The 129,361-nt window shown below is 42.4% G+C and overlaps 1 long non-coding RNA gene across 1 annotated transcript; it reads left to right on the top strand.

The window, feature by feature from the left end:
* Positions 1-24,222: 24,222 nt before the first annotated feature.
* On the top strand, positions 24,223-62,652 carry LOC135196859 (uncharacterized). Its single transcript, XR_010310496.1, has 3 exons — positions 24,223-24,343; positions 44,184-44,369; positions 62,158-62,652. It is a non-coding gene; the product is annotated as an uncharacterized LOC135196859 (long non-coding RNA).
* Positions 62,653-129,361: the final 66,709 nt, after the last annotated feature.

The raw sequence follows: 129,361 nt of genomic DNA, 5'->3' as shown, positions 1-129,361 counted from the left end.
AAGTGATAATTTTGTCCCTTGAAATGGTGGATATGGTGAAGCATTGTTTTCATGCATTAATTAAAATGAAAACTGATATTGTATTAGTTTTTCTCGTGCATGTGATCTTAGTATCCAGCTTGATTTAATAACTCTAAAGAGAAGCTACAGAGTTATTATCAGGATAACAGTTGGCTATTTGGAATTTTTCACAATGGGTTTTTTTTAAGTTATGGTTAATGGTCATAAGTATTTTTGTATATCACTAACAAGGCAATATAGCTACAGATGGTTTTAAGGAGTTAAATAGGCAGTAGAGAGAAAGGCTAAAAAGAAAAATAGAGAAAAGAATTTTAAGGCATTTCTGTGGAAATGAGGCTTATGATACCAAAGTTAGAGTGATCTGACAGAATAGGTTGAATAAATGTTCAATTTTGGAACTCACTGCATTTGAAAGATTTTGTTGATCATATTGAAGAAATCTTGAGCAGCCTTTAGGAAGAACAAACATTGTATTTGAATGCATCAGTTCTGCACAGAATAGTCAGTTTTTTTAACCCCTAAGTGATGGGCTGAATATATATTAAGCACACTCCCAGACCAGGCAAACTTAAGGATGGCCACTTTAAGAAAAAAACATATCAATGGAAGAGGAAGATATGCAAATGCATATGGTGTAAGAAATAAAATTCGAAACATTTTCTGTACAGTCCCACAGGAAGTTTAAAGTGACTATTTATGTACATACACTGTTCCCACGTATTTGTGGGGATGGGTACCAGACCCCCTCCCAGAAATAGTTGAAACCCTATAAAAATGCTTCAAACTGCCTGTTTTGTTAGTTAAGACTTAAGAAAAACACACAAAGTGTATATACCTGGTTTTTTTAATAGTTTTATCACTTAAAATGATGAAATTAAAAAAAAAACAGGATTAGTAGATATTTCTCATAAAAATACAGCTAATAGGCGAATTCCCCGCGATTATTGGCGCGTTGACTGTACAACCCTATGCTGCACCTCTTTTACAAGACACTCGCAAAAATATGCTATTGTTCCGACACGGCATACAAACCTTCGGTCTTTTACAATAGGAAGATACTAGCGCAGCTGGATAGGTCGTAAGCTTTCGAACAAGGGGTTCGGTAGTTAACTGCTTGTCCGACGGCGCGCGCTGAGCCGCGACTGGGAGGTAAACAAATCACTTTTGCTTTCGGCCTCACGGTGGATGGACGTGTGTGGTTCGCTCTCTGCCCGCTGCTCGTCGTTTGCTTTCGTTCTAGTTTGTTTGTAATTGTGTAGAAACGCATGAAAGAGCTTGTAAGTACAGTTATTCTCTCCTTCATATTAATTACGCTGCAATCAATCAATTATAATGGAATCTCCCCGCCTCGCTACCCCAAGGAGACTTTGCCCGGGTACCGAAGGGCGAAATGTGGGATATTCAGGTCTTTCCCAGAGATTGACCCTCATGTGTTGTGTGCTCGGTGCCGGGGGCGCGAATGCACCCGCCGAGCCCTGTGAGTTTTGTATGGTCTGGTCGGAGGCGCAGTGGACATTGTATGAGGGCAGGAAGAAGCGAAGGCCTGCAAAGGAGTCGTCGGAAAGCTCTCCCGCGACTCCTTTTGGTTACGGACACTTCGTCTTCTTTCCTGCCGCCGCTCAACTTCCACGTCTCGCGCCTTCCCCTTCGGGGGGGGTATCTAGGTCCTTCTCCTCTCACCATGTGTCGATGTGTGGAGTAGGGCGCTAGGTACCAGCCGACGTAGAGTTGTACTCTGGGTCCTCTATCCGCTCGTCTTCGCCAGCGAGCGGGTAGGGGATCCTTCTAACCACCCGACTTTTGCCTCCTCACGGTTGCCGGTTGCCGTGAAGGAATGACCTCGGCAGGTGTGGGCGGTCGTTGGGACTGCAGGGCGTGCCGAGTGTCCAGGGGCTGCTCTATCATCTCGCTGGCTCCGTGCGGTTACGCACGCTACGTAACACCACCACCACGACCCTGACAACACCTGGCTACGCGTCACCTCCTCACCTGGTGTACACCCAGCACGCGGTCTCTGTAACACCAACAACATCGGTGCAGGGGCCAGTCGCCGTAACTCGGGGGAGTGTGATGCCGCCACCTGGGTTTGCCGTGCTGCCGCGTCCGGACTTCGTATGCCCGAAGAGCTCGCCCCTGGACCTCCCACCGGTGCCGATGACGTCTGTGCCGGTGACCCGACCAGCTGTACCTGCCGTACCTGCCCTGACCACCGCTGCTGTTCCTGTTCCTGATCCTGCCGTGTCTGCTGCCGTTCCTGTGATGCCCGCACCTGCTGATGTTGTTCCCGTTCCTGGCGCCGCTGCTCCCGATGCTGGTCTGGTCGGACAGGTACGTCCGGGCCCTGTTGCTTCGGCAACAGCAGCCCCGGCTCCGTCCTGGATGACAGACCTGACGTCGGTCCTGAGGAGGTTGGCGAAGAAGAAGAGGAGGAGGAAGGTGTCGTCGTCGTCTTCATCGTCTTCTTCGTCGTCGTCGTCTGCCGCCTCTTCCCCTTCTTCTTCTAAGGCTCCCCCGCCTAAGAAGAAGAAGGTCGCCTCCCCCCCCCCTAAGAAGTCTTCTTCGGGAGCTTCTAAGGGCCCGTCTCGCTCTGGTGAGACGGGGGGTTCTTCCGCTGGTCGCCCCCCCCCCCCACCTGCTCCTTCGGGATGCAGGACCGTCCTCTTCTCCCGCAAGGAAGAAGAGGGCTACGGGGACCAGATTGTGCGGCTAACACCGCACTTCCTCACCTGCTGTCAGTGGTCGGCCACAGCAGCAGGATCCGTCTCGGCCTCTTCGTTTCGCAGAGGTACCGAGTGTACGGTCGCCTACCAGCGACCGTGCAGCCAGGAAACCAGACCCCTGAGTCCGCTCAGCGTCAGGTTCACGGCACGGAGCGGAAGACTGGTGATAGCCGCCGCTCACGGCGACTCTCACCAGACCAGCTCTCGCTCTCGCGGCAGCAGCTGGCTACCCGGGCGGAAGTGACGGTCCATGACCGGTCCCACGGGCTAGAGGCTGGGAAGAGGTCCCCCCCGTTCGCCGGTACCAGCCACTCTGGTACCAGCGAACTGACACCGTGAGGACACGCACCGGTCTCACCGTTACAGTGGACGCTCGCCGGTCGCCTGACCGTCGCTCTCACAGAGAGCGATGGGGTACGGCGACCAGCACCAGCTCCTCTGACACACGAGACCGGGGCCGCTGTTCTCCGGTTCGTCCCAGCCGTTTCTCCACAGCGAGACGGCTCGACTAGGTCTGCAGCTCGATCGTCACCGCGTGTTGACGATCGCTGTCAGTCCCTCCAAGCCCGCTGGTTCTGCCCAGCGAGCAGGAGAGAGCGTCAGTCTGCTCTCTCCCCATACCTTCAACCTCCTCGTCTACACCGGAGGGGCGAGGTATTGAGGAGTGATCGTGGAGGGGTGCGCCCTTCAGGATCCCCTCCACGTCGGCGTACGTACCAGGCTCGGTTCTCGGGAACTTCAGCCAGTCTACGCAGGTGTTGGAGGAGACCCGAGAGGGGGGCTGTCGCTGCTCCTCTCCTGAGGGAGGAGGGTCTAGGGAGGTGCTCCTGTTTTGAGGGGACTGGACGGGTCCGACTCCACAGGATGCCATCACTCCCGAGATCCAGATAACTTTGCCGAGGTTATTGCGCTGATTCGTCAGCACAACGACCTCTAAGGGGGAATGACGAATCGCCGCTCCCGACCATCCGAGCCCACGTCCCGGCTCGAGTCGTTCTGGGGCCCGAAGAGGGAACCCAGACCGACGGTGGGTTTGCCCGCGGTCAGAGCTGGCTGACTCTGTGCTGGACCAAGTTGAATCGCTCCTCTGGACAGACGGTTCGCTGAAGTCCGGCAGGTCTAGCAGCTACTTCCACCCTCCTCTGCTACGACAGCGGCGGTTTTACGTGCCATCTGAGGATCCAATGCCCGCCCACAAAACAGTAAACCCGGAGTTAGCGAGGCTTTACTCCGGGTTGGTGTGTCCTCTGCAACAGCTCCTGTCCGAGAACCTGTGGTTCTCGGCAGCAAGAGGCACTAGGCCTGGAATCTACCGCCATGGCAGCTTTCCAGGCCGTCTCCCTGGCTAGATCTGTGGTCCCTCAGTTTCTAAGGTCGCAGCCAGCTCCGGGGGTATTTCTCCCAAAGAGGACTCGGCCTTCAAGGAGAAATTTTGCCAGTCTGGGGGGAAGAGCCATCTCCTTCCTTGCCCACCCCCAGACGGTAAACCTGTGTGGGGCCAACCTGGTTCTCCGACGAAGGGACGCTGTCCTTACTCGGGTTTCCAGGGCGGCCGGGCGTTGAAGCGGCATTGGGACTTTCGAAACGGACCTCTACGGAGTTCCACGTCTCTTTCTTCCCAGGAGAGATGGTGGGACGCTGCGGTGGACAGACGCGAAACCTGATGACAGTGACCGTCGGTTCACCAGGCAGTCTCGAAGGCTTCTGGGCCAGCCTCGGACTGCGGCCAAGTCCTAAGAGCTCGGCTAGCGCTTCCTCGGCTGCTAAGACGGTTGCTGCGTTCGAAGCCCCGAGGAATGAGTCTGTCTTCTTCGCCTTCTTTGGCAAGGGGGGCCGTAACCAGGCCCTCCTCCCCAGCCCTCCTCATCCGTGGAGGCTCTGGGAAGAAGTCGAAGAAAAGGGGGGAAACGCTAGGGACGCGTTCCCCCTCACCTGCTGCCGGAAGTGGGGGGGTGGGTGCCTGGCCATCCATTGGGCAACTTGCAGCGCTACGGCGCCGAGACCTGGATAGATGTCCTTCGGAGGGATATCTATTACCCTTCGAATCTCGGCCACACCCCTCACCTCCAAACCCGGTCCAAACAGCATCGTACGTCCCCGGGTCACCCGAAGGACGTAGCACTCAGAAGGAGATCAAGACCATGCTGAGCAAGAGAGGCTGTAGAGATCGTTACGGATCAGTCCACCGGGCTTTTACATCGACTCTTCCTGGTGGAAAAGTCTACGGGAGGCCTGGCGCCCGGTGTAAGATCCTCTCTCCCCTGAAACCGGTTTGTTCGCCGGACCCGGTTCACGATGGAGACTTTGGCACGCTCATGTGGACTCCATCAGGGAGAACGATTTCATGCTTTTTCAGTGGACTTGAAGGATGCGTATTTCCAAATACCCATTCATCAGTTCCCTCCAGAAAGTACCCTCCGCTTCATCTCGACGGGACGGTGTACCAGTTCAGGGCACTGTGCTTCGGTCTCTCAAACCGCCCCACCTAAGGTGTTCACGCGAGTGTTCACTCTGGTTGTCTGCTTGGGCCCCATTCGCAACGGGATACGTCTGATGAGGTATCTCGACGATTGTTAGTCCTGGCGCCCCAGCTCGCGCGCTCGCTACAGGACAGGATCGGCTGCTCGAGGTTCTGTCCCGCGATCTGGGGATCGTTGTGAACTTCGAGAAGTCCGATCTCGAGCCCAAGCAGAGGATGAAGTACCTGGGTATGCTGATCGACACGGTAGCAGGGCGGGTCTTCCCCCGCGGACTCTCGCGGATCAGCAGATTCAGGGAGGCAGCCAACCAGTTCCTGTCTCGGCAGGAACAGGTAGCTCAGCGATGCAAGTCGTGATCGGACACCTGTCCGTCACTCGAGAAGTTAGTCCCTCACGGGCGTCTTCACCTGCGGTCTCTTCAGTGGAGACTAAAGGAGAGTTGGTCACAGGCGACGATCCCCCAAGCTTTCCAGTGTCACTGACACAGGAGGTGAGGCAGGACCTAGCCTGGTGGCTCGACGACAGGAACCTCTTAAGAGGAGTGCCTCTGCGCACTCCCCCCCCCCCCCCTCCCCCCCCGGACATGCAGCTGTTCTCAGACGCATCGACCGAGGGATGGGGCGCACACCTGGAGGAGTTGCTGACTTCAGGAGTGTGGGACGAGAACGACAAGCACCTTCACATCATGTACTGGAACTCAAGGCAGCGTTCCTCGCTCTCCAGGAGTTTCAGACCGCTTGATGGGACACTCAGTGGTGTTGATGTCGACGAACACCACGGTGGTGGCTTACGTCAACAACAGGGGGGCCTAGGTGTCCCTCCCGTTGTACCAGTTTGACACGGCAGGTGCACGAGTGGGCTCAGGCACACTCAATAGAGCTGTCGGCACGCTACATTCCAGGGAAGAGGAATGTAGTAGCAGACACGCTCAGCCGTCGGGATCAGGTGATAGGGACCGAATGGTCTCTACACCAGGACGTGCGGAAAGGCTCTTCGACCTGTGGGGGCGACCAGTCGTGGATCTTGTTCGCCACCCGGCACACAGGAAGCTCCAGGTGTTCTTCTCGGCCGTGCCGGACCCATGGGCAGCTGCAGAGGACGCTCTTCAACATCCGTGGCACAACCTCTTCGCCTATGCCTTTCCCCCGTTCAGCCTGATTCGCAAGGTGATCAGTCGAGCGCTGGTCACCCCGAATCTCAGGATGATCCTGGTGGCTCCCAAATGGCCACAGGCCATTGGTATCCGGACCTGCTGGCTCTTCTCGCGGAGAAACGAGAGAGATTCCCCCTTGGCACAACCTTCTCGCCCAGCCACACGTCGAGCGGTACCACCGAGCAGTCCAGTCCCTACGTCTTCACGGCTGGCTGTTATCCACCATCTCTTCGCGAACGAGAGGCTTTTCTCGTAGCGCAGCAACAGAGATGGCTGAAACGTCCGTCAGTCCTCTGCAGCTGTGTACCAGGGGAAGTGGGCCGTCTTCTGTGGTTGGTGTCGTAGACGGGGTCTATCTCCTCTCAGAGCCACTCTTCAGCAGGTAGCGGATTTCCTCGTTTTTCTTCAGCCGAGAGAAGCTCCTTTCAGTCCCCACAGTGAAAGGATACAGAGCCGCCTTGGCGCTCGTCCTGAAACTGAGGGGGTTGGACATCTCGAACTCGTTCGAGATCTCCTTGCTGATGAGGAGCTTCGAGAGGTCTTGCCCACCCAGGGAACTCAGGCCCCCATGCGTGGGACGTGACTCTCGTCCTTAGAGTCTGACTCGAACACCGTTCGAGCCACTCCGAGAGTCGTCAGACAGGGATCTGACCCTCAAGACCCTCTTCTTGCTGGCCCTGGCATCGGCGAAGAGAGTAGGGAACTTCATGGTCTTTCCTATGATGTACGACACTCCAGGGGATGGGGATCCGTGACGCTCGATTTCGTCCCGAACTTCGTGCGAAGACTCAGAAACCGTCAGTCCCTGATGACAGGTTCGAGTCATTCACGATTCCCTCCCTATTGGACTTCACCGATAATGATGCGGATGAGATGCTGCTTTGTCCTGTGGGCGCTACGGCGCTATCTGAAGAGAACTCGTCACCTCAGGCCTGAGTGTCGACGCCTCTTCGTTACACCGGGGTCACCAAGAAAGAAGTATCCAAGAACACTCTTTCATTCTGGCTGCGTGAGGTCATCAGGAGGGCGTATGAGGCTGATGGTAGTGACGACATCCGTACGTCCCGTCGAGAGCTCACGAAGTCAGAAGTATTGGCCCCTGCGTTGGCGTTTCGCAAGAACTTCTCCGTGGCGCAGGTCCTGAAGGCAGGGGTCTGGTCTAACCAGACTACCTTTACGTCCTTCTACCTTCGGGATATTGCCCACAGGTCCTTGGATACCTTTTCCTTGGGACCCGTGGTGGCTGCTCAACAAGTGTGTAGCTAACCCAGACCCTCGCAGGCTGAACAGCATCGAGTCCTGGTGTGACTGTGTGGATGGATGTGTGTGAGTGAGTGACTGGCTGGCTCTCTCTTCCCATCTTTTCCTTCCCCTCTACCTGTGGGCAGAGGGCCATGGTCGTCACAAATACGCTGGATGAGGACGAGATGCAGGTGAGCTATATGACAGAGCCCCATCCTATCCCTTTCACTAGGGATAGGAGCAGAATATCCACCACTTCCTTCTGCAAGGGGGGGAAGTGGATGCCTACAAGAGTCAAACCCATGACTTTATATTTTGCTCCTGTACAGGAACAAGTTTCTTGCATTGCTGGTACTAGAGATGCATGCCCCTCTCTTAGTACTCGGTCCAGAGGTCTGACCATTGATCCTGCGGTGCACACCCCGATCAATCGGACAGAGGCTTGGATCCCTCCCTCGCTCTTACGACCAGGGAGGCTTCCAAGGTAGGGCGAACACCAGTCTGTTCACAAAAGACTCAGATTCCACCCACCAAGAAGTGAGTCTTCCTATTGTAAAAGGACCGAAGGTTTGTATGCCGTGTCGGAACAAATGACAATTTGTCCAAAATTGCATTTTTCCTAACTATACAAACCTGAGGTCCTTTTACACATAGCCCCACCTCATGCCCACCTCACTCTGCAGTTTTTGCTTGGGCCAAAGCAAAAGTGATTGTTTACCTCCCAGTCGCGCCCAACGCGCGCGCCTGTCGGACAAGCAGTTAACTACCGAACCCCTTGTTCGAAGCTTACGACCTATCCAGCTGCCGCTAGTATCTTCCTATTGTAAAAGGACCTCAGGTTTGTATAGTTAGGAAAAATGCAATTGGACAAATTGTCATATTTCACAATGTTATAAATATGTTTTATAATCTTTCTATTATTTTATAAAGTCATAATTATAGCTCACAATCAGAAATAATTCTGAGTATATTTATTGGAAAATATTTACGAGATTTGTCGAGATGGGGAAAATCAGATAAACTTTTTGTGAGGTAGTACGTTTTTTTCTAATATTTCGTTGCACTTTTCTTTGCAAAATTACAATTATATAGCTGACATACTGTCATAAAAGATAAGAACTAAAAGCAACAGTAATCCCTGGGTATACTATTTAAGAGCAGATAAATAAAAATACATCAGGGGATAGAGAGGGGGCAACACATTTAACCATCAAGGTCTCAAAACAACACTGATCCCCTCTTTCCAGTGCTGAGCTACTGCTGTTACCGTAAGTCATTTATGGACCACTGAAAGGAATTAAAATCTTTCCTGCTAGTCATCCAAATCGTATGGTACGTACTAGTAATATTACTACTACTCATAATGAGTTAGCCCGTCCATCACTCAAAGCCTGTTAGATCATATGAGCATGCCCATCCATTAAGGGTTAATAGTGTTAAAGACTTCTTGCGTTCTGCATTTGCTAAATAGAACAATTCGTTCCTGCTGCTCATTGAGTAAACATTGGGCGGGTAGCTCTTGTGTAGTAATAGAATTTCATTGGTTGGTTTGCTGGCTTTTGGTGAAGTACTCCTGTTTCGTTTTTATAGCACCAATCCTTTAACTTACCAAGTTGTGTCTAACTGTGTCAGACTCTAGTGCTCATAGTATTAGGTATTGCAGCAAAGGTTGCATGACGAGGTTGACATCAGCAGAGGACAAACTTGTTCTTCCCTAGGAGGATGGATACATGGAGACCACACAAAGGCCCCTAATGTGTACTGGAAGTGAAGCAAGAATCGGAGGGAGTGGGCTGGGCTCATTGAACCCTGCTATCCACACAAAACATGAATGGCACCCCTTTGTTTTTAACAGGGATTGGTCTCCATGTCCCGTTGTTTTGTATACTATTCTGTTACCAGCGTGTTTTTGGGTTTTGGGAACTTAGGTTGGCAGTAATCAGTAAATGAGCTAGGCACTGAAAGGAAAAAAATAGTGCTTTGATTAATTTTATAATATCATAAACATCTGAATATTGTTTGTCAACAGACAAGCTGAGTTGAGTGTCACTGACTCCCAAAGCTATTTGCAAATTGTTATTAAAGACTATGTTTTAGGAATATAACATTTACCTTATTTCTCTCTTTCCTTTAAACAATCTAAGAAAACAGTAGAGGCAGTCCCCAGTTATTGGCTGACTCGGTTAATGGCAATCTGGTGCTATGGCACTTGTCTTGCCCATAAAAATGGCAATTTATGGTGCCATAACTCTCCTAGTTTCTGGTTATCAGCGCCATAAGGTGCCAATACAGGCAGTCCCCGGGTTACGACGGCTTCGGCTTACGATGTTCGGAGGTTAAGGTGCTTTTCAATTATGTTCATCAGAAGTTATTTCCAGGGTTACGACGCCTACAATGCTCATGTGGCAGATGAAATATGACACCAAAAATGCAAAATAATCAGTATTTGAAGATTTTTTTGACGAAAAAATGCAATAAAGAATGCAGTTGTTCCGACACGGCATCAAACCTTCGGTCCTTTTACAATAGGAAGATACTAGCGGCAGCTGGAGTAGGTCGTAAGCTTTCGAACAAGGGGTTCGGTAGTTAACTGCTTGTCCGACAGGCGCGCGCAGCGCGACTGGGAGGTAAACAAACCACTTTTTGCTTTCGGCCTCACGGTGGATGGACGTGTGGTGTTCGCTCTCTGCCCGCTGCTCGTCGTTTGCTTTCTAGTTTGTTTGTAATTGTGTATGAAAGAGCTTGTAAGTACAGTTATTCTCTCCTTCATATTAATTACGCTGCAATCAATCAATTATAATGGAATCTCCCCGCCTCGCTACCCCAAGGAGACTTTGCCCGGGTACCGAAGGGCGAAAATGTGGGATATTTCAGGTCTCCCAGAGATTGACCCTCATGTGTTGTGTGCTCGGTGCCGGGGGCGCGAATGCACCCGGGCCGAGCCCGGCCCTGTGATGTTTGTATGGACTGGTCGGAGGCGCGTGGACATTGTATGAGGGGCAGGAAGAAGCGAAGGCCTGCAAAGGAGTCGTCGTAAAGCTCTCCCGCGACTCCTTTGGTTACGGACACTTCGTCTTCTTTCCTGCCGCCCGCTCAACTTCCACGTCTCGCGCCTTCCCCTTCGGGGGGGGTATCTAGGTCCTTCTCCTCTCCCGATGTGTCGAGTGTGGAGGAGGGCGCTAGGTACCCCGACGTAGAGTTGTACTCTGGGTCCTCTATCCGCTCGTCTTCGCGCGAGCGGGTAGGGGATCCTTCTAACCACCCGACTTTTGCCTCCTCAGGTGCGGTTGCCGTGAAGGATGACCTCGGACAGGTGTGGGCGTCGTTGGGACTGCAGGGCGTGCCGAGTGTCCAGGGGCTGCTCTATCATCTCGCTGGCTCCGTGGCGGTTACGCACGCTACGGTAACAACCACCACCACGACCCTGACAACACCTGGCTACGCGTCACCTCCTCACCTGGTGTACACCCAGCACGCGGTCTCTGTAACACCAACAACATCGGTGCAGGGGCCAGTCGCCGTAACTCGGGGGAGTGTGATGCCGCCACCTGGGTTTGCCGTGCTGCCGCGTCCGGACTTCGTATGCCCGAAGAAAGCTCACCCCTGGACCTCCCACCGGTACGATGACGTCTGTGCCGGTGACCCGACCAGTCTGTACCTGCCGTACCTGCCCTGACCACCGCTGCTGTTCCTGTTCCTGATCCTGCGTGTCTGCTGCCGTTCCTGTGATGCCCGCACCCTGCTGATGTTGTTCCCGTCCCGTCGCCGCTGCTCCCGATGCTGGTCTGGTCGGACAGGTACGTCCGTGCCCTGTTGCTTCGGCAACAGCAGCCCCGGCTCCGTCCTGGATGACAGACCTGACGTCGGTCCTGAGGAGTTGCGAAGAAGAAGAAGAAGAGGAGGAAGGTGTCGTCGTCGTCTTCATCGTCTTCTTCGTCGTCGTCGTCTGCCGCCTCTTCCCCTTCTTCTTCTAAGGCTCCCCCGCCTAAGAAGAAGAAGGTCGCCTCCCCCCCCCCTAAGAAGTCTTCTTCGGGAGCTTCTAAGGGGTACCCGTCTCGCTCTGGTGAGACGGGGGGTTCTTCCGCTGGTCGCCCTGCTCCTTCGGGAGCAGGACCCGTCTCTTCTCCCGCAAGGAAGAAGACTACGGGGACCAGAGGGGTGCCGGCTAACACCGGCACTTCCTCACCTGCTGTCAGTGTTTCGGCCACAGCGCAGGATCCGTCTCCGGCCTCTCGTTTCGCGAGAGGTACCGAGTGTACGGTCGCCTACCAGCGACCGTGCAGCCAGGAACCAGACCCCTGAGTCCGCTCAGCGTCAGGTTCACGGCACGGAGCGGAAGACTGGTGATAGCCGCTCACGCGACTCTCACCAGACCATCCCGCTCTCCGCAGACTTGCTCACGCCTCACCGCGGCGAGCAGCTGGCTACCCGGGACGGACGTGACGGTCCATGACCGGCCGGCCACGGGCTGAGGCTGGGAAAGATGTCCCCCACCCCCCTTCGCCGGTACCGTTAGCCACGGTCTGGTACCAGCGAACTGACGCAGCCGTGAGGACACGCACCGGTCCTCACCGTGACAGTGGAGCTCGCCGGTCGCCTGACCGTCGCTCTCACAAGAGAGCGATCGGGTACGGCGACCAGCACCAGCTCCTCTGACACACAGACCAGGGGCCGCTGTTCTCGGTCCCAGCCGTTCTCCACAGCGAGACGGCTCGACTAGGTCTGCAGCTCGATCGCCACCGCGGGTTGACGATCGCCTGCAGTCCTCCAAGCCCGCTGGTTCTGCCAGCGAGCGAGGAGAGAGCGTCAGGTCTGCCTCTCCCATACCTTCAACCTCCTCGGGCTACACCGGGAGGGGCGAGGTATTGAGGAGTGATCGTGAGGGGTGCGCCCTTCAGGATCCCGCCACGTCGGCGTACGTACCAGGCTCGGTTCTCGGACCAGCCAGGTCTTACGCGCAGGTGGTTGGAGGAGACCGAGAGGGGGCTGTCGCTGCTCCTCTCCTTGAGGGAGGAGGGTCTCGGGAGATGCTCCTGTTTGAGGGACTGGACGGTCCGACTCCACAGGATGCAATCACTCCCGAGATCCAGAGGAACTTTGCCGAGGTTATTGCGCTGATTCGTCAGCACAACGACCTCGGGGAAGGATCGCCGCTCCCACCCCCATCCGAGCCCACGTCCCGGCTCGAGTCGTTCTGGGGCCCGAAGAGGGAACCCAGACCGACGGTGGGTTTGCCGCGGTCAGAGCTGGCTGACTCGGTGCTGGACCAAGTTGAATCGCTTGTCTCTGGACAGGACGGTTCGCTGAAGTCTGGCAGGTCTAAGCACGCTACTTCCACCTCCTCTGCTACGACAGCGGGGCGGTTTTTTACGTGCCATCTGAGGATCCAATGCCGCCCAACAAACAGGTAAAAAACCGAGTTAGCGAGGCTGACTCCGGGTGTGTCCTCTGCAACAGCTCCTGTCCGAGAACCTGTGGTTCTTCCGCAGCAAGAGGGCACTAGGCCTGGAATCTACCGCCATGGCAGCTTTCCAGGCCGTCTCCTGGCTAGATCTGTGGTCCCTCACAGTTTCTAAGGTCGCAGCCAGCTCCGGGGGTATTTCTCCCGAAGAGGACTCTGGCCTTCAGGAGAATTTGCCAGTCCTGGGGGAAGAGGCCATCTCCTTCCTTGCCCACCCACAGACGGTAAACCTGTGGGCCAACCTGGTTCTCCGACGAAGGGTACGCTGTCCTTACTCGGGTTTCCAGGGCGGCCGGGCGTGAAGCGGCATTGGGACTTCGAACGGACCTCTACGGAGTTCCACGTCTCTCTTCCCAGGAGAGATGGTGGACGCTGCGGTGGACAGACGGCGCACTGATGACAGTGACCGTCTGGTTCACAGGCAGTCTCGAAGGCTTCTGGGCAGCCTCGGACTGCGGCCAAGTCTAAGAGTTCTCGGCTAGCGCTTCCTCGGCTGCTAAGACGGTTGCTGCGTCGAAGCCCCGAGGAATGACTCTGTCTTCTTCGACTTCTGGCAAGGGGGGCCGTAACCAGCCTCCTCCCAGCCCTCCTCATCCCGTGTAGGAGGCTCTGGGAAGAAGTCGAAGAAGGGGGGAAAACAGCTAGGACGGCGTTCCCCCTCTCACCTGCTGCCGGAAGTGGGGGGGTGCCTGGCCAGCCATTGGGCAACTTGGAGCGCTACGGCGCCGAGACCTGGGATTGTAGATGTCCTTCGGGAGGGATATCTATTACCCTTCGAATCTCGGCCACCCCTCACCTCCACCCGGTCCAACAGCAGTCATACGTCCCCGGGGTCACCGAAGGACGTAGCACTCAGACAGGAGATCAAGACCATGCTGGCAAGAGAGCTGTAGAGATCGTTACGGATCAGTCACCGGGCTTTTACAGTCGACTCTTCCTGGTGGAAAAGTCTACGGGAGGCTGGCGCCCTGGTGATAGATCTCTCTCCCCTGAACCGGTTTGTTCGCCAGAACCCGGTTCACGATGGAGACGGCACGCTCAGTGCTGGACTCCATCAGGGAGAACGATTTCATGCTTTCAGTGGACTTGAAGGATGCGTATTTCCAAATACCCATTCATCAGTCCTCCAGAAAAGTACCTCCGCTTCATCCTCGACTGGGACGGTGTACCAGTTCAGGGCACTGTGCTTCGGTCTCTCAACCGCCCCACAGGTGTTCACGACGCGAGTGTTCACTCTGGTGTCTGCTTGGGCCCATTCGCACGGGATACGTCTGATGAGGTATCTCGACGATTGGTTAGTCCTGGCGAGCTCCCGCTCGCAGTTGCTACAGGCACAGGGATCGGCTGCTCGAGTTCTGTCGCGATCTGGGGATCGTTGTGAACTTCGAGAAGTCCGATCTCGGAGCCCAAGCAGAGGATGAAGTTACACTGGGTTATTGACGGAATACGTACACGGTAGCCAGGGCGGGTCTTCCCTGCGACCCTCGAGGCGGATCAGCAGATTCAGGGAGGCAGCCAAAAAAAAAAAAAAAAACCAGTTTTCCTGTCTCGGCAGAAACAGGTAGCTCAGCGATGGCAAGTCGTGATCGGGGTGGACACCTGTCGTCATTTGGGGGGGGGTCGAGAAGTTAGTCCCTCACGGGCGTCTTACACCTGCGGTCTCTTCAGTGGAGACTAAAGGAGAGTTGGTCACAGGCGACGGATCCCCCAAGCTTTCCAGTGTCACTGACACAGGAGGTGAGGCAGGACCTAGCCTGGTGGCTCGACGACAGGAACCTCTTAAGAGGAGTGCCTCTGCGCACTCCCCCCCCGGACATCCCCCGACATGCGCTGTTCTCAGACGCATCGACCGAGGGATGGGGCGCACACCTGGAGGAGTTGCTGACTTCAGGAGTGTGGGACGAGAACGACAAGCACCTTCACATCAATGTCTGGAACTCAAGGCAGCGTTCCTCGCTCTCCAAGAGTTTTCAGGACCGCTTGATGGGGACACTCAGTGGTGTTGATGTGCGACAACACCACGGTGGTGGCTTACGTCAACAAACAGGGGGGCCTAGTGTCCCTCCCGTTGTACCAGTTGACACGGCAGGTGCACGAGTGGGCTCAGGCACACTCAATAGAGCTGTCGGCACGCTACATTCCAGGGAAGAGGAATGTAGTAGCAGACACGCTCAGCCGTCGGGATCAGGTGATAGGGACCGAATGGTCTCTACACCAGGACGTGGCGGAAAGGCTCTTCGACCTGTGGGGCGACCAGGTCCCGTGGATCTGTTCGCCACCCGCGGCACAACAGGAAGCTCCAGGTGTTCTTCTCGGGCCGTGCCGGACCCCATGGGCAGCTGCAGAGGACGCTCTTCAACATCCGCCGTGGACAACCTCTTCGCCTATGCCTTTCCCCCGTTCAGCCTGATTCGCAAGTGATCAGTCGAGCGCTGGTCACGCCCAATCTCAGGATGATCCTGGTGGCTCCCAAATGGCCACAGGCCATTTGGTATCCGGACCTGCTGGCTCTTCTCGCAGGAGAACCGAGAGAGATTCCCCCTTGGCACAACCTTCTCGCCCAGCCACACGTCGAGCGGTACCACCGAGCAGTCCAGTCCTACGTCTTCACGGCTGGCTGTTATCCACCCATCTCTTGCGAACGAGAGGCTTTTCTCGTAGCGCAGCAACAGAGCTGGCTGGAAACGTCCGTCAGTCCTCTGCAGCTGTGTACCAGGGGAAGTGGGCCGTCTTCTGTGGTTGGTGTCGTAGACGGGGTCTATCTCCTCTCAGAGCACTCTTCAGCAGGTAGCGGATTTCCTCGTTTTTCTTCGCCGAGAGAAGCTCCTTTCAGTCCCCACAGTGAAAGGATACAGAGCCGCCTGGCGCTCGTCCTGAAACTGAGGGGGGTTGGACATCTCGAACTCGTTCGAGATCTCCTTGCTGATGAGGAGCTTCGAGAGGTCTTGCCCACCCAGGGAACTCAGGCCCCCTGCGTGGGACTTGACTCTCGTCCTTAGGAGTCTGACTCGAACACCGTTCGAGCCACTCCGAGAGTTCGTCAGACAGGGATCTGACCCTCAAGACCCTCTTCTTGCTGGCCCTGGCATCGGCGAAGAGAGTAGGGGAACTTCATGGTCTTTCCTATGATGTACGACACTCCAGGGGATGGGGATCCGTGACGCTCGATTTCGTCCCGAACTTCGTTGCGAAGACTCAGAAAACCGTCAGTCCCTGATGACAGGTTCGAGTCATTCACGATTCCCTCCCTATTGGACTTCACCGATAATGATGCGGATGAGATGCTGCTTTGTCCTGTGAGGGCGCTACGGCGGCTATCTGAAGAGAACTCGTCACTCAGGCCATGAGTGTCGACGCCTCTTCGTTAGCACCGGGGTCACCAAGAAAGAAGTATCCAGAACACTCTTTCATTCTGGCTGCGTGAGGTCATCAGGAGGGCGTATGAGGCTGATGGTAGTGACGACATCCGTACGTCCCGTCCGAGAGCTCACGAAGTCAGAAGTATTGGCCCCTCGTTGGCGTTTCGCAGAAACTTCTCCGTGGCGCAGGTCCTGAAGGCAGGGTCTGGTCTAACCAGACTACCTTTACGTCCTTCTACCTTCGGGATATTGCCCACAGTCCTTGGATACCTTTTCCTTGGGACCCGTGGTGGCTGCTCAACAAGTTGTGTAGCTAACCCAGACCCTCGCAGGCTGAACAGCATCGAGTCCTGGTGTGACTGTGGATGGATGTGTGAGTGAGTGAGTGACTGGCTCTCTCTTCCCACATCTTTCCTTCCCCTCTACCTGTGGGCAGAGGGCCATGGTCGTCACTACGCTGGATGAGGACGAGATGCAGGTGAGCTATATGACAGAGCCCCATCCTATCCCTTTCACTAGGGATAGGAGCAGAATATCCACCACTTCCTTCTGCAAGGGGGGGAAGTGGATGCCTACAAGAGTCAAACCCATGACTTTATATTTGCTCCTGTACAGGAACAAGTTCTTGCATTGCTGGTACTAAGAGATGCGCATGCCCCTCTCTTAGTATCTCGGTCCAGAGGTCTGACCATTGATCCTGCGGTGCACACACCCGATCAATCGGACAGAGGCTTGGATCCCTCCCTCGCTCTTACGACCAGGAGGCTTGGTTCCAGGTAGGGCGAACACCAGTCTGTTCACAAAAGACTCAGATTCCACCCACCAAGAAGTGAGTCTTCCTATTGTAAAAGGAACCGAAGGTTTGTATGCCGTGTCGGAACAAATGACAATTTGTCCAAAATTGCATTTTTCCTAACTATACAAACCTGAGGTCCTTTTACACATAGCCAACCTCATGCCACCACCCCTCACTCTGCAGTTTTTTGCTTGGGCCAAAGCAAAAGTGATTTGTTTGACCTCCCAGTCGCGCGCGCGCCGCCTGTCGGACAGCAGTTAACTACCGAAACCCCTTGTTCGAAAGCTTATTACGACCTATCCAGCTGCCGCTAGTATCTTCCTATTGTAAAAGGACCTCAGTTTGGTTTGTATAGTTAGGAAAAATGCAATTTTGGACAAATTGTCATTTTACATAGTTTTTATGCACCCAAAGCATTAAAAGTAAGGTCTTAGGATTTTTTATGATGTTCCAGCTTACAACGATTTTTGGGTTACAAAGCGTCTCAAGAACGGAACCCCTGTCGTAACCCGGGGACTGCCTGCAATAGAGTTATGGCGCCATAAATCACCAAGTTTCTGTTAATGCGGTTTTTCGCTTGTCATCACCAGTGCCAAGAACAAAACCTGCTGATGACCAGGGTCTGCGTGTAGTAGTGTACATAATAGTAAGTGCTCAATGAGTCGGTCCATTATGATATACTGATTGAAGCTTCAATAGATTCAGCTAGGTGTTTAGTAACTTATTAGTGAAAATACTTTTTATTCATTGCATTTATTTAAAGATTATTTTGAAATTTGGAAATAGAATTTATTAATGGCGATGGAGTGACCTAATTGAGGATTGAATAATGTAAGCATATTGCATATAATGTATTGCACTCCAGCATGAGCGTTGTCATCCTGCTGCTGAGCCATGCAACATGAACTGTTTTATAAGCATTAATCAACAAGCGCCAGGTAGTTTGCAACCCGAGTGCCCAGTGGCGCCGCCTCCTCCTCCGTAGCTCCCGCTGTTTCAGCCAAAGTGGACCCTATTCAGCTGAAACTAGACAACATTTGTCCTTACTTACTAATGCTTCCTCGATGCCTCAAGCGCCCGCATATCTCAGGCGCCAGTAGTAGCTGGGATCACTTCAAGCATCCTTAAATGTGGAGCTTCTTTAGGCACCTGTCGTAGCTCCGACTCCCCAAGCTCCTCTTGGTTGTACAACAACTCAAGTTCTTGAGGATCTTTCGCCAATTTCATTGGAAGAGGTAGTGGATCAGGTGCCTCTTTGTGTACGTCGCCTTAATGAAGTTCCTGTTGGCTTCTTATCCGACCTTCTTTTTGTCTACAACTCCCTCATCCGCCAATGTCAATATTAGTGATGGATATGCCTTCGTCTGCTTCCTCCAACATACTGAAGATGTTGCTGTTTTCTTTGGCAAAGAAAGCATTTAGGACATACATACTATAAGCATGGCTAGCAAAAGAGAGAGATCAAGGCAGGACCTCGCTTAGCTTTCCTCCTTCTAGGATTTCAAGATGAAGGTATCTCTTCGTATGCCCACTAAAGAGACCCCTTCCTTGGGAATATGTGCCTCTTCCCAAGGAGACTTCTTGGGTTAATAGATTCAGTCAAGTGCTCTGCTCTCTCGTCGGCCAAGATTTTGTTTTCGGCCTCGGAATTTGCGCATCTACTCAAGAAACATGTTCGAGAGTTATGAACTTTCTTGATTGGGCAGTGGGGTGCTTTGATTAGGAGTTTTATCTTGTATTGACAGGGGAATCACAGATGGGCTCCCATGAACTAGCTTCCCATTATACACTAGGCGCTCTATATTCTCTGCTGGATAAAAGACACTTTTGTTCCTACACGATATGCAAACTCTCGGTCCTTTACGTTAGGAATCACCTTTAGCGTAGGCTGGAATACAGCCTTTAAATTCTTGAACAAGGTGGTGGTTAGGCAGTAACTCCCATCTGGTAGGCAGGCCTGCCCGGATGTAAACACACTACATTGCTGTCGGGTGTCTTCCAATGAAGACACATGTTTGTGACTAGCCATTACTCATGATTTTCCCGATGGGATCTTTCTTTTATAACTTTGAACTTGAATGAATATTGTGTATATATATCTATATATATATATACTATATATATATATATATATATATATATATATATATATATATATATATATATATATATTATTATATTATTATATTATATATATATATACACACACATATATATAGATAGGCAGTCCCGTTATCGGAGGGGGTTTCCGTTCCCTGGGGTGTGCCAATAGGCGAAAACCACCATAAACCAAAACTCATGCAGTTTATGGCACCGATAACCTGTTATCGGCACCATAAGCACACTTATGACACCTCTGTTAGGTATTGTATGACGCTGATAGCCGGGGACTGCCTGCAGTTGTGTTTAATGTTAATAATTAGTTGACTTTATAATTAATATACAAACTCCACTTTTTGTGTTAGCCTTGCTAACCACCTTTCTACTTGGCATTAAAGGTCAGCAGCAAGGGTGTGCATACACTTATTACATATTTTTGCCCTGCAATGTCAGGGCGAGACAGTGTATTCATTTTGAAATTTACTCTAACACTGGAAATTACCAAGGGTAACTTCAGAGGTTTGTCCTTTGTTTTTTTCCAATATTTCCTCTTCTCGTTCGTTCTTTTGCTAGCTTATTGGACGAAGAGAGGGGGGGTGTGTGGTTTTGGGTTTTGGGAGTTTGATGGATCTCTCATTTCTGAGGGCGGTGCCCTTTTATGCAAGAGGAGTATCCTTATTTTTTTTTAATCATAGTTTTCTTTCTTTTACAAGCTAACAGTGATAGTTAATTACAGCAGTAGATGGTTGGATATTTCTTGTGTTGCTATCCTAACCTCGGAATTGTATCTGTAACTCATAGCATTCTATAGTATTGGTCCTCCAGTGTGTGTGTGTACTGTTCACCTGCTGAAAATCATATTAGTACAGTGTTCTGCCTGTATTTGCGGGGGATAGGTACCAGTCCCCCCCACGAATAGCTAGAACCTGCGGGTAGTTGAAACCCCTATTAAAATGCTTAAAACTATCTTTTTTGTTGGGTAAAACTCAAGAAAAACCCACTAAAAATCTTTATACCTGGTTATTTAATAGTTTTATCACAAAAAGTGCATTTTATGATGAAATTAATAACAACAAAAAAACCAGGAATTTGTGGATATTTCTCATAGAAAAATACTGCGGATAGGCGAATTTTCTGCAAATAATGAGGGTGTATGTTCCCAAGAGAAATCTGCAAAATGAGGGGCTCACTGTAATTTTCCTTTGTTATCCTGGAGTTTCATCACTGGACAATGCTTTCGTGACTGCCCTGTGATTATTAACTCTACTTCTGCTGGTAAATGTGCCTCATCCTGTAGAAGAAGCCTTGCAGAAATGGAGAAGTAGTCGAGGAGGAAGAGAGCTCATCAAGTGTCGTCATCTTCTTCATATTATTTTTTCAACTTCCTCCCCTTCGACTTCTAAGGCTCCCTGCTAAAGTAGGAGAAGGTAGTCCCCCCTCCCCACAAGAAATCTCATCAAGGGACTTCTAAGGTGTCTGCCTCCTCAAACTGAGAAGGCAGTTGGGTCTTCCATTTGCTTACCTGTTCCCAAACAGTCACGCTGTCCACAAAGTCAAACTTCTGTTCACACTTCTGCTGCTAGTCCTAGAGGTTCTGCCCCTAAGACTAGTTCCATGTCAGGCACTCGTTCGCGAGATTCCCCGAGTGCATGTGAATCTATGGATTCGCGTGCATCTAGAGTCGATGATGCTGAGTCCACTCACCGTCTTGTTTCAGGGACTGAGTGGAAGAAAGGAGAGTGTCTCAGGTGACATAAACCTTGCCGGTGATCACTCTTGCGGTGAGACCAGTTGGGGGTCCCCCATTCAGCCCTCTTGAGAGGTTTCAGCCTTGACAAGGACTGCAACGCATCAAAGGACAGTACCGCCCCTTGCCAGTGAGGTGCTCAACTCCACCCAGACCACGGTCATGTTCATGTGACCGACCGGTCTCGGTGGCTGCAAACATTTCTCCTATCTTGTGAGAGTTTCATAAACCTCCTTGTAAGGCGTTTCTGCAGGGCGAGAATGCTCTCCTAGACTTGCGCCGTGGCCATCGCATCTCACTTCTCCTGCTAGTTCTGCTAGCAAGGCGAGCGAGAGCATCCAATTTTCCTCACTTATGCCCTCTACTTCCTATAGCTACACTGGGAGGGGTGAGGTGAATAGGAGGGATCCTGCAGAGTGCTCTCCACAGGATTAGCGTCAGGGGACTACTTTCCTGTAAGGATCTTAGGTCCCAACAGTTATGGGAAGTGTGTGGGTACTGAGTACCTGGAGTACCCACCAATGGTTGTTTTTAATGGATGGGTAATGGTTTTACATGTTGTGTAGGTATCAAGTAATCTGTTGATTTTCTTGCATGGCACCCAGGGCAAGGGCATTGCTGTGTCCTTTATGCTTTAGCAACCATTGGAGTACTCCTTGGCAGCAAAGCACCCACTAGAGTAGAGGCGACCCTCAGTTTTATTGCTGCACTACTACAAGTTGAAGATGAGCACCAACCAGAGGCAGTACTCTCTTGTTGTAGCTCTCTCAACAGGTAAGGTTACAGCAAGCGTTTGAACAATGATGGTGAATTTACTGTCAAATTCGTCTCCTTAATGAGTTTGTGTCTATGGATCCCACCTCCTGTCAATGTAACTTGCTACGTTACCTATATAAATATGACATTTCTCTTATTATGAAATTAGGTTTTATATAGTACTTACCAAATATTTACATGACCAGATCCACCCACCTCCCCCCTCTCTCATGGACTTATAGCATGAATGAATTGTTCTATTAAGCGTGTTGTACCTTTCTACCCCACAAATGTGGGCGGGGTTAATTACCTACACCAGTACATTGAGCGCTAAGATTTAAATCTCAAGCTGCTGTAGAAAAAGAGGAACTAATAGCAATGTAATTAGTACTTGGTAGGTATATATAAAACCTAATTTATTATAAAAGTCATATTTTTAAATATACTGAACTGGTTGAGGACTTAGCTTATTAGTAATTTGTGTGAGAGGGTCCAATTGAAAGTTTTTAGGGTACATTTGAAAAATTCATACTAATAATGTTGACCTAACCAAGATGAAGCCCTTAGGGGAAGGGGAAAAAAAAGATTTCCATTACTAGCTGAGCTGTTTGCTTTTGAAAAAAGTGGAAAACAGTTGTTCATATACTATTCAGATCATAAAGTGTAAAATTGTAATTTTAATAAGAATCCTGAAGAAAAATTGAAGAGTCTGAAAGAATAGAATGGATGTCCTATATGCTGTTGATCTAGACAAGAAAATCTGGATTGATAAACGATGTTCAAGGTGCAATGAGTGCGATTTCAGTTAATTGTGAACTAGAGATGTTAAGGATAAAAAAAAAAGTTAAATCAGCAGAATAGTAGTGCAAGGAGAAAAGGTTGTATTTACAAAGGATGGTATTGCATTTGTTACTGGTCAAATGACTTGTCTTATTGGAGATTTTTACATGTAAGCAAAATCAAGACTAGTCATTTATATATTGATATTATGTACGTACTTGATATGTCAAAACTAGACTGAAAACTATTCATGAGAATGTTAATGAGGAATTCATAAATGTACAATTCCCTAAAAAACATAAAACTAATATGATCCATAATCTGAAAGCTTGCTTGTGCCTTCATAATGAAGTATTCATGAATGATGTACATGCATTGAAAAACAAAAATATATTGATTGATGATGTTTACTCCTTGAATGATATCTGAATTTAATCTTGCTAGTGTTTTATGTATTTAGCCCGGTAAATACTATGATATACTGCAGATGGGTTTGAAAGTAATCGTTTAATAAAAATTCTGATAATGATTTTGAGAGAAAGGCACTGAAATACTGATTATGAAACTGCCCACTGAGGAAGATTCTGAAATTAATAATTAGCATGTTAGATATACTTTTTCTAATGTTAGAATAGGCAATGATGGTCATATTACTTTGCCCCAGTGTAGAATCAGAGGGTTGTCTTGCTTATTGGTTGAAACTTTATCTTATCGTAAGCAAATTTAGCATCCAATCTTAAGAAATTGCATAAATTTCTAGATAAAAATGAGTGGTTAAATGTTTATTAAAGAACAACTAGCTGTAGCTTTACTGAAAAAAATCCCAAATTGGTCAATAAAAAGCATCCAATCGTCTATTCTAATCAGATTATATATTAAAGAGCTACAAAATTGCTTTATGTATTATGTTATCGTCAAATAAATAATAAAGCACTGGAAGTTTTTATTTTTCATTTTCTCCAAGCTATGTTGCTTGTGCATTACTATATGTGACAGCTGGAGCTACAGGATGTTTACCTGATTTGTATCAAAGTTGTATAGTTTTCTGGACTGTGAACTTTGGTTTTTGGATATTCATTTTAGAATTCTTGATTCTGCGGTCAGTCAGTGCAGCCCTGCAGAAGGCCTGGCTGGATCAATGGTTTGAAACAGTGTAGGTAAATCTTTAAATTAAGAAATTCAGCAACATAGGACATTGTTTTTGTTTATTCCTTTAAGACTTAACGTCATGATGATAGGAAGAACTTCAGAAAATATTGAAGTTGTTGTTGGAAAGTTGTAGATACCATGATGATATAATAATGCTAAACATTATATGGTCATAATAAAGAGAGGACAATTATATATAGGGGATATGAAAGTAAAATTGCAAAAAAAAAAAAAATTACTCAGTATAACAGTCATGCTTTACAAAAAAGATTAAATGCACTGTAAATATCAAAAAGTAGTCAATGAAATACTAAGTGTGTGTGGTAAGCCTAGGCCTGGGGCCAGGCAGTGAATTGAACAGTTTTAACAGTACTGAAACCATGCTGACCACATACCTCTGTCATATCCCATGCACTTTTACGTTGTACAGTAACTGGTATGTATATACATATCTTCTCTATCTTCTCTCATTCATTACAGTGTCATCTTTCAATGCCATGGAGGGCAAGCAGTATCATCAGGAAATGCCAAGGACAACTACTTTCACTCAGTTACCTGGAACATTTAGAAGCAGAATGAGTAAGCTGTCACATATTCCATATACTATTAACACTGTACTTTGCTGTTCTCAGTAACTATTATAAAAGATATAACATTACGTGCTAGTTGTCCTTTTTTTTCATACAAATGGTTAAGCACAAGGTATTGGTTTATTTATTACTTCGTAAACAACTACCATTCCCTGTAGGGAGATACGCTGTCAGTAACATCTACCTTTTAGCCTTTTACTATTCCTCTACATATTCCTAATTCCTTTTCTTTTATCTTTTTGTCTAACTTCTCAACTACATCACTAATTAGTGTAAATGGGGCATTTCTCCCCAGTTCCACCTTCAAATCCTTGTACTTCATCTCCTTTATCTTCTGGATCCCTTTCCATCTTTTCACTGTCTTTTGAGTGTTGGTGGCTATAAGTGCCCCGGTACTTGCTTGACAGGCTAAATTTCTTAAATCGTAATAAATCCTGAAACAAAAATGAATCATTTCCAAAAGAAGTAATTATGCAATTATATTTAAGAGCTTAATTACCATTATGTTAACTTCACTTTCAACAACAGAGGTCAGTAAATACATGTTACAGTTGTCTCATCATAAGGGTTTTGTATATTAACTTATGTAATAACTAGCTTCAGCATTTTTAGAATATAGTTATGTGTTGGGCTGTATGTTTCTTCAAATCATTTAAATTTTCAGCGTTTGTCAATTTACTCATCTTCCTCAGCCTGCCCCCAACACATTTTTTATTCATCATTATTCAGAAGTTGAAACCTGTTCATATGGAACAAGCCCACAAGGATCATTGACTTGAAATTCATGTCTCCAAAGAATATGGTGTTCATTAGGAAGAAGGAAGAAAGGAGCAACATTGCACAATCATTCTGCATTGTGTACTTACTCTCTTCCATCATCAGTTTTTGTGTTTTGCAGTAGTGTTGCGTTTGTATACTATTGTGTTTAGAATTAGTATACTAGTTATATATATCAGAGTGAGAGAGATAGTAGTTTAATAGAAATTCTGTTAAGTGTATGGTATATGCAGATTAAAGTATCATAATGGGTTTTGCTTTGTGTAATGACGGTCCAAGTTATATTGCATACACTTGAATAGCAATATTGCTCTCAAATATCTATATAACTCTTAGAGGTACAATAGAGATAGTTTATGTAGGTGCATTTGTGAGGGAGCATAGAATGAAATAGGATGTTTTTAAAAAAGTCAGACAGAGTCATATAATTGCCTAGTTTGTTTGTACATTTGTCTAAGCAAAATGACCATGGTGCATTTTTAGACTTGATTTTTTTTGTATGCTATACACCTAACTAACAGTATTTAATAAGTCTTGTTTGACAGGCTTATACAGTTAGACTAATTTTTTCTTTGTGTTGAATGATCGTGTTAAACTAACAAATAAGACCCCCATGTTTTTTTTTTTAATGCCTTAACACCCTTTTGTTCAGCATTTTTCAACTCTTTTCTTCGCGAAGAGCCATGAACTTCTGAGAGTTGAGGGCGCAAGTCCAATTGAGAAGGGATCTGTCTGAGAGGGGGGGAGAGAAGTTGAATGGTAGTAGATATCCCACCCACAGAATGCCACTACCTATTTCTCTGCTCCAAACCCTCGCCACTTGGCCCACTGGGCCCACCAGGCATCCCCTCTACTCGTGACAACGGAGAGGGAGAGACGCCTAAACCGTCGACGACCAACCTGCCCCCTTCCCTTAGAGCCCTACCAGGCTTGTAGGGGCGTTGTTGTTTCTTTGCCTTGCCTGTAAGGGAGATTGGGAGACCCTCACAGAGGCAGAACTCTTTGAGATTTAACAGGTGAAGATCTTCTCACCTGTTTGCTGAGGAGGAGGGCGTCTTGAACGTCGCCTCTGACTTTGAATACTGCCTATTTCGTGTTTGGTCACACCAGTACCGATAGCATCTTCCCAATTCTGTCCTCGGAAACGAAGGAACTGCGACTCCAAGCAGATCCCCATTTCTGAGAGATGACAAAGACTCAGAGTCCACTGATTTACCACCTTGGACAGTGCTGCGTCTCTCCTGGCCAGTAGGTGATTGGTCCACAGGTTGGAGCTAAGGTGTGCTGGTAAGAAATTGCCTTAGCTCCGGACGTAACTTAGTCTATTGAGAGAGGAAAAACTTGTTACTAAACCTCCCTCAGTCCTATCTGAAACAATCTTGGCTATCGCAGTGGACCACAAGTCCAGCTAGGAGACCATCTAGAGATGGAAGCAGCAGTAGTCTCCATAGCTAAGAACTCTTGTGATGAAAAGGAAGGGCCTTCAGCCCTAACCTGTTCCAGAGTTAGGCCAGGTTTAAGACAAATCATGTCCAGATTAACGTGACGGGGCATTGATTGAACTGTATTAGTGGAATAGTATTTCCTATGCCACACAAAAGGAGGGGGAAGAAGCTTAGATGACTACTAGAGCGCAGAGAGCCATCTTGGTCCGATACCAAAGCGTTCACGGTGTAAGATGGACTGAGCGTGACCTGACAAGGGGAGCTCAAAAGATGTTCTAGAGTCCTGTTGAGCACCCAGCAAGGCCTCTATACCCGTTGGGGTGATAGAAGATTGAGCTTACGGCCCCTACCTTCAAGATTGTTGAGTCTATGAATGAGATCAACAACCTCTTGCGAATGAGAACACAAACTCTGGTTATCTCCCTCCTTCTGCTCCGGCATAGGCACCAATGACATGAAAGAAGATGGTTTGCAGTACATATATCCTCCTCCAGAAGACTGTTTGCCAGTATCCTCCTCCTCCCGTAAAATTGCTGATGAAGATTCCCCAGGAAGCCCAACATTCTGGACAATATTGGTTGGCGTGTAGGGTCTAAAACTGGAAGATACTGAGACCGACACTTGTACACGATCCCAACTCGAACAGCGGTACTGGCTTGTGAGAAGGACCCCTGTACATGATCACGTAAAGGATCACATACACGTACGTCAGGTGAAACACGTACATGGTCGCGGGAGGAAGCACATAGGAGAACGTATGACAATTTGAGTACATGACCTTGAGACACCAACTGAGCACAATCCTGAGATGAAGAGCATTGCTGAAGAGAGCTACCTGAAGGAGATAGACTCTTAAGGCTAAGGTCTCTTCAGGAGAATAAGAAGCACGTCCACGGGCAATGAAGCCTTACGTCTTCAACCCTCAGCCTCAGTCTTGCCAAGCGAAGAATCGTTAGACGAAGCTTGAGCGGCCTTCACATTTGCAGTTTTCGATCTTTTAATTGGGGGCTTTATCGTCCTTGTGCCGACGAACTGGTACAGGAACAGACGAAGAGGGGTTGCCCTGACCTCGTCAACACGTACATGCAAGGATGATTCACGTTCATGAACAGAAGAGCACTCTTAATGCTCTCAACACCCGCACTTGTCACGAACACATACATGAGAGGGAGAGACACGGCCGTGAAGGGAAGACTAAGATTACTCTCATGATATACCAGTGATACACAGTCTGTATCAAAGAGGAGGATGCCTTCTTTCCACTATCTTCCCTGCCAACCTCATGAACGCAAAAGTGTGAGGAAGAAAGATGACCTTTTGGGGCATGAGGAGAAACTCTTGCTCTCACACAAACATGAACGTGCATGGGAAAGACATGGTCGTGAAGGGACGAAGGCGTTGCACTCCTTTCACCCAAAATGACAAACCACTAAGTCCTTGATCCTCCAACGCCTAACACGACGGCAAGGGCGGATGGCGTAGGAACAGGAGGAGAGAAACTCCTCTCTCTACACAGTCTCTTACTAGCAGGAGTATGACAAGAGACCCTCCGTTTACGACTTCTTCGTAGACACAACAGAAATCCTCTCTCGCGAAACAGAGTCCAGTTTCTTGTAGACCGCTTGAACTAAAGCTCGGACGTTCAGTGAGAGAAGACACTGACATCATATCAGGAAGAGGTGAAGTCTCAGCTGGAGGATGAGCGGCCACCACATCTAATGTCATAGGCTGAGATGGACTCTGGAAGTGACATCAAGACACCTCTAAGACCGAGCTGGTCGATGGCCTCACTGGCGGAGCGATAAGATGAGGCCCAGTGAGTGTCGATGATGACGATGGAGCTCAGCAAGGTGACAGCACGCGAGATCTAACGTAGAGGAGTCCAGGGGGAGGCGGACGAGCCTCCAAGGAATGCAACAGCAGTCCATCCAAGGAAGGTGAACCCCATAGCCCCAGCGACACCCTAACTGCCACCATCTTGGAAATTACAGTGGACCTCCCGTATTCGCGTTCTCCAGATTCGCGGACTCACACATTCGCGGATTTCTCTGGTGAACGTTTCCCTGCATTATTCGCGGAAAATTCACGCATTCGCGGTATTTTTCTATGATAAATATCCACAAATTCCTGGTTTTTTTTATGAATTTCATCATAAAATGCACTTTTTGTGATAAAACTTAAAATATAAAAAAAACCAAGTATGAAAATTTTTGTGGGTTTTCTTCAGTTTTAACTAACAAAATACAGTAAGTCCTCGGGTTACGCCGGTCCCCTCGGACTTACGATGTTTCGTGGTTACGAACGCGCCCCCATAAAAATATAAAAAATAATATTTTCATACAATCAACTTACCTGTCAGATATATACATAGCTAAGACTCTGTCGTCCCCGACAGAAATTCAAATTTCGCGCCACTCGCTACAGGTAGGTCAGGTGATCTACCCCGGCCTGCCCTGGGCGCAGGACTAGTAACCAATCCCCGTTTTCTATCATATTTTCTCTGTCGCCGGTGGTATCACATTGTTGTTATTACCTCCTGACTTAGATTCATTTTTCAACCTTTGATCAACGTTTTTTCGGCTTTTGGTGACGTATTTGGATCGTGTTTTGGCATTCGCTACTGTGGGACTGTTTTTGGAATAATCTCTTTTGGATTTTTCTCAGTATGTCTGATTCTAATGTGAGTGTGAGAATGTGTGTGAATGTAGGCTGCAGGGTGAGGATACCGAAAGCTTCGGTTGATCCTCACACTGTATGCCGTAAATGTAGGGGGGTTCAGTGTTCTGCTATTAATACTTGTAAGGAATGCGAGGGATTGAATGCAGAAGAGTGGAAGACTTTGACTTCTTATTTGAAGAAGTTAGAGAGGGATAGAGTTAGACGGCTGAAAGGTGTGAGTTCAAGGCCTATTGAGCCTTTCACGGATAATTTCTAATCCTACTGATGTAGATTCCTCCCTATATATCTCATTCTCAGAGTGCTTTTTCGGATTCGGCATCGGAAATCGCCAATCTGAAAGCTACTATTAGAGACATGAAGTCCAAGATGGCTGACTCCAAAGGTAAGGCTAGTGATAGTGAGCATTTCAGTGAAGTGAGTTCTAGTGTTGTGGAGGGGGCGTTTGATCGTCCCTGCGACGCTCCCAGGCCTAGACCTCTTCCAAGCTCCCATGGCCCAGAGGAGAAAGGGTAAAGTCCGAAAGCCTTAAGAAGGTCGTGGGGAATCCCCAACGGTCAGACGTCCCTTCAGCTAGCTCTGCTTCATGGGCAGGCGGCTCAAGGGCGCTATAGAAAAAGCGTCTTTCGCGAGTGTTTCTCGTCCTCTCCCTCTCCCTCACCCTAACGAGGGTGGAAGGAGTCGAACTTGTCGAGACCGCTGAAGCGTCATATGAAAGCCTGACATAGATTCGAGCCCAGAGCGCTTCTCAGATGACGCTCCGTCTGCTATTAAGAAAGCGAAGGTGGCGTCAGCGTCACCTGACGCTTGCGCGGAAGTTCCCCTTCATTCTTTTTCTTCCCCGAGTGATGACGAAAGGCGTCATGCACTAGACGTGGGAGAAGCGTCAAGAAAGATAATTATGGCAGTTCAGGAACAACTGTCATCTTTCTGTGGGAGTTTTAGCGCCCCGTCGGAAGGACGTGACGCTTCCAATTAAGAAGTCTCGTCCTCTCTCACCTGCTCAGAGAGAAGCGTCAGACAGACGTGAAACTGCTAAACGTCTTGCAGAAGCTTCGAGTTCGAGAGCTAGAACGGGGGCTTACGAGAGTTTCGTAAGCCAGAGAACGTAAGACGTCTTTTAGAAGTGAAGCGTCATTGAAAGCGGATCTTAGACGTGACGCTCCGTCCAATATTGTGACGCCAAGTAGGACGCCTTTAGAGAGCGGAGCGTCTTCCAGGCGCGAAGCGTCATCAAGACGTCAGCAAGAGACGTCAGCCAGGACGCTCGGAGAACGGGAAGCGTCATACAAGGCGTCTTCTAAAGTTCAAGAGAAGCCGGATCTTGTGACGCCTTCCAAGTCTTTTATGAGCGGGAAAGAGGAAGGAGTATCATTCCTTAGCCCCTCCTATTTAGGAGTTTGTCTCCTCCAGAAGAGGAAAGTTCAGAAAGGAGAACGGAGACTCAGATAGATCCCGAGTTGGAGGAAACAAACTCGGATGATGAATATCATGGGAAGAGAGGGTCTGTCCAACTATAAGGTTTTGACTACCCTGCTTCTTGAGGAGTATGGAGACGAGTTGACTCCTGCTGCTCCTCCTCCTTCTCCGCGCTAGCTCTTTTTCCATGCTAAGACGAAGAAAGCCTTCGTCTTTTCTAAAAATGAAACCCACCACTCTCGATGAAGAGGGCATTACACGCCTTAGACTCATGGATGAAGTAATAAGAAAGACTTAGTCAGGACAGTCTTTTGCATGCCTCCAGCAAGATTAGCTGGGAAAAGAGGCATATGGTATAAGACGGAGAGAATATGGGTATCGCTCTCCCTTCTACAACAGAGGCAGATTTTTCGACTTTAGTTGACGCTTCACGTCGACAAAGTCTCAATTCAGCACGAATTACGTGGGGTATTTCAGAACTGGATCATCTCCTCAAGGGACTCTTTCATGTATTGGAAGTCTTCAACTTCTTAGATTGGTCCCTTGAGGGGGGTGATGTCCAAGAAAGCCCATGATTCGGAAGGAATCGAACCTGAAGCCCTGTTATGCATTTTGTCTTGCATTGACAAAGCGGTACAGGATGGATCTTTTGAAATCTCTTCATTATTTGGAGCAGGTCTTTTAAAGAAAAGGACGGTGTATGGCGCCTTCTTAACAAAGGCAGTCTCGCATGCTCAAAGGGCAGCTCTACTGTATTCGCCTCTTTCTGACTGCATCTGACAAGAAAGGACCTAGTACATCAATGCAGCCCTTTCGAGGTGGTCCGACCTCCAGACCTCCCGCAAGAAGGAAGGCTCCGGAGAAGAGAGGTAGGTCTGCCTTTCGTCCCTTTAAAAAGGGAAAATGAAACATCTCTCCTCCAAGACCCAGTAGTGCCAGGCTCCTGGGGATTCGTGAGGCCTGGACACTGATAAAGCACGACGAAAGTCTTCATTGGCGATCATAAGGAAGGGATATTGTATCCCTTTCCTGAACACTCCTCCCCTAACGTCAATAACCAAGGGAACTATCAGCCAAGTACAAGGACCCTGTGCTGAGAGATACTCTTTGATCGATGGTGGAACAAATGTGGGACAAGAGAGCGATAGAACTAGTACTGGATCAAAACTCCCGGGGTTTTACAATCGCCTTTTTCTAGTGGCGAAAGCCTCGGGAGGCTGGAGACCAGTACTGGACGTCAGCTTTCTGAACAAATTTGTTCAGAAGGAGAAGTTCTCCATGGAGACTTCTGCTTCAGTCCTAGCGTCATTACGACAAGGAGATTGGATGGTGTCTCTAGATCTCAGGACGCCTACTTTCATGTCCCGATCCACCATTCATCGAAGGAAGTACCTCCGTTTCATGACGGGGGGAAGGATCTTTCAGTTCAGAGCCTTGTGTTTCGGCCTGTCCACAGCTCCTCAGGTCTTCACAAGCCTGGATGAAGAATGTGGCGAGGTTTCTTCACCTCAAAGGAGTAAATATCTCTCTGTATCTGGACGACTGGCTCATCAGGGCAGATCAGAGAGACAGTGCTTGGAGGACCTAATGTTAACTCTAGATTTGATCAAAGCGTTGTGATTGCTCGTGACCTCTAGAAGTCTCAGCTGACCCCCAGACAAGACCATAGTCTCATTCTGGGGGATTCGGAGCGGATTCTTAGGTCGGGGTTTTCGAGTTTTAGTTTTTCCGCTTCGTCCAAGAGAGAATCGCAAAAGGTTTGCGAATAGTCTCTCTCTTCTTAGAGAAGGAAAAACAAACTCAGCGAGGAATGGTTGAGCCTTCTGGGGACGCTTTCCTCGCTACAACAATTCTTCCCTCTAGGAAGACTACATGTACGTCCGCCTTCAATTCTTCCTCAAGAGGTCTTGGAGCTGGAAAACCGGACAACTGTCGGACGTTTTTCCCATTCCAATGGAGACAAAGTCACACCTACAATGGTGGTTGCTCCCTCTGGAAGAGAACAAAGGGATCTCTCTAAGAACACAGAACCCAGACCTATGTGTTCTCCGACGCGTCGGAGAGAGGTTGGGGAGCAACATTAGGCTCAGAAGAGGTGTCAGGCACCTGGGAACCCAGCACAGGTGACTTGGCACATAAACTGCAAAGAGCTCTTCGCCGTACATCTGGCTTTGAAGAGCCTAGAACCTCTGGTATCAAACAAGGTAGTGCAAGTAAATGTGGACAACACCACCGCACTTGCCTACATTCGGAAACAGGGAGGGACGCACTCCTCGTTCCTTTACGAGCTGACGAGAGACCTATTACTTTTAGGACGTCTCACAAGGAAAAAAAAAAACATTCTCCCTACTGACAAGGTTCGTACAGGGAGTAAAGAATGTGAGGGCGGACAGGCTCAGCAGGAGGAACCAGGTCCTTCATACAGAATGGACACTACACGAGGGAGTGTGTCTCGATCTCTGGTCTCTGTGGGGACTCCTCATGTGGATCTCTTCGCAACATTCATTTCAAAAAGGCTCCCAGTGTTTTGCTCGGTCGTGGAAGATCCAAGAGCACTTATGGTAGACGCCTTCCTGCTAAATTGGTCTCGAGTAGACGTTTATGCTTTTCCCCCATTCAAAATCCTGGGGTTTAGTAATGAAAAAGTTTGTGGCGTCAAAGGAGACGAGGATGACGTTAATAGCCCCCTTTTGGCCGGCCCAGGAATGGTTCACGGAGGTGGTAGAGTGGATCGTAGACTTTCCAAGATCCCTACCAAGAAGGACGGATCTTCTCAGACAACCACACTTCAAGAGGTACCATCAAAACCTCCCGCTCTCGCTCTGACTGCCTTTCGACTATCGAAAGACTTGTCAGAGCGAGAGGCTTTTCTCGCGAAGTGGCAAGCGCGATCGCGAGAGCACGCAGAACCTCCACTACGAAAGTATACCAGTCGAAGTGGGAGGTATTTAGAAGGTGGTGTAGATCCAAGAAGTTGTCCTCCTCCTCTACTCTATAGCAGAAATTGCTGATTTCTTGCTATTCCTGAGAGTAAAATCTCATCTAGCCGTATCCACAATAAAGGGATACAGAAGTATGCTCTCGGCTGTATTCAGGAACAGAGGATTAGATCTGGCAAATAACAAAGATCTCCACGATCTCATAAGATCTTTTGAGACTTCAAAGTCTAAGGAACCAGTACCTCCGAACTGAAACCTGGACGTATCCTCAAATTCTGTCATCGGATAGATTCAAACCTCCTCATCTGGCATCGTTTAGAGACATAACTAGAAAATGCCTATTCCTATTATCTTTAGCTACGGCAAAGAGAATTAGTGAATTACAAGCTCTGCAGGATAAAGTAGGATTCAAGGGAGACTCGGCTATTTGCTCGTTTAAGACCCTGTTTTAGCGAAAAACGAGAATCCCACGAATCCCTGGCCTAAAGTCATTCGAAGTCAAAGGAATGTCGAGTCTCGTAGGCAGAGAAGCAGAGAGGTCTCTATGCCCTGTTAGAGCGCTGAAGTTCTACCTTCAGAGAAAGCGTCAGTTGGGATGGCTCTAGACAAGGTCTTTGGTGCGCGGTAAAAGACCCCACAAGACTGATGTCCAAGAATGCTCTGGCGTTCTTTGTAAGAAACGTCATTACGGACGCTCATAAGGTCTGTCCTGACGAACAGTTACAACTACTGAGAGTAAAAGCTCATGAAGTAAGAGCGGTAGCGACGTCTCTCTCGTTTTATAAGAATATGTCGCTTAAAAACATCATAGATACGACATATTGGAGATGCAACTCAGTATTTGCATCTCATTACTTGAAAGACGTGCGTGTGACGGTATGAGAAGTGTTTTTCTCTAGGGTCCTATCGTATCGGCAGATACGATTCTGGGTACGGGAGCCGACACCAATCCTTAAATGTATATACTGTTCTCTTTTTGGATATGGTCGAGGGTCGCTCTTCGAACAATGGAGGACTTAGGCTCGCACGGGCGGCCGTCTATGTTGTTCAGTAAGAGAATTCTTGTCATATCCAATTAGTTGGGTATAATTTTTTTTTTTGAAAATTATGTATGTGTGCGTAGTGGTTTTGAGTTACGGTTGTTGTGACGAGTTCGGGGATAACTCGTAACAATCCTTAGTTCCTAACATATGGTTAGGATCAGGTGGTCGGGATTGCTTGTGTGCTCCTTCATAAGGTGTATTGTCATATAAGTGGATCAGCCCCCATTGACAAAGTCCTTTTAGGCTCTGCCGAGTAAGTGGATAAGACCCCATCGGCAGACCCACAAGAACTCTTGGCCATAGATCACATATCTCGCTAAAGTTTCTTGAGGTGATGCAGACTACTGGGCAAACACCCACGAAGTCTACCACCTATCAGGTAGGAACCAAGGTTTTATTTATACCTACAACATATGTTGTTTACCTGTCTATTCCATATAGTAGCTGTCTCTTACCCTCCACCGAAGGGTGCCAATCAGCTATGTATATATCTGGACAGGTAAGTTGATTGTATGAAAATGATATTGTTATGATACAATAAAGTTTCATACATACTTACCTGGCAGATATATACAATTAAAGGCCCACCAGCCTCCCCGCAGGAGACAGGTGGAAGAGAGAAAATATGATAGAAAACGGGGATGGTTCCTAGTCCTGCCGCCCAGGGCAGGCCGGTAGATCACCTGACCTACCTGTAGCGAGTGGCGCGAAATTTGAATTTCTGTCGGGACGACGGAGTCTTTGCTATGTATATATCTGCCGAGGTAAGTATGTATGAAACTTATTGTATCATAACAATATCATTTTGCGTCGTTCCGTCTTACGCGGTTAGCGTCGTAAGCAACGTAACAACGCGAACTAGTTCCGGGCGCACGGCGGAAGAATACGCTTTGTGGGGGAGAGGAAGGCGTCGCTTCGCTACGCTCATTCCTCGCCCATACGCCATTTTGGTTGTTTACACTGCCTCTCTCTCCCTCGTGTTGTATCGTTTTTGTAACTTTTTGCTCTTTGTTATGGCTCCCAAGCGCAAGGCGGACTCTTCTGATGGTAGTGCATCGAAGAAAAGAAGGCCATCACCATGGAAATTAAAGTGGACATTATAAAGCGATCTGAGAAGGGAGAAACGCCAACAAACATTGGCCCGCTCGCTTGGCCTTAGCCGTTCGACCGTTGCTACCATTATCAAAGATAAAGAGCGCATCGTTGAACATGTGAAAGGATCTGCTCCTATGAAAGCGACAGTGATAACTAAGCAGCGTAGTGGTCTAATAATTGAAATGGAAAGGTTATTGGTGCTTTGGTTGGAAGACCAAAATCAACGGCGTATCCCAGTCAGCCTTATGGTGATTCAGGAGAAGGCGAAAAGATTGTTTGAAGCGTTGAAAAAAGAAAAGGGGGAGGTTCTTTTTCTCTTCACTAACCTCCCCCAGTCTCTCCAGCACCGCAGCTTCCTCTCCAGTGTGCAAGCCAATCAAATTAATAAAGGTAAGGAATTGTTCTCTCGTTGTTATTGATAGGTATTTACATTAAATCATGTGGGTATTATTTTTCAATGTTTTGACCGACTTACGCTGAAAATCGTGTTACGACGCCATTCTTAAGAACGGATCAACGTCGTAAACTCGAGGGACCCCCTGTAGGCTGTTTTTAGCCTTTTCATAGGGGTTCCAAACATTCGCGGGTTCTAACTATTCCACGGGGGGGTCTGGTACGCATCCCCCGCGAATACGGGCTGACCACTGTACTCCAAATCTGAAAATAAGGCATTAAATGGCCTAGCCTCCTCCCTCTCGGTTATAACATGAGAACCCGAGGGAGAGTGGGGCTACATTAAACATAACATCATCCTGTGGAACTCCCAATATTTCCATCGACGAATCAATGAAAGAAAAGGAAGGAGACAGGGGCACACTTGCACTAATCACATGGAAAGCGATCGCAGGAGAGGGAGATGCCGAATCATCCATGCAAGGAGAAGAAAAACCTTTCCAAGAAGGAAGAGTCGAAACTCTACAATGTTCCCTCCTCTTATAAAACACTCCACTGCGACTTAGGCTAGGAACAACATTGCAGACAATGATTAGTTATCATACAGTAATTAGCATGGCCAACCTACTGCATGGCGTATATGGGTCTGTGACAACAGCAGTTAAAAACCTTGAGGAAGGAAATCCCCAAATGCCCGGGCACATACATTGATGAGGCCGTGGAGACTTGGTAGAATCCTTTATGCAGAAACACATACACAAACACACTGAAATAAAAGAAACACAGGCATAAATCAACCGGCTTGGGAGGAGAGCAAAGCGATAGCATCTTACTCTCCAGGGTAGTTAAGGGAAGACTAAATACGTCATGATGGCATGTGCGCAGTCTCTGACCAGCTATCACCTTATATGTGCAGGAGTTGCCAGATCTCACAGATTCCTTGCTTACAATCTTTGATTGTTTTTAACAAGTTATCAGCTAGTGCTTGGAAATATCCTGTTGTTAAGACAGAAGGTTTGTTAGCTATGAAAAATACAAATTGGTTAAAAAATTTGTCATTTTTTGTATGCCAAACCATTGAAGTAAGTACCATGTTGTAATAATTATTAATAAGTTCAGAAATATGGTACAGTATCAGATATGAACTCATAACACAGACAGAGAACAGAAGAGATAATAGGCTAGGCCATGACACTATCTTATATTTTGGAAAAATGCATGCTGACCTCTGACAGCCCATGGCATACAAGATCAAACCAATCTTTGACTTCTTACCCACTCTTGTTGGAGAACAAGGAGCTTTGCTCATCTACTTCTGTGCTCTGCTAGTGAAGCACAGTTGGTACACCCTCTGGCGGAAGTTTAGTAGCCCTTCTTTCCTCTACAATTTGTGGCTTCTTACCCAATCTCTCATATCAAACTTCTGAGCCTCAACTTAGAAATTGTAGGAGGAAAGAGGGTAGAGTAGGGCAGAGGCCTTCTCATATTAATCATCCATACTGATGTAGCTTTTTGTTGTTTTCATTGCTTCTTTAGGAGAGGAATTTTACCCGTTTGACAAGACTCACTTTACCAGTATGCATAATCAGTCAGGGCAAGTCTTTACTTGGTGTCAGTGGGAAGGAGAATTCTTTGTAGGAAGTCCAGGAAGGTGGATTGTCTGCTCTCTTTAAGACTCCATTACTGTACACTTTGAGTCTAGTTTCAGGGGAATTTCTGGATCCTCTAGGCAGTTGGAGAGGTATAGCATTGCATTATTGATTGCTGTATTTGCAACTGGTTCTCCTTCCTTACCGTCCCTTACAATAGCCTCTCTGCCAAAGGTCCTTTAGAACCCAGGTTTTGTCAGGTAGTTATGGGTAACATTTTTCCTTTGGAAAAAAGTTTTGACTATCCATTTCTCTGCAGGGAAACCTGTATCATGTTTTTGTCTCCTTGTATGATATTTGATTGTAATTGACAGCTTTGTCCTTTAGTTGCATGTTACTCCCCCTAGAGTTGGTGCTAGTTCAGAAGACGACTCCGCAGCCTTGGGTTATTTCTTCTATTCATCTTGAAAGAAGTGAGAGATCCCCATGCAGTCTTCATATTTCACATGAGTTTTTCCACTATCCTCTTGGATAGTTTTAACTCAACTCTAAAGGCAGATGATTTAGCTCAACTCCATAGGCAGATGATGCATCAAGATCCCTTTTGTTCTCCATCCATCTTCCACACCTCATTCTCTCTCTCTGTGAGAGAGGGATGTGGTCATAACTGCTTGGGAGGAGGTTTCCAATAGAGTGACTGGAATTCCATGCAAGTGCTAGCCAAGTAGGTTAACTTGACACTTTTCCTTTCTGATGTGTCCTTAGAATGGAATTTCTTGTGTTTTTTGTCAGGGAAAGACTTGGTTTCCACTCTTTATAGTTTGAAGGTATTCCAGACCCTAGTCAGGGGACTGTCAGTTGATGTAATTAGGATTAGGAATCTTTATCTGGCAGACTTTATTACTCTCTAGGAGGGGGAAAGAGACTTAGAATCCAGGTTATCTCTTAGCCAACCTAAGCCCAACAATGCACCTCAAGTGGATGCAAACTTTCCTGAAAGGTGCTAGAGAAAATATCAAACATGAGCAACAACATTAGGGCTAGGAAGAAAATGTCCACAGGCAGCTACAGGTGTTTCCTAGTAGAAAGAGGAGCAAAGCCTGTCAGTCCTTTCATAATTATTTATGAAATGACTGACGATATCCTTTCTTTTTTTATTCCCTGGATATGTTGTTCCTGGCATTTTTGTGATCACTCAAAACTTCAGACTTTTTTCAGCCATTTCAAGTGAGGATGAGAGTTCAATAACACCAGTAGGTGTTCCTAGTAGAAAGGGGAAGGGGAGGGTTTTGTCAGTCATCTTTATTAGTAGTATTCTAGCCTTACTGTGGTTGTTCCAGTATTAGGAGCTGTGAAAATTATGAAGTATGTAACTGATGGACATCCTTCATCTTTTCAGTAGGGAACATCTGTTGTGGTTGTTAATTGTTTGTTCCCCTGCTCATTATTGGCAAGTTTACATTGTGCCTGAGGTGTACGTTGGGTTTAAGGTTGACAAAAACTCCATAGGCTCTGGGTCTCTCCCTTTTTTGTACTCTCTCCAGCTGTTGGACAGCCTGACTTGTATTTAAGATGGACCAGCAGATGCAGAAGAGCTGCACACTGAGCATCTATCAAAGTCATAGGTCTGCAGATGTGTTCATTCCATGTTCTTTAACAAGAGGACAATGTGTAGAGCATTATCATTCATCCCCTAATGATGATATTGCTATCTATGAACCCATGTATTAATTATGATATTGCTACTTATGAACCCATGTATTGTGTTCTGTAATGGGAAAGACAGGATTCTTCGGAACTTTCTTAGAGTATAGTAGGTTACAGTAGTCAGCTTTCCCATGCTCACATGTGATAGAAATCTATAAAATTTGGATGAGTGTTTGACCGTTCCTTCAGTCTTTCATGGTAAATGGAATCGTTGTAAGGGTTCACAACCTTGCTTATCCCTCAAGCTTTTTGGAGCAGTGCCAGTAAATTCTGTAAGATATTCCTCCCACCAAGAATAAGTTTCTTGTATACTGTAAAAGGCAACAAATACTTAATTTTTAGATATACTGACCAGCATTTTATATTTAGGAAAAATACAAATCATCATTAAAATTTTGTATATTTTGTCTTGGTTTTCCTCTTCAAGGTAAGCTCCCTTTTTCTTTCCCCAAGAAAGTAGTGCTTCATGGATACTGATAAACATAGTCATTTGCCCATTCTCTCCCTATTAGATTTACAGTTTTAGAAAAAATATTGAAAAACTAAAATATAAAACTGTGGTTGCAAATATTTAACAGGTTTTGCATGGCCTGTGAGTTGTGCTAATACGTGACTGATACTGCTTGTTGCCATTGAAGTTTACAGAGGACAAAAAATTTACTACATATCCTGATTTATTTGACTACATAACAAAACTGCAAATGTGATCATTATCTTTTTTAGTCCTGGATCCAGCCTAGAGTTTAACAAAAAAAAATTCATGTACATGGAGTGTCAAAGTGTTTTTGCAATCTATGAACATGAAATATCAAAATTATTTTGGTAGACATTTGTAATAGGGGACATTTTCAGGAAGGGAGCCATTTTTGGTAAATGATTTCCAAACACTGAAGTTAAGTACCAAAAATTTGGCATGTTACTGTATGAAAAGGACTGATGAAGTGATATTTTACAAAGTGAATGCATTAGAATAGATGATCAGGTACTCATTATACCCCATGAAAGGGCCCCCTGACATGGTCATAGGCTCTTAAACCTGGGGAATTAGAGTATCTTTAGCCTCTCCTCCTTCCCCAGTTTGAGCATTGTGGATGGAGGTTTGGTTGAGGGCTTGGATTTTTAGTTGGTTTTCAGCTTTGTTCTACCATTATCTTTCACTCTTTTATGCTTTCTTCTTTTTTCAGCCAGTCCATGGCCTTTGTTGCCCCATAACATAAATGTAACTGAATACCTCCATTTTCAACTTTTGCTGTACCTTATATGTATTCCATATTCATCTTAAGTCTTCTGTCCAAACTCTTGTCCTCTTTTTGTGGTGTCCATGACCTTTGATGTTGTGACACTGTATAATCGTTATTAACTCAATTACTCACTATTTATTTTCCATTTGGCTGCCAGTTCTGGAATATGATTTGTTTAACCAAACCTGGATTTAAAACAACAATACATATTCTGATTCAATGTTTTTAATTATTTTTCATATAGATATATTGCAGATATATTTGCATTATTGTCTCAATAGAGTTGTTCTTAACTTCAATTGTTCAATGTCTTTATGTATCATTACAGGAAGAACATTTGCAATATACACAACAGCTGAGGTTTGACTCCCTACATCTACATACACATTTTGGCTTTACAGTCTTTACAGTTGCAAACAGTTAGTAGGACATCAGGAGGTGGTTTTAGGTGTTTTGAAGGCCTACAGATCATTTCCATCCATAGTCATTAGGTTCCAGCGAAACTTCCAAAAGAATAACAGCTTCATGAACAATAAGGAGTGCTCTTTGTATATATCCCTTTATGACACTAGATGTTGGAGGAAGAGCAGCCAGTGACTTATTTAGGTTTTTGAGGTAGTCTTCGTATTGCAGTTCATCAAACATGACAACTTATGTCTGAGTTGACCAGACCTTAACAAGATATTTCTTAAGATTCTGTACATCAGTGTTAGAAAAGTTATCTGTTTTGCGAAAGTCAATTACGAATAACACTGGATCAGCAGCCAATGCCTATTTTGCTGAGAACATCATTCCCAAAGGGCAAGTGAGCTTTGATTATCATGCGACTTAAATCAAGGCCAAGTCTTTTCTGAGGTGGATGGATTGGTAGGAATCTTTGTTTCTCTTAAGTTCTGAACTATATCCAAAGTTTTGACAGCCCATTCGATTCTTTTGACACCCCATTGGATTCAAATGTGTCAATGTAATGCAGCATGATAGCAATGACATCTGTGTCATTTGAAAGCAGGACAACCCTCTTAGTGTTGTATTGAGCTGCCCAGTTGACGTGTGGCACTAACTGAAAATCTGCTTCCTCAATCAAAATCTTCAGTTCCATTAATGTATAGACTTCACTGTTTGTAAACCACTGAGCTGGAAGAACCTCACCATTCACCATAACTCCACTCACTACAAGTGATGTACTAGTCTGTGCTGATTATATCTTGGCTTCAGTGTTAATGAGACTGTAGATTCTGTTTGTTAGCTGAAAATGCCCAGAATTTCTCAAACTGCACAGGCACTGGTATTTCTGAAGACATTTCTACCAAGTCCATGCTTCCCCGAGGTCAATGCTCTTCAGATTCTTTCTGACTCTGGTTGACTTTTCTAAATAACTGTCTAAGACAATGTGGACTTCTTGAGTAGAGCAAACAGACTGTGCCTTTCAGAAGATGGTCGTTTATTGACTGGCCAAATATTTATTCTGTTGTCATCTTAACAATGCGTATTTTGTCATGAAATCTACAAGTCACTTATTGGACTGTCCAGCCTTCTCTTTTACCACAAAGTGACCATCACAGAACTGTTGAGACAGATACGGACAATGTAACTCTATTCTTATCACTTTGTCAATATACCATGAGCCATAATGCTGATAGTTCACACACTCAAATTACCAAAATATAGTTTCATCAGTGATTCCACACAAAGGCGCCAGTTACCATCACGGTCACATGCCGCAAGGTTTTTTGTGGGCCCAACCATCTCTAGAAAGATACACCAGTACACTGGCATAGCTTTGACTTTGCAGAAGCAGACTTCTTGAACTCTAGAAATGACTGCTGTAGCTTTTGCCTTTGATCCAGCACATCTTGGAAACACTGCTGCATCTGCAGTATGTTTTGCTTTAAGTGCCTCTACCAAATCTGTGACATCACTTAGGGTATGTTTCCATACTCATTCCTCCCCGTGGGCTGTTATCATGTGTAGAGGTGTTTTTCTTTGTCCAAGGAACATTTCATAGTATAGTTATCTGGAATAGGCTGTATAGTTGAACTGTACACCATCTTTGAGTAGCGTCATTATCATTGTCATCTTTCTCTATATCAGGATAGGGGCATCGTAATCTTTCTCAATTTCTACTTGGCCAACTTGTAGGATATGGGACTTGTTGATTTTGAATAGTGATGAGAACACAAAATTTGTCTTGGAGATTGAAGTCAATGTTCTCCGTGTCCTGTCTGATAATATCACCTGCTTCTTTAACAGCATCATGGGATCTGATTTTTACTGCCATTTGTTCTGCACTTAGTTGAGAGAGAATACCAGCATTGGTTCATTCTTTCTTTTGTCCTGACCAAGAATCTTCCCATTTCATTGTTGTATAGGTTTACCTTATCATCAAAACTTATCAGTTTCTTGATATCCGTAAGAGTGAATCCAAACCCTGCCTCAAGAAGTGGGTCTACAATATCTGTAGCTCTTTTTGAATACTTTTAATTTCTTAATCTCTTTGATGGTATCCTTTGTTGATCATGTTTTTCTATTTCTCTCTGATACATTGCTATGTATGCTTTCATATATCACTGTCTAAATCTGCAATCTGTTTGAAAAGTGTCTTTACAGTAAGTTGCAGCAGCCAAGAAATTATTTGCTGTTAGTTCCTCGCATATCCTGAACTTTTCCCTACTTTTGTGCCTCTTTGTTGTTGTAACTGAACCACAGACTATGGAAGGGAGTTCTTGTTTAGATAATCTGGCATCGATTGGTGATAGACATGCTGTTGAGGATGATTTCCTGGCTTGTTTTGTTGTTGGTGAGTTAGATCCGATGGATCACTCTCTTCTTCCTTACTATTATCACTATTGTTGGTTGCACTACATATTCCAGCTAATGTCTTCTTAACAGTGTAAATTTTATAATACTCATTATCCGTATGATGATAGAATTTTTTAGTTTCTGGGATTAAATTCAGCCAGTTGAACATGTCATCTTTTCTCAAAGTTGCTGCCTCTGTTAACATTTTCTGTCCACTGGCAGTTTTACACTTTTCTACCTTCAGCACTATATATCTGTCTTTCTGGAGTGAACTTCTTTTGTTGATTTTCAAATATCGAAAAGAAAAAAAATCAGAATATTAATTATGAAATGGAATTCTTTTTGATAAGAATTTTGATGATGCAGGAAATGGAATATTCAACCTTGAATGATTTTACAGGAGCCTAAAATTGTACGTACAACAAAATGGTAGCTGTAACTGAGCTATATGTCTGCTATTGGGATCATTTATGATATTCCCATTTTATTTTTAAGAATGGCTGCCAGAATGAATATATCCCAAAATTAAGATGTCTACCCAAATTCATTTAATTAATTAGCCACTATAGAACCCATTTCTGTAACAAAACTGCACGCACAACCACTTTTTTACAGGTATGCAGCATTGATCCTGAATAACAAATTGGCCTCATTTTATGTGTTCTGTATAATTGATATATAAATGATGGGTACTTTCTATCCACAGGAAACAGCAGTGGGATACTGGGTTCTATTCAAGCAGACAGTGGGTGATATACAATGAATTATTAAATTGTGTGTCCTGATAGCTCGATCCCATTCTAAGAACCTCTGCAAAAGTCAAGAGCTTTGTTCAAGAAGTCACCAAAAGTCCTGATTTTCAAGCAAAGGCATCTAGGAAATATCATGAACTGTAAGTTGATGCAATTTAGGAGAAATTAAAAATCTTGTTTAAATGAAACATTGGAAGCAATTTTCAGTGAAGTGGCTTTGCAGTTTCTGTAATGCAAACAAATTTACTCAAATTGATTTGAATCTCGGAAAACTAAATAAAATAATTGTAATGTGTAGCACTTAATAGTTACACAGTTAAACAGAAATTTAAAAAGATATCTTCTAGAGTCTGTAATTGTTATGGTAGGTAAAAAAAATAGAAGGAACATTTGGAAATTCATGGTAGGCAAGCATGAAAAATGAGAGGACATTTTTTAAATTGAAGCATGGTGTTGCCCACAATTTTAAGCGACTTGATTTTACAGGATTGTCTGAAATGCTTGCTTGCGGAATGTTAGGGTCATTTTAAACCATTACAATTACATGCTCTGATTTAATCTATCACAAAGTAATTATCATATGATTTGCAGTTCTCTTGATCTTAGATGAAATTTGCAATTTTTCTCACTTACAGTGAGACAACTGAATTGTAATTTATCAATTGATTACCAGGATAAAAAAAAGAAAATCACTTTTGGTGATTTTTTAAAGATTAGTATTGTGTTATACCTCATGTACAATCAATCAGAGTTTTTGGTCCCCTGAATGTACAACAAATTGGGATTGCCCTTTATGGCATACCTAGCTGTGTTCTGGATGTTGATTTTATGTAGAGACTAGTTCTAATCATTCCTGAGAGTACAGTTTGGTTTTACAAAACCCATGAATAAGTAGTTTCAATTTGTTTGAAATGCATTCAGATACACTCGCTTGAAAAATCTAAAGAAAGACCCTCAATACTGTTGCTAGGGAATGCCATTGGGTTGTGAGGTGGACACCTCATTGGATATAGTACTGCTATTTTTATCATGACCACCAAGGGTATTTTTTCTGTGATACCCAGTATTTTGGGAGCTATTTTTTTTTTTTTTTTCTTTTTTTTTACCAGCACATTGTGAAAGTGTTACTTTTGCAGTATGATGTTCAGTCTTTCTAATTTTTCCAAAGATTTTCAGTAAATTTCAACAGCTAAGTCTTGATAGGTACTGATCAGCCACTTATTTCTGGAGAAGTTAGTTATCCAGGGGGTCTCGTCCATGATTGCTCTTTGTAGTGCCACTTAGCATCATGTTTGAAGGCATTCTCAATGTCTCTGATCTTTATGATCCCAACCTTAAAGTCCAGCCTTCAGCCTTTTTGTAGGGGGCCAGGATCATCATAACCATCTAAAGGGGGCTCTTCTGGTATATACTTCATATGTTTTGGGTTGCCCTGACCACAGGATGGGGAGCACATCTGAGTCTTAAGTTTAGGGAGTATTGTACAGGGAGGGGAGCCACAGCCACCTGAACTTTGATCCTTAGGTGATCTATGTAGAATTCCAAGCATTTATGACTGTTGTCGTACCATTATGTGACGGTCATGGCTGACAGTACCACTGCTGTCATGTACTACATGAAGATTCAAGAAGATACAAGGTTGTAATCTGTTCATATTGTCAGTGATCTTTTCATTAGCAAAAATTCCTGACTTCTCCCTCATGCCATTATTTGTTCCAGAGAGTTCATAATGGCATGGCATTTACTCTCAGCTTGTCCACACGATTCTCCTATCAGAGAGGTCCCATCTTGCAGAGGTTTTCAATGTTCTGTGGCAAGTGTGGGTAACCTCCTTGTGCCATGTTGTTGAATGGCAGACTTGCACTTTGCTGTTTTTCACAGTTAGAACTGGCAGCTTGGACTGTAAATGTCTTGTTTCACCCTTGGAACAGCCTTAGTGTCTATGTTACAAAAGTTAGCATGCTCTTGGATGACCCTCATTGCTTCCATTTGTGCAACCTCTCCTCCACCTCCACCTTTATGTATGGAAATTACCAGTCTCAAAGAGAAGCCTTTTGTAAGTCACAGCAAAGATCACCACCGCAAGTATATCCTTCACCGGTCAAATTGTTGATGGATAGTGTCAAAAGACAGGTGTCGACAGCTAAACTGTTGAAAAGACAAAATGATACAGACAAAAGGGTGAGGATCAAATTGTCAAAAAAATCATTGTATAAAATTAACTGCCCACGACCATATTTAATTCCAGTAAGTGGATGAAATGGGCTTTTGAGGGTGATTATCCTGCCAAACCTGTTGAACTGGTTAAGTAGCTTCAAATTACCCTAGTACTAAGAAAAGCACAATAACTGTTTTCTCGAGTGAGTTAGTCTATTCCATTTCTATCTTTGGAAAATGGCTATACGTATACAATTCATGCTTTGTTCAAGAGAATATGACTTCCTCATGTACATATTGCATTATGAACCAGAAAAATGAGATATACTATACTTAAGATTTGATATTCAACTGGCTCAAAAACTACAACTCTCTCTCTCTCTCTCTCTCTCTCTCTCTCTCTCTCTCTCTCTCTCTCTCTCTCTCTCTCTCTCTCTCTCTCTCAGTCAGTACTTATGGAGAAAAATTCAAGGACTGAATTTGCAGCTTTGGTATCCAGAACCTGGAAATGCATTATGGGGTGATGTGTAAGATTGTTTAAACAGTTTAATGGAATCTCTTGATAAAGAAACAGACCATAAATTAGGTTCATTTTTTCATTACTTCTTGATGACGTTGCTCGGCGTTTTTCAGCAAGGAAGAATGCAGAAATTTTAAGTTTAATTGTGGTCAGTATATGAGAGAACAGCAAACAATTTGCCAAGAATAAATATTGCTCTTGAAGGTAAGCATAATGCTGTCAAGAAAAGGATGATGATTTCTCATCTGATAGAATCTATTTAGAAAAATTCGACTGGAACAAATATGGAACTGCTTTTAGAGCAAGTGTTTCAGGGGGAAAAGTATTGGAAGATAGAACTAGAAATATGATTTTTTAAACCAGCAAAAAGAAAATATTTTTGGTTATGAACCTCAAAGTGAACTAGAATACCCAAAACCATTAGCATATAATTTCTGAAATTAATAGTAGTATAGTCATTAATTGTAATTTTTTTCATTTTAACAAACTCATTCTTTTAGGTAAACTATGTATATTCAATATACAGAATAAACTTATATTTTACTCCAAAATCAATTTACAGTTATCATCCAGAGTTTTTTTTATTTTGCATTAACACACTCCTTTTGACACTTTGGCCAATTTTCTTTAAAGTGTATCAACATTTTGACCATTGACATTTTATCTGTCGAGACTTTCAACATTCTGTCTAACAACAGTTTGCCCCACAACTATTCTACCACCGCCACTTACCTGGGTAAGTGGTTGAGAGTCGTGGCTTGATTTAATGAATGTTGCTTTGGTTTCTTTGAAGCTTTTAACCGAATGGACGTATTAAACGTCGAGTCAAAATCTCCCCCGATTTCCGAATGGACGTACCATACGTCGGCTCAAAAAAGTTTTTTTAAAATTCGCGGAAAAATACTTATAGGCCTACCAGCCGAAAACTTTTGAATCACGCGCCTTGGGGGATGCTGGGAGTTCACGGATCAAGGCGTTGTTTTGTTTACAATCGTTACGCAGGCGCGCAAGCGCGAATTTCTTTCTTATCGCACTAAAAAGTATCAGCGACACATCTCAAAAATTATTTCGTCACTTTGACAAAATTTTTGCACCGTTTTAAATTATCCGTTACATGAAGTATTATATATGAAAATGTGCGCAATTTCATGCACAATACAACAAAAAAATAGTCATGATTGTAACTTTTAGTCAATTTTGAAATATTTCCATATAAATAACGATAAGTGCCAAAATTTCAACCTTCGGTCAACTTTGACTTTACCGAAATGGTCGAAAAACGCAATTGTAAGCTAAAACTTTTATATTTTAGTAATATTCAACTATTTACCTTAATTTTTGCAACAAATTGGAAGTCTCTAGCACAATATTTCGATTTATGGTGAATTTATGAAAAAACATTTTCCTTACGTCCGCGCGGTAACTCTTCCGAAAAAAATCATACATGCGATTGTGGTAATGTTTGCACCATTTTAAAATTAGCCGTTACATAAAGTTTTATATATGGAAATGTGCGCAATTTCATGCACAATACAACTAAAAACAACCCATGGTTGTAGCTTTTATCAGTTTTGAAATATTTTCATATAAAAAAATGATAAGTGACAAATTTTCAACCTTCGGTCAATTTTGACTCTACCGAAATGGTCGAAAAACGCAATTGTAAGCTAAAACTCTTATATTTTAGTAATATTCAATCATTTACCTTCATTTTGTAACAAATTGGAAGTCTCTAGCAACAAAATATTTCGATTTATGGTGAATTATGAAAAATATTAAATTTTCCTTACGTCCGCGCGGTAACTCTTCCGAAAAAATGTTACGTGCGATTGTGGTAATGTTTGCACCATTTTAAATTAGCCGTTACATAAAGTTTTATATATGAAAATGTGCGCAATTTCATGTAAAATGCAACGAAAAATAATTGAAGTTTGTAGCTCTTCTCATTTTCAAAATATTTGCATATAAATCACGATAAATAGAAAAAAAACCACGTTCGGTCAACTTTGACTCTACCGAAATGGTCGAAAAACGCAATTGTAAGCTAAATCTCTTATATTTTAGTAATATTCAATCATTTACCTTCATTTTGCAACAAATTGGAAGTCTCTAGCACAATATTTTGATTTATGGTGAATTTATGAAAAAAACTTTCCTTCCCTCCGCGCGCGGATTCTCCGCCGTAAATTTCCGAATTGCGTACATAGAATTGTCGGAAAATTTGCTCCGTTTCATATTAGGCATTTCATAGAGTTTTATATATGAAAATGTGCGCAATTTAATGTAAAATAAAATGAAAGATATTTGAAGGTTGTAGCTTTTCTCATTTTCGAAATATTTGCATATAAATCACGATAAATAGAAAAAAAACCACGTTCGGTCAACTTTGACTCTACCGAAATGGTCGAAAAACGCAATTGTAAGCTAAAACTCTTACAGTATCGTAATATTCAATCATTTTATTCATTTTGAAACAAATTGGAAGTCTCTAGAACAATATTGAGAGTTACGGGTGAATTTTTGAAAAAAAATATTTTTTTACGTTCGCACTTTACGAATTCGTACATCGTTTTGTGATAATATTTTTCCCATGTTGCTTTTATTGTTTTACAATGTATTATATATCAAAATGATTGCAATGTAGTGTACAATACAACGAAAAAAAAAGAAACTCTTTAACTTTTACCATTTTTTGCACAGCGTGGTTTTAATACAATTATGTATGAATTTTTTTTTTTTTTGCTACCATATATCGCATTATTTACATATGATAATGATATTATTTTTCATTTCTGATGATTGCATACTATACTTCAGGCAATGACAAAAAAAGGAGCCAAAAATGAACTCTTAATCTTCAAAACTAAGCGCGCTGTGATTTTTTGAAAAATTATTTTTTCCGATTCCGCGCTCACTCAAACCGGCTCCGGAATTCGGGGGAGTTTTTTATTTTTACCGCTTCGGCGTTTAAGGGTTAATAAATTGTTACAAGACTACTACAGGTGCCTGGGGAAGTTCTTTCACTGATTAAAAGGTTGGGAAGCTCTTTCATTGATTAAAGGTTCCTAATTGACTTGACCTTCTTTAAGTATGTTGTTATGCTCTTCCAGGCAAAGTTTCAACATTAAGCTTCTGGTCCTCAATGGATCTCTTGTTTGCCCCAGAATTTGGAGCCAGACTTGGTCTTCTATCAAGGACAGATCTCTCTTCAGTTCTTTGCGCTAGGATTCTTTTCTCTTAATGAACTTTTGTATACTTTGTGAGACCCTATGGTTGTATCACCTTCAAACAGAATTGTTTCATCCCTATCACTGTTGATTTTACCTGCATTAGTCATCATATGTGTGCTGACTTGTACTCAATTTTACATGCACAAGTCATCATGTGTGCTGACTTGCACTATTAATCCTCCACTGTAAATCAGAAAAATGTGGTCAATTTTATTGTATACTGTTAACGTAAAACTGTTATCCATGTGAAAAATAAATCTTGAAGTAGTAGCATATACACATGTGGTTTAACACAGTTTTATTTCAATCTCTGTCTAGCTGTATAAAAAAATATGGTGGATGAGTCGGTTACTTTCCCACTCAAAATACTTTCAAGTTCAGGTACCTTAAATTCTAAAACCCAGTTAAGCTTCATGTGATGTAAGATACATTACAAATTTAAAGGACTGAAACTAAACCCTCATAATGTTTAGGCAACCTCATGGGGAATAAAGATGCTAGTTATATCACCTAAGTTGTATGTTAAAATAACAGAGTTCTGGATCAGTGAGAAATACTAAAGGTAAAAAGAATACATATCCTCAGTGATTGGGTAGATTATTAAGTACGTAATGTCAAATGGCATAAATTGTCCAGACTATTAAAAATGGAATCAGCTGTAACGTCTGTTGGTTATGCTGTCAGATGTACACTGTCACGAACCCAGAGAGAGAGGTCCGCTTCAGGTTCGATATTATGATAAACAAAAAGATTCAACGCCAACAGTTGAAACTGGGGATACGAACTTAGAAAGATACACAAACACAACAAAGGTTTATTTACAAGCTTACTAACAAAGATAAATGCAGAATGGTACCTCCTATTTACATAAAAAAAAGCAAAATCTTACAATGTGTGAACTGGGGAAGAAGTGAGGTAATTCAAACACTTGCTGGCCGGTTTTGCGAGCGATGGCTTCACAAAGGAGAACTGTAATTGTAGACGTCTTCTTGACACTGTATTGCAGAAAAAAGTCTATTCTTGATACTTGAAGGGCGGAGGAACTCCAACAAAACCTCTTGTAAAACATTTCTTCCCTGAAGTCTTGCTCTATGTCAAAATGCCTCGGTCATCCACTCCTGACGACGACTTGACCAGAATTCAACCAACTCTCGAGCGACTTTTCCTCTCTGATCCTTCGTTGGTTCCTTGTTCTCTTATCTCTCTCTGACGATCTCTGCTGCTGATCTCTCACTGATAATCTGAGCTGTGGATCTTACTGATGATCTCTTACTCTCTGCTGGTCTCCTACTTCGTCAGTCGTATTTATACGGCAATCTGGGGGCGGGGCTACCAGCGAGCGTCACAGGCTCCCGAGATTGCGGGAACGATTTAGAAGAATCTCGAAGATGTATTGCATCAGAAATCACAGCGTATTTCACGACACTTCGGCGCCTGTTGCTTTCCCCAACACGCCCGACGATTCCAGAATAATCATGAGAACAGGTGCCTGCAACACCTGCGCGAATGCCCCCTTGCTGCAGAACTTCTCGAAGATGCGTTTTCCTTTCCTTTAACTCATAATTCCTTGCTATGAAGCAATTACCATGACATACACACCAGGCTACTTACAAAAAACCTTCACTCTTCCGCTGACATACTACAGGTAATGTTTAGGCAAGACCTGATGCAGGCATAAGTATCATGATCTAAATTCTAAGCCAGCCAACCAATCTATTCAGCTCTTATTAAAGACTGTCTCCTGAACTCTCAGGAAAATATTCAAAAGTTCAAGATTTGAGCTTAGGGACAGCACTCTCCAAATTTAAGTAAAAGCTGGAGATATAAATCATATTTGGTCAGAGTAGTGGACAACCTAGGCATTAGCTGGAGAGAGAGTTGTTGTTACTCAGACAATAACAGCTGCTTAAGAGTTGTCATTACTTAGATAATAGCAACTGCTTAATTGTTCATTACCAAAGGTAGTTGGTAGTTGGGTTTGGAGGAAAGGTAGGATGATTCATTTTGATTTCACTGGAACTTTCCCCCTCTTGATTGATTTTTGGAATATGTGGTTACTTTCAAGAGAAGTGGTTTTTCAGACAAAAAATCTATTTAGAGCCAGCAATTTTTTTATTGGTAATTTAAAAAATGGTTGATTGTTGTATTTGGCACAGTTGCCATGAACATATTGATTAAAAAGAATCTTTAAACTCATAAGAGTAACAAGGAGCATAAAAGTTTGTATTCGAAGTTCAGTAACATGTATTTTGTTGAATAATTTTATTTCGATTTTTTTGGGCATTCTTTCAATAATTTCAAGAGATATTGAGTGATAAATTTGTTACTGAATCTTGCATTGTAGAACCTGTAATTGATCACAAAGAAATGAAATCATGATGCACTCTGCCTTGTTAGTGAGTTTGCGTGTGTCAGTCTTTTACAAATGTTCTTAAGTTAAATGTTCTAAAGTGACTGCAGGTCAACAGATTTTATTTACCATAGCACCACAACCCAGTGATTAAACAGTGGTGTAGTTTTAGTCACTTTGTACTGGTGCATCATAATAGATTTGAACCAAAAGAATTCTTTGCTTTGGAAACTTTATGGAGACACACATGGCTGAAAATAATGTAGGGTTAATAGTCCAGCAGTATTAGCTTTTTTATGGTGGCAAAAAATATTCTTAGTTGTTTTAAGCTTTGAATGGAAAACTAACTTTTGCAGTAGTATACAGTGGAAAAGATTAACTTAAAAATGTCAAAACTTCTTTTAATAGGAAATTATATAAAAATGTTCATAGTAACTGTATTGTCATATGAATTAGATATGACTAGAATGAGGCTTGTTGCAGTATGGATAATGCTGCTTTAGTACTTCACTTAATGACAATGGTAATCTTGCATTAAAAGCTCACTGCTTGTTTAGATATCAGGTTAAACTGAAGTAATTTGCTTCTATACTAGAAGTAATTTTTCATATTTCCAGACTACAAAAATCACAGTTTCATAATTCTTTTTAGTATTGTGACTAAACCCTATCCTAGATAATGCACTGCTTACATCAGCTGGTCCTGAAGTAAGTTTGCATATGAAACCTAGTGATGAGTGGACTTCGTTCTTTGCAACTGGGGTATTGCCTTTTAGGGGAAACATGATCATTGGAAAATCCAAACAAAATTTGACTAGATTTTCTTTTGTTTGTGGTTATCTGTTCAATGGAGTATGAAGCCATATTCATTCTTCTGATATATAAGTATACTGGTTTTACCTTCAAACTTTGTGAAATGGTAATAGGTTGTAGATGATGTTTGGTAAGGGGAATGGCTTTTAAAAGCTATTGATAGGCAGGGGTGCTATAGTATTTTATTTTCTGTGAAATGTTCTCAGATTTTTGTGTTAGAGGTGAGGCACTTTATTTTAGTGCCAAAGATACCCTCAAGTTGTGAATTAACAGTAAATTTGCTTATTTATATAGTACTGCTAAAGATACCCTCAAGTTAAAGATTAACAAATACAAATGAATAATTATATAGCTCTCAAATGTTTCATTAGGGTTAATACCCATTGGTGACTTAGTTACAGATTAAGATTTGTTCAAGCTGAACAGGTCTGGAGTTTTGCTGTTTGGCTCTCATTGAATCCAGAAGGGCAAGAATTTACTAGAAATAAACTATACTCGTTTTTTTTTTTCCATCTCTACCCGCCTGTGGTGCTCGCGCATGGTAACACTGCGTCCTGGGTTTTAAATAGTTACATTATGTGTAAGTTTTAGGTAAATGAAAAGATATCTGGGTGTACATTTGCAACTGAAAAATGTTTTGTTCATGAAACTTACCTGACAGATATATATATAGCTGTATTTTCTGAAGTTCGACAGAATTTAAAAATTCGCGGCACACGCAGTGGGCGGCCAGGTGGTAGTACCCATTCCCGCCGCTGGGAGGCAGATATCAGGAACTATTCCCATTTTCTATTCATCATCTGCGCCGGTCGGTAAACAACTGTTTACAGACCTCCGCCTAGGATTTTGAAAAACTTCATTAGCCACTTAAGTATCCTAATTATTCTTTCGATTATTAACTTGGATTTGTGGCTAGGCATACGCTATCGTAAATTTTTTCATTGCATTTGATGTCTGAAGCTAGTTAGCCTAGTTTCAGACTTTGTTGTCTGCACGGTAAGGTGAGGCTACCGGAACTTTCGGTAGACACTCGCTTAGTATATATGACGTTTACATGTTTTCTTTGCATAAGGTAATTAGTGTAATGTGTGACTGATTACGGAAGAAGGAGGATTCATTTACGCATTTTAGAGCGTGTTAGAATCAGGAGTTTTCCTCCACAGTAAACAGAAGTTAGAAATAATGAACCTTCTAACCTCCTGTAGATTTTATTTTGCCTAACCCTGTGGTATGGCTTACGTGCCTAGAAGAAGTGTCTGCTAGAGGATTACATCAAGTAATCTTTAGATCAAAGTGCTCGCTCTCCAATCAGTGTTGTGAAGTGTAGTGCCCCTTGTGTTGTGGAGGGGGCGTCAGATCGGCCCCATAATGCCTCTAGGCCTGGACCTCTGTCGGACTCCCATGACTCAGGGAGAGGCATGTCGAAAGCACGCAAGAGGGTTACGGGGGCTCCCACCGATCTGGCGTCCCTTCGGCAGAACCTGTTGACGCTTCCAGGCTGCTAAAGATCGTGCACGTGCACGAATCTTGAAGGATTGCTTCTCGTCCTCCGAGGCGTCCTCCCCACACAGGGGTTGGAGTTCTCGGAAGGACTCGCGCCCCCTAAAGAAGCTTGAGAGAAGAGGACGCTTCACGTCCTCTCTCTCTCGTCACGAGAGGATGAAAGAGTAAAGAGACCACATTTTCCCTTTTAGAAGAATGCACTGGCTCTTTTTCTAAGGGACATTTAAGGAGGCTCATTCATCTTGCCAGAAGAGTGATTTGAGCCTCCTGCGAGTGAACGCTCATGTATATATCATTTATACATTATTAAGGAGGCTCATTCATCTTTCCAGAAGAGTGATTTGAGCCTCCTGCGAGTGACCGCTCATGTATACATCAAACGCTCATGTATATATCACTTATACATTATTAAGGAGGTTCATTCATCTTGCCAGAAGAGTGATTTGAGCCTCCTGCGAGTGAACGCTCATGAAGTTAGAGCTGTTTCAACCTCGCTAGCATTCCAAAAAGATTTGGTAATCAAGGACATATTCGTCTCCTCTCCTCATGGCGCTCCGTATACGTTATGTAAACGTTCGCTTTACTTCGAAAAAGCAAGCTGATAAGTTTGACGGCCGGCAAGCTGCTTTGCACAGTCAAACAACTTATGTCTCTGGTCGGCATAAGAAGGGCAATTTAGACGTGAGGAAGCTTTTGGAGGTGCTCGACGTCCTATAAGTAGAGACATTCTCCAGGACGCTCGGCAAGCTCCTTGCGGACGAACCGAAAGCCATACGTCTTCCTTTAGTGTTCACACTCTTCAGGACATCGTGCGGCTCTCCATGGAGACTCGCATGAGGACGTCCCTTAAAAATATTCAATGTCATACGCAAAACGCGGTTCGTCATTAACATTGAGATGTTGGCAAGGTCGCTCGCCAAGACGCCTCTTGGCGGGCCTTGCATGCATCAAGGCGCTCAACGAGTTCCTCTCTGAAACGTCGTTCAGAAGACTTGGTGTTCTCTGCTCAGACACGCTCGTAGCTAAGCAGGACGTTTTTTGAGGACGCTCAGCAGGACGCTTTCCAGGACGCTAAGCAGGACGCTTTTGAGGACGCTCGGCAGGACGCTTTTTGAGGACGCTCAGCAGGACGCTTTCCAGAACGCTTTTGTGGACATTCGCCAGGACGCTTCGGTGGAAGCTCGGCAGGACGCTTTGCGAGAGAAAAGACTTGTTGAAGGCGTCTTATTTGCTGTTGAGGACATTTCTTTACAGAAATTTTTAAAAGGATTCAGTTAGCGGAGAGACATAACCCGAATTTTTTCTTCGATCTCTCTTTCCTCTTCATCGATTTCTTTGAGAATCGGGAAGATTATATACTTGGATTCCTGGGTGACTTTCGGTCATGTTAAAGGGTTTTCCCCTATTAGCAAAGTGCTAATAGTTTTGTCAAGTCAGGACGTTTTTCCCCATTGTCATTTAAGTGGGGGACCCCTCATAAATGGGGTAGTTTCTCATTGACATAGATTTTAACGTTTTTATCGTTTAAGCGGATAAACTCATTAACAAATTTCGGAAGAGCTCTCATTCATTTTCAGAGGCTCATCCGGGGTTAAGAGAAAGACTTGTAGACTTTCCAGGAAGTCTTTTGTCCAATATCATAAGAAACATTGAACGGTCTTTTCGATCCTCGGTTCTCTCTTGATGATCTCTATTCGAATATTACTCCCTTTTCTTGGAAAAGAGTCTTGGCAAAGAGTCAAGGAGTTCTTTTAAAAGTCTCGTTCATTAGAACGTGGACAGTCGTTTTCCTTTCTTTCTCTCTTCCTCGTCGAGGAAAGATGTAGTAGAGAATTCGATGTTCAAATTACTACAATACTTACGTAGTTTATCTTTGCGTCATTTTGCTAACGCATGGGTCAAGTCATATACGCATATCGTATTTACCTCTGCGGATAGAAGCCGAAAGAACTGTTGTTTCTAATGTATTATTTGACACTCCCTTCAACCTTCCAAGAGTTTCGGAGTAAGAACAACTCTTCAGGTATTGTTACGACAACACCAACTCAGCTTCTGTATTTAGCGAATTCTGTTTCGTTTAAATAGGCCTGCTTGAGAGTTTCCTTTTGCTCGATAATATCATACCTATTCCTTCGTAAAGGGAGTAGCTGGCAACTCAGGCAGATAGTATTCTGTTCACCATTGAAGCTTTTCTTCGAGGAAGACTTCTCCTTCACTCTTTTGATAGAGATCGAAGGTGGTCGATCTCCAATCCTTATTTTGTTTTCTTGAAGGAAAGAATTTAGGATGGAGATCGTTGTTCAGAATACTATAAATATACTACGTATATTAACCTCGCGACATGATTCTACTAAGCAGTTGAATTGTCCGAGGGGTAGGCGCATATCCTAGTTATTCTACGGATTGCGACTTAGACGAGAAGTATTCTAATTGAACTGCAACACAAACTCAGCTTCTGTATTTAGCGAATTTTGTTTCGTTTAAATATGCCTGCTTGAGAGTTCCCTTTGCTCGATAATTTCATACCTATCCCTTCGTAAAAGGAGTAGCTGGCAACTCAGACACATAGTGCGAGACGATGATCAAGGCTGCTGTTACTGTGATCTACGCAGTACCGGCTAGCTCGGTGTCATGCACGGTTGGTTACGTCTCTCTCCCTTGCGGGAATGGCTTAATAAACCGTCTCTCTGCCCTACAATCATGGATTTTAGCCTCGGGTTGAGGAAATTTCTAGTAATCTTGAATGATCATACCTGCCGTTTACTTAGAAAATTTCAACAAGATATCTCTTATACTTGTTAGGTGCGGGTTTACCGCACGGTAACATTCTGTACGAATCTACCGCGGCATAGCACTATAATAATGCTCTCCTGCTTATGCAAAGCGCAGCCTTATTTAGGGAAGGAAGCAGGCTGAGTGAGGGAATGGATGAGTTTGCTGGGGACCATTTCCTCGCTGGAGAAGCTTGTTTTCCCTGAATAAACAGCAATTCAGACCTCTACAATTTTTCCTCACGAAGAAATTGGAATAACATCAAAGATCTTGTAATTCTAATTTTCTCTCAACGGCTTGAGGATCACCTCAGGTGATAGCGAGAGGGTGCCAGACATCCGAACAGAGAACAGATGTTCTGGCACATTGTCTGAAAGAATTGGAAACCAAATTGATCGGCTCTCCAGTTCCTCGAAGGGTGAGGTTGGATCGAGTGGCCCAAATCATCTCGGATAATTTCTCAGCTCTCTCATAGCTCGAGAAGAGAGAATTGGTTATGGGCTTGGGCACGGAACGTAACGATCCTCAAGAGGTTCGTTAAACTAGTGCACGTCCGTGGGGGTCTTCTCGATCGAAGGCAACAACTACTGACGTCTGAGTAATCCTCACTTAGAAGTATGGTCGAAAGTGAGGAGAGACTGAGGGCGTCCTTTCGTTAAGTTTTCGTAATATTGAAGACGAAGGAGCTTCCTCTTAAGTTGTTCCCTTATTCATGATCCTAGAGGATTAGCTTTGGTCGCCACATGTTGGCCTCTAAGAGGTTGGATTCACAGAGGTCAGGTAATTCAGAGAATTGTCCAAAGACCCTTCCCGAGAGAATCGGTGTAATCTAACATCGTCACTTAGTGAAGTATCTAATATCTCTCCTCTCTGAGTCTGAAGGCGTTCAGACTATCGAGAAGCGATAAGATCTTCAAGATTAATGGCAGTCTCTTGGCCAAGGCAAAGCAGTGCTGCCTATTTTCAGTTTTCAATCGGAGGGGGCCGTTTCTGGAGATAGTGAAGGGAAATGACTGTTCCTCCACCTCGACCTCTGTGAATTTCGTTATGGTTCTATCTTTCCGTATGAAGTATGAGATAAGATAGAAGTCCTAACTATTGTAGAATAGGCAAATATGTTGTTGACGGCCTCTAGGCTCAGAGATTCGGTTCTGTCAAACAACAAAGCTTCACGATCTTGAGGTCTGTGGAGATCTTGAAATTCTCTGGATCGCAGGTTCCGGCATGGAACTTAGACGTAGTCTGAGTTTCTGATGCCAAAAGCATTTCGACCTATCCTTTCTGCGAACTTAATACACGTGACCAGAAAGGCTAATATTCTAACCGCTCTAGCCACGGCAAGGAGGGTTAGTGAGGTTTTTAGCCATCATCAGAGGTTTTGGCTTTAAAGGACATAATGCGGTCTGTCCTCTAAGCCTTCCGTTCTTGATAAGAACGAAAACCTGTCTAACCCTTGACCCGAAGGCTTGGAGACCAAGGGTATGGCACAAATTATAGGGCAAGGGCATTAGAGAGTCCTGTGCCCTGTAGGGTCTCTCAAGTTTTATCTTGATAAAACTATAGAAAAGTCAAGGTCAACGGACAATCTGCGGTGTTCCGTAAAAGACCAAACTGGTTCATGTCCAAGAACACCCTGGCATTATAGCCAAGGAGTTCTTTTAAGAGGTCTCATTCATTATGTTTGCATAAAGATTTGAGATTTTTTCTTAATATGAATGCTCAAGAGGTGAGGGCGCGGCCTCGGAAGCATTTCAACAGAGCATGACACTCAGTAACATCCTGAGTGTCACGCTTTAGCGAAGCAACTCTGGGTTCGCTTCACACTCCCGACAATCTGCGGTTGTTCCGTAAAAAGACCAGACTGGTTCATGTCCAAGAACACCTGGCATTATAGCCAAGGAGTTCTTTAAGAGGTCTCATTCATTATGTTTGCATAAAGATTTGAGATTTTTTCTTAATATGAATGCTCAAGAGGTGAGGGCGCGGCCTCGGAAGCATTTCAACAGAGCATGCCACTCAGTAACATCCTGAGTGCCACGCTTTAGCGAAGCAACTCTGTGTTCGCTTCACACTCCCGACGGGATGTGAAGACGACATTTCAGATCCGTAAGTCGCTAGGACCATACATATCCGTAGATATATTATTGGGTGCAGGAAGCAACACGAATCCTATCCTATAGAAAAGGGATAGGTGTGCTTTTAACTTTGAAGGGTTGGTCGCTTGAGGCGCGTTCCTTTTCTTTAGCCTAGAAGTTATGGAACTAACTTTGATAGGTTAGGTCAGGTGGTGGTTTTAGCTTCGGTGCCCTCAGAAGTATGGTCATATGGTCTAGTCACATTGTGGTCACGCCCCCGTTGACAGATCATCTTAGAGCGCACCAGCATTACAGGTCTCTACCTCGCTGGCAACTCTAGTAACGCAGAAGCAGACTTTGGTGACAGTAATCACGAAGTCGGCTATGCTAACAGGTCAGGAACCAAGATGTATATCATCTACTTAATTTAGTTTCCCAAAAATCCTATTCTGTCTCTTCCCACCAATCCGAAGGTGGGATTCAGCTATATATATATCTGTCAGGTAAGTTTCATGAACAAATGTTATTGTTATAATACAATTAAGTTTGTTCATACTTACCTGGCAGTATATATAATTAAAGTGCCCACCCACCTCCCCTCAGGAGACAGTGGCACTGATATATGAATAGAAAATGGGAATAGTTCCTGATATCTGCCTCCCAGCGGCGGGAATGGGTACTACCACCTGGCCGCCACATGCGTGTGCCGCGAATTTTTAAATTCTGTCGGACTTCAGAAAATACAGCTATATATATATCTGCCAGGTAAGTATGAACAAACTTAATTGTATTATAACAATAACATTTTGATAATTTATTGTATGTGAATTACACCGTTAATATTCGAAATAGGATATATTGTTATTATTGTTGAATGTAAGATGCCTTTTTGGGGTGGAGCGGTTTATATGCGGAGTTCGTAATGAAAAGTATTCTTGCTGAAAGCAGGGATTTTTCAATTAATAACATCATACATTTTTTTAATAAGACAGGTTTCTCAAATAAAGTCTAAATTTTTTTTTTTTTTTTTTTCCCTTCTTCTCAGGATTAATCCCTGAGAACCAGCCCAAGAAGAGTCTACTTGAGACTCAGAGGTCTGGAAAAACTAAGCCCTATTAATAATATTTCGGGGTGGCGAATGGAACAGCCAGACGCAAATTCCATTAAACAGATGCTAAACCAAGTTACGTCATATCGTATCTGGCTGAAACGCACTTTATGAAAATTAAAAATAGGTGTTGTCCAATAAAGTTGACTTCTTGCTGTAATGAACAGCAAGAGAAGCAATTTTCCCGCCACTGTGTCTTGCTGTTCCATTCGCCACCCCATAAAGGCACCAGTACAAATTCAAACAATAATAACAAGATCCTATTTCAAATATTAACGGTGTAATTCGCATACAGTAAATTATTTAAACACTTTTAAGTTGCAATTGTACACCCAGATACCCTTTCATTTACCTAAAACTTATATATAGTGTAACTATATAAAGCCCGGGACGCAGTGTTACCATGTGCGAGCACCACAGACGGGTGGACAGATGGAAAAAACTGAGTACTATAAGTAATTTAGAAAATTTCAACTGCATGAAACAAACTGCAGATTAGATATCTTGTTTTGTGCTGCTAACTGTCTAAATACTAGTTAATTCTGCAGTGGTCTTTACCAGAGGTTGGTCAGTAGTTTTGTCCCATGGACTGGTCATATCATCTCTGAAGCAGATCTTGTGCCAATAAAATACAATCTACCTGTAGGAATACTCCAACCTGAAATTGTTTTTATGCAAAATAAACTAACAGGAATCTTGCATTTTTGCATTTTCAGTCATATATAATATATAATTATGAATGCAGACAAATATTTGTGTGCAAAATTTTAGCTAATGTTCTAGTTTCCTCATTTCTAAAACATTCAATTTCACATTACAGAAATGCAAAAGATCAGGGCCATGATGAAGCTATAACAGGTTATGCCAAAAGGCTACTATTTCTTCTATAAAGATGGTCTGATGTTATTGACATTAGTCTTAGAAGTAAAATATTGGAGATCATTGGACAGAAATAAGATGGAAATAGTCCTTAAGCTTTAAGCAGAAAATTAGACTTACTGAAGTAGTTTGTCTTTAAATTATTCAGTCATGAGCACTAGGGATACATTATTTTATCTTCAGACCTAGCATACTAAGCAGGGCATTGCATTTTAAATTCCTCCTGTGCAAGAGTTAAAGCAAAAAAAAATTTCTTGTTAAGTAGCAATTATGAGTTTAAATAAAAATAGGGCAAAAATCTAAATTGGTGCCCAAAAGTTTTAATTGTGAATTTTTTAGCTTAATTTGATTATGAAAGTTGAGTCTATTGTATATATGGTCTTACTTCAAGTAATGTTTTCTTTAAGTATTAGATTGTAAGGTCAATGAGGATTAAAAATATGGTTTAATGGTTAATATAAAAATATGAAAATTTAATTGTAGATTTGACTTGACACCTGAGTAATAAATTCTATTTTGCAGGACCTTTCTGCTGGTTAGTGAGTAAGTCTGTTCTTCTGGGCAGGATTGCTGGATATCAAGCTTTGTAGCAAAGGCTCTTAATCTGGAAGAGTTAATGGAGTATTCCTGATTCATCAGTGAGACATCAAGGTTCCCTTTCTTGAAAGCTTCAACAAGGATTTGTGAAAATCTTTAAGGGAAGCAATATATTGAGTACTTCCCTTTTAATTTCAACCTCAGTTGAACTCTGAATTCTTGAGAGACCATCATGGAGCTTTGAAGAATGCATTGCATGTTCAGTTTGGATAAATTAAGTAGGTAGCCACCAAGAAAAAACCTTTTTCTTTTTTTGTATAGATGCAAAGTTTTTGGAGTTTTGACTGTTAATAGTCATTGTAGACTTACTGATTTCTCCCCAAATCCATAAATTTGAATAAAAGAGTATCTTTAGTGCATTTATTTGTAGGTAGATGTTATCATTGTAATTTGACACTGTTGGAAGCAAATAAATACTGTACCTAAGTATTGTTACTTTATTTGATGCCTTGTTCTTTTCAGGGAAACTGTTGCACGGTCCAGTAATGTTTTCATTCTGATAAATAAACTCTTATCCAGAGGAGTACACTCACTTGTTTAGCAAAGATTGATTTTAAGTTCTTATCAGAGTACTAAAATACAGTATTATACCTATAACAGCCTATGTAATTAGAACCATTAATGGTATCCAAGAATTATGTTGTCTGAAACTAGTGGTTGTAGATTCAGTCATGTAAAGCAATTATGCTAGGTGAACTTCTTGTCCAGTTGAATTAATACGGCTATCTAGAAATGGATCTTGCCATATCGCTGTATATAAAGGATGGTTCTCTGAAAACTCAAAAATGGGACAGAGACCTCCCTATTTTCCCACAAAGCTGAAAAGTATTTTGACGCTCGAGAACGATCTGGTGTCAGGCTGTAGCTGGTGCCAGAAGTTTTGAACGCCAGTTGAGCTATGAGCTCAGGACTGGTGGGTGCTTGTGGGAGCTAGCGGGAACTCAGAGCAAGAGATGGTGCCAGACTGTAATCGGTGCTGAACGAGCGCGGCACTATGTGATCTGGGTGCCAAATGAGCTCAAGGCTTGTGACTATAGTTGGGGTGTCAGATAGTAGCTTACGCCAGATTGAAGCTGTCACCCAGCGACCTGGGTGTTAATGATCTAGAAGTTTGAGGGACTGTAAAGCTGTAATGCTGGGAACCAGACTTTTAGCTGGCTCCAAACAAGTTAGATGCCAGGTGAATTAAGAATTCTGGTTTTACTCCTTAAGAAAGTGAAATGCAGAGGACTATTATACGTACTTCCATTAGGATGATGCTGAATGGAAGTAAGGGACATATTGTGCCTGAAAGCTAAAGGAGAGGCTGGATCTCGCCAGTACATCTTAGTCAAAGCCATAGGCTACTTGAAGGGTGTCTTCTAAGTAAGGAAATTGAGAAGATTAACTCAGGGGAACAAGCAAGGGGCATGGACATCCATCCAGGTTCCAGGAAACCTGATCCCTTCCTCGCTTGGATGCTGGATCCTACTGCTGCACAGGGAACACACTTCATTTGTTCATATACAAAACAAACTTTCGGTCTTAACATTAGGATTTACTAGCGCCAAGCTGGAAACCGGTAGAATTAAAATTAAACTTGTGCGATCCAGGGACTATTGGCATCTATACCAGGTTACGGGGGCATGTATACCCAGAATGCCCTCGGCGTCTTGTGACCCGCCAGTTATCTTTCTACCACCTATAAGATAGGACGTGTTCTCTGTCTATCTGTTTAAAGCCGGTTTTAGTTTGCCTGTTTTTATCCATCTCACTTTCATTTTTCTTATTAATTCTCTTTCTCTGAGTGTGCTCAGTGTGTGAGCTGTAAGAGTGTGTAAGAGGTGAAGAGGTGAGATGGAGTGTTTTGTATCGCTGGTCGGGATCTTCTTCCATTTCAAAAACGAGACAAAGGAAATGCCCTGGAGTCAGTGGCTTTCCGTGTTCGAGATTCCTAACTTCGGTGTTGACCGATCCTCATCCAACGTGTAGTAAGTGCAGAGGAAATGTATGCACAATTACTAATCCTTGTTCTGTTTGTCGTGGTTAGTCGGTGGAACAGTGGAGGAAGTTTTATGAGAAAGGCCAGTACAAAAGAAGGAGTAGACGCCATCTTTGGATGACCAAGCGTTGCCGGCTTCTTTTGTATCGGCAATACACCAGACTGCTTCATATGTTTCGCCTCCTGCCTTTGATTTGTCCCATACCCCTTCGGTTTCTCCTAGTGGTTCATTATCAGAAATTCCAGGAGGGGTTTTGGGTAATTTGATGCATAATATTTACGCTTTGTTGTTCCCAGTAGGGAGAGGGGGAGCATCGCCATCTTTGTTCCAGGTGCCTGCTCCCGACTCGAACAGGATTGGAAGGTACGTGGGCGGCGCTAGGCCTTCCAGGCGTACCAACCTTAGAAGGTTTGCTGTCGCATTATATGGCGTCACGGTTCCAGCAGAATCCGGCGGCGCTGAATATTCCTCATCCCCCCGGGCTTGCACTTTATGGGAAATAATGCCGTGGCTACGGCAACAACTTCAATGTTTACGGCGATGCAGAACGTTGGGGGTAGTTTTGCTGCAAACGCAGGGATGCCAGCAGCAGCAGCCCAGTCTCTCCCTACAAGATTGGTGACGTCACATCTGACATCCACGCACCAACATTGCAGACGCGATGACGTCACAGCCTACTGCTTCTCAGCCTACTTCACTGCCTCTGGACTCAATATGCTTTCTGACTCAGTAGTACACACTGTAATGAAGAAATTACAGGAACTAGAGAAGAAAATTAATAAGAAAGACATAAAGAAAAGGCGTGATTCGTCCTCTTCTTCGTCTTCTTCCTCTAGCTCGGCGTCATTGCTAAGTTCGATGACATCATGGCGTGTACCAGTCAAGCGTTGGAGGATACGGGATTTTGCGACTGATCCTCGGGCCAAGTGGAGAAGAATTAATTCTTCTTCATCTTCGGGCCAGGACTGTCACATCCCAGTCAGCAAGAAAGGCAAGAAGTCAGTGGCTGGTAAGCTCAAAGGTAGAGGACGAAGCCATTTACAAGAGTCCGAACGAGTGAGTGATTCGGCGGCTGATGGGATAACGGCCGATGCGGAGTTGCCAGTAGAGACTACAAAGAGTCAAAGAAAGACTACAGTGTCGTTGGCAAAATCGACGTTAGGGGCAAAAAGTGCAGAAAAGGATAGAGCACAGATACCACTTTCTCCTGTAAGACCGTTTAAAATACGGAGAAAAGATGATAAGGCTCTTATTAAAAGGTCGAAGAATAGCGAAAAGGTTGGCACCTCGCCTGATACGTTGGTGGAAAGCGTTGTCCGCCTAGATGTAGGATCAAGCCGAATTCTCCGACGGACGTTGGAGACGATATTAATCGTCATGGAGAGGAAGTGACCTCGGTTTCGAGAGAGCCTTCATCTTGGAGGTATAGGCGAGATCCTTGCTCTAGATCTGAGAGCAGAGAAGGAGTGAGGCGGTCTCGTTCTCATGCTGACTTCGGGATCGAGCCGTCGGCGGTCATCAGAGATCAAAGAGGCCGCGGCCGTAGTGGCAGACGGCCACAAAGCACCCGGACGTTTGTCAAGGGATAGGAGTGAGATAGCGTCTTCTGTGGCTGAGCACAGTATGCTAGAACCGGAGGAAGGAGAAAACCAAGAGTTTCTGGCTTCGTATGCGGAGGTGATTGATTTGATTCGTCAATTCAGTAACCTTTCAGCGGCGAGAACGGAAACACCTGCCAGTATGCTTCCTCCGGGAATTGACTTGGCGTTGGGGTGAAAAAGGATACCAAGGTGTTGTATGAATTGCCTTGTTCAAATCATGCGGAGTTCGTTTTACAACATGTAAATGCACGGATTGCGGGAAGGATAATTCCTTAAGATCAAATAGATCGTTTAAGTTTATCCCTCCTTCAATGATGAAACAGAAAATATTATACGACACCGACGTTTTCCTTTACTATCTAGACAAATTAACCCAAATGTGGTAAGGTTAAGGCCTGGATTAACCTTAGATGAAGTGAAAATGGAATACCCCTCAATGACTTGCCAAGAGGCTGCTACGTTTAGAAGCAACAGCTTCTTCTGTCTTTCAGACTGCTTCTTGGCTGGATCTTTGGTTGACAGTAGTTGCGAAGATTGCATCCTCAGAAGTGAAGAGGAAGGTAGTGGATATATCAATGTTCATTAGATTACTACAATCAGGTGCCAAAGCAATTGCGTACTTGACAAATTTAAGTGCCAATGTTTGGGCAAATATCCTGTTAATGAGGAGGGATGCAGCTTTGGCTAGACTAAGTCGCACTGTTTATTTTGATTCCCTGCTAGCAATGAGGAATGGGAATATCTTAGAGTCGCAATTGCTGTTGCCAGGGCCATACTAGAAGAGGCTATAGATAGAAGAAGGATGGACACTAACGATAGATTGGTACAGCAGGCATTTAGGAAAACATCTAGCAGTCAGGCTAACCCTATGGAGGTAAAGCAGCAGCAAATACCTCGGAAGAAGCCAGTGAGGAATAACATCCCTAATAGAGAAATAAGACACTTTTCGCCAAAGAAGTTAACTCATCGGCCCTTTCACAATAGAAATAACAGATTAGGAAGGGGGATTAGGGGAAGAGGAAGGGGTTCAAGACAATAGGATAGGTGCCTCTCATCACTCAGCCACACCAGTGGGGGGTTGTTTGCCTGGCAAATCACTGGAAGGTGTGGCAGGAACTGGGAGCAGAGCAGTGGGTGGTGGATGTTCTCAGAGTCGGGTGTATTTGATTCCGTTGCGAAGTATCCCCACCCCTGACAGAATAGCCATTACCTCACCCTGCTTATGCTCAAGAACCTCGGAAGGCTTTTATTCTGAAAGAGGAAGTGAAGAAGATTATGGAAAAAGGGGCTGAGGAACAAGTATCCATTCCGTCAAAGGGGTTTTGCAGCAGAATTTTCCTTGTACCCAAAGCCAACGGGGACCAGAGGACAGTAATAGACCTGTCAACTTTGAATCTGTTTATAAAAAAAAAAAAACCATATTCAAAATGGAAATTCCAAAGACGGTTCTACAAGCAGTCAGGATCAAGGACTTTATGCTGACAATCGACTTGAAAGACGCTTACATTCAGATCCCAGTCCATCAGTCTTCCAGGAAATTTTCTCTGATTCAGTCTTGCAGAGAAAGTTTTTGAGTTCAAAGTTCTGTGCTTTGGATTGACAACAGCTCCTCAAGTTTTTACAAGAGTATTCACTCGCGTGTCGACATGGGGACATGCTCGGGACCAGGCTAATAAGATATCTAGACGATTGGCTGTGATAGCAAAGTCCAGAGAGAAATTACTTAGGGACAGGCCGACCCTCCTACAGTTTTGTCACAGCTTAGGTATTGTGATAAATCAAAGTCGCAGTTGATCCAAGTCAATGGCTGGTGTACCTGGGGAGGGTTAAGACACAATAAAAGCCAAAGTATTCCCAACAGACCAGAGAGTGGAGAAATGCAAACAAGTGGTGAATGCCTTCCTGGAAAAACAAACACAGGCAGCAAAACAGTGGCAGGTAGTACTGGGAGTTCTAACTTCCTTGGAGAAGCTAGTACCACAAAGGAGGCTACACCTTCGATCTCTACAATGGAGGATAAGGAGTTCTGGTCACCAATAGTAGATCACCCGTACGAGCAGATTCCCTTTTCGGCAGAAGTGAGGAAGACTTGCTGTGGTGGGTGGAGGACAGCAATCTGACAGTGGGTGTTCCCCTTCAGCACCCTCCCTGGATCTCCTGCTGTTCTCAGATGCATCATAGAATGTTGGGGAGCGCATATGGAGGAGCTGATGGTTTCAGAAAAATGGAGCGGCGAGGACAGAAAACTCCATATAAATTTGCTGGAGTTAAAAACAGCATTTCTAGCACTACAGGAATTCCGGGAGAGGGTACAGGGGCAATCAGTGGTTTTGATGTCAGACAACACCACAGTAGTAGTTTACATAAACAAACAAGGAAGTCTAGTGTCTCGACAGTTACATGTGATGACAGTTCAGCTTCATCAGTGGGCTGTAGAGAACGTAGTAGACATCAGGGCCAGATATATTCCGGGAAAAAGAAATATAGTGGCTGACAAGTTGAGCTGCAGGGATCAGATCCTGGGAATGGAGTGCTCCTTGCACCAACAAGTAGTGGACAGAATGCTTATGTTGTGGGAAAGGCCGATCATAGACCTTTTCGCAACCAGGTACAACAAAAAGTTGGGAGTGTATTGTTTGGTAGTCCCAGACGTAGAGGCAGTAGCAGGAGAAGATGCGCTACAACATCCATGGGACAATCTGGACGTCTACGCATTTCCTCCATTTGTCTAATCCATCAGGTTCTGAACAGGGTAATGCAGTCTCAGAACCTCAGAATGACTCTGGTAGCTCCGTTATGGCCAAAAGCAGAAATGGTTTCTGGACCTCTTGGAACTCCTGATAGACGTGCCGAGAGAGATACCCTCATGGAACAACCTGCTATGTCAGCCGCACGTGGAGAGGTACCACCGGTTGGTGAAGCCCCTATCACTTCGCGGGTGGAGACTGTCGAGTATCTCTTGCGAGCGAGAGGGTTTTCGCAAAAAGCAGCAGCGCAGATGGCAGGAAATATCAGAAAGTCATCGGCAGCAGTATACCAAGGAAAATGGTCAGCATACTGTGATTGGTGTCGTAGAGGGAACTTGTCTCCACTCGGTACCACTATTCAGCAATTAGCAGACTTTCTGATATATATCAGGACAGAAAGGTATATGTCTGTATCTGCGGTGAAGGGGTACAGGGCTGCTCTAGCCTCGGTCTTACGCATGAAAGGTGTGGACATTTCATCTTCATGGGAGTTGGCCATGTTGATGAAGAGCTTTGAGCAGTCATGTTCGCCAAAGGAACTGAAAGCCTCAGATTGGGATTTGACCATGGTACTGAGTAGTCTGACAAAACCCCCCTACGAACCACTAAGGCAGTCCACAGATAGGAGCCTGACCCTGAAGACAGTCTTCTTATTGGCCCTAGCTTCAACCAAAAGGGTGGGGGAACTACATGGCCTGTCATATATTGTAAAGCACTCGAGAGGTTGGAAGTCAATGGCATTCGAGTTTGTGCCAGAATTCGTGGCCAAAACTCAAAACCCATCAATAGTGGACGGCAGATTTGACTGTTTTTCCATACCTTCTCTGGCAGATTTTGTAGACGATGACAAAGATGAGATGCTTCTGTGTCCCGTCAGGGTAATAAGAGAGTACTTAAGGAGGACAAGGCACCTCAGGCCGGGGTGCAGGAGGTTGTTCGTAAGTACAGGACGGAACAAAAAGGAAGTGTCCAGGAATACAATATCGTTTTGGGTAAGGGAAATGATCAGGAATGTCTACAGGACAGAAGACAGGGGGGTCAGATAGCCAGGAGAGGGCTAGGGCTCATGACATTAGAGGTTTGAGTGCTTCTTGGCATTCAAGAGGAATATGTCTGTGGAGAGAATTCTGAAAGCTGGTGTTTGGAAACACCAAACGACTTTCATTTCTTTTATTTAAAAGACGTTGCCCATAGATCCTTGGATACCTTTTCCTTGGGTCCAGTGGTGGCGGCCCAGCAAGTGGTATAGCTCATCCAGTACCCCTGGCAGGTCAGTTTGTGTCTAGCCTAAGATGAAAGTATGAAAGTAGAATGAATGGGATGACTGGTCTTTTTTCTTTACTACTTTCTTTCTGCTTCTTTACCTAAGGGCAGTAAGAAGGAGAGTACCATCATAAGCTGGAACGGACTAGATGCAGGTGAGGTGGTCAGCCATACTGTAAAGTTATGTTAGAGTATAGTATACGTACTTTTCAGTAGCAACACACCCCTCTCGGTAATAGGGAAGTGAGGGGTGATGGTAGATCCAGACACAAGGGACAAAAGTGGTTTATGAGAATGGAGGGTCCCCTATTTTCCCATAGTTTTATAAACCATGGCTTGATACCAGCACCCAGTGAGGGAAACCAATAGATTTCCATATATCTTTGGTTCAAAGGTTTATAGTCCATTCTCTTGGAATACTCCTAATATTCGGAAATGGATATAGGTGGCAAACTCCCAGTCAGTTAGAGACTTACCTCCCTCCAATAAGTAAGTATCCTAATGTTAAGACCGAAGGTTTGTTTCGTATATGAACAAATGACAAATTTGTAACCAATTTGTATTTTTCATAACTAACAAACCTGAGGTCTTAACAGTTGAAGGCCCACCTCGAACCACCCCTCTAGCAGTCTAAACTGGGTTAGAAGTATAACTGGCGGGACACACAACACCGAGGGTATTCTGGGTATACATGCCCCGTGACCTGGTATAGATGCCAATAGTCCCTGGATCGCACAAGTTTAATTTTAATTCTACTGGTTTCCAGCTTGGCGCTAGTAAATCCTAATGTTAAGACCTCAGGTTTGTTAGTTATGAAAAATAAAAATTAGTTACAAAATTGTCATTTTTTGAGAGGAGGTTTGGATGTCGACTTTGATAGCCTAGGAGGGAAATCAGACATAGTCTCTCAGTCTGGATTGTCATTTTTGTCTACCACATCGAAAGGGCAACAAGGGAAGTGGTTTCAGCACTCAAGAGTTTAAACCTCCCTAGAACGTTTTGAATATTGCACCAACAAGTCCAGAATTGACTTCTTTTGCAACTCGGAAGCAATACTACTTACCACCACTTGCTGAAAAAAGGAAATCATGATCTAATGGGGAAAACAAAAGTTCTAACTTTTCCTCTGAAGTCACACCTTTTGAGGTAAAGGAATACCAAAGTTCACATTTCTTAATTATCAGAGCACTTACTGCCCAATCTAAAAAGTTAATCACTTCAAAAACTTGAAGAGATTCATTAGAAGTGATTCAACTCAACCAACGAAAACATAATTTTAACAGCCGAGAAAGCAGACTTGCATGAAGACTTAATAAGTCCTTTAAAGTCCTCTTTGTCTGAGGCAGATGCCCCCAGAGAGGGGTCTTCTCCAGTGGTATAATATAAGTGTCTTCTCTTCAGTAAGCATGAAGGAGGGGAACAGAAGGTAGCCTTCCTTGGCTTCCTTTTGTCGGCTAACCAGCAGTCTGTTTTGCTCAGGGGGGCTTCCTTGCTGAAGTAGATAGCACCACCTTGGGTAGTTTAACTGTATCCAAGTATAAACTACGTACTCATCTTAATGCAGAAGCAGAAGACGGAACTCCTGGGGTAAAGAATGATGAGAAGCTCTTCAAAAAGAAACAAAGAAGGGAAACATAAGCAGTTGGAGGCAAAGCTTCATTCGGATCTTGATCATCTTCTTCTGTTGAAGAAACTGGTGACAAAGTACCCTCTATTGCTCTAGAGACATTGATAGGTCTGACAAACCTGAAATGGCATCCAAATGCTGTTGGATGTGAGCCAAAGCCAGGTCCACGTTGGAGTAGTAACTGAAGAAGCAGATGAAAAAAGTGTCGGTGCCAACAAGTGCCAATGGATGCTGGGCGCTCAGAAGAAATACGCTTGACTACTGGGTGTTCACTAATTCTGGGTGTTCAGTCGCTACTGGGCACTCACTAATCTCCGTCCGCTACTGGGTTCACTGTTGTTGGTGGGTGCTGGCGGGAATTCAAGAACTGTTCTTAAATATTGTACGTGTCTTGCGCCATGGGCGCTCAGTGGAACATAACTTAACTGATGCAGTGTCATTTCAACAATACAGGGCGCTCGGATGGAGAACATGGAACTACCCCTGATAGGCACTCAGACACTAGATGATTTTTGGGAGAACAGTCTGATGAAAAACTCTCTAGACTATCCCATGAACTACAAGAAGGTTTAGTTTCTCTGGCCTTCTTTGGAGGCACCTGAGGGGTGCTAGACACATCTATTTTCAATGGTTGGGATTCGTTGCTGAAGCGCCACTGGTGCCTCAGTTCATGAATCGAAGCCTCAGAACTAGAGGGAAGACTATTACTGGGAAAGGCGCCTTTCCACTGGCTGTCTGTCCCATCACCTATGATTGGCTACAGGTGCAACTGAGGGGGCTGACTACCCACTAGTAGACCCCTTGGACTCCCTTGGTCCTCCAGCATGTTTCCTCATAAGGAGCATGACAGGAACTTTATGCCTAGGAAATCTGACTTGCTGGATAGCTGCTACTTCCATGAAGACATCTTTACTATGGCTGTCTGTAACACCCTGGGACTTTGCAACAGGTGCGGCTGAGGGGCCGACTACCCATGGGCAAATCCCATTGATCTCCCTTGGGCCTCCAGTATGGCTTCTCCCTGGTTCAGAGGAGTGTGCCAGGGACCTTTGCCCAAGAGAATCAGTGGGACAAGTAGCCAGCTTCTTCACTACACGTCTATTAAGACTTCTTTCCAGTGGCTGTCTGTCAGTACCTAGGAAAATGGGAAAATGCAACAGGTTCAACTGAGGGAGCAACTACCCAGGCTAATTCTCAGCCTCTCTTGAACATTCATCATGAATTCTCCCAGGTTCAGGGGAGTATGTCAGTGACTTACATCTAGGAGGACCGGCGGGCCAAATAATCACCTCCTCCACTACACAACACTCACTTGGAAGGTTAATTTCTGTTAACGCAAACACAAGACTGGCAATGGCACGGGAAGGGAAGCAAGGGATAAATCATAGGCTAGTAGTCAAGAGCGAAAGAGCGTATATGCTGGCTGTTCAATTTGTTCGGTTCATGTATACAGCCCTCTACAGTGATGATTCCCTCAGGCAGGCGCTTATGTGTTTTCAAAACAAGGTGCTTCTTATATTCCATAATTGTCATTTAGTGTTTTCTCGTCAGCTCATATCTCCTGAAAAGGTAAGTCTTCAGTTGCTTTTTTTTTTCTATGATCTTCACTTTAGGCAGTATTTAATGTCTCCCGTGGGCGTTCATGGACGCTTTTGGGTGCTTATGGATGCTCTTGGGTACCTATGGCCAGTCCTGGATGCTTATGACTGGTCCTGGGCACTCATGGACACTCTAGCGCTTATGGATGGTTTGGCACTCAGGGGCACTTTCAGGCGCCTTTAGCGCCTTGCTGCTCAGAGCGCGAGCTGCCGCCAGATGGCGCTAGTGTGCACCATCGAGCGCTCTTAGTACGAGCTGATGTCATGCTGGAGTGAGTGCTTCTGGGTGCTGGAAGAGATTAGTGTTCACAAATTCCACATCAACTTACAGGAGACACGAGAAACATCTGGGAAAAACTCTTCAAAATGTACTGCCAAAGCGAGTAGTTTCCAGAAGTAATTACTGGAACCATATTTCAGCGAACGATAACATCTTCCATAACCATAAGCACCATTCTCTCTTACTACTTTCTGCTAAGGAAAGTGTCAGGGTTAAAGTATATTATTTACCAACGTTTAGCAAGACTAGGTTTGGTAAACAAACACAAAATGCAAAACTTTGGCCCAAGGGCATGACGAAACATTCAAGAATTACCTTTAAAGCAAATAGTGATAGAAGAATTTACGAGTGGCCTACACCCTAAAGGAATGACGCAAGATACAAGAATTACTTTTAAGGGCAAAACTATATTGATGGCTCACAAAGCCTATGAATGATGAACATTCATGAAGTAGTACTATTAAAGACAATTGTTTAACGCCTAGTGAATTGCCTATTCTCTGTAAACATCATTGCCCTATACACAACATTTATGTAAAAGTGTGGCCTAACGTACGATACAAAATTTACTTTTCAGAGCAACACTGTATTGGCAACTCACAAGTAGCCTAGGCAAAAAACATGCGAGAGTTACTTAGCTTTCAGCCTAAAAGACTAATGAAACATTCAGAAATTACTTTGAAGCAATAAACAGTTTGTGAGCATTTATACTCTGAAAAAGCTGTTCGGGAATTCAATATTAAGGCAACTATGAGTGATAATCGTCAGCTAAGAACTATCACTTCTCTTACATTCACTAATCCCTTTCAAGGTTGAAGCCCTCGAAGAGAAGTACTATAAAGAGGGATTCGATTCTGTGTCTGCTGTCCTACGTGCTCGTACCCAAAGGTCCCAGATACAAGGATGGAACCCGACCACACATTTAGGAAAGTGTTGGGAGGCAGTGTCAAAACACCTAAGTGTCTCAGCATTTCTTCATGTGCCTACACCAGACTGGAGAGGGAACTCCCTTGGACTGGTAGAGACTTCTCTCGCCCTCCGAGTAATTCAAGCATTCGGCAAGACTCCCAAATCTCATAAGAACAGTCATCGGGGGCACCATCTCTCGGCCTCTGAACGCTCATGATTCCAAAGAATCCGAGCGCTCGTAAGTACCAGAAATTCTAATGAAATCAAGTGCTCGGTAAGACTCCTGAATCTCGTAAGAACAATCATCGGGAGTGTCTTGTCTCGCCTGAGTGGTCGGAAATAACAAGAAATAAGCACTCAGCGATCGCTGTAAATTCCAAGGAATTCAAGCACTCAGCGAGGCTCCCAAATCTCGCGAGAACAATCAGTGGGAGTGGTCCTCTCTCGACTTCCGAAGAAGTCGAAGAGGAACAGGCACAGAACCAGTCTTAGATGCAGACATCTAAGAACTGGATTGAGAGTGTGATTCAATAGAACACGCACTCGAGGCTCCCAAAAATGTGAGACCCCATAGGAGAATGCAAATTGGATCCCTGGCGGGAAGAGCCACAGAGGGATGCATTCCCTTAGAAGTTCCATAGAGCTTTCAAAGGGAAACTTTTCCTCTCTTCCACAGATGTTTGAATCCTCAGAATCAAGATACAAGGTGGGAACCTGCCAAGCACTCAGTGAGTGCTAGTGGTCATGTTGGCAAGAAGAGAAACTGGGATGGTGAGAGGTCTCTCCGTCAACAGCTCAGGATGCTTGCGAATTGGTAGAAACGCAAGCACTCGGAACAACTTGCAAACGAGCACCAAACACAGCACCCGTCTAGAGGCGAACCTCTAAACTGGTGCAAACCAAAGCTTGCACTCCCACAACTCCCAAAATCCCAATTTTTATAAAAGTAAATTGTATTTTTCCTAACTATACAAACCTGAGGTCGTTTACATTAGGAATTGCTTTCAGCGTAGGCTGGAATTCAGCCGTTGAAGTTTTAACGAGGTAGTTAGGCAGTTACTACTGTCCGCTTGTCGGGAATCCTGCCCTACTGGATGTAAACATTCCACTTTGCTGTAGACCCAAGAACAGATTGAGGGGTGGAGTGAGGTGGGCCTGTAAAGGACCTCAGGTTTGTATAGTTAGGAAAAATACAATTTACTTTTAAAAACTGTGATTTGTTTCTACAGGTTATCCAAACCCTCGGTTCTTTACATTAGGAAGACTCACTGATTGGAAGGAGGAATCTGAGTGAGCCCCCAAGAGCAGACTGGTGTTCGTCCCACCCAAGGTCCTTCTCCTGGTCGTAAGAGTGAGGAGGGGTTCCTGGCTTCTGGCCAATTGATCAGAGTATGGGAACTTTGTGACTAATGGTCAGACCTCTCGAGAATTTCATAAGAGGGGGGCGAGCATAGCCTCTTATGAAAAGCAATCAAGAACCTTTGCAGTCGGTGACAGTAAGGCAAATATACTGCATTGGGTTTGTCTTATGCCAAGGCTCCCTTTTCCCCCTTGCTAGGGAAAGGTATGGATACGTGCTTCTGTATTCTAATGAAAGAAAGTAGAATGGAGCTCTGTATATATAGCTTACCTGCATCAGCCACCAGTTCCAGTGTGTGACAACCGTGACTCTCTGTCTGCAGGAAGAGAGAAGAATGAAAAGGGAGAAAAGAGGAGGCCAGTCACTCACTCACTCTCTCATAGTAGCCATCTTGCTTGGTGAGATGTTCCCGCACACAGTGATTAATCAACAGATATCACAAGTTTAACTTACGTCTAGAATTTGAGAAATATCTAGAAGTGTTCGTGAACTATCGGTGATAAGATTAGTGTGAAAATAGTAGGATAAAGCATCTACTAAGTTAGTTTATCAAGTGAAATACTGTAAAACAGAACAAGATGGCAGTAAGTTCCAACTGTGGAAAAAAAGGGCGAAATTTAGCTTGTCTGGCACATTCGCAATACGATGAGGTAGCAGGAAGGGAACTGGCATTTCTCATCTATGAGATCAGCAACAGTCCTAACCAAAAAGATACAAAAGCATTTATAGATATATTAGAAGGATATAATCCTTCAAACTGGAACAAATCAACAGAAAACATCTTAAAAATAATTGAAGAAGTTCCAAATAAAATCCAAGTGGTCGAGAGTCTCATAAAGAAAATATACATAAACCAACATATTCCGACAAAGAAAATGAATAAGGTGAAAATTGTGAATATCCTAATTGATGCATTAGGAAAAAGAATGCCAAAAGCATGCAAATTGTGTAAGGTGTGGTATAGCATAGTTAATCCACAAAACCTGATTAGAAAATGCTCTGCATGCAACATTCCGACACATCCACAATGTGCTGAGGTAATGCAAGGTATGAGAAAAGATGCCAGAATATTTTGCTCAACATGTCTATCATGGATAGACAATGTTATTAAATCAAGATTGAATGTACAAATAGTTGAGGATGAAGAAGAAGCAGAAGAGAAGAAGAAGAAGAAGAAGATGGAAAAGAGAAGTAAACAAAACTGAAATGACAGAAAAAAAATAAGGAAAACAAAGTACAAGATAAAAGTATGGATGCAGAGATACTCATTGATACTACATATGAGGCAATAAAGCAGCATACTTACGAAGAAATAAATTACGATATGACAACACAAAAGAAAATACCGAAGAGGCTCTACCCAGATCTACACAATGACGGGAAAGAGGAAAAAATAGACAAAAAAGACAAAGTCTGCAACCTTTTGAAAAGAGGGAATTACAGATTTGGAGAAAGATGTTACTACAAACATCCTAAGGTATGTCACAACTATGAAATATATGGTAAATGTGCATACCTAGATGGCTATGAGGATGATTGTAGAGATCTACATCCAAAAATATGCAAAAACCTAAAAGAAGGAAAAGGATGTAAGTTCGACAAAAAATGTGAATATATGCACCCTGTAGCCACGAATCAAAATCAAATAAATAATCAATTAAGTAATAAAATCCAAAATAAGAAAGAAACAAATAAAGAGAGGAATAAAGAATATCAGGTAAAAGAAAAAACCAAGCCATCAACGCGATATGCAGTGATGTCAGCAAAACATTTCCAAGCCTCGGCTCCAAGATACAACTCAAGAGATAAGAACTGTATTTATGATGCAAGAGGATATTGCAGATACGGAGAAAATTGCAGATTCAGACACAAAATGAATAATTATGATGAAGGAAGATCACATATTATGGAAAAGTTGGATTTTTTAATGTCAGAATTTCTGGAAATGAAAAAAAGAACAACATACCAGAGCAGGAAAGAGACATGGGAAAATCCTTATTATTACCCATATTAAATGAAGGAGAAAACACGCAAACCATCATAGTGATGAATGCGCAGGGTTTAGTTACGAGTAACTCAAAAAGAAAAATAGAGTACTTAGAAGAACTAACCCAAATTGAAAAGAAAATAGATATAATGAATGTAAGTGAAACCTGGTATTCCCAAGAGACTGGGAATGATGATCAAATAAAAGGGTTCCAAACTTATAGATCAGATAGAAAAAATAGGAATCAAGGGGGAACTGCAATATATGGGAAAGACAAGAAACAAGGAAAAATGTATGAGAAATATAGTAACTCAGAATGTGAACTAATAGCGGTAGATTTGAATCTGAAAAATGAATGAACATAGTAATATATAGACCTCCTAATACTAAAGAGTTTGACTTAATAATAGAAAAATTAGATGATTTATGTAGAAATCACAAGGACTGGACTATTCTCCTATCTGGAGACTTCACTTTCCTTTTGTAGACTGGAAAGAGTGAAGAGGAGATTGTGGTTGTACTTATACATATAAAAAGAGAGTAATAGTAGTGCAGAAGATAAGGGGCAATTCGAAAAGCTATTAGATATGCTACTAGAATACAACATTCCAACAAATAAATCACCTGCCAACAAGAAAGAAAATACTTTAGACCTAGTAGTTTGTGAACGTGATGAATTATGTTAAAGAAATAATAGTTTATAATGCGAGTATTTCAGACCATAATGTCATAGAATTAACAGTCCATTCCAAAGCAAGTGAAAACAGAGATAAGCAAGAAATGAAAAAGTGGGAAGGATATGGAAAATACAACTTCTACAGTAAAAAATATAAAATGGTTCAGAAATAAATGAAGAATTAAACAAAGATTGGGATAACATTTCCGTAAGTGATGACATAAGGGTAAATACGGAGATATTATATAAAATATTAGAGAAAATATGTGGATAAATATATACCGAAAGAAGAAAAGTAAACATCAGTCATGCATACCAAGAGACAGAAGGATCTTGTTCCAGAAAATCAGAAAATGGAAAAAAGGTCTTGCAAAAGAAAAAAATGCATGGAAAGTTATAGAACTAAAAAGTAAGATAGAAAATGCAGAACAAAAGATTATACAATCAAAAGAAAAACAAAAACGGGACTTGGAAGAAAAAAACCCTAGTAAATATCAAGCAAAACCCCAAACTATTATACTCATACGCAAAAAAGATGAATAAAAGAAGAATAGAAATAGGCCCTCTAAGAATTGAAGGGAGATTAACGAATGAAAAAAAGGAAATTTGCAACATATTGGCAGAACGATATGAGAGAATTCACCCCTAGAATAGATAAGGAAGATAATGATATAGAAGTAAGGGAAGAAAATAGTGAATATTTAGCTGACATAGATATTAATGAAGCTGATATTGTGCAGGCTATTAAAAAATGGAGCTGCAGCAGGGCCTGATGGTGTTCCTGCTATTTTGTTAAAGAAAGTAGTTCATTCTATCGCAAAGCCACTTGCAATATTATCAAGACAAAGTGTAGAAACAGGCATGATTTATGATGAGCACAAATTAGCATATATTACCCCTACATTCAAAAGTGGATCAAGACTAGAGGCAAGTAATTATAGGCCTGTGAGTCTAACATCACATATTATGAAAGTGTATGAAAGGGTAATGAAGAAAAATATTATGAAATATTTAATAAAAAATAATCTGTTTAATATAGGACAACATGGTTTCGTACCCGGAAAAAGTACACAAACCCAACTGTTAGTCCACCGTGAGAACATATACAAAAATATGAAAAGCGGAAATGAAACAGATGTGGTTTATCTAGACTTTGCAAAAGCTTTTGACAAGGTAGACCATAATATATTAGCGAAGAAAATTAGAAAACATAATATAGTGGATAAAGTAGGAAGATGTTAAAAGAGTTTTTACACAACAGAAAACAGATAGTTATTGCAAACGATGAGAAATCGGATGAAGCTAAGGTAATTTCCGGTGTGCCACAAGGTACGGTGTTAGCTGCATTACTGTTTGTTATTATGATTGCAGACATAGACAGTAATGTTAAGGACTCGGTAGTGAGTAGTTTCGCCGATGACACAAGAATAAGTTGAGAAATTACTTGTGATGAAGATAGGAATGCGCTACAAAGAGACCTTAACAAAGTATATGATTGGGCAGAGGTAAATAGGATGGTATTTAACTCTGATAAATTTGAATCAATAAACTATGGAGACAGAGAAGGAAAGCTATATGCATATAGGGGACCTAATAATGAGACAATCATAAATAAGGAAGCAGTTAAAGACCTTGGTGTGATGATGAATAGGAACATGTTATGCAATGATCAAATAGCAATTCTATTGGCAAAATGTAAAGCAAAAATGGGAATGTTGTTACGGCACTTCAAAACAAAAAAAGCTGAACACATGATTATTGCAATATGATATGGTACCCACACTATCAAAAGGATATTGCACAAATAGAGAGTGTACAAAGGTCCTTTACAGCTAGAATAGAAGAAGTTAAGGACCTTGACTACTGGGAAAGACTACAATACTTAAAATTATATAGTCTAGAAAGGAAAAGAGAACGCTACATGATAATTCAGGCATGGAAACAGATAGAAGGAATAGCCGAAAACATCATGGAGCTAAAATCAGAAAGAGCAAGCAGAGGTAGATTAATAGTGCCCAAAACTATACCAGGAAGAATAAGGAAAGCACAGGACATTAATCCACTACGCACCAGCATCGATAATGCAGCATCTATTCAATGCATTGCCAGCTCATCTGAGGAATATAACAGGAGTGAGCGTAGATGTGTTTAAGAATAAGCTCGACAAATATCTAAACTGCATCCCAGACCATCCAAGATTGGAAGATGCAAAATATACCGGAAGATGTACTAGCAACTCTCTGGTAGACATTAGAGGTGCCTCACACTGAGGGACCTGGGGCAACCCGAACAAGATGTAAGGTCCGTAAGGTAAGGTCACACCCACATTCGCAAGGTTCACGAAGGCAAGATGCAACCATGTCCAGTTAAAGGAGCTGGGTAAGCTACACAACTTGAGCAGCTACCACAGGTCCCAAGTGAAAGGTGTCCAAGGACCTGTGGGCTATATCCCGAAGGTAGAAGGCTGTGAAGGTGGCCTGGTTAGCCCAAACCCCCACCCTCAGTACCTGTGGAACTTAGAGGTTCTTGCGGAATGAAAAGGTAGGTCCAATACCCCTGACTTTAGACCCAAGAACAGATTGAGGGGTGGCATGAGGTGGGCCTATATGTAAAGGACCTCAGGTTTGTATAGTTTGGAAAAATACAATTTACTTTTAAAATTTATGATTTGTTCCTACACGTTTTATAAACCCTCGGTCCTTTACTTTAGGAAGACTCACTGATGGGAGGGAGGAATCTGAGTGAGCCCCCGTGAACAGACTGGTGTTTGCCCCACCTAAGGTCCTCCTCCTGATCATAAGAGTGAGGAGGGGACCCTGGCCTCTGGCCAATTGATCAGAGCATGGGAACTGTCTGACTAATGGTCAGACCATTTCATTAGAGGGAGGCGAGCGTAGCCTCTTATGAAAAGCAATCAAGAACCTTTGCAGTCGGTGGCAGTAAGGCAAATATACAAGAATTAGGTTTGTTTATGTCAACGCTCCCTTTTCCCCCTTGCTAGGGAAAGGGATGGATATGTGCTTCTGTATTCTAATGAAAGGTTCACAAAGGCAAGATGTAACTATGTCTAGTTAAAGGAGCTGGGTAAGCTACACAACTTGTTATGCAGCCACCACAGGTCCCAAGGAAAAGGTGTCCAACGACCTGTGGGCTATATCCCGAAGGTAAAAAGGCTGTGAAGGTGGCCTGGTTAGCCCAAACCCCCACCTTCAGTACCTGTGGAACTGATAGGTTCTTGCAGAACGCAAAGGTAGGACCAATACCCCTGACTTCATGAGCTCTCAGATGAAAGGTACTGGTGTCGTCTCCCCCTTCAGAGGAGTATGCTTTCCAGATTGCCTTATGAAGCCAGAAAGAAATAGTGTTCTTGGACACTTTTTTCTTGGTCACCCCTGGTGCTAACGAAGAGGCGTTGGCACTCAGGCCAGAGATGTCGAGTTCTCTTCAGATAGCGCCTTAGCACTCTAACGGGACAAAGCAATATCTCGTCAGGATCATTACCACAGAAGTCCTCTAGGGAGAGGATTATAAAGGACTCCAATCTAGCATCAGGGACTGATGGAGTCTGAGTCTTCGCTACGAAATCTGGGAAAAAATCAAGCGTAACCAATCCCCATCCCTTGAGTGTTTCACATCATAAGAAAGACCATGAAGTTCTCCTACTCTTCTTGCCGATGCCAGGGTCAGCAGAAAGATGTTCTTGAAGGTCAGATCCCTGTCTGACAACTCTCGTAAGGTTCATGAGTCAGGCTTCTTAAAACGAGAGTCATGTCCCACTCAGGGGCACCTGATTTCTCTGGGTGGGCAAGACCTCTCGAAGCTCCTCATGAGAAGAGATATCTCCATGGCGGTAGATATATCCAAGCCTCGCAGTTTCAGGACCAGAGACAAGGCAGCCCTATAGCCTTAACTGCAGAAACGGAGAGGAGCTTTTCTTGACAAAGAAAGACCAGGAAATCTGTGACTTGCTGAAGAGTGGCTCTGAGTGGAGAGAGACCCCATCTATGACATCAACCACAGGAGATGGCCCACTTTCCCTGATATACTGCTGCAGAGGACTGTCTGAGGTATCCTGCCATCTCTGTTGCTGCTCGGTGAGAAAAGCCTCTTGCTCCTAAGAGATGGTGGATACCTCCAGCTGTGAAGACACAGGGTCTGCACTGCCAAGTGGTACCGTTCTATGTGTGGCTGACAGAAGGTTGGGCCACAGGGGAATCTCTCTCAGTGCCTCAGAGAGAAGAGCCAGCAGATCAGGATACCAAACAGCCTGAGACTGTTTGGGTGCCACCAGAATCATCCGAAGATTCTGGGTGATCAACGCCCTGCTGATCACCTTGCGAATCAGACAGAATGGGGGAAAGGCATAAACTTTGAGATTGTTATCACTCATCAACACCACTGAGTGTCCCATCACTCAATCCCAAAACTCTTGGAGCGCCAGGAAGGCTGCCTTGTGTTCTAGGATGTTGATGTGAAGGTGCTTGTCGTGTCAATCCCACACTCCTGCAGTCAGCAACTCCTCCAATTGTGTGCCCCAACCCTCAGTTGATGCGTCTGAGAACAGCAGCTTGTCCGGAGGGGGAGTATGCAACTCTACTCTTATTCGGAGGTTTCCCGTCGTCTAGCCACCAGGCTATATCCTCTCTAACTTCCTCTGTCAAAGGAATGGGAAAGGGTTGAGGGTCTTGAGCCTGTGACCAACACTCCTTTAGTCTCCACTGTAGAGACTGCAGGTGAAGACGCCCATGAGGGACTAGCCTGTCAAGAGATGACAGGTGACTGATCTCGACCTGCCATAGCCGAGCTGGCTGCTCCTGAAGTGGCCAGAAACAGCTGAGCTGTCTTCCTGGACTTGCTGATCCTCAAATCTGCGGGGAACACTCCGGCTGCTACCGTATTGATCAGCATGCCCAGCTACTTTATCCTCTGCTTGAGGATGAAATCTGACCTCTCAAAGGTTATCACAATCCCAAGATTGTGACAAAAAATCGAGGAGACAATCCCTGTCCTGTAGCAACTGCAAGTGTCAACTCGCCAGGAATAGCCAATCATCGAGATACCTCAGAAGACCTATCCAAGCAGAAACCAAAGTGAACACTCTCGTGAGCACCTGAGGGGGTGGTCGAGTCTGAAAGAAAGTGCCCTGAATTGGAACACAGTCCCCTTGAGAATAAATCAAAGGTACTTTGATTTATCCTCAAGTCTTTCTACCTGATTGAAGCGAGCACTGAACGTGCCTTTTCCATTATGAACCGTGTCTGGCAAATGAATCAGCTGTAGAACCACGTCAAGCGATCTCGTACAACTTCCACAACTCCCTTGCTCAGCATGGGTTGCACTTCTTTCAGTTCTAGATCCTTGGCAGACCCAGGGATGTATGTTTGGAGACGGACCAAAGTATCGGTGAGGGGTGGGCTTGACTCGAAGGGGAGACAATATCCCTCCCGAAGGACATCTACTATCCAGGTCTCGGCTCCATATCACTGCCATGCTGCCCAATGGCTCAATAGGCAACCCCCACCAGTGGCAGCAGCTGGAGGAGAATGCTGCCCCTAGTATTTCCCCTTCTTTCCCTTACCTCCCTCCCCCTGGGGGAAGGGTGGTTGAAAGGGGTGTGGTCACATTCCCTTTGAAGAGAAAGAAGAAGGCTGGGTATTTCCTCGAAGGAAGAGTTTTCTTGGGAGCGGAGGAAGAGCTAACTTGGCTCGACAGCCTAGCTGCAGTTGCTTTAGAAGGCCCTGAGGTCTTCACAACTGCCTGGTGGACAAGATGGTCACTGTCTTCAGTTCTCCGCTTGTCTACTGCAGCAATTACCATCTCTAGGAAAGAAAGCAGCAGAACCCAGCAACGGTCCATTCCTCAAGACCAATGCTGTCTCTGGATCAACGGACCTGGCAACACAATTCAGGACAGTGTCCCTCCTCCTGAGTACCAGGTTCGCAGTCTGGTGGGGTAGGTAGGTGATGGCTCTACCTCCAGACTGGCAAAGTCTCCCAAAAGTTGAGTCCTCCCTGGGGACAATAGCCCTTGAGGAAGCAGGAACCTTGGATACTGTGAGTGACCACAGATCCAACCAGGAGACATTTCTCCTGATACCATCTTCCTGCAGCAGGAAGAACCTCTCTAGACCCCTGCCTAGGACCTTCCTGAACCACTTGAGCTTATGATCTCTTGGGTCCTAAAACCATGCCGGGAACATATGCTCTCTTGGCAGTACCCAGAGGAGACTCCGCCACAGCATTACCTCACCCCTTCCAGTGTAACCAAAGGAAGTTGAAGGGATAGGTGATGAAGATCGGATGCTCCCACTCGCTCTGCCAGCAGAACTAACAGAGGAAGTGAGTTGCGAATGATCAGTAACCCTCAGTGGTGTTCGGCTCGCAGGTCTAGGAGAGCATTCTTTCCCTGGAGAAACTCTTCCCTGAGATAGGGTACGGTGCTCTTGCATGGCAGGAGGAATGCTAGCCGTCACTGAGACCAGTTGGTCACATGAACGCGACCGAAGCCTGGGTGGAGATGCTTGCACACTTGACTGGCAAGAGCATGTACCATCCTCATGACACGTCCCAGTCCTCATCAAGGCCGAAACCTCTTGGAAGGACTGAATGGGGCACCTCTTACTGGTCTTGCCACGTGCACAATCCTACAGGACCGTCATGTCTACCCCGGGCACTGAGCGACTACCAATAAGGTGTGTTTCACCTGAGTAACTCGCTGCCTTCTTCCGCTCTGTGCCTGAGTCGTGATGGTGAGCAGACTCAGCGTCACCAACTCAGGCTGTACACTCATCTGTTGATATGCGTGCACTCAGGGAAACTCGAGAATGAGCACTCGAGACAGAACCAGTCTTAGAGGCCAAACCTATAGGACTAGCTGTAGAAGTGTGAGCTGAAGCTTGCATTCCTATGGCTCCCGACACTTAGCCCCGGAGGCGGTGTGATGGTTCTCATTCCCGAAGGAACAGGAGAGCCAGTGGAAGACTCGCCTGTCTTCTCAGATTGAGGAGACAGACCCTTAGAAGTCTCATGACTAGAGGGGAGAGACCACCTTCTTCCTCAGAAGGGGAGCCTTGGAAGTCGAAGGGAAGGAGGCAGTAGACGACGACGAGGAAGATGACGGCACCTTATGCTTCTTCTTCGTCAGCTTCTTCAGTATGGCGGTCAAGTCTCCCTTCCAGGGTGCCACTTGGGCGGCCACCACAGCGGCAGGCACAGCCATGGCAGCAGCAACATGGTCAGGGACTGGGACAGCAGCAGCCATTGATATGGATGACACAGGTTGGAAGGCCACTTGGGGAAGATCCAATGAGGATGGCACCCTGGAAGGCTCAGGAACATAAGTGGCTGGGGGAGACAACATAACGTAACCTGGAGGAGTAGGTAGAAACATAATTTACATATTATGTACAATTTATTTTTCAATTTTGAAGGAATAGATATGAAATAAAATCAGCCAATGAAAAGTTTGATGCAATAACATGCCTTCGTGAAATATTAACTATTTTATTGATAAATAGTTTCGGGCTTGTGATATTTATAATTCAAGTGGGATATGTTAAAAAAGCCGTTCATGAGTAAAAACTATTAAAATTGTTATATTTTTTAACTTTGTAAATGTACACTGTAGAATATTACTTAGCAAGTTCATTACATTATTTGGTGCGCACCATTAAACTATTTTCGCATAATATAATACTAATAATATATTTGATTAAGACGTTACAGTGCTATTGGTGCTCGGAGGTGGAGCTGAGCAATGAGGAGAAAGCATTAACAAGGTTATTTTTAAATATAAGATTCTAGTAGGTTAGTTGAATATGTTAGGGTATCTCTTTTGTAAATCTAGGCTTGTTCATTCTATATATGATAGCATTGTACCCATGCTATCATATGAAAACATTATACTTAGATCTACGGCCAGTGGTAAGAGACTGTACCCGGAAAATGTGGATAGTCACACATTTTATTTTATATACATTATTGTACAAGTTCTGATCTATTTACGAAATCCAACTGCCAGGCAGTAGACATTCATTTAGGTTTTATTGCAGCCAAGAACTGGCTGTGAATACAATACAGGTGAAAACATCCTAATATTTGTACATTTTTGTGTACGCGCTCGTATAGAGGCTAAGCTAAACCACATTAGTAAAAAATAAACAATGTTTTTCTTAAATAGCGCAACGGCTTAAAGCTAAAATTCTCAGCTTTCCTGGATATATCTATGGGAGCAATGCCTTCACTTCTACGCTCAATGCATGGAGAGAGAGAGAGAGTCACTTCATAGTGAAATATTTTGTCAAATGCAGCAATCGTGATGATAGCGACTATCACAATTACTTGGAGAGAACTCATGTGAGAATACAATTACATTAATGTACTTATGCACATTTGAGGAGTCAATAAACATGGTAGTTGTGACGTCAGAGAGCTCGTTGTCAATCTTACAAATGGATTGCTTCCCATTTTTTAAAAAGTATCGCTCAACCTTTCAGTATTACCTACTTTTCACATGTTCCAATTAATATGACAGGTTCATTCAATATGCAGCCATCACAGTTGTACATTAGACTTCATGGCTCAATACATCTATAATGCACGTTGAAATAGTTCCCTTCTTGCCTAGTAAACTTGTACAATCTCTCTCTCTCTCTACGCACACACTCACTATACATATGTATGGAGCACGAAATGAATTTTTTTATTTTTTTATTGGGGCTAGCACTTTCGTCTAATTGACATTGTCACTTAGCCTAACGATGTTAAACTAAAGTACCTCTAGATCTAATCAAGTTTTTCATTTTTTCCTTTCATGGGCATATAGATATTTTATGGTCCTCACGCGTTAACAAAAGATTTTTGCTTTCTCATATATACCTATAAGTACACATACACATTCATATATATATATATATATATAGTATCTATATATATATATAATAATATATATGATATATATAGTTATATATATATATATATAATATTATATATATATATATATGGATTATTTCTTGATTCTCTTTCCCTGTCCTTTCTTTTTTGGGGAACATGCTGCCCGGATCACGAAACTAACCTCGCCCACCACTACTTAATTTTGTATATAAAGCTCTGTAAACTGTTTTTACTCAGTGTGAACTTGAAAATGTAGAATAACCTAAGAAAGTACTTGTTCCAAGTTCCGGGTTTTCACTCTCCTTCTTACGTGGATTTTATATCAAGCACGTAGACTTTTTACCACACACACACACATATGTATGTATAGTATATGCTCAAAATTCACTCAGCAGTATAATGATATACACATCTAGAAGAGTCTGACTGCATATCATTTAGACATTAGGTTGTTAAAGGCGATGATAGTCGTAGTGAATTCTTTTGCGTGTGTCATCAAGACTAGTGTTCCATTTGATGACAGAAGGACTATTTTTTAAATTTTTACTCTGGGCACCACTTGGTTGGTAAGATGTCAACTATCGTCAAAATCAGTTTGTTTGCTGCAAAATGTAAAGATGCGCATAAGAAATTTGGCTGTAAACACGCGCTATAAAAATTCTATAGTACATTTTACTGTCATATCACGAGATGAAGAAGACAATATGATTATAACTAAGCTAGAATATGGAACAACGTAATAAGTTCAATACTCTAGATGAATGTGAAACTTGGAGTCTTCCTTTTAGAGTAAAACAATTGGTATCGCTTTTCAAGCATACTCGTGTGGATACACTTATGCTAACTAATAGGATAATGCACAAGGCCTGCAGATAAATTATAAAACTAGCATCTTTCATGTGGTGGTTTCGGTAAGATCGCCGATCACAGGAACTGTTAAATGGCTTGACAAAAGATTTTTTTAACTGAAATGCTAGATCCTTGGCGGCGAACGTTTAACGGAAAATGGTGGTGCAGTTTACGGTTGTCCTTGGCTGTAACCGCAAACACAAACTGATTTTTGAGCAAACAATAGTTTTCTCTTTTTTCAGTTGCGGAACTCTCGAAGCGCAATGGGTTTCTTCCCGAAGGAGTGGTGTACAAGGTTCAATATCGTTGATAGTATTTGAGTTTGTATTTATTTCCGTTTAAGAGGTTATGAAGGATCAGATGGACTATTTTTATGCAGACGTCTTTGATCATTCATTATTCACTCTAAACCCCGTCCACACCAAGATGGAATAACATAAGGTGTGTTCACCGAGGAATCCGATCGCTAATTTTTTTTTTTTTTTTCCCTCCCTCTCAGTGACGTCACTGGAGCACATCGACTGGGCGATGCACTTGTCAAGTTGTCACTCCGTCAGTTGCATTGCTGCAGTTCACGATTATGGGTGTGTATTCCATATTTGGGTGCACTAATAGTCCCAGACAGAAAGGGATTTGTTTTCACAGGTTCCCTAAAGACCCCAAGGTGTCCAAAGTATGGATTAATGCATGTAAAAGAAGTGATAACATACATGTTAAGGTTGCCAGGATTTGTTCTGTCCATTTCCGGACAGAAGATTGCGAAAGAAATCTTCAATATGAACTGCTACTACAACTTTACCAGAGAAGTTATCACAGATTAAAGAAAACCGCAGTTCCCTCATTAAATTTACCTGATAAGGACGTCAAGTCAGGTATGGCTTAACAATTTGTTTACAATCTCATTAGTGCAATAATTGGTGACATATCTTCGGTTGATAAGTAGCCTGGACTAAATTCTTGAAATGAAGTACAAAATTAGAATAGGCCTAGCATATCTAATGAATGAAGAAATTATCGGATTAAGGCTATCCAATTTATTTTCTTTTATACTTTCATTTTATGAATGTAAAGTTGTTCCAGCAGGTGATTAGACCTATGCGTAGTGACGTGCTTCTGAGTACGTCTTCCTGTGCAGACAAGAATTAGGCCTAGATCTTTTATTTCTTAAGAACCCCACTAAGGGATATCGTGGGGTCTGAGTATAGACTGACTTCGAATGTAGACTGAGGAATTTCTTGTTAGGTAAGAACAACCTTTTAAGCAATCACGGTCATAATGTCGCTCCCAATGATAACATGCCATGTATGAGTAACTAGTGTTATGGAACCAGGTAAGTCTTGGTTTCCAAAACCCCTGAAGAAAGTTGACTTCAGTCATGTTGACGTAGACTCTGAATTATGTATCTCTGCTCATCTCTTGAAAATTCCTCAGGTAGGTCTACCTAATGAGCTGGAAGAAGAGGATTTTGTAGATCTTGGAGTAGAGTCTGAAAATGGTATAGAAATTGAAGCCTTGAATTATCTGGGAGGTTATATAGCCCATAAGCACAAAAATAAATATCCTTTCTTAGGATTCCCAGAAATTGAAGGCCTAAACAACGACTGGATCTCCAGAGTGAGGAGGAAAGTGTTGTTTAGGCCCAGTCCTCAATTTTTCAGTAATTGAAAGGAGATGGAATAACTCTTTATTAAAATCTTTTCACGGGGAACAGTTAAAACCAGGCGTTGATGGGATTACGAAATTAGTTTAATATTTTCAGGGAATTAAACATTGATGCTCCAGAGGAAGTAATGAAGTTCTTTATTAGATGCAGAATACATTTTAGGGTGAAGATATTAAATGCTGAAAGGAAGTCAGAATTTCTTAAAAAGGGTGTAAACAAAATGAAAAAAAATTCTTCAGTAAATTTTGGTAAATAAAAGAACAATACGCAAGGTTTATATATATATATATATATATATATATATATATATATATATATATATATATATATTATATATATATATATATATATATTCATTCACCCTCGTTACTTTCGTTATATGTATTCCAACAAGATTATATTCTGTATGGTAAGGTCTTAGAAATCTTGATATAACTGTGTTTCAAGTGATAGAGAGAGAGTGTGTGTGTGTGTATTTTCCTGTATGGAAATTGTGAACACCAACATAGCAACAAATTACTGTCAAAACATAATCATTAAGTGCACTGCCCAGACGACGCGCACCTGTGACGTCACAGTGCGGGAACCGAGCGACCGACAATCTCACCTTATGTTTTTCCATCTTGGTCCACACGGTCGAGCTTCGTCCGACGAACTTATCAGCTGTTTCTCCGCTTCTGACGTCACTTCGAGTAGAGTTCGTCGAGCAAAGCTCGACCGTGTGAACGGGCTTTTAATGTGCTTTTTGTTTTACCCATTTGATTAAAGTGATCGTTCCTTACTTTTTACAAATACTTGTAGGCTTTGCGTAGAAATTTCAACCAGTGAGTTTGTGGTAATTTCTGCGTATTCAGTTTTAATTTTATTCAAGCAGTAACTCTGGCAAGGAGCTAATTTGAGCTTCCTCCATTTCAGCGTTAGATTGGGTTTTGAGTGTTAAACGAAGTAGGCCACTCTTCACGGAATTTATTTAAAATAACACTGCATTTTTTATATTTTCTATCTTTATCAAAATGTTATTTATGGCTGCATCTGAAAAGTATGAAGTTGTATGACGTTAGCAATGTCAAGAAGCAAAGTTTGTTACTGTTTTGGCATTTTAGCCTGGAAACCTAATTTTCCAGTGGCATTTGGTGCGAGATAACACACACCATCGTGTTCACTTTCCTTCATAAAGTTTGGATCAATCGTCCAAAGAACAAGACTTCAACATAAGGATTTCTTGCCTAGTCGATTATTAAGATCAAACTTTGAGTTTAAGTATTTTTGCGATTTAAGTGTCCTGCGTATAAGTTATGGATCTAACGTTTTGTGAAGTTTAATACTGGTGCAGTCATTTTACTTAAACTTTATAACTTTAATTATTATTCTTAAATATTTTGGCAATTTTTTTTATTCAGCTTTCACTTAGATGTTAAGAATTGTCAGCTTTCATTACTTGATATCCTTATTTTGATGTCTTGTAATTTTTTCAGGATTGAAGAGAAAACTGGTTTTACTATTAATAATTTTTTCAATACTTGAGGCTATAATTAAGCTTACATGTTTTTTTTTTCCACTTGTTTAAAGATTTTTAGTAGTTTCCGTAAGATTTAGTTGTCAATGGTTGACATACTCTGATTTAGCTACCGAAAGTTGGCGTGCTTGGATTTTCAATACATTTTTGCTTTGAGCACAAGTAATGCGATTTATCACATGACTTAATAATAGCACGTTTCTGGTGAGTTCATACTACTGACAGTGGGTTTCTGCAATTCCTGTGATTGTTTAAAGATCCTGTTAACTGAAGTTCAAGAATTGTTTGTGTATTGGGACCCTTTACGATTTCCATAGAGTTAAGTAGTTTTTTTACTCGTGTTTTCATTTAATGATGGGGTATCCCCATGACTTATGCAGTAGGTCATAGGACCTACTACATAGGTTTATGGGGGGAAATTTTAGGGTTTAGGAGTTCATTATAACTAAAACTATTTATGTGGTGAAGAAACTCAAGTGTAATTGTTCTGAAGTTGGTTTTCAGTTTGAGTAAATGCTCTGTCAGGAAACTTGTGATCTAGTTGAGTTGGATACATTAAAGTATATCTGAAGTAGGTCGAATAGGTTTAGTTTAGTTATTTCGAGATATTTAGCGCCAGACAGGTAAAGTCGGAAGTAAAGTTTGACAGTGGTTGCCATATGTAATGTGAATGTTTGGTATGGGTTTCTTTGTCTCATACGTAGGCCATTGGATATTAATTGGTAAAGAACCTGTGCAAATACCAAATGTAGCCATTTAAATTAAGTAGGCATCTGCGGTGGTTTTCTGAAAGGCGGGTAGGATCTACAAAGATGATATAATTGCTGTTTAAAAAGTAGGGCTTTATTGAAACGTATGTTTTGTAGTTTTATTTTGAAGATAATTTAAAGCTACGACGCCAGAATGAAGCGTCTGTATTTAGTCGCAAACTATATGTTGTATTAAACTGTAGAAAGCGTGAAATTGAAACGGGGTTGCTTAACATCTTATAAGGCTTAATTGGTTGACTATGTGAGCATTGTTCTCGTGTTGTTAGGAGAAACCTTTCAGTTCCATGTGTGAAGAAGTAAATAAAATGCTACTTATATAAGTAGGCAGATTATTAGGGTAATTTCAAGGAGCTTGAGATTTCAGAGGTTTATCTAGTATTTATGGAGATCTGACATTAGATTTAGCTTTTGTTTTTAAGAATTTTGAATGAACATTCTCAAATAAGAGTTCACATCCAGTGAATTACATATTTGATCAATAATTACAATATTGATATATTTTGAAGCTTTAAGTTCATTCTTTAATTTATTTTAATTCTGAAATAAGTTTAGGTGAACTAAACTCTGTTTCCTCAATATTTCTTGGAATATAATAAAATAACAATTTTCAAATCTAATTTTCACCAAGTTTTAACGTTAGAATCAATTTAGAATTAAAAACAAAACTTGCTTTATTCATAAGTCAAATGAAACTGTTTTTTCAAATGCTATTTAGTCTTTTGCCAGGGCTATTCACCTGTTTTAATTAAGCTGGTCTGTTAAATTAAGAACTTTTTTTTTTCTTTTAAGTCATTGATACCATAATGGTCGTTAAAAATAAGCAGCAGCAAATGGTTCAAATTCTCTATTTACTGCACTTCTCAACATTCGGGTACTTATATGGTGTTTGTTTGTTTGTATCGTGTTTTTTACGTTGGACGGAACCAGTGGTTATTCATCAACGGGAGCAACGGCTTTACGTGACTTCCGAACCACGTCGGGGAGCGAACTTCCCTATCACCAGAAATACACATCTCTAACCCCTCAGTGGAATGGCCGAGAATCGAACTGGCGGCCACAGAGGTGACTGCAATTTATTGCATCAGCTAATCAAATTGCTACGTAACTAATGTAACTTTAACAGCTTTCGATAAGTGCTTAAGTTACATTTGCTATAAGATGTTTATTTTGAAAAAAGAAACCCACAAATTCAATTTGTAACTTGTTTACTTCTAAGGATTTACATTTAGTTTACTCCACACTCGAGTACTTTCAGGCCCTTCTGTGGCCCATTCTCAAGAGATGTTGGGATGTTAGCCTGGGTCAAGGCCCAGCAGTCTTCTGGAACTTCTTCTCGTTGTGCTGTCATTTATGCGATGGCTGTTCTGGTTTTCTTGAGAGTTGCCAATCCCCTCTTGTCGCTCTGATATCCTGAGCTGATGGTCAATGGGATTCACCCTTGTGGTAAGGGTGTGGTCACCGTAAGTCTGTTGGGCAGGAAACCTAATCTCCAGGTCAGAGGGGTCAATCTTAGCTTCTTTTAATATCAAAGCTCGGCTTATGGGATCTTCTGAGGTAAAACCTTTGTTTCCTTCAATTACTTTGATCTCTCTGATAAGCGCACCTTCTACTACCCTCCTGTGACTAATTTTGTTGCTTTTGTATATAAGCCTACTGTTTTTGAAATCCATCCTATGGTCATTTTCCCAACAATGTCTAGCTATAGCACTCCCCTGAGAGTTAAGCTGTACTGCCCCTTCTATGTTCTTGGACTCTAGTCCTTATTTCCCCTACCTGATTCCCCCACATATCTGTCTCCACAATTATTGCAATTGATTATGTATACCCCGCTACATCATCTGTATTACGTCTTCTCCTTCCAATTTATTTTTACATACTTTGTTTTTTAAGGTATTATCAAAGGTATATACAAATTTATATTGACTTTCTTTCATTTTTGAAGTGATTTGTTTCATTTTAGGCATAAAAGGGAGGGCAACTATTTTCTTGTTTTCTTTATTCCATGTACTCTCTACATTCGCTCTGTAAATATTTTTCTTTTTCTAGCTTTGGTGAGTGCCCTTTTTCTGAACCATTCCGGGTATGCTAATGCATCGAAGCTTTTATCGATGTAATTTATTTCTTGCTCTATCTTGCAAGGGTCACACGTTCTCATTGCCCTAAGAAATAAACCTGTTAGAACCCCTATTTTTATATCATGACTATGAAAAGAGAAGAAATGAATATATGAGTTTGTATGTGTGGGCTTTCTATATGTGCTGAATTCATATCCTGTTTCTTTTCTTTCTATGAGTATGTCTAAAAAGGGCAGTTTATTATTGTTACTTTTCTCTAAAGTGAACTGGATATTGTTATCAAACTTATTGAGCTCATCTAGAAAAAAGTTTCTATTATTATTTTGCCATCACTTGCAGAAATAGCAAAAATATCATCCACGTATCTCCACCATCCTTGCAGTTTTAAGTTAGGGACATTCACATTAGGAACTAGATTAGTTTCGAAATATTCCATATAGATATTAGCGAGTATAGGTGATAATGAGGACCCCATAGCTACTCCATATTTCTGTTTGTAAACATGTCCCTCAAACGTGAAATAAGTATCACTGACACACAATTTGATCAACTCAAGGAAGACGCCTATTTCGATGTTTGGATTATGAAAATACCCTCATTATGTTTAGTCTGTAGGAATTCTAATACTTTATCTAAGGGGACATTGGTGAATAATGCTACTACATCAAAACTAACCATGTGCCCTTTATATTCTTTTTCTTAACTTTGTCTATGAAATCTACTGAATGTTTAATATGGGATTCTGAAAATATACCTAAGTATATTCCTAGTTCTCCAGCTAACCACACAGCTAAGTTTTTGTTAGGAGATTTCCTACTAGAAACAATAGGGCGTAGAGGGCAGCCCTCCTTGTGTATTTTGGGGCTGCCATATATATATGCAAGTTCAGGTAATTTACTTGAGAATAATTTAGTGCATAGCATGTCCTTCCCATTACCTAGTCTACTGATTATTTTCTTCACATTCTGATTAAAGGTATTCTGAAGTTTTTGGATTGTTGGAGGATTCTCTATTTTAGCATAAGTAGTTTCATCATCTATCTAGTTCCTAATGTGAATGTCCCTAACTTAAAACTGCAAGGATGGTGGAGATACGTGGATGATATTTTTGCTATTTCTGCAAGGGAATGGAAATAAAATAGAAACTTTTCTAGATGAGCTCAATAAGTTTGATAACAATATCCAGTTCACTTTAGAGAAAAGTAACAATAATAAACTGCCCTTTTTAGACATACTCATAGAAAGAAAAGAAACAGGATATGAATTCAGCACATATAGAAAGCCCACACATACAAACTCATATATTCATTTCTTCTCTTTTCATAGTCATGATATAAAAATAGGGGTTCTAACAGGTTTATTTCTTAGGGCAATGAGAACGTGTGACCCTTGCAAGATAGAGCAAGAAATAAATTACATCGATAAAAGCTTCGATGCATTAGCATACCCGGAATGGTTCAGAAAAAGGGCACTCACCAAAGCTAGAAAAATATTTTACAGAGCGAATGTAGAGAGTACATGGAATAAAGAAAACAAGAAAATAGTTGCCCTCCCTTTTATGCCTAAATGAAACAAATCACTTCAAAAATGAAAGAAAGTCAATATAAATTTGTATATACCTTTGATAATACCTTAAAAAACAAAGTATGTAAAAATAAATTGGAAGGAGAAGACAGTAATACAGATGATGTAGTGGGGGTGGGGGTATACATAATCAATTGCAATAATTGTGGAGACAGATATGTGGGGGAATCAGGTAGGGGAATAAGGACTAGAGTCCAAGAACATAGAAGGGCAGTACAGCTTAACTCTCAGGGGAGTGCTATAGCTAGACATTGTTGGGAAAATGACCATAGGATGGATTTCAAAAACAGTAGGCTTATATACAAAAGCAACAAAATTAGTCACAGGAGGGTAGTAGAAGGTGCGCTTATCAGAGAGATCAAAGTAATTGAAGGAAACAAAGGTTTTACCTCAGAAGATCCCATAAGCCGAGCTTTGATATTAAAAGAAGCTAAGATTGACCCTGCTGACCATGAGATTAGGTTTCCTGCCCAACAGACTTACGGTGACCACACCCTTACCACAAGGGTGAATCCCATTGACCATCAGCTCAGGATATCAGAGCGACAAGAGGGGATTGGCAACTCTCAAGAAAACCAGAACAGCCATCGCATAAATGACAGCACAACGAGAAGAAGTTCCGAAAGACTGCTGGGCCTTGACCCAGGCTAACATCCCAACATCTCTTGAGAATGGGCCACAGAAGGGCCTGAAAGTACTCGAGTGTGGAGTAAAACTAAATGTAAAATACTTAGAAGTAAACAAGTTACAAATTGAATTTGTGGGTTTCTTTTTCAATCTTCAGAAGAAAACTGAAAGAAGTTTTTGTTTCGTTCATTGTTTATTTTGTTTGTTTGTATGGTGTTTTTACGTTGCATGGAACCAGTGATTATTCACCAACGGCTTTACGTGACTTCCGAACTACGTCGAGAGTGAACTTCTATCACCAGAAATACACATATCTACCCCCTCAATGAAATGCCCGAGAATCGAACTCGTGGCCATCAAGGTGTAGCGCCAAAGACCATACCGACCTAGCCACTGAGGCGCTATTTTGCATATAAGAGAATGATTTGTTCTGCAGACCTCCCGTCGAATATCCTTCTACCATTTGCAGGTACCTTCTGATAAAAGTCGGCACTCTGGCAACATCATTGGTGGCTTAGGTTAAGCTAGTGCTAGGGATATAGTGATGCAACATCGCTGGCTGATGATAAATCACCATTTTGTGAGGTGAATGTGGATCCTTGGACTAAATAAACGTCTTTATAATAATCTTGTGTGAATTATTCATTCTTAAGACATGCATGCTTGATACAGACTGCTCCTAATTGTGAGAATAAATCCAGTTAACTTCAAAGCCGATTAATGTTCCTGATGCTTGAAGTAATTTTTGAAATAGCCTAATTTGAAGTTTAACCATCTAATATTATTTTAACACATCTGACGAGGTTTACTTCGATATGGAATGTCTCTTGCTATTTGGAATTTCATTATTATGAATTTTATAGTTGGTAATGCTATAAGAGATACTTGTTAAAGATAAAAATTTTCTAGGTAATGTGAATTTTTGGTTCTCGAGACCCAATAAATAGACGATTAATGGAGGAAATGATAGTTCTGATCTTCAGTTGAATTGAGTTGAAACTGTCTTGTATTTGTAATACGGCTGAATGCAGACACATTTAAGGTTGGTTCCTGCATTCAAGAAAAACGCAATAATCGAACTGTCAATTAAAGGTCGTATGGTTGTAAGTAAAGCTAGCTTTTGGAAATTAGTATTTAATATACTTAATAAAATATACATAATATATATATATATATATATATATATATATATATATATATATATATATATATATATATATATATATATATTTATTAAAGGCACTAGTAGCAACATATAATATAGTGGGGTTGATAACCTTAATTCTTGCCGGTTAGAGAACAGATGCAAAGCACTGGATTCCTCGAAGATGCTGAAATGGAAAAAACAAACAGGAAGCTTACCGGCGCAAAATTGGGGTCAGTGACGCATTCCAAAGATCACGAGTTTCATGTATGTACCATGCATGCTTCCGTGCGTCAATTGGTGAGTGTGAGTCATTACGAGTGCCACAGAAAATGACATATAACCTCGGGTATGTGAATTGGCAGAGGAATTGGACGGCCAACTGTCAAAGAAGACAACAAGTGCTTTCGGTGTAGGAGGGGCGTTGCAGGTCCATCGGACAAGGTAACGTAAAGTGGAAAACTTTGGAAAAATTAACATTTGAAGTGACAATTACTTCAGTTATAGAGAAAGGGACGAACTTTAATGTTTTTATGGTGTCATAATTATGGTCTCTTTATTTCAGATGGATTCGAAATCACCATATAGAAAAATAGGTTTTTCTCTAGACAATTTTTCTGACTTTGATAAAACTATGAATGTTTGGACACTTAGGGAAAAGGGAGTACTTACTTAAATATGATTTTGAGAGGAATATGATAGTTTTACGTCTTTTTTTTGTTTTTTGGGTCATACTTAACTCATTTTATTCCATTTTCTTGTTAGCTAATTTTTGAGAGATGAAAAGTATATTTTTGTAACAGCGAGAGTTATATTAGCATAGTTTGAAACTTTGTTTTTCAGCTAACTTCAGAGATGGCATTCAACAGGAAGAAGGAAGGCCACGTTACCGGTTAGGTGTTTTTTTTTTTCATTTGTTTAAATGAGTGTCATTTGACCTTGTTAGATATATATATATATATATATATATATATATATATATATATATATATATATATATATATATATATATATATATATATATATATATATATATATATAGATATTATATATATATATAATATATATATATATATATATCTATATATATATATATATATATATATTATTATATATATATGACGACCCGAGCGCAAGGAGAAATGAAAGGCCAAGGTGCAGAAGTGTGGGGATCTTGACATGTCAAGCCATAAATTAATTTCATTGCAGGTTAACTTTTTATACGTTGAGTTTAAATTGAAATGGTGTTTATTAAACATACTGGCCTGGACCATTTTGATTTTTCATAATAAAGTTCCAAGATGTAAACACAGTAATCCTAAGTTGTAGATCTGAGGGCTTGGAAATTTAATTGGCTAAAGAGAAATTATTGACTCAAAACTAATAAATTGATGACACGTGCAGTTTTAAATTAAAGTAATAAAAGGGGATTTTATTAATCTTGTACAAAGATAATTTAACGATTCGGTAAGTAGAAAAGATTCAAATAAGCTAAGAAATTTATTTGCGAATCCTTTTATGCCATCATTCGTTAACTAGACTGGTCAAGTACTTAACTTAGTTGATCTTTAAAATAGAAACTATCCGATTTTTTAGAAATAGATTTGTTTAGTCAGTAAAGGCAAGGATTCAAAGTCAGTTTTAGCAGGTTCCAAAACAATTTCAGTAAAGTAAGCCCTCTGGTCGAAGGATCATCCGCTATTATTGTCTAGCGTATTTACAAGAAGAGAGCAATTTTAAAAAAGAACTAAAGACTTTAATATTCTGCAGAAGCTACGATACTGACGAGGAAACACTAAAAGACTGTTATAAAATATAAGAAGCAACATTGAAAACGTACTAAGGGCCGCCAGAGAGGGAATCATCCCTGTGGAGGGCTGTTCATAAAACCAAACAAGTAACAAACATTCCACGAGGGAAATAATAATTCTCAGCAGGTGGTTAACCGGTTTAAACCACCCTCGTGCCACCTCTATAATATTCAGAGCTCAAAGGCATCCTCCCCCTAGGTGCTGACCTCTTGACGTGGGTAGGGGGTTGGGGCTTAGGGACCAGCAACCGGGCTCTGATGGCTGGTGGGGTTGCTTTCTCAGTGGTCCTTGGGGCCCAGCTGCTGATCCAACTAAATTAGTCAGAACTTTTCCTTCTTTATGCAATTTTTTCATTCTTACTACATCCTTCTCCTTCATGTAATATTTTTTTATTAGCATTTGGATTAAATATGTGGAATTTTCCACTTTTGTTAAATTTCACTGCTTAGGTGAGTCTGAGAAGGGATCGTGTTTTGGAAGGGGTTTGCATTCGAAGCTAATTGTGGGAGTTGTGGTGGTTGAGTCGCCACCTGATGGTGGTTTGGACCCAAGAGATAGTGAGGGGGACACTCCCATTGCTACCTTGAGGGCGGAACCATCTCCAAACATCAGCCCATCGGAATCCAGGGGGGACTGGTGTTTGGGATGGGACTCCTGGCTTTTGTCCGGAAGCCCACCAATACGTTTGGAGTGGGGAATCAGTCCCCATTAGTGGGGGCAGAACCCCTAGCAGGCGGATAGGCTTATACCTGGGCCACTGCAAGCGTATTGGTGCTATCCCGTTAGGGTAGGTATGGGGTGGACTATTGGGAATCAACTCTCACTTGTGCCATTGGTGGAGAATGTGAATACCTGACTGATCCACGATACTTTCTTGATAAAACCAAGCAGTTTTGGGTGTGTAGGTGAGCCGGTTTGTGTGAGGTGGTCTGGTGTGTGCGTGCTTAGTATCCTGGGATCGCTTTGTGGGCTTGTGCGGTTAGTTGGGGTGGGGAGTTTGGGCATTAGAGGCTGCCTTGATTTCCCTTTCTGGGTGCGCACTTTTTGGACTTCTGAATATGAACCGGCATAATTCTAAGGATTTTGACAAAAGTTTTCCCTCCCCTGGATCCGACGACTTACTGGCACTGGCAACGACTTCTGGCTTGAAGATGGATAATGAGCTCGGCTATCGGACAGAACCAAAACATTGAGACACCAGGGTGTTAGTAAATCTGGTGGATTTGATCCTAATAATAGAGTCCTTCATTGCACTAATATAAACTTGTCATTAGATTATGAGTTTGTACAGTGAATGAAACAATTTGGTAAAGTGGAAAGAATGAAATTAGTTCTGGAAAAGACAAGCAGTCATTTTCTAATTATGTTAAATTTTCCTCACCCTTGGAAGCTAGTGAGGCACAACAAAGACTCCATGGCCACATTCTTAATGATTCGGTTCTTAGCACGAAAGTGTTTTCAGCGAAAAACTTAAATGATGAGCCGTTTGATTTTATCCCTAAGAATGAAGAACATGGACCAGCCCCATGTACCAGAGTACTTCCTACCCCTATATGGCATATTGCTAGCTACAAGGAGGGAGGAAAAATTTTTATAAAGGCTGCTGAATGTATCGAGAGCAAGGTAGGTTCCATTCCCATTGGAAACTTGAAGCGTTATGGAAAGAAGAACTTGCTAATAAAAGTTGGTAATGAAATCCAAGCAATTTGCTATCGAATTTTAAACCTCCTGAAAGTGGAAATATCGAATCTATTGCATCGCATAGATTCTTTAACACACTGAAAGGGGTAGTATACTCAAAAGACCTGCATGTTTTTGAAGAGGAGGAGATTCTCCATCGATGTCCTCCTTGTGTATCTCACGTTAAAAAACTTGGAGGGGATGCAGCTATCCTTTTAACCTTCTCCTCCAGTTACCTACCTGATACTATCATTGTTGGCCATGAGAGGATGCAGGTAAAAAGATATAAGAGAAATCCTAAACAGTGTCGCAAATGTTTTGAATATGGCCACATTCAAAACTCGTGTGAAAACAACAAAAGATGTTCTGTGTGCTCTGCGGAGCATGATAATTTGGACGAGTGTGTAGCAGCCCAATACTGTTTTCAGTGTAAGGGTGATCACTCTCCAAATTCTAGGACTTGCCTCAGATACAGATTTGAAGAAGATGTATTGGCAGTGGCTGACAATGAACATGTCAGCATTAGCGAAGCAAAGAGTGTGGTAATGGGGGCAAACAAAAGTGCCAACTCTACCTATGCTTCAGTAATAAAACTTATGAAAAGTTCCAGCAATTTAAGGCAACAAATAACTGCATCTGATAATAGGCATCACATACCTGCTACTTCACGGACTGTAAATAATGAAAATCCCCAATCTGTCAAGAAATTTTCATCTGCTAGTGCCTTGGGGTCCAACACCAAAAGTTGTACTTCAAGAAGTACAGAAAACTCGCCTACCAAAGTCAATACAAAGGTGACTAATATGATAGTTGCAGGCTCTCCTCCCAAAAAAGGGGAGCCAAAATCAATCAACAATTCGGGAAGCTGTTCCAAAAAACACTTCCAACAAGAATAAGCCAAGGTACCAATCCCAATTAGATAGAGCTACTTCAGAGCCATCAATTGTCACAGCCACAAACAAAAATGAAAGCAAAACTTTTAACTTACAACCACCAAGAAGCGCACAAGGAATACATCCCCAAATAATGATGGCTTTAAAATAAAACCTCAAATGGGTTCAGTGTTTTGGAAGAGATCTCTCCACCTAGAAAGGTGGTTCCAAAAGCAGTTTCAGCCCAAAAACATAAGAGTTCTGATCAGTCTTGTTGCCCTAAGACAAATGAACCTTGTGATTTGCAGAATCACAGTAGAAATTCTGATCAAAATCGTAACCAGAAATATGATCAGCCAAAAACTCTAAATTCCAATTCAAATGAAAAGGTTATTAAAGAAACAGTCACTTATAAAGGAGAACTTTCCTCTCCACACTAGGAACAGTACTTCCCCTCAAAGGAGTGGGAAGTAGCACTTTTTACCATCTTAACATTCATGTTTGACATCCTTCAGTGGAACTGTAAAGGTCTCAGAGCCCGTGCAGAAGACCTTAAAGTCTTAATTCATGAATTCAATCCAGGGATTATATGCCTGCAGGAGACAATGTTAGGCAACTCTCCTTATAATCCTGGACTAAATTATTCAATATTTAACTCCTCTCCCCCAAGGGGTGGTCGGGCCCATGGAGGTGCTGCAATTATTGTTAATAAAGCTCTGCAGCACTCCATAATACAATTAAATACAACTCTACAGGCTGTTGCTATTTCAGTCATCTTGGAAAAGAGGATAACCGTCTGCTCCTTATACCTTCCACCAGATCTTGTTTTAAACAGTGAAGATATTCAGTCCTTAATTAACCAACTTCCAGCTCCTTTACTTCTCATAGGAGATTTTAATGCCCACAACCCCCTTTGGGGAAGTCAGTTTCTAGACAGTAAAGGGAAATTAATTGAAGACGTTATTGATAGGAATGATGTTATCCTATATAATAATGGGTCAGTGACTTTCCACAGTATTCATGATCATCATTTCTCTGCCCTGGACCTTAGTATCTCTTCAACAAGCATCCACCTTGATTTTAGTTGGTCTGTTAACGAAAATTTAAATGGGAGCGATCATTACCCGATCCATTTAAAATATGCTGTGAATGGTCCATCTGAAGTTTTACCGAAGTGGAAGGTAGAGGAGGCAGATTGGGATAAATTCAGTAAGGGCGTCATACTAGATAGGAAGTTTGAGTCATTTCAATCTCATCTAGATGTTTATGATTACTTTATTGAATCTACTCGAAGAGTGCTGAAGGCTCGATTCCCAAAACAAAAGGCAAACCTCGAAGACCAGCAGTTCCCTGGTGGAATAAGACTTGTGGTATTCTGAGGAAAGTTACTAGGAAGTGCTACAGACGTTACAAAACTAGTGGTTCTCCTCAGTCTAAATTAATCTACAAACGTGCTTTAGCCAAGCAACGCCGCTTTTATAAGAGAGCCAAAAGAGAAAGTTGGCTCAACTCTATATGGAATTAACTCAAAGACTCCACTGAAAGTGGTGTGGCGCAAAATAAGGAAACTGAGTGGGAAATTTGTTGCGTCCCCATTACCCTCATTAAAAATAAATGACACTCTGATCACAGAGCCCACTGAAGTTGCCAATGAGCTAGGAAAACACTTTTCTGAAGTTTCCAGCGCCAAGAATTATTCTCGAGAATTTCAAAAAATTAGGAATTCTGAAATGATTCTGGAATTCGATTCAGGAAAATCTGAACCATACAACTACAGGTTTTCCTTGAGAGAATCACGGGAGGCGCTCTCCTCTAGTGAATCCACAACTCCAGGTGAGGATACAATCATATATGAAATGCTTAAACACCTCCCAGACGATGCCAAAAAATATTTACTGAAGATTATAAACAAAATATGGGAAACTGGAATTTTACCCAACGACTGGAAAATCTCCATAGTTTGTTCAATTAAAAAGCCTACTAAAGATGCTTCCCTAGCCACCAGCTATAGACCAATAGCTCTAACCAGCTGTGTGTGTAAGCTGATGGAGAAAATGATCAAAATACTAGACTAGTTTGGCACTTAGAAACTAAAGGATTAATATCATCATTTCAATTTGGTTTCCGGAAAAACCGCTCCACCCTTGATCCGTTGCTGAGGCTGACCAACCAAATCCAGCAAGGATTCGCCAAACAATGTCAGACCATTGGAGTATTTTTTGACCTCGAAAAAGCATATGACACTGCCTGGAGAATTGGCATCATGAAAAAATTGCACAAGATGGGCATATGTGGAAGTATGATCAGATTTATATATTCCTTTTTAACGGACAGATTTTTTAAGGTAAAAGTGGGAAACTCTTTCTCCCAACCTTTTGTGCAGGAGGAAGGAGTTCCCCAAGGAAGCGTTTTAAGTGTAACACTCTTTTCAGTGGCAATAAATAGTGTGGTTGAAAAAATCTTGCCTCCTGTTAAATGCTCACTTTTTGTTGATGACCTTGCAATATACTGCACAGGATATGATTCATTGTCAGTATGTAAACATCTGCAAAGGTCTATTAACGCAATTACTAAGTGGGCTGATGAGAATGGTTTAAATTCTCCTCTTCCAAAACAGTTGCAGTAAGATTTACCAGATGCCGGCGTGTGGAAGAAGTTCCCACACTTAGTTGTTTTAAAAGGATCTATCATTCCTTATGAAAGTGAAGTAAAATTTCTGGGGATGATTATTGACCACAAACTAACATGGGCCAGCCACATAAATGCCCTAAAGATTAATGTGAAAAAATCTTTGAATATTTTAAAGGTTGTTTCTGGTTTTAGTTGGGGGGCTGATCAAAATCCCTTTTGAGGCTATATGACTCACTGTGTCGCTCCAAGCTAGACTATGGCTGTCAGATCTATTCCTCAGCTTGTAAAACCAAGCTAAAGGAATTGGATGTTGTACAGAACATGGGGTTGAGAATATGCTCAGGGGCTTTTAGAACTTCTCCTGTTGAAAGCATATATGTAGACACAGATCATCTTCCCCTTGATCTAAGAAGGCATGAGCTAGGGCTGCGATACGTGGCTAGAATGAAAAGTGCTCCAAAAATCCCTCCTTTGAAGTACTTAAGGAAACAGACTCGCGGGAATTTCTCTGGTACAAGAGCTTCTAAACCATTCCAAATTCGACTGAATGAGGATGTTAGGGATAACCATCTCAAATCCCAGAAAAAGTCCGGAAGTAAAACATCCTGTAAATCCTCCATGCTTATTCCTGAAGCATTAGTATGCAAGAAATCATTTAAGATGAAGGATTGTATACTGAAGAAGAGATTAGGGGAAAATTCTTAGAGCACGACGTTACCCATGCCAATTATGTGAAGATTTATACAGATGGATCAAAGTCAGATAGTGGGGTCGGGTGTGCTGTTTATCCTTGGTGATACAGCATATACAGCTAAATTGCCTGACTTTGCATCAATATTCACTGCCGAATTAACAGCTGTAGTCTCTGCCCTAGACTTAGTTCTTCAAAGTAGTGACACTAATTTTGTCATATACTCTGATTCTAAAAGCACTTTAGAAGCTATCAAAAGATTTAATAGCTTTCATCCATTAATCCAAAAACTTCAGGAGTCACTTTTTCGTATATATTGTCTGCGTAAGTCGGTCTCTTTCTGTTGGTTCCTTCTCACGTGGGGATTCACGGAAACGAGACTGCAGACAGGGAAGCAAAAGCTGCTAGCGCTCTGCTGCCAGAAACAACCTTCAGGAAAGTGCCTCATACAGACCTAAAAAGTCCTATTAGGTCTTTTGTATTAAGTAAGTGGCAAGAAAGGTGGACTTCTCCTCTTCTGGCCAATAACAGTAAGTACAGAAGTATCAGGAAAAATATACAGCCGTGGCCTTCGTCATTCCAGCTTGACAGACGAGCAGAGGTTATTTTAACGAGGTTAAGGATTGGGCACACTTATTTAACCCATCAGTTTATTTTAGAAGGAAGCAGCCCACCATTGTGTGCTTACTGTGACGAGATACTAACAGTGGAGCACATTCTGATGGTTTGCCCCAGATATTTTAACCAAAGGGAAAGATATTTCCAGGGTAAATCCCTCTCAAATATCTTGGGAGATGAAGCAGACATTTCTGCTCTCATCTCCTTTTTAAAGTGTATGAAATTTTTAATAATATTTAGATGAATTTTTATAAAATCGTATACAGATTTTTAAAGACATTAAACTATTTTTAATATATATTACTCCATTCATTAAAATTCATATTTTTAATTTATTTATTAGTCACGTCTAATTTTATGAATCATTTCTTTCACTAATTCCATTTCATTCATTTACCATAATTCAACTTATTTAACCCTCATTACGGCGCTGAAATGGCCTTACTTGGCCCCCAGTGCCCTGGGCTTTAGCCCTAAATATCATACATCCATCCATCAAAGGCATCCTTTAAGTGTGCCAGATACCAAGCCTAGTGTAAACAGCTCGACTAGTCATTGCAACTGGTGTCATTAATAATTTAATCATAACGTAAAAGCAGCCGGTTTATTTATTAGCTCTATGTATTCTCAAGGTTTACAGGTTGGTGTGATTGATTGGTAATGTTCATCCTTGGCATAAAGTATTTATTCTATTGTAGCAGTGGTCAATATTTTACCATTTTCAGTTACCTTTGCATTATATTTCGGGGTGAGATGTCCATACGTAAAGGAAAGCTGTTTGCTAGATTATTCCAGAAAGGTTTACATTTATGACAAACTACAATAATTTACCAATGGACAGGAAAGTGCACCAAAATTTTTAGGTTACTTTTTACTTGAAAAGGGGTGCAGCTTTTTAGCTGGACATACTAGGTTAGATAATAAGAAAACTTATCTATACCCGTAAGAGAGTTTCTTATCCTGACCATAAGCTGCGTCCACATGGTCAAACAATGTCCGACGGACAAACATTATCATATCATAAAGGCGAAGCAGGATAACGTCTAAGCGTTGAAACGATGGAAGTAGGTCTAGCAACAAACGGTGGTACGAGATGAGGTTGTATACCTGTTTATACTCTGCTCACAAGGCAAAAGACCGGCAGACATTGCTCGAAGATGATGTGACTGATGTCCGCTGGCAACACAGGACTTGGGCGACAGGTGGACGTTGCTAGTGTCTAGTGCGGCACATCACTACCATGGTGCACAAGAAATAAAAAACGAAACCAAGAAAATTGCACTATGCAGCATGATAATGGCTGTACTATGTGAGGACAAGGTGACAAGAAGGGAATGGTGCAAGGACTGGTTGCAGAAATAAAGTGAAATTGGGAAGCCATGCAACCATTAACTTTTTACATGAATTGCGAATTGGTTATGAACTTCACAAACTATATGCGGATGGACCCAAGTACCTTCTACGACTTACTAGAGAAGGTAAAACCTTTTATAACGAGGCAGGACACCTGTATGAGAGAGGGCGTTTTACCTGAAGCACGTCTGTTGAGGCAACGTTGATCTACCTTTCCACCGGGTGCCCCTACAATTCCCCTTCAATACGGGACAAGAATATCAAAACATTGTCTGCAATCATTCCTGCTATGTTCCAAACCAACTATATCGATGTGCTTAAGGATTCATACTTAAAGGTAAGCAATGCTTGTGTATGACAAGTTAAAGACATGTTTATAATAAAAACACATGCGTAATTCGAAGGTAATAAAAATGACATGCAAAATGTGAAGGTAATAAAAATGACATGCAAAATGTGAAATAAAAATTACATGCATAATGTGAAGATAATAAAAAATGACGTGCATATTGTGAAGGACAAGCCTACTGTTGAAGACATAGACATGAGATTAATAATATACATTCTAGTTCTTGTGTAGGCGACACATTAACTTCGTAGCGTCGATCACTTCATGCCTACAAAAAATAACGGTGAAATAAAACTCAATTATAACCCAGAAATTTGTTGACCAGATTTTAAGTGTTTCGTGAAGAATTGCTTACCAAAAGTTTGGGAATGTCTACAAACGCTCCAAATTAAGGAAATTCGTTAAGTCAAGTTGTCATGACGGAAGTTAAGGGTCTTGACCTAACGCATTCCGTGAAAACTTTGCTTTCACTAAATTGCGCCCTCTTGGAAATATAATGCATATTTCTGAAGGCCAGTCCAGACGAGCGGGCGTGATGCCAGGGAGTTCGGTAGAATGGCAAGTTCTGCCGGGCGGGCTTACCCCTGGGTGTTGTCCACACGGCAGAGTTGACGAATGGACAGACTTGCCTGTCGCCCGCCGCGCGGCCCAGTACACTAAATTATACTACGGCTATGTGATGAGTGTCGTACGAAAAACATGGTAGCTAGTATTGCTCAGAAAAGAAACTGTTTTGCTGCATAATGATTTACATATGTATAAAGAAAAAGATGAGAATGTGGTGCAAAGATTGACTAAATAGGAGAGATGTTTTACGGGAGCCATACAACAATAGTAAACTACATGAACATGATTATAGAACGTAAGTACATAACATCATGGCCACCTGATTCCATACACTCCTAGCAAAAGGTAGAGCCATACATCCGAAAACAAGATACAAACATGCAACACAGCAAAACAGCAGAGGCTCTCCACACACACACACACAGGGAGAGAGAGAGAGAGAGGAATTCGAATAGATATGAAAAGACAATAACTAAGAGAGAGACTGAAATTCGAACAGAAATGAAGTAACAACCACTAAAACGGTCTACAAGAGAGAGAGAGAGAGACTGGTATTCGAATAGAATGAAGTTAAAGTTTTTAAAACGGTTCCACGAGAAAGAGAGACCGAAATTAGTAGGAAGCAAAATTGCCAGGTGAACAGCTTTTTAAAAAATTTATTTCATAATGACAGTAGACAAAGTGACCTTGAAGAAAAGTTGGAATGAATGAGAATATTTTTGTTAAAATCCTTTCTTTCTTGCCTTGGTAGAAGTCCTATCAAAAAATGTTTGTCATTCAGTCGCAATTTTTATTTTACTCTGGGAACAATAAGAATAGATCAAGATATTTGGTGTCAGGATAGAGAGCCACGACTGCATATGCATGTATTAGTGTGTATTTATAGTTATATATATGTATATATATAAAGGCAAAAGCCACTAAGGAAAGTGACACAAGGGTACTCCATTGTTTCACTTCCCTTCGTGGCTTTTGCCTTTATTTTTTACTATATATTCATCACGTTCCCAATTTTTTAATTTTTTTTTATTTAGTAATACATGTATATAGTATACTGTATGTATGTGTATATGTACATTTATGTATGTGCGCATATATTTTGTATTTACATATTAAATTGATAGGGCATTTGCTTACGTTAATTTGTTTATTTATATAATATCCAATTACGTGATCAATTGGCTTTTCTTTGTTTCCTTATATGCTAAATACCAAGTCATGCTCAAGTTACAAAGATCTATTATAAAACAGTAGTTTTATTTTTTTTATTTTATGGGGCCCTTATATAACAAGTCTGGCAGTGTTGTACCTCCAGTATTTGCCTCAGATCACCTGGAACCGACTGGTAATTTCGCTCAACTCCAGCGGCAGCCACGATCAGGTCCTTGGTTTGCCCGACATAGGAGCCCGATGACATGCTTGCCCACCGATCAGGCCCGCTCATCTGGACATGCCTTAAGGCTTTTTACAACCGTTTTGACCTGAGTTTTATTGGAACTTTGCCAACTCTTAACACTGTAAGGTTGATGGGAAAGTCCAAAATTTTTCATATTTGGACGGGATGAGCCTAAAGAATATCTAAATCATAAGCAAAGGTTTAGGAAAACACTGCACTGAACCTTTGCTGTTCATACATACTAGATATAGGCCCTAATGTAGCTGGGGCTTTACAAATGTAATACAAACTTATTCGAATGCCAGTCAGATCATTAATCAAGCAAAACGCGACTAGCACACCAATTAGGCCTACAGGCACGGCTGTCAAGCACAATCCCTGTGGCTTCCTGCATAGACGTTAGACTGAACGATCTCATCCTTCGGTGCTAAAATTCAGCCTTTTGCGAAAGGTTACTTATAGGAAGATAAGGAAAGATGGCGAAGAGTCGATTTTAATGCCAAAAAGTGGTGGTAATTATCACAAGTACCTTGGTCTGGGAAATACTCATAATCAACACGGTTGAAGACAATGATTATATTCGCAGAAGAGATGATGATGATAGATTAAGCCAGCCTTATGCTGGCATGGGCTCTTGCTCTTTAGCAGCCCGTAAGAGAGAGAGAGAGAGAGATTGTCTCCAGAAATGAAGAATAGAAAGAGCAGCTTTAAAAAAAGTGGTTCGGCGTTTGCATTTAGGGAATCGCAAATCTCCGTCACGGAAATATACAGCTGTTTTCGTTGATGTGATTTTTCCACACCAAAATATTAGTAAGCTTTTAAATATTTACATCGGTTGTAGGATTTAGAGAATTTATAGTCCATTTCTGAATTTGAAGAAGATGGAGTGTATATTTTAAGGCTGACAGGGAAAAATTGAATAGATATCACAAACTTGTTATTATTAAAAAAAAGTAAAATACCCAAATAGAAAATCTCTCTATCTCCCTACCCAGAAAATCCCAGTACCATTATTCAGCATCAGGATATTATATAAACAAATATGTAGGCTACATAAGCAAATGAAGAAAAGTCCTCCAATTTTCAGTATAAAAAATGTCAGTTTAAGGCATTATTTGATTTAAAATATAGAAATACACGAATTTAAACTTAAGAGTGACTAAAGAATTGAATAAGAAAATGAGTTATAATTAAGTTACTTATAATATGGGTCGGCCTCTCCAAAATACCAACGCGGCATACACTGAACAATTGTCTGCATCGTTCGCAAAAACATTGTGTATGGGCTTGTCTGAATGCAAAAGTGGCTGGAGTTTTGAGTCTGAACGATCTCGGCGGGAATCTGTCACGACCAGGTTGCTGGCTTGCGAACATTTGTCTGTGATACACAGGTCGTACAATGCGTGTGTTTGTCTTTCGATATAACGTTACCGTGCGCAGTCTCATCTAGAGATGATGCTGTAAGGACAACGCTTATCCATAATTTTCTCTGTATATAATTCATCATTCGCGTTGTTCTTACTTCCCACCGCGAGAGCGTTCAGCGGGCTTTCCGCCAGTGTATAAAGCTTGTATAACCATATTTTGTGTACTTTTATATTTTGTATTTCATGTCTCTCAAGAAACACAAATTGGGTCTCGCCAACCCACTTTTACTCTCTTGCGGGTCGGTAACCACATTTCCGTCCGCATGCTGATATTTATATTTCCCTCGACTGTAATAAAAATCAGTACACTTCTACCTGCCTCTTTGTCCACTCCTCACAACTGGTGACCTCCCGGTTTGGACGGTGACCCAAGCGGTTTGGCTCAGCCATTAAGGGACTAACTACCGCCGCTCACCTTCAGAGATCTTTAACGGACTCACACGGCACCTCAGTATAGATCTCTGAAAGCTCCTACTGTGGAAATAACCAAACGCCTCTAACGGACTAAATACGGCATACCTGCCAAGGTGTGTTCAGGCGTTTCCTCAAACGGTTTGGCCCGCCATTCACGACTCTGTCAACTGTTTCTGTGAGAGAGGACAATGGGCGCAGATAGTACCACGCGGGAAACCCAGGCCTCCCCTGCCCCAGCGACGGCCTCGGACACAGCTGCCGCTCAAGCTGTCAAATTACCCCCCTCCACAACGGCTGACCCGACAGCCTGGTTCTTCCGAGCTGAAGGGCAATTCCGGATCGCGGGGCTCACAAACAAAGTACTGCAGGCTGACCTCATCGCAGCGGCTCTCCCGACAGAGGTGTTCGACCAAATATCTTCCTGGCTGACCAGTTGAGCACGAACCGGACTTGTCACGCTCGACGAGATAAAAGAAAGGCTCGTGACGGCCTACTCCACGCCCATCGCTGAAAAGGCCGCCCGCGCCCTCGACCTAGTCGCGAAAACCCACCCCATGCATGGCGCCGACCCACAAGATGCCTGGGACACGGTGATGGGCCTCGTCCGTCTGCCCGAAATAGGCTCCGACGGAAAAAAAGAAAGATCTGCCTGAGCCGTGAAATATTCCTGCGGCAACTCGAGCCAGACGTCTGTAAACAGCTGACCGACGCGTACACCCTAGAGGACGACGAACTACTGGAGAAGGCAAAGAAACTGACGTTGTCAAACAACGCCGCGAAGCTCGCCGCCCCCCGATCCTCCGTGTGCCTGGCCGCAGAGAAGGAAGAAGACGACGACGACCCCAACGCAAGAGATGGCGCCGTATCCCAAGGGAAGTCCTCCCACATGCAGCGAGGTGAAAACTCCTGGTGCCGCTTCCACCGGAGGTTCGGGAGATTCTCCAAGAGGTGCGAAAGCCCTTGCACCTTCCAGCAGTCAAAAAAAACGGTGACGGCAAACAAAACAAAGGCCGCCCGTGGCAACAGCCTCGTCGGAAACCACCACACCGTAGGGTTCTACGTCCGCGACGCGATCTCCGGCCGGAGGATGTTGGTGGACACGGGGGCGATGCACTCGATATTCCCGCCATCAGGAAAAGACCGTAGCCATGAGCCGACAAAACAACCGCCAATATCCATCTTGGGGCGAAAAACTACGCCTGGGGAATTCACCATCGCGGACGTCAGGATCCCGCTACTGGGGGCAGATTTCCTGACGCAGAACGGCCTCCTGGTGGACGTGGGCTGCAAACGCCTCCTCGACACGGGGACATGCCTTTCCCTACCACTGGCAGCAGGCCCGGCACCCCTACAATTTGTACCATCGCCCCCCACAAGTACGGCAACCTCCTGCAGGAATTCCCCAAAGTCTTCAAGCCGGAACTTCGTCAGCGGCAGGGACACCGCCCAAGCACGGAATATTCCACCACATAACCACCACAGGCCCCACAACACACGCGAGTTCCGATGACTCCCTTCGGGCCGCCTCCCAGGAGGCGAAGCAGGCGTTCTCGGAGATGGAACGAATGGGCATCTGCAAGAAAGCGCCGAGCCCTTAGGCGTCGCCCCTGCACATGGTACAGAAACCTGACGGCACCTGGAGGCCCTGTGGAGACTACAGGAGACTCAACCTCGCTACAATCCCCGACCAATACCCCTTGCCAAACATGCAGGATTTGACAGGGGCCCTCCATGGGGCGAAAGTCTTCACAAAAATGGACGGCTAAAACTTAAAATCCTATTTCCAGGTTCCAGTGCACCCCGAGGATGTCCCCAAGACTGCCATCATCACGCCTTTGGCTCCTTCGTCTTCATTACTCAACCTTCGGCCTGAGGAATGCAGGGGGCCACCTTCCGCGCTGATGGACAGCATCCTAGGGGACCTGCCTTCTGCGTCTGCTACGTCGACGATATCTTAATTTTTTCCAGGTCCTTGGAGGAGCACCTACATCATGTCCGAGCGTCCTGAAGCGCCTGCAGGAAAACGGGCTGGTCGTCCGTTTCGACAAATGCACCTTCGGCGCCGAGAAGGTGGACTTCCTCGGGCACGAGATCTCCGCGGCAGGCGTGCGCCCCATGGCCTCGAAGGTAGGTGCGTGCAGAAGTTCCCAACATCAACCACGGTCAAGTCCCTGCAGGAGTTCATCAGAATGTCAACTACTACTGCTGGTTCATCCCGACGCCGCCCGCACCATGTCTCCTCTAACACAGGTCCTGAATGGGAAGCCAAAGGCCCTAACGTGGGAGGCCGAACAAGAGAAGGCTTTCAACGAGATGAAGAGGGCCAGAGCCAGAGCCGCTGACATTATGCCACCAAGGACCCTTACCTGACACCTTTACGGCCTCACCACCGACGCCAGCAACGTCGCCTGCGGGGGCTGTCCTCTATCAGATGGTCCAGGGCGAGCCCCAGCCACTCGCCTTCTACAGTAAAAAACTGTCAGCCGCCGAGACGAGGTACAGCACATTCGACCGCGACTCCTGGCGTGTACCAAGCAGTGCGCCTTTTCCGCTACCTCCTCGAGGCTCCCCCTTCACGATCAGGACAGACCACCTCCCTTTGGTGCATGCCTTCACCAAGGCAGGTGACGCATGGTCAGCGAGACAGCAGAGGCACCTGGCAGCCATCGCGGAGTTCGGTTGCACCATCCAGTACATGCCTGGCGAGAAGAAGAACCCCGTGGCGGACGCCCTATCGAGGATAGAAATCAACGCCGTGCATCTCGGTCGACTACGAAGACCTTGCCTGGGAACAGGCCGCCGACCCGGAGACTGCCACATACCGCACAGCTATCACCGCCCTCAAGTGGGAAGACGTGCCCTTCGGACCCGCAGGCACGACGCTCCTCTGCGACATCAGTACGGGCCGCCCACCCGCGCCCGCTGATCCCCAGCCTCCAAAGGAAAGCCGTGTTCGACGTCATACACGGACTCTCGCACCCCTCAGGCCGGACAACGATGCACCTCCTGAAGGAAGGAAAGTTCGTCTGGCATGGAATTTGGAAGGACTCCCTCGAGTGGGCCAGGACCTGCGTGCCCTGCCAAACTAGCAAAATCAGTCGGCACACAGAATCAGGCGTGGGGGAATTCCCGCAGCCGAAACGAAGATTCGGCCACATCCACATAGACGTCGTGGGCCCCCTGCCCCCGTCGGAAGGCGCCAGATACCTCCTGACGGTAATCGATCGCTCCACCAGGTGGCCGAGGCAACACCGATGTCGGAGGCAACCACGAAAGCATGCGCCGAAGCCCATCCTCGCCAGCTGGGTCAGTCGATTCGGAGTGCCAGACGAAAATCACGACAGACCGCGGACCAGTTTTTCCTGTCGGAGTTGTGGACTGCCCTGGCCCGCCTAGTGGGGACGTTGCTACACGCCACCACCGCCTACAACCCAGCAGCTAACGGCATGGTGAGGGAGTCCACCGTTCGATCAAGGCTTCCTTGATGGCGCGCTGCACCGACGAAAATTGGAAGAGCCAACTACCGTGGGTCCTCCTCGGTCTCAGGACTGGTGCCCCGCGGGCGAACGGCGAGGCATCACCCGTGGAGAAGGTATACGGGGAGCCATTAACAGTCCCTGGCGAGTTCTTCCCGACCAATGCTGACAACGCCGACGTCTCCATCGCCAGGCTTCGGGGAATCCGACCGGGAAGTTCACGCCCTGCGTCAAACCTTCTCTGACAGAACCAAATGTTTCCTCCCGAAGGCCCTATCATCGTGCAAGCACGTCTTCATCAGGACGACGCCCGCCTCTAACGAGACCCTACCGAGGTCCCTTCCGCGTCCTACGACGCACTGACAAGGCATATCTCTTATCCATCAACGGTCACGAGGACTGGGTCACAATCGATCGCCTAAACCAGCCTTCATCATGGACGAGGACCTCGCAGACGCGGATTCCATAGGGCGCCTCAATCTTCCTCGGAAAGAGCGACTCCTTCGATCGCTAAACCTCCCGGTCGTAGCCGTGGCCGCCCTCGGAAGACGGTCGAACCCCCCGAGGATCACCTCAGGGGAGGCATCCCGTCCCCGGAAACTCCCGAGGATCTACCACAGCAACTGATATCGCGCACCCGAGGGCGCCTCCGCCGCCCAGCTCGCTTCCGCGAGTGACAACCCGAAGTACAAAGAAATCAGCCAACAATTATGCCTAATTATTGTCTTAGGGGGGGAGTATTTGTAAGGACAACGCTTATCCATAATTTTCTCTGTATATAATTCATCATTCACGTTGTTCTTACTTCCCTCCGCAAGAGCGTTCAGCGGGCTTTCCGCCAGTGTGTAAAGCTTGTATAACCATATTTTGTGTACTTTTATATTTTGTATTTTATGTCTCTCAAGAAACACAAATCGGGTCTCGCCGACCCACTTTTACTCTCTCGCGGGTCGGTAACCACATTTCCGTCCGCATGCTGTATATTTACATTTCCCTTGACTGTAATAAAAATCAGTACACTTCTACCTGCCTCTTTGTTTTGCCCACTCCTCACAATGCCATGTGACCAGGGCTGCCACTCGTACTTTTCAGAAAACCCCAGATACAGATAGAAAAAAAACCCAGATTCCTATACAAAAACCCAGCGCTGTACAGTATATATATATTATAATATATATATATATATATATATATATATATATATATATATATATATATATATATATGTACACTTGGTATTAGTGCTAAATAATTGCATTAGACATACCTGGTATATAGATAATCAAAAGAACCTCAGGTTCTAAGGTGATGGATGGAAAAGGGTTACGCTTGTGTTTTTCTAGATCCGGATCGCTCTCAAATTCAGAAACTGCTTGCAGGGTCACTTTATTGAATCTTGCAGATCTTTCGGACGTTTTTGATACCTTTTATGTCAAACACCATCCATTACATCTTTTAAGAGTTCTGATGTAGGTTCCCAAGTATCACTACTAAGACCACTTCTGGTTATTGCCGGAATAGGGTTTGAGAGTGTATTTTTTTATTTGACTAAATTAACTTGAGAGAAAACTCGTTCTACTAAGGCAGAAGAATGTGGTAGTATTGTTAAATTTGTCATAAAGCAGGAAAGCTTTTCAAATTTTGGAATATCAGAGTCATCTCTTATATTTCTTAATTTGTACCATTAGAATTCTGGAATTGAATTGGAGTTATATTTTTTGAATTTCGGAATTATCTCCATTCATCGTCTAAGTCATTCAGTTCCTTTTCAGGGCTAAAACTGATGGAAAACTAAATGCTAATTTGACAAGAGATGTTGGTGACTACAGTATCAAGAGCCAAAGCTGGATCCAAGATGCTTAAAATTAGCAATCATAACACCATTTTCATGAATGGGGAACCTTTGCTTAATTTGTTTTGATAATTCAACAAGAAAATTTAGACTATCTATTTTCTTAATAAAGCCATTGCTCTGCCACTTGAGTACAAATCATCAAGATTTGTCTCTGCAACATCTTTGCTGATGTTATGTACTTGCGGACCATAGATACATAATTTAAAAAAATATCTTACTTCAGTGTAATTTAAAAAAAAAAAAAAAAAAATTCCGAATAAAAAACCCAGAAACCCAGACAAGAGACAAAAACCCAGATCTGGGTTTAAAAACCCAGGAGTTGCAGCCCTGGGGCCCCGCCCAGTCTTCCCGAGACAAAAACTTTGTTCAGACTGAAACGTGCGGAGATCTTTCATATTGTCTGAATAGTGTGCTTGTGTGTCGAAAACGACAATCGTTCAGGGTATGGGGCCCTTAAAGCCCCTTCCACACGAAGAGGACAGACACGCCGGGAACTTGGATTTGTCGCTAATTCTCAAACTTTTAAACAGTGTTACCAGTTCACCTATAAAATTGGTAACAGTTCCCGTCCGCCGCGCGTGTTTGTTGTTTGTCCCTCGCTTGGTAGTCTTTAGACGTTGTTGCTGCAAGTTCGGTTGTCGAAGACTTAGTTAACCAGAGGTTTAAAAAAACGCGTGTACGTTAGTTGTGCATGGCCGATTTGGATAAGAAAAGTGAGTAGTGTAACATGATCATCCTCAGACTAATCACTCGTATGACATGGGCTGGGAGGCCTAGGAAGGTGGGGAATGGGAATAGGAATGGAAAGCTCTACACCAGTTATTTTGAAATTCATTCGTTTTCAACTTCTCACATTCATTGTAATGGTATCGTGTAATGTAAAAGGTTAAAAGACTATGCTGTTGTCACTGTGTTTGCGCCTGCCACCGTGACAAGTAGGCGCACTTGATTTGGAACGCCGCCCCTTGAAAGATGATAAACACTGGCAAGCTTGACTTGAACCTTGATTTCCTAAATCTCCATTTATTGCATGGTGTCAGGTGTCAAGAACTTACAGGAGAATGCCGCTTCAACTGATGTCGTGAAGGTAGAGTGCCTTATCCCCCTAAATGGAAGATGGAATCGGCATGTTTATGCCGACCATGTTGTCGGAATAGCCGACGCAGGGAGTATCGTTTGTGGGCTTGAACCTCTTAAATGTAGGGGGGAAACACTGCAGTGGATCCATCGTTGAGTGGATCAGCCTTATTCACTCGATATTTAATTGGTGAAACAAGAATGCAATTTCATCTGTAAGCATACCATTCAAAAGATGGAAGTTTTGTCAACATAATGTGATATATGAAAGCGCCATACGAACCAAAGTAAGTATGTGAAGTCTTCGTAAAATGTTTTCAAGGCAATTTTGAAATCCAATATGGCGGCACCCGCGTGAGGTGCCATTCTTAAGCGCAGCGAAGCCAACATCTTTCCCAGCCTTCCCAGCGCTCATTTGAACAATGTTAGAGTATATATGTAATGTGTATTGATCATACTCAAGATTGCAGTTGTAATCAGCACAATAAAACAACATTTTGTTGCCTATATTAGTGAAAGTATGAAATTTCTTATTCCCAGGGTCATGGTTTGAGCTGAAATTCATTTTTACCTTGTAGTCGGTGGTTTTATCCTTACTACCATCACAACTGAAACTCCACAGTGCTTATTTGATTGTAGTTATACATGTTTTGGTCTTAATTCGCTCCAAATTGCACTTGAACTACGTTACGGTCCCCGCTTCCTAAGCGCTCACTCCACAAAAACACTTTAAAACAGTTACGGGCAGCACACGAGTACACGGTTATGAGGTGCAAAGCTTTATTCCCTTAATTGTTTACTTTATTCATTATTTAGTTTAACTTTACTTTGTTACTTCAAAATGTTTATTTAATTCATGTCTATTAATGATTTTTTGCAACCAAATTAACCCCGAAAAATGACATATTTTTGAAGTACATACGAGCAGACGACGGCAAAATGACTCATCGTTGCCAATCTAGTGGAGCTTCTCATATACGCCGATGCATTTACAAACTGTTTCCATGAATTCTAGTTGTCATAGTAATGCAATAATGATAAAATTGCTCTAATATGTATACATACTACAAATAGATGCGCTAATTTTACTTATTTCCACGGTTGTGTGTAATTCTTATACCCAGTTTGGAGGGTAAACACTACCAATTGGCAACACTGACAAAACAATTGAAGAACGCAAAGAACGCCCTAGGTACCGTTCACAAGCAAAACTGTTGATATTTGAGTCAGGAATCTAGTTACTTTTACAACAGCGAATATTTACAAATTAATAATCATGAATATGTAAAAAGATTTATGCAATTCATGACCTTATACTGCCGTTTAACTATTTATTTAAATAATTATCTAGTGCACGCTTCTTCTTCTACCAAACTGTGAAGACAGTGCTCCAGCGTCTATGGGTACAAGTGTTGTGCGGATTTAGCACATGTAATGGGAAGTTTATTGACACAAACGACTCCGCAAACATTAAGGTGGCATCAATCTTCTAAATATTTGGAGTTGTAAGTAAAAATTTCGAAAGTGTCATGGAGGTAGTGTGCACTGCATAGAGCCAGATTTTTAATTACCCTCTGTTTAATCTGAAAATATGACGTTAATTTCTAACTTTGGAGAAAATACTTACTCCGAAAGGAGAGTAGAGGTCTCGAGCTCCTTCTCTCACCACCAACAACTCATGACTGATGACCATCTCCGGTGTCAGGACGTGTTGAAGTACTTTTTCGGAGGGTGGCTTCAAACGCAGTCGAAACTGGATCAGCTAGTCCAGTCGGTTGTTCCCCCTACATGCGCGGCATAGGAACTGACTTTGCTTAACGAGGCGACTTCCCAAGAAAAACGACTTTCAGGGCCATTGGATTTATCTGGTAATAAAACTGTCAACTGGAGGAGGTACTTGGAATATTTCTAGATTTATCCAGTAAGCTCGGAGAAAGACGAAAGCAATACAGAATCGCTCTCCTTTTGAACTTTGGTGGTAGGATCTTGGTGGACATTTTCAATACATTTTTAATACATTTTCTATGTTATGTCAATGCATTTTTTCTTATTATTTTTTAATTTGTTTATTAGTTTTTTAATTTTTATGAGGATGGCATGAAACATTATCTGGCAGGCTGAGATTTTAGGAGCTTTAAAGATTAAGCATGAAAACCCAATTTGGGATTATCATGCAAAAATGACAAGGAAATGATAGGCCACGAAAACAGCCGAAAAATACCTACCTGACTTGACCTAGGGATGTATACTGGGTACAATTTTGCCGTATTTGCTATGGAATTGGGGAGGGTGGGGCCTATAATTGTCTTACCTAATAGGCTAAGTCGTAATTTGATCAACATTTTTCTGTTATTATGCGTTGGGAAGAAATTTTTTTTATGTGCTTCACCCAAGAAAAATATATATGATGATGTGGGAGGTGGCTGGAGTCTTCTAAAGAATAACAGTGATTTGTATGATGAAATTATTAGAATTAAGGTTATTTTTTGAATAATGAGTGAGCAGCTTCTTGGTAGGCTACGAAGACAAGGTTTTTTATCCTTGGATAAAGTTCTTGAGATATATAGGTTTCATGAAGGAGGTGAAAGGTAATTGAAAGATCTAAATGCTATTACTAAAGAGTAATGATAGGTAATTAATGTTGTCTAGGCCTGAGTATAAGAAAGGTAATTCTATTTTAGGTAAATGTAATTACTATTGTGGTTATAAATTACTATTAGGAAAAAGTGATTGTCCAGCAGCTAATAAGTATTGTGCTAAGTGTGGATCTCAAGGACATTTTAGAAGGTGTCTAAATAAGGGTAGTGGAGCTAAGTACAATAAGCAAATAAGCAGTACTCGGCGTAGACCTCGTATTTGTGATGAAAATCCAAAGATTTGGTCGAGGATCAAGAAACGTTAGTTGGTCACCTTCAGATTAAGAAAATTAGGAAACCTAGGAGTAGCAAAATGTGTTTCTAGTGATGTGTGTCTTCAGAGTTACAAGGTGAGCAATGAAATTTCAAATGAATACTGGAATAGAAGTGTTTTGCCAAAGAACATCCTTGATATCTTAAAGGTTAAGCCAGAATTTAGGCCTAATCGAAAGTATTTGCTTGCCTTTACTGGAATTAGTATAAAGCTTATTGGAAAGTGTTCTGTTGTATGCATTTACAGTAAGAAGCAATACCAAAATTTTTTTTTATTGTGGATGTAGATTTTTGCCCAATATTGAGCAAGAATGCTTGTAAATTACTAGGCATTATTAGTTTTTTAATTAGATAAAGTAGGATTGTTCCTTAACACATAAACCTAAGCCTAACAGTGGAGCTGAATCTATGGTATTGAATTGCTCTGATGTTTATCAGGGCCTGGGTTTCCTTGATGGTGAGGTTAGGTTTGAAATTGACAAAACTGTAATTCCTGTGGCGCATCCTCCTCGTAAGACAGCTGTTGCTTAAAGAGAACGGCTAAGGGATGAATTGAACAATATGGAAAGAAATATAGTGATGATAAATACCCACTGACTGAGTCAATAGCATTTTAGTTTTGGACAAAGTTACTAAACTGCGCATTTGCTTAGATCCACATTATCTTAACCAAGGATCTTAACAAAGCACTAAAAATTGCTATCCACTCCCTTCCATAGAAGAAGCATCCACAAGATTATCGGTTTCTAAGGTATTTTCAATGTTAGATGCTACCAAGGGATTCTGGCAGTTGAAAGTGTAAGTAGATGAGGAATCTTCAAAGCTGTAAACATTCAATGCACTTTTTGGTAGGCATAGCTACATTAACTTACTTTTGGTGTTAGCCCCACCCTTGAAATTTATGAAAAGGAAAATGCATGAGAATTTTGATGATGTTGAAGGGGTTGAAATTGTGATGAATGATATTCTTGTACATGGTTGTTCAGAATCTGATTATGATGATAGATTAGAACGGATGTTACAGAGGTGTAGAGAAGAATCTCGAATTGAATCCAGAAAAGATTAAGCTTAAGACTCAAAAGGTCGAGTACATTGTTCATGCTTTAACAGAAAAATGTCTACAGCCAGACCCCAAGAAAGTAGACACCATTGTTAATTTTCCTACCCCAGTTGACAAACTTGAGTTACATCACTTCTTGTGAATGGTAACCTACTTTGGTAAGTTTATTCCAAACATGCCAAAGTTAAATGAACCTCCCCATAGATTGCTTGAAAGGGATATTGAATTCAAATGGGACTTTACACAACAAAACTGTTTCAGGGCCTTAAAAGGTTGAATATCTGAGTACCAGTGTTGAAGTTTTATGATGTAAATAAGCCTGTAATATTGTCTGTAGATGCATCTAGTTTTGATGTTGGTGCATGCATATTTCAGGATGGATAACCTGTATCTTATGCTGGTAAAGTCTATGTCAGAGAATCAGATAAACTATGTATAAATTGAGAAAGAGTTATTGGTTATCGTTTTCGGTTTTGAGAGGTTTCATTCATATTCATATTAGGTGGCAGAGATAACATTACCGTAGAAGCTGATCATAAGCCTTTAGAAACCATATTTGAGAGGGATCTCTTCTGTCCCCTTGATGCTTCAGAGAATGCTCTTAAGACTACGAAAGTATGATTTTAATGGTAAGTATGTAAGAGGCAGTGAAATGCATGTAGTAGATGCCTTAAGTAGACTAAAATGATCTGAAGAATATCCTGATAAAGGATAGAATTCTGTATTAACAGTATTGTAGCAAGTAGTTTGGTGCATGTTAACTTAAAGGAACTTAAGAAAATTAGTGAAAAGGACTGTTTTACAACTAATTAGAGAGTTTACTAGGAATGGTTGGCCCCAACATTAGAAAGGTGCCCCATAGACGTACATGCATTTTGCTCAAGTTAGTTTAATGACAATTTAGTATTTAAAATGAACAGAGTCATTATTCCTAGGGAATTAAGAGTAAAAGTGTTGAAAGAGCTACACAAGTCACTTCAAGATTTGGAAAAGTCACTCAGGTTAGCCAGAGATCTTATTGGCCTGGTATGACAGCTGCCTGTGAAGCATGTAATGCTTTTCAAAGACCACAGACTAAAGAGCCACTCATTCCTCATGAAATTCCTGAAATACCTTGGACTAAGCTGGGTGCTGATCTGTTAACACACTGTAAGACAGTGACTGCATCTTGTAAGTCTCAGTTTGCCCGCCATGGCATACCTATGATAATCCATAGTGATAATGGACCCCAGTTTATAGCCAGTGAGTTCAGGGAATTTTGCAAATCTGATGGAATAAGGCATACAGCATCCTTCCCTGGTTATCCCAGTGGTAATGGTCTTGCAGAATGAAGTAGTATTCAGACATTGAAAAAGTTACTGAAGGCAAATAAAGAAGGCAGTGACCCTTCCCTTAGTGTTTTGCATTACAGAAATACACCAATTAGAAGGGAATGTTAGTACTGCTCAATTACTCTTTGGGAGAATAACACATACAATACTCCTAACTTTTCCAAAACGCTTAACCCCTGAAGCTCAAGATCCAATAAGAGTTTCAGAAATGCTGAAGAATAATCAGGATGTGGAAAAAAATCACTATGATAAGAATGCAAGGGACCCTCTTGAGTTAGAGGAAGGAAGTGTAGTTAGAATGAAGTATATACATATAATAATAGTGAGTGAAAAAAATGCTGTGGTAGTGGCACCAAGGTTTTAGGCAACTCAATATGGATCTGGTCAAATGTATAGGGGAAATCGTCGACAATTAGTAAAACTCTAGTGAAGGTAATTTGCTTGTTGATGATAATATTCATGTGTCTGAAGAAGGTGCACTTAATGAGCCAGAAACATGGTCTGAATTGACGGTTCCCGTATCTCAGGTTATTGCACCTAGTGGTAATGTACAGAAAATTTTCTCGTATGATAATACCACAGAGAACCAAGAGATGTACGGAGACCTGAAAGACTGGATCTGTAAAGTAATGGGTGTATGGATCTGTAGAGAGCAATAGTGTACTGTACTATACAGAATTGGGTTTGTTTGTATTGGGTTTCAATACAGTATAATGTACTGTAAAGAAGAGAGTTTATTTGGTAAGAGTTGTCGTGAATGGAATTACAACACAGTATATGATATATTTCATGAAGTGATGTGCTGTCTAGTATTGAAATTTTAAAAAGAAATGTGAGATATCTTGTAAATGTTTAAAGGACTATGCTGTTGCCACTGTGTTTGTGCCTTGGCGCACGCAGTACTTTATGTATTTTTGGAAGATGATAAACACCAGCAAGCTTGAACCATGTTTTCCTAAGCCTCCATATATTACAGTCATAGTGAGGTTACATTGTTTGTGACACCAACTTACGAAATTCATTTGCTCTTCATGTTCAGCATTTTTCAGCTGTTCCAGTAATTTATGTTGGTGGTGATGTTTTTCAATAGTTTATCTACTTCGAGAACACCGTACCTCAAATGGCTGTATTTAAACATTTCCAGTACTATTAATCTCTTGAATGCACTAAATGTAAATTGAGCAAAGAAAGGAAAGTTATTCTAATTTATACCTATCAATGTTATTTATTTATTTTTTTTTTCTTTATCTTCAGTTAGGCCCAATTTTCCAAGAGCGTGTTATCAAACGTAGAGATAAATTACAAAACCACAGACATTGCAACTAAATATTTTATTTCTTTCAGACTGCGGCCCCATGGATGATGCTGATGCAAGGGGGTTCCTATTGTAAATCTTTCCCAGGCATGACGGTGTTCCTGGATTTCAAGGTAAGACTAAATTTTTCAGAAACTTGCAACATAACTCTAATGGAATGTTAGTGGAATTGTGTGTGCTTTCGTAAGCGGCATGAAGTGTGATTGCTTTCACTTTATGATAAATAACAACTCCTTTATTTTACTACATTTAGACGAGGAATTGTGAAAGATATGGAAAAACTCAAGTTAATTGCGTTGGTTCATTTATTATTTCAGTCCCCCCTTATATGGCGCGGTTCGGCGGTTTTCTCTAGAACCTACATGCACCGGTTTTCTTTGAATTACAGGCTTTGCCAGTTTTATTTTGCTGTCGTTAATATTACTCTACAACTGAAAAGGTAATTGAATTGTCTGCAATGCTGACCTTCCCGTCTCAAACAAACCACACACACACACACACACTTTAAAATGGACTCATAAACCGGCGATAAAAGAATTCTTTCATTTCCTTCATTTATGTCCATTAGCGTTCTTTATGCATGGTTATCTCATATTAATAAGGTGAAACGAGGGAATTAGAGGGAAGATGAGAATAGTGTCAGAGTTATACGCCATTAAGAGAGAGATATGAAGTAATGAATGGATATTTAGAGTATTACAAATGAGGAAAGTCTGTTGTTGAGCTAACCGGATTTTTAAATTTCTCATTTACGTTAATGTTTCCTTTCCATTAAGTGACCTGGCTGGCAAAGATGATACGTATTATTCTCTCTCTCTCTCTCTCTCTCTCTCTCTCTCTCTCTCTCTCTCTCTCTCTCTCTCTCTCCGAAAAAAAAACTTACTGAATTCCCAGGGTAACTCAAGGCCGCATCTCATTGTAATAATGTAACCAACTCTTTTTGATATCAAAATCTCAGATATACTATGTATATAGTTCCCAACGACTTGGGAACTATATATATTTATATATATAGTTCCCAAGCGAGGAACTGTGGTACAGTCAGTGATAGTGCACTTAATTCCTTTGACAGGTCAACAAAACTACGTCTGCAACATTATAACAGTAGACTTAATAAGCTCAACAGTCATAACAACATTTTCAAGAGAGGAATATGAATTACAACAAGTTTTAGGCTGTGTTTAAAATGCCTGTATATGGCAAAATGATTTACAGGCCTAAAAATATAATCTAAGCTTTCTGAGATGTAATATCTGTTAATAATGAATTTATTTGTAGATTACCTGTTTTTTGAGTAATAAAAGATGATGATGAATTTCATTATATGGAGAAGATGTATTAATCGAAATGTCTATTAGTATTAATACATATCGAGGCGTATGGAACACTTATTTTTTAACTGGCTTGAAATATTTTCTCGCTTTTGGTGTATAATTTATTCTTTCATAAGGTAACTTGAAGTGCAAGAATGTGTAGATAACCTCGTTTGCTATCTGGCCAGAAGTTGTTAATATGGACAAGTGAATGCTAAGATTTAGGAACTAAATCTTGGCTTTGGCAAAAGAATAATTGCATAGGCGAGTATTTGCTAGTAGGCCATCATTTTTAAAGTGGTTAAGAAATATATCAAAAGTAAGTTTTTTTTTGTATGAAAACCCAAATATTCCTCTAACAAATATAAAATTAATGTTTTCAAGATAATTTCATTGTTGCAACTCATTGTAGACCTACATACGTTAAACCAGGTGGTTCTTGTTGCACTGCCACTATAATGGTTGCACACACACATGCTTTACTCACACGTTGATATCAGTGGCGCATTCGACTTTTGTATTTACATTTTTTCAGCTTTGAGATGTAAAAACAAAAAAAACAATCAAATAAGACCATTTCAAATTTAATGGTTGCTTTGGAATCAATATTAATGTTATGACAATTTTTTTCCCTTTTTTTATTTAACAATTGAACTGAGGTTTGATCACGACTTCGTTTTGGTCAAATGCATCGGCGATAAGTGAACGAAAGTTTTGAGAATGTTTCGTAAGTGTTTATCCTGAAATTTGGCTACACGTGATATTTTCTTACAATTTTGAAATATATGACAGCTATCACTCTTTTTGAACATAATTATGACCTTACCGTATGCAATAATCGTGTTTTCGTATTGAAATAATAGATCATTATGGACCTTGTTAGGTTGCCAGTTAGTGAATTTGAACGAAATGCTATGCAATCATGCAGCATCAGTTCTCAGCATAGCTGTACATCAATCATCCCCTCTGTCGACAAATGCATATGCAAAAGAGTAATCGAATATTTATCCTTATGGCTATAGAGTAAGACTTAAAGGATTAAGCCTTTTCCTTATGGAATCACGTCGCTTATGAAAAGACAATAAGAAATATGGAAACCGAGTCATAATCCCGTTGAGCCCTGTTGATTATGTAAATCTCGTACCATATTACGAAAGCCATGCTGTCGAAAATGTAATCTAAGTTTGAGATGTTCGATGAAAATAACGTAGCACATATTACCATAATATACATTAGGTTTATGATATATTGCAAAACATTCGTGATTCTTGTCAGAAAGGAAAGATGTACTATTTCTGTAGAGAATGTCACTTTTGTCGTCTGTTATAAAACGCAGTTTCCAAAGAAGACAATGTCAACCCACGCGCAGAGTTGATGACGTCACAAGGAGAGAATGCTCCGTTTTCTTTCATGTTTACGTTTTAACGGGGAATTTACTTTTAGCCATTACCTAAAGTCATGTAGGCAAGGAGGAAAAACATACAACATACATTTGTCATAATATTAAGTCTTATATTTAGTGCTGAAGTCTATACAAAAGAGGAAAAATCTCTTCACATATGAAATATCACATGCATTACATAAAAAGAGAAAGAGACATTCGGTTAGACTACATTTAAATTCAGTCCTTGTACAGCCAGTGTTGCTTTTGTTTCTAAGGAATTCATACAGAGGAAATTTGTTAGCTATGTTGTATCCCCCAATGTGAATCAAACTTACTTTCTCGACCTCATGTTCAAAATCCTTTATGTCTGGTTTATCTCACTGTCTTTACTAATTCCTCGATATCCAGGGTACAAAATGTCATAGCTGACAAACACAACTCTCGATCTACATAGGCCCTAGGGACTCATCGTTCTGATTGTCATTAAGCCTATTTTCTACCGTGGTAGAATATCAGCCCTGAAGAAAGTTTATATCCCTGAAGCTGAATCATAATTTTCACCTACCAAAGCGTATTTCTTCCTAAGAGGTAAATCGTACTCGATGTTTTACATTTAGAGGAGAGGAATGATCAAAGTCAGCTCCCATCTGTTCAAGAACCGGAGGAAAAAAATATTCCAGACCGTCCTGTGATACCCTAAAAGATAGAATGCATGAAATATCATACTTCCCCTTCATTATATCTTAAGTTGAGTAAGTATCTTTGAACACAACGAGGCCCCTTTGAAACTGATACAAATGTTTTCTTTCTTTACTCTCATTTGAAAGCAATTTTCTCAAAATGCAGAATGCACACTAGAGCTTCCTTAGTATTTATTGGGTCTTCTCTCTTGCACAGGCAAACCCATTTCCTCGTCATTTTGGGGAAACCCAAAGAATCTAGTGATGTTTTCTTTACTCCTCACGGGAAAACAACCAAATACAGCAGTAATATGCTGCATTGTATCGAAAGCTTCAGTGATTATCTCCCGCCTGACGTCATGCGCACAACGGGACGTTTTTTCGACACTTAAGTGAACAGACGGTATTCTTTGGATACTGATGAAATGTAGACAGTTAATAACGTGGTCATCATTCGTTTAAAGACGTTCTGTTCTTTTTCAAAACTAAGTATTTTTCGCCCATCTTGCATCATCGTTACATAAACAAATGCCAGTTGTAAAAGGAGCTGAAAAACTCGCGTTTTGGCGTTCGCTTTCTATGACTTTGATGTGGAAAGTTTTGTGATGATAACATTTTGCGTAAAATACCGGAGTAAAAAATGACTGCGTAAGGCTTATATATTTCCAGATTGACAGATGAGTATATTTATGAAAGTTGGCGTTGCAACGACCATGGTCACTGACGGCGGAAATTTTGCTCGAGAGAGAGAGAGAGAGAGAGAGAATTTGGTGATGGTTTCATTGAGTTGGCTTTCTAATTTTTTGTTTTCATTTTATTTTGCGACGGCCGTCTGAAAGCTCAACAGTTCTGATGCTTTACAAAAGTTCGCAATGTTCAATTAATAAACTTCAAAACTAATCAAGAAGGTTCTCTTGTCCCCGGTATTTGTCAGTATGCCAATGATCTCTGTATAGGAATGATAATACTATCCCCTTATCGCATTACCACCTTAATGCATAATGGTGACTTCGAGCAAAGAATTCGCGTCTTTGTTCGCTAACAACATCCTTTGTGGTAAAGCGCCATCACCTCAGTTTTTCCATCTTTGAGATAATGGCAGATGACGTCACTTTCCATGGCATTACCAAATTGATAGAATTCATCGTGTCATTGGCTGATCATTCTTTGTGCACTGATTCCTCTCCATTGTTGTGAAATGCTTTTTGATTTGCCCTGAGCAGCATTTCCGCAAAACTCAAATGCTGCACTTTTAGTTTTTGTTTATTACTTCATGAATATTTCCTTTGCATAATCTGTAATGAATGAAGATTATTTTCTAACTGGACCTTAAAAGTTAGTAACCAATTCATATCTATTTCTTATATTTAATCTGTTATAATTAGCAACCTAAATATTGGCGAGTGTATGCGAACATTTATTGGATTAGCATAACATTCGATATATATATATATATATATATATATATATATATATATATATATATATATATATATATATATATATATATATATATATATATATATATATATATATATATATTATATATATATATATATATATGCTTAAAAAATCACAGTAGATGCACGTTACTTCATAAATAAGCGAATACCACGGGAAAATGATAGTCAGAAATCTGACTATCATTTTCCCGTGGTATTCGCTTCTATATATATATATATATATATATATATATATATATATATATATATATATATATATATATATATATATATATATATTCATACATACATACATTCACACACACACAC

Source organism: Macrobrachium nipponense, chromosome 18 (genome assembly GCF_015104395.2).
Source record: "Macrobrachium nipponense isolate FS-2020 chromosome 18, ASM1510439v2, whole genome shotgun sequence".
NCBI lineage: Eukaryota > Metazoa > Arthropoda > Malacostraca > Decapoda > Palaemonidae > Macrobrachium > Macrobrachium nipponense.
Note: the sequence above shows the minus strand (reverse complement) of the source record. Positions and strands in the feature narration are given on the sequence as shown.